At 44.2% G+C, this 104,163-nt stretch overlaps 12 protein-coding genes across 34 annotated transcripts; 7 read left to right on the forward strand and 5 right to left on the reverse strand.

The window, feature by feature from the left end:
* Window positions 1-423: 423 nt before the first annotated feature.
* On the forward strand, window positions 424-16,396 carry LOC6537388 (chloride channel protein 2). 12 transcript variants are annotated; one of them, XM_015192829.3, is made up of 17 exons: window positions 444-703; window positions 2,658-3,501; window positions 10,923-11,030; window positions 11,262-11,427; window positions 11,519-11,647; window positions 12,326-12,459; window positions 12,598-12,754; window positions 12,811-13,021; window positions 13,081-13,182; window positions 13,244-13,478; window positions 13,536-14,633; window positions 14,728-14,772; window positions 14,861-14,896; window positions 15,102-15,362; window positions 15,488-15,517; window positions 15,597-15,830; window positions 15,888-16,396. In XM_015192829.3, exons 2-17 carry the CDS (start codon window positions 3,325-3,327, stop codon window positions 16,191-16,193), a joined length of 3,429 nt encoding a protein of 1,142 aa, XP_015048315.1. In that variant the 5' UTR covers window positions 444-703; window positions 2,658-3,324; the 3' UTR covers window positions 16,194-16,396. The 12 variants fall into 12 exon arrangements, 11 of the variants coding, with proteins under 11 accessions (XP_015048315.1, XP_043063043.1, XP_015048317.1 ...); XM_015192831.2 differs by lacking the exon at window positions 444-703 and having other exon boundaries at window positions 3,363-3,501; window positions 11,243-11,427; XM_002097908.4 differs by lacking the exons at window positions 444-703; window positions 2,658-3,501 and adding an exon at window positions 7,157-7,707.
* Window positions 16,397-16,628: 232 nt separating this feature from the next.
* On the forward strand, window positions 16,629-24,344 carry LOC6537389 (myotubularin-related protein 13). The gene is made up of 11 exons (XM_002097909.4): window positions 16,629-16,780; window positions 17,135-17,248; window positions 17,309-17,412; window positions 17,478-17,798; window positions 17,859-18,824; window positions 18,890-19,899; window positions 19,967-21,537; window positions 21,601-23,194; window positions 23,279-23,403; window positions 23,465-23,547; window positions 23,606-24,344. Exons 2-11 carry the CDS (start codon window positions 17,194-17,196, stop codon window positions 23,696-23,698), a joined length of 5,922 nt encoding a protein of 1,973 aa, XP_002097945.1. The 5' UTR covers window positions 16,629-16,780; window positions 17,135-17,193; the 3' UTR covers window positions 23,699-24,344.
* LOC6537390 (glycine receptor subunit alpha-4) lies at window positions 24,236-26,594 on the reverse strand. Of its 4 annotated transcripts, none has more exons than XM_015192840.3 (7): window positions 26,440-26,594; window positions 25,982-26,262; window positions 25,728-25,911; window positions 25,340-25,649; window positions 25,060-25,194; window positions 24,610-24,989; window positions 24,236-24,560 (listed from the first exon to the last, which is right to left on the reverse strand). In XM_015192840.3, the coding sequence occupies exons 2-7, from the start codon at window positions 26,092-26,094 to the stop codon at window positions 24,402-24,404; spliced, it is 1,281 nt and encodes a 426-aa protein (XP_015048326.1). In that variant the 5' UTR covers window positions 26,095-26,262; window positions 26,440-26,594; the 3' UTR covers window positions 24,236-24,401. The 4 variants fall into 4 exon arrangements, with proteins under 4 accessions (XP_015048326.1, XP_039231426.1, XP_039231424.1 ...); XM_039375492.2 differs by having other exon boundaries at window positions 26,399-26,584; XM_039375490.2 differs by having other exon boundaries at window positions 25,982-26,313; window positions 26,374-26,584.
* A 346-nt stretch (window positions 26,595-26,940) lies between these two features.
* On the forward strand, window positions 26,941-32,637 carry LOC6537391. The gene is made up of 10 exons (XM_002097911.4): window positions 26,941-27,100; window positions 27,297-28,249; window positions 28,317-29,210; window positions 29,281-30,119; window positions 30,178-30,330; window positions 30,389-30,792; window positions 30,849-31,062; window positions 31,118-31,318; window positions 31,380-31,748; window positions 31,811-32,637. Exons 2-10 carry the CDS (start codon window positions 27,364-27,366, stop codon window positions 31,928-31,930), a joined length of 4,080 nt encoding a protein of 1,359 aa, XP_002097947.1. The 5' UTR covers window positions 26,941-27,100; window positions 27,297-27,363; the 3' UTR covers window positions 31,931-32,637.
* A 2,829-nt stretch (window positions 32,638-35,466) lies between these two features.
* Window positions 35,467-48,941, forward strand: LOC6537393 (zinc finger protein 92 homolog). 4 transcript variants are annotated; one of them, XM_039375487.1, is made up of 5 exons: window positions 35,467-36,424; window positions 42,936-43,043; window positions 44,198-44,931; window positions 45,040-45,136; window positions 45,196-48,941. In XM_039375487.1, the coding sequence occupies exons 1-5, from the start codon at window positions 36,220-36,222 to the stop codon at window positions 45,354-45,356; spliced, it is 1,305 nt and encodes a 434-aa protein (XP_039231421.1). In that variant the 5' UTR covers window positions 35,467-36,219; the 3' UTR covers window positions 45,357-48,941. The 4 variants fall into 4 exon arrangements, with proteins under 4 accessions (XP_039231421.1, XP_002097949.3, XP_039231423.1 ...); XM_002097913.3 differs by having other exon boundaries at window positions 35,471-36,424; window positions 42,936-43,082; XM_039375489.1 differs by lacking the exon at window positions 35,467-36,424 and adding an exon at window positions 42,687-42,839.
* An 805-nt stretch (window positions 48,942-49,746) lies between these two features.
* LOC6537394 (probable serine/threonine-protein kinase MARK-C) lies at window positions 49,747-62,215 on the forward strand. 2 transcript variants are annotated; one of them, XM_002097914.3, is made up of 6 exons: window positions 49,747-50,809; window positions 58,194-58,373; window positions 58,440-58,951; window positions 59,015-59,237; window positions 59,301-59,511; window positions 59,579-62,215. In XM_002097914.3, the coding sequence occupies exons 1-6, from the start codon at window positions 50,644-50,646 to the stop codon at window positions 61,743-61,745; spliced, it is 3,459 nt and encodes a 1,152-aa protein (XP_002097950.1). In that variant the 5' UTR covers window positions 49,747-50,643; the 3' UTR covers window positions 61,746-62,215. The 2 variants fall into 2 exon arrangements, with proteins under 2 accessions (XP_002097950.1, XP_015048327.1); XM_015192841.2 differs by lacking the exon at window positions 49,747-50,809 and adding an exon at window positions 54,580-55,106.
* Window positions 62,216-63,765: 1,550 nt separating this feature from the next.
* Window positions 63,766-64,351, reverse strand: LOC26535403. Its single transcript, XM_015192842.2, has one exon. It carries the CDS (start codon window positions 64,321-64,323, stop codon window positions 63,799-63,801), a length of 525 nt encoding a protein of 174 aa, XP_015048328.1. The 5' UTR covers window positions 64,324-64,351; the 3' UTR covers window positions 63,766-63,798.
* Window positions 64,352-64,602: 251 nt separating this feature from the next.
* On the forward strand, window positions 64,603-70,432 carry LOC6537395. 2 transcript variants are annotated; one of them, XM_039376101.1, is made up of 5 exons: window positions 64,603-64,993; window positions 65,731-65,900; window positions 65,958-69,343; window positions 69,405-69,529; window positions 69,590-70,432. In XM_039376101.1, the coding sequence occupies exons 2-5, from the start codon at window positions 65,801-65,803 to the stop codon at window positions 69,756-69,758; spliced, it is 3,780 nt and encodes a 1,259-aa protein (XP_039232035.1). In that variant the 5' UTR covers window positions 64,603-64,993; window positions 65,731-65,800; the 3' UTR covers window positions 69,759-70,432. The 2 variants fall into 2 exon arrangements, with proteins under 2 accessions (XP_039232035.1, XP_002097951.3); XM_002097915.3 differs by lacking the exon at window positions 64,603-64,993 and adding an exon at window positions 65,241-65,440.
* A 161-nt stretch (window positions 70,433-70,593) lies between these two features.
* Window positions 70,594-72,714, reverse strand: LOC6537396 (WD repeat-containing protein 55 homolog). The gene is made up of 2 exons (XM_002097916.3): window positions 72,572-72,714; window positions 70,594-72,496 (listed from the first exon to the last, which is right to left on the reverse strand). The coding sequence occupies exons 1-2, from the start codon at window positions 72,577-72,579 to the stop codon at window positions 71,005-71,007; spliced, it is 1,500 nt and encodes a 499-aa protein (XP_002097952.1). The 5' UTR covers window positions 72,580-72,714; the 3' UTR covers window positions 70,594-71,004.
* A 233-nt stretch (window positions 72,715-72,947) lies between these two features.
* On the forward strand, window positions 72,948-78,040 carry LOC6537397 (Bloom syndrome protein homolog). Its single transcript, XM_002097917.4, has 4 exons — window positions 72,948-73,182; window positions 73,233-75,550; window positions 75,607-76,429; window positions 76,488-78,040. Exons 1-4 carry the CDS (start codon window positions 73,089-73,091, stop codon window positions 77,723-77,725), a joined length of 4,473 nt encoding a protein of 1,490 aa, XP_002097953.1. The 5' UTR covers window positions 72,948-73,088; the 3' UTR covers window positions 77,726-78,040.
* On the reverse strand, window positions 77,846-79,279 carry LOC6537398 (thiamin pyrophosphokinase 1). The gene is made up of 3 exons (XM_002097918.4): window positions 78,897-79,279; window positions 78,307-78,831; window positions 77,846-78,242 (listed from the first exon to the last, which is right to left on the reverse strand). The coding sequence occupies exons 1-3, from the start codon at window positions 79,258-79,260 to the stop codon at window positions 78,094-78,096; spliced, it is 1,038 nt and encodes a 345-aa protein (XP_002097954.2). The 5' UTR covers window positions 79,261-79,279; the 3' UTR covers window positions 77,846-78,093.
* Window positions 79,280-82,382: 3,103 nt separating this feature from the next.
* On the reverse strand, window positions 82,383-93,159 carry LOC6537399. 4 transcript variants are annotated; one of them, XM_039375688.2, is made up of 8 exons: window positions 92,977-93,159; window positions 87,281-87,958; window positions 86,944-87,188; window positions 84,955-85,632; window positions 84,591-84,835; window positions 84,349-84,521; window positions 83,434-83,557; window positions 82,383-83,039 (listed from the first exon to the last, which is right to left on the reverse strand). In XM_039375688.2, exons 2-8 carry the CDS (start codon window positions 87,778-87,780, stop codon window positions 82,908-82,910), a joined length of 2,097 nt encoding a protein of 698 aa, XP_039231622.1. In that variant the 5' UTR covers window positions 87,781-87,958; window positions 92,977-93,159; the 3' UTR covers window positions 82,383-82,907. The 4 variants fall into 4 exon arrangements, with proteins under 4 accessions (XP_039231622.1, XP_015048330.1, XP_015048329.1 ...); XM_015192844.3 differs by having other exon boundaries at window positions 92,776-93,159; XM_015192843.3 differs by lacking the exon at window positions 92,977-93,159 and adding an exon at window positions 92,520-92,730.
* Window positions 93,160-104,163: the final 11,004 nt, after the last annotated feature.

Here is a 104,163-nt window from a genome sequence, read left to right on the forward strand (position 1 = left end):
ATAAACGCGAGCAAAGTCAAATCCGGAGACTCACGCGTTCAGATTTTTATTTCGGCCCATAAAGAGCTAGTTTAAGATAAGCGTTTCGAATCGCAATCGCAACTGGCTCCCGCATTTCCACTCTTCCAAATGTTTGGTGTTTCCAGCTAAAGTTAAGAAATCATAAGGGTTTGGATGAGCTATACTATATATGCTATGTCCAATCGAATCCTATGCAATCGTCGATGGACAGTCACTCAGTCAGCTGATCGACGCGCGCTGGCGAATGTGAATACGAATACTCTGTAACTATATGGACGTCATTAATCTTGGCCGAGACCGCGACCGCGACCGCAACCGCAACCGCGGTTGATAAGCAGTGGCTCCAATCCAACACCACCTATTCAGCGAGAATGAGCAGCTACGGCGGCTACGACGACGACTGCGTCGACGACGACGACGCCAGTCAATGCCAGAGCGCGAAGCGGTCGCGTTGACATCGGTAGCTGCTCTCCAATAATTCTCCAATACCATATATTATTCCGATCCGATTCGAATCGATTCGATTCGATCAGTTCCGACCGACGGACAGACGGACGGACGGACGACCAGCTAATATATCGAGCATGCTAATTGTCGCGCTGTGATACGCGATTCGGTTCCAAGTAGACGGTACACGGTATACGATAGGCGGTAGACGCCAGCGGGCAAACATCCATGCGAAGTGAGTGCAATCAATCGCAGGTCTTCCACTTGCTGTGTGAAACCTTCTCCACCTCAAAGCACTGCTAAGGTGGCCGAAACACGCGCCACAGGTGTGAGCAGGTGGAGCAAGTGGAGCGGGTGGAGCAGGTGGAGCGGGTGGAGTGTCTGCTGTGTTCTCATTATTCTCGTTCGCATTCGTGACGTTTGTGTTTTGCATCTTTGATTTTATAACTTGTACGTACATAAAGCCGTGTTACTACAGCCAAGATATACATACATATGTATGCAAATACTTACAACCGAAACAGACAGATACAGATACAGATACATTCGCTGGTAGTTCCCCCAAGCGCGGAATATTTCGCTGATATAAGGTGGACAAAAAATTATAATTATATGTGGTAAAAATGGTCTACAACAAATGCTTTGCTTGCCGGATTGCCTGGCCATTGTTGTTCTTTGCAAAAATAATATATTTTGTGTATTTTTGGCAAGCCTTGTGCTTGGAAAAACATTATGCCCTGGAGTATTTTTAGAGCACAGCAACAAGTGATCCCTGCATTTGTGCGTATCTCAAGTGTGTGCACTTCTGAATGGCCATTATTGTGCTGAGATTAATTATAAGGGTCTGGCTTAAAAGCCCATTAAACAGTATGCCAAAACTTGAGCGGCCAATCTGGGTCGCTGTCCTATACCGCTTTCAACAAGATTCGTCTTCCCCATCCAGAGTACAAGGCTTATTCTTATCTGTTAGAGCAAATATGTGCACTCATGTTTATACATTTTTCGAGTGCCTTTGCGAAGTCCGTGCCGTAATGGCCTGACTCAGATTTGCCATTACAAAGGTATCTCAGCTATGCGGGGCATTTTTGAAACTATTTACTACAAATTCAATACAAAAAAGTGTGCGCGCTTCACTTCCGCTTGAAAGTGTTCCACAGGAATTTCAGAATCGAATTAATTGCTCTAATTGGTTTACCAACGCATAAATCCATTCTAAACGTCACGAAGCTTTTGAATATTTTGGGAGCCATTTAAATTCGTCATGAATATCATCTGGTTTTTAGCAGACCAATAAAAACCAAATACTCGTACATATGTAAAGTTATTTGTATGTTTTTCGTTCAGTTTACTTACTGAATGCAAAATCCGTGCCGCAACCTGATAAATCCGCATCCCACTTGATTTGGAGGCTTTAGGGCGCAATTCAGATTGCATTAGGACTATCACTGAAGGCATTTCGAATTCGCAAGGCCATAAATTTGGCAAAACAGGCGCCATAATAGTGACAAAAGATTAAAATAATGTAATAAATCGTAGAATTTTAAAAGTTTGCTCACGGAAGCTTGGCATTTAAAGAAACTAATACCATCATAACACCATAAATTATTCCGCCATAATCCACTTTACGGTAGAATGGCTCCTGCCTGCTGCACACAGTTCCAGTATTTGATGTCAGGCTGCTCCGATGATAAGGCTATACTCATGTATAGTGGGGTCTATAGTACACTCGCCACTCACTAAGCGAATCAAAACATTCAAATTTTACCCACTAAATGGTAGCAGCCAATGGCATTGGTATACACTACATTCCTCCATCGCTGAGGTTAGATGTTTTCCTATCGATTGAGTGTTGTAAATAGCCCTGTTTAGCTTAAAACAATTGGGAATAGAAACTCCGTTCTTATTATCTATCCTAAGTATGTTCAATCAGTGCTGTGTCGTGCCGCTTTGAATTACCGCCGTTGCTGTTCACCTGCTCACTACCCTGATATACACCTGTTATTATTTTGCCCATCGCCCATTTCGCGCCACTTATCAGTTGAGATGCTTGTTTGGCTTGTCGGCAAACAAGCTTCCTCTCCAGCTAAATTCATTAGCCGATACAACTCGCGATTCATTAGCTGAGTTTGCTTGCTTGCGTTTTATATGTATATCTCTATATTATATATATATATTTATATGCGTTACAGATCGCCGTGCCGCCTTGCTGACACCCACTTTGATAAGCGGATAATTAAGGAGTAATACACCGTTCCTGATTTGACTTTCGTCTGGGGCGTTGCTTTTGCCGGTGTTAATTAAGCCTTCACACACTTAAGTGTGCCACTCGAAATGTACGCATGAGCACTGTCTTATCGCCAGCCGGATTCGGCCAACGGAGTAGACAAAAGTAAAAGGTGATCTCACAGATAACACCGATTCGTATTCGCATTCGGAATCGTATTCAGATTCAGATTCAGTATCAGCAGCAATAGCAGCAACAGCAGCATTTTCCCATCTGAAGTCACAGACGCAGTGCATCGGCAGCAGCTAAAAAAGCAGCAGCATATTCATAAGTAATCTTTGGCCGCAGCCACATCGGCGGATCAACTCCACGCCACTGGCCACTGGACACTGGTCACTGTCCACGCTCCACTGTCCATTGAAAGGAAGTCGGTCTTGTGACTTGGACGTGGTGCTGCAGATAATTGAATTTAATGCACAAATGAGCCCATGAGGAATGTGCTTTCATAAATCCGTCTTGCACAAGTGACGAATGCAATTCCTTCGCTGCGCGCCACTTGCATTGTCTGCCATCATCGGAGAACACTTCACTTCCGAGTCGCACACCACCACCACCACCGTCCTACTACCACGATGAAGGCGACCAGGAACGGAGGGCAGCTGCTCATCGCTCCTTCGCCGCAGAGCGCCGCCCGTCTGCTGCCCCTGCGCACGTACTCCAACGCCTCCTCGCTGGGCCACCACCACGACAGGAGCACTCTCTCCGACGGCGACGAGGAGGAGGGCGGCCTGGGCTACACCCACACACTGGTGAGTAACACTCACGAGCTATTCACATTCCACGAGTATAGAACCCATTATATTCATCAAACCCCTTCAATTATTCAAGTTTTTTTGATATTACTTATCTTATATTTTGAGGCTCGCCATATATTCTATTAACAAGTTTGTAAACCAAACCCCATGTACAGCAGAAAGTGTAGCCATCGTGGGGAGATTCAAATGTCATTACCTGAGATTTTATAACTCGCTAATTTTACCTGAGATGGATGTCACATTCACTTAATATCAGTATGGGCATGCGTCATTATATATGTAGTATAGTCATATATATAGTATCGCGGTTTTGAATTCACTTTTCTATTGAGATGTTGCTTGTGGTTGGATTCATAAGTTTTATATATGTACATATACATATGTAGGTTTATACTAGATGATAAAAGCACATAACATAACATAAGAAAGTCCAATTATTCAAATTGTAGGTGGGAAAATCTATATTTAAATTTCCATATTTGTTTTGGATTTTAAAAACTTGGCACATTGGAAAAAATCGTTGTGCTTGCAAATTTGCATTCTACATGATTACTCTAAATGTAACTATTTCCCATTCAAATTGACTGTGATTCATTCCTCTAGCCTCGGAAGCTATAAGTTGAGTCCATAAAGTTTATGGGGGTTGGCGTGAAAAATTTACCTGTTATCACAAGCATTTTATTGATCGAGAATTGATTGATTGTTTTACAATGTCAATCGGATTCAAGAGCATAAAGTTTATTATACACCCGCAGCAGTTTCCAAATGCTAATCTATTAAGTGGGTTAACACCCAAACAAATGTTGCACAAAAATTAAATGATTCGATTAATAAGAAAGCCGTAAATACCCGTGCTAATAGGAAAATACATTTATCTATTTAAGACCCACAATTGTGTTTGCATTGGAACGCCTACAATGCCCCAGCTTGTTTGTTATTAATTTTTTTTTTTTTTTATCGTAATTGGTTGGCTGGAAATCCCGAGTTGATAATAAATTGCCGTCTACTGTATTTTTATTTACATAAACACGTCGATATGGCGCTTAGATTTGGCAATTCCAGCCTTGTACAGAGGTGTTTTATTAATGGCGGAATGCATGTTTCCAATTAAAATAAGCCAATTAAAGTTTATAAATAGTAATAAATTCAAGCAAGCAATTTTGCTGTGTAGAATGTAGTAGTACTCAAACGCCAAGAGATTTTCGCGAGGGTATAATTAAGTTCGATACGCCTTTACACACATGTTTCTTGTTTTACTTTTTCCGCTCATGTGATTAACATGTGACTATTTGCTTGTTTTAGCTTTATTTGCTTTGCCTTTTCTTTTTTTTTATTAATCTTTGTCATGTGCGGTGACACATGTGGCTCAACATACAAATGAGATGATATTGAGCTTGAGGATAATTCGTAAGCATTTTGTTGGGAAGATCCAAAAACTCCCACGAGTCAAAACAAAAGCTATACCTTTACCTTTCAGATCTATTCCCAACCAGATTGTGTATTGATTTCGCTTTTCTATACTCCAGATAAATCCAACGCAAACCAAATTCATTAAAAATTTGTTCAGACACGGTAATTAACACCTTGTGCACAAATGGATGTAGAGAATGTACTCCATTCTATATTAAAAACGTGGAGAACGTTTAACTATGGGATCGTTTCCCTTGTCAGCGGTAATTTAAAAACACCGATTCAAACATGTAATTAGAGATCAGTGATTACTACACCTACTAGTTTAAGTGGTAACTTTTCATTTAATGGCAATGGACTGCCGAGCAATTAATTACACTATAGCCCGGAATGAGGTATTATCCACTTGGATTTGACGTACTCTTATCGGCGCTATATTAAACCATCCATCAAAATCGAATCGTTATCAATAATCACCTTATATTAGTTGACCGTTTAGGGATTTCCAATAAAAAGTGTCTACTTATTTGGCGCTGGCTTTGTAATAGATGATGTTTTAATAGGTCATAGAGATATAATTTCTTCCTATGCTCATAAAGCAATTTGCTTGTTTTAGCTAAATTTATATTTCTTTATGGCCTGGTATTTGCACTCTCGCGTTGGCTGTTTATCTTTTCCGCATGAATATAAGACAATTACCTTCATATGCCCCCCGAATGCTGAGCACGATATTTACTCAAAGATTTGGTTCAATTTTTAATTTGGTTCGGCTGCTTCTGTCCCCCATCCTGAATCATTTTTTGTTGTTGCTATTTGGACCCTTATCGCGGATTTTGCGGCTCGAAAGGTGTTGCTAGCACCATCTGAGATGCTGGCCATCCAGTCGCCACACGGTTTTAGCCAAGATCACTTTGTTTTATCGCAAGCCTGCTAATTTCTTTCATATGAGTTCGAAAATGGCGTTTCACAAAAAAGTACGTAGATTCTCGTTCATCGTTTCATCCAAACACATATCTCTCTGTAACTGTTTGTGCCACGAAACGCAAAAAAGGATTAATTATAATGGCAAAGTTAATTGTTTTACGTGTCACACATGGCTTGTGCCACGAAAGAATCTATGCTAAGGAATAATTATTATACCAAAGTTAATTTTTGAAATGTAATTTTCTTGATTTGGAATTCAATTCAATTCAAATGGTATAAGTAAAGGAATTTGAATAGCTCCACGTGATCTCTATATAATGGAAATATTGAGTTGAGTTATGTAAATCTAGGCACAATATAGATTCCAGATATAAGATACAATCGTAATTCAGGCATCTGAACTATTTTTAAATTAACAGACACTGCTTAATGGGTCAAGCAGTGCGCCGATATCTAACAGCTAGTGACAAGAAAAAAGCTTTCTTTCTCTTTTTTAATTGGACTCTCTTCAATATGTGCGGCTATATCAATTTCCCGAAAGCCATTAAATTTCAAGATTATGGGCTGAGTACGCGATTTACGCCCAGACCAACAATCTATACGCATTTAGGGTTGCCATTATCATTATCGCAATTTAGGGGTAGAAGTTGTAGATTGACTAAGACAATACGAAGAACCAAGCGGTACTCACATTTAATACTTAAATGTGATAAATCCAACGGATTCTTGAAGACATGTGACCCAATGCCTAGTCTACACATTGAGACTATTAAAGCAAGTAGTCGCAATTTATGCGGCTTAAGTGATCCGTCACAGTGGGGCGAGCCATGGAAATAACAAGCTGAAGTGACTAATGAGCTTATGACAGATGCTAATTTTCCAGAAAAGAAATAATGAGGAACACTACACCTTGCTGCATATTTAGTAATATTAATGAATATGAAAATAATCATTTTCAAGGATAATTCCGAATGGAATCGAGACATGACCTAGGATATGAGACCATGCCCACTGTGCAGCGCACTTCGTGTCATCCAAGCGCTTGGCATTTTCACTTTTTTGCCGTTGACCAGACCGCAGATTATTAAATTTATGAAATTCTATTGATGTTTACACGCAAACTTTGACCGCTCGAGAGTCACTGGATATACTATGTACATACAGATACAAATGTGGGAACTATACGTACATGTGTATCCGCAAACTTGAGACTGTTGAATGGGCAGACGACGAGTGCGTCGGTGTCTGTGTACTAAATTTAATGGAATCTTGAATTTAAGCGGGACCGGAGCGGTCTATCTTCATGACACTATTCAGTTGGACTTAAGACACTGCTCGACTCACATGCGGCCGCGAATCGAATTGGTATTCGCAAACTGATTTCAAACGGGAAAACGGGAAATGAGCGATATCTTAATGCCATGGATGTGACGAAACCGTATCGATCCCATCTTTGATAGTAGTGTAGTGTGCGCCATCGATTGCGTTGAACTGCTGCTATTGCTATAAACCCATTAAAAACCCATTCGAACTGACAACAGCAGTATGGTTTATTTTGGCGATCGGCAACGCGATCGCAATCGCGATCGGAGTAATCAGAAAGTCGAGCGTATCATTCACGATGAAGAGTTTGGCGAGGAGAACGTCGAGCTGGTGGACTCGGAGTGGGCGGACTTCGAGAAGTTCATTTGCCAGTTGCGCAAGCGGCGGAACAGTGCCATGTCCATGGAGGAGGAGCTGCGTCACGTCCAGCGGCATCCGAAGATCAAGTCGCACGCCTTCTATCCGTGCCCGCCGCCTGCCGAAAATGCAAGGGATTCGGACTCCTCCGACGAGGATGATCCCATTGGATACATCGATACTCTTGTAAGCACACCTGTCGATCTGCAATACAATTGCTACTGTTAGGGAAATCCATTTCTGTGTGTTTGATAACACACGACATAAAGTTCTTATCTGTATATCTGTCCCACTTGCATTCGCTTTTTGTGTTAGCCAATTTCATACACATGCGGTCAACATAATAGTAGTTTTGCTAAAATACACTACTCTACTTATATAAAAAAGTAGTAAATTTACTACTTAATTTGTAGTGTTTTTGTAAGCATCAAACTATTGATATATTTCTTGTCTTACTGCAAAGGAAACTCTTTAAAAATCACACTTTTTGTGGCATTTATTAGCCGCAGGTGCATGCATACAGATACACACATATGGTCGTGATTATACTGCCAATTGGTCTGATTATCCGACTTTCTTATTATTATTACCCCTTTCTGATGACGCAAAGGGCGTTCAAATTTTCCACTGCTCACGTAGAGGCAGTGGTAAAATAGTATTTGAATTACATCTGTGATATTAAACAAGCTGCTAAGATATTGTAAAACAATCACTAGATTAAAAAAGCAAAAATCACTGCCACCATATAAGATATCAATCATTGCTACGCATTCGCATTGTTTATTATTGCAAACTTAACAATGTTGAAAAGTGTGCTTTATTTATTTAAGCATTTTCGGTCACGCCCGCCGTTTGGTACATCTGCCGTGAAACCATCGATCAAAACAAAAACTTTCTTGTTTTCTGAATGGTTTTCCAAGCTTTTCGCTCGCCGCTTTTCCTGCCAGTTGCCAGTTGGCCGAGGGCGATTTTCCCACTGCTATTCGCATCTGGGCCTTTGTAAGAGCAATGCAAAAACAGTGTACGAATGACAAAACAGGCAACAACATTAGCTATTTTTAATCCGATTATAACGAAAAGTGTTTATTATATTTAAAAAGAAGGCAGCAAATATTCCATTGCTAAAGGCAGTAGGGTGGCGTAAAAGAGTGACCGTATCGGTAACTCGTAGGTGAGTTATGAATATTCCAAATATACATATGTATATTCAGTATACCCATTACCCATAACTCGAATTGAATACTCGCGAGCACTTAAATCACACATGTGCAGTTATTTCAAGAGCACATCCTAAATTGATAATCCCATATCTTGCAATTCAATTTATGAACCATTTCGAAATACAAAAGAATTTTGGCTTTGATTGCCAAACGAACGAGCGAATTTGGAAAACAATGCTGAGATTCATATTTTGTTTACACATCCAGTTTTCCTTGCCAGTTTTTCATTTTATTTCTGGCCATTTTTTAATATCGGCACAGCGTGCTACCCTGCCGCAGCGTCTAGCCAAAAGAAATTTCAATAATTTTCCACACACAAAGAGTGCCGAAAGCTCGACAAGTCAGTTTAGTTTCAAAAAAGTTTGGGCCAATACCAGAACGCTCGGTGGCAGTCGGTAAATCAAAAAAAAAAAAATTAAAAATCAATAGATAATGGAAATCATTAAAAAGTGCCAATAATTCGCCAAATATATGTGGGCAAATGCTGAGGTGATTTGTGTGCATTTTCCGTGTGCATCGCAGCGATAAATCAAAATTTATGTGAATGGCATAGCATAAACTAAACTACGACCACGACCACGACCCAGTGTAAAGATGTTAAAAATAAATGGCAATGCATTTTAGAATAGCCGTGTTTCCGAGACGGGAGCTCAAGGGCAGTGGCGTCCACCTCTAATTACGTCTGGCAGTGGGAACTCAATTCAATTCGATTTGAATCGAGTAGAGTCGAGTCGAAAACTAGCGCTGCATTGCATCCGCGAGATAACCCAAAAGCCTAAAAATAATTTCCGAACAAGATGCGACACAAATATTTGGCCAACAGCCGCGGGCATGTCAAAGGCCGCCACCCAGATCCGTGCAACAGCAGTGCTGACTGTAAATTCTGATTCTGATTGAAATTTGATTTGCGATTACGATACCGAGTACGAGTACGATTCCGATTCTTCTGATCGTGATTTTGAGTACGGGACGTCGTTCGTGTGCATCGCTTGCTTCATGTTTAACAACAGCCACTCGCACCAGGATGAGTACATTCGCGAATACGCCTTCGAGCCGGAGCTGCTGATCAATCGCGAGGACTACCAGCGCAAGGAGGAGCGCTCCCAGAAGTCCACATCCTCCGCATCCTCCGCCTCCACGCCCATCCGCCAGCGCTGGGATGAGGTCATTGCCAAGCAGAAGGAGCAGCAACGCCAGCAACAGAGCATCGAGATCGATCCGCCCGGCGATGATAAGAACCAGATTGAGATCGAGATCGAGGCGTTCTACTATGTGAGTGGCCCACGAGCCACCTGTCCATTTCATCCGTGAGACCAAGGGCCATCATCGATGCAGCCACAGACCCTATTAAGCACTGGAAAAAATTACCCTGAAGTAGTTCCTTCATATCGAAAATAACTCCTCACTCGATTCCCATTTCAACAGTGAAGTGCAAACTAACCAAGTGAACTTGATGATTGGCAGTGGAAAGCATGAATATCGAAATTAAAATAAATTAAGAATTTTTTAGGCCCTAGTTGTCTGCAAAAAGTGCCAAAAGAGCAACTCTAGATGGGGCATTAAATCTGCACATTATTACACAGTATTTATTTATTTATTTAGTTTGTTTTCAACGTCTGCAGCGACGAACCTCTTGCATTGACCCTCATGGCGTACACCCCAAGAAAATCACCCTGAGTTTTGCCCTTCAATTCGCAAATAAATCAGATTCTGCAGCGGAATTCATACCATTGCACCTATGCCGAAAATAATCTTGATTTTCACTTTCTCAAATATTTTCTCGAACCAAACAATGACGCATGTAAATGTATTACTTTTTTGCAGCTGTCAGACACCTCGAATTTTTTAGTCGAAAGCTACTTTAAAATAAAACTCCGTTTTGAAAAAATATATTTATTATTTTTTTGTATTTATCACAACTGTAAAGAATACTTCTTTTTTCTAAGTGCATTGTCTGTGCACTTCCTATTCTGTCATCAGTTCTTTTGCGCTAGCCATTTGTCTAGAATGCTCAAGGCGATTGTAATTGTTTGTTTTCAACACAGGTAGCACAAAAAGCTTCTTTGTTTGGTTTTCAGAATGTGCATACACGCAGGCTATAATTAGAAAAGCATATTATTATGACCTTTACAATATTTATAAAAGCTCAGGACGCGATTAATTTGCAATCTCTCTTCGCAGATGTATGGTCGCTATACCAAAGATCTAGGAGAATTTGCCAAGGATGAAGCCAGAAAGCTCAAAATACTCGAAAAGCGACGAAAGCAGGAAGATAAGCAAAGGAATAAGGTAAAATAAAATAGATACGTTCTGGTAATTTATAATCCCTTGGATTTTTTGTCTTGTGATTTACTATAATGCCAACTTAATGAGAAAACCAAATATTTAAGGTATGCACAGCCATTCGGCCAAGTAGATTTGATTTGAATGATTTGTAGAGTCGAGAGAACGTATCTTGCGTTGATTGCTGATATTCGTTGATATTATTTATAAAGCAGCAGTGCTGGGAAATATTTACAGGAACTGCTGGGCAAACACTCGACCCGGGCGAAGCGGGTGTCATCATGGATCTGGAGGCACACGGTGGCCCGGCTGGGCGAGGATTGGGTCTTCCTCGCGCTGCTGGGCATCATTATGGCCCTGCTCTCGTTCATCATGGACAAGGGCATATCCATATGTACAAACGGTAAGGCGTCTGTCTGTTCGATAATCGATTTTGCAGCTCGTCTCTAGTATCTATGGGTTTATTTTTTTCCCCATATATCTATTACCCACAGCGCGAATTTGGCTGTATCGCGACCTGACGTCACAGCCTTTTGTTCAGTACATCGCATGGGTCTCACTGCCGGTCTGTTTGATATTGTTCTCAGCCGGCTTTGTCCATCTCATCGCACCGCAAAGTATAGGTAAGCGTTCGCAATATCATACATCTTATATCTTCACATTTTCTCATCATAACAGTCGCCCCTAATCACCAATAACAGTCACTTCCTTAGTCTAACTTATGTACGTAGCTGGGTATTTAGTGAGTATGTTTTAGAAGTAGCCTGCTTGAGTAAATCATTTGATAATGGCCCTAAATTGTCGCACTCTTCCATATTAAAGCTGCCGTCGTCGGTTTTCCAAAATTGTAGAAATTGTATGAATTTTGTGCTTACTTACTTTACTTCTATGGTTGATGATTAGGGCCAGGAAACGAGGGAATCTTGATTCTTCTTTATAAAACATAATATGAACTCTACTTCTTCTTCCCAACGAATCTCTGAAAGAACTTTTAGTTGTTCTCAATCTTACCTTTTTATATATGTATATATCGAACCAATAAGTACTCATAGTACCACTGCACTCTGGCAGCTGCCCACTCCAAGCACTCTTGGCACCTCCAATCTGAGAATCCATTGTGTCTACATGTTATATACTCGAAACCAAAGCAAACACACCCAGCAATTCTGCTTCTAGCACACCTCAGACCTCAGAAACTAACCACTAACTATAGATTTAATTATTATAATCTAACAAACACTAACAATACCAACAACTGCGAGTATGATCAATGCAAATCTACATAACCAAACTGTGTCTAGGTTCTGGTATACCCGAAATGAAGACCATACTGCGCGGCGTTCAATTGAAAGAGTATCTCACATTTAAGACACTGGTGGCCAAGGTAATTGGTTTAACGGCAACTCTGGGCAGCGGTATGCCATTAGGAAAGGAAGTAAGTATAAGAATTGATCTCACACTGCATGCACAGCGCTGCTTCGAAGCAAGTGCAATTTGGAAAATCTATCTATGTATCCGTTTTCGTTTTCGTTTCCGTTTCCGCTTCTGTATCTGCGTATATCTACTTCCGTAGGGTCCTTTCGTACATATAGCAAGTATTGTAGCACAATTATTAAGTAAACTTGTCACATCATTCCAAGGCATATATGAGAATGAGTCGCGTAACTCTGAAATGTTGGCGGCCGCCTGTGCCGTCGGTGTGGGCGCCTGTTTTGCCGCTCCAGTCGGTGGTAAGTGCACATACTCCATATATTTTCCTTGACCTCTGACCCCGCTCCGCCCGCAGGTGTGCTCTTCAGCATAGAGGTCACCACCACGTACTTCGCTGTGCGCAACTACTGGCGCGGTTTCTTCGCCGCTGTGTGCGGCGCCACTGTCTTCCGGCTCCTGGCCGTTTGGTTCCAAAACGCGGACACTGTCCGTGCCCTGTTCCTCACGAACTTCACCACCGAGTTTCCCTTCGATCCTCAGGAGCTGTTCGTCTTCGCTTTGATTGGGTATGTGGCTGAACTTTATCTAGTTGCAATGGTTGCTATATCTTATGTTTCCTTTGCAGACTCGTCTGCGGTTTGGGTGGCGCTTCATACGTGTGGGTCCATCGGCGGTATGTGCTCTTTATGCGATCCAACAAGCGGATGAACAAGTTCCTGCAGAAGAAGTAAGATTCCAAAGGCATAACTCTCAAAGTGTATCAATAAATTAATATATCTATCCTTTAGTCGCTTTCTGTATCCGGGATTCCTGGCACTGCTGGTGTCCAGCATCTCGTTTCCCCTGGGAACCGGACAGTTCCTCGCCGGCGAACTGAGCACCCACGAGCAGGTGACACAGCTATTCAGCAATTTCACGTGGTCACGAGATGATCTTACTGTGGAGCAGGCGGCTGTGGTGACCCACTGGATGACCAGTTACACCAGCGTCTTTGGCAACCTTGTCATCTACACCCTCTTCACGGTAAGAGATTGATGATTGATCGCTTGCAGATACTGATACTCATCTGTCTGGTTGCAGTTCGTGTTCTCCATTATCGCTTCCACGATACCAGTTCCGTCGGGCATGTTCATACCGGTTTTCAAGATCGGTGCCGGCTTTGGTCGGCTGGTGGGCGAGTTCATGGCGGTGACATTTCCCCATGGCGTCCGGTATGGCGGACGACTGTCGCCCATCATGCCCGGAGGCTATGCCGTCGTCGGAGCGGCCGCCTTCTCTGGATCCGTGACGCACACGGTCTCTGTGGCCGTAATCATTTTCGAGATGACCGGTCAGATTACGCACGTGGTGCCCGTGATGATTGCCGTGCTGGTGGCCAATGCCGTGGCGGCACTGCTCCAACCGTCGATATACGACAGTATTATATTGATTAAGAAGCTGCCCTATCTGCCGGATCTGCTGCCCTCCAGTTCTGGCATGTACAGCATATTCGTGGAGGACTTTATGGTGCGGGATGTGAAGTACATATGGCACGGCATCTCCTATCAGAAGCTCAAAGAAGTCCTCAAGCTGAACAAGACGCTGAGATCCCTGCCACTGGTGGACAGTCCGGATAACATGATCCTGCTGGGATCCGTGCAGCGGTACGAGCTAATCAAAATGATCGAGAAGCACATCGGACGCGAGAAGCGCATGGAGGTGGCCCAGAAGTGGCAAAAGGAGGCTCAGGAGCGAGCCCTCGAGGAGGAGAAGAAGAAACAGGAGGTGGAGCTAAAGATGAGGCGTCCATCGCGTTTCGAGGTCCTGCCAGCTCCGGATATACTCAGTTTACGGCAGATTGCCAACGACGAAATGCTGCCGCCCAAGAAAAGGGCGGAGACCATGCACAGTTCGCTGGCGCCCAGGAAGTCCATTCTAAAGAAGACCAACTCCTTCAACCTGAAGACCTACGCCCAGCCCATGGGACACAGTCCCAGCATCACGCCCTACACCACGATCACCGGCAATTCCGAGTTCCGCATTCGCTCAGCCTTCGAGGCCATCTTCAAGAAGTCCACCACGCTTCAGGACGTGCAGCCGGATCCGGAAACGGGCTCCATCTCTCCGGCTGCCAGCCACCACGAGGTGGAGGTGCCTCGAACTCCTAGTACTCCCGGTGTTTCCAAAAAGGTTCAGCTGGTAGGTGCACACTTTCTATTTACCTCATACAGATTAAGTGTTGGGTGTGTCTAAGTTATTAAGTAAACCGGGAGATGGCATCTCTCTTTTCAAGCCTGCACAAAGTAATTGGGATTTTGTAACCGATCAAATTATGCTGGTAAGTTACTCACTAACAACATACATTTCATATCATTTCATTCATTTTCTTGGGAGATGTGTGTTTAACTTACTCTAATATCTGCAAGCAAGTAAACCCTATTTCAACGGAATTAACAAAAATGGTAAGCCTCAAAACTAAGTAAAAGAGTAAACTATAAAATAGAAGTAGCATCCAGTCATAGATAATACTTTTATATCGCTAATACAGTGGACTGCCTGAAAATAGAACAAGTACTTGTTAGTTGCAGTAGAAGATTGAACTAGAGTATGGCCAGCTTAAACTACCTATCTATACATATAGTAATCTGCAGATTAATGTTTAAAAAGCCTGCCGAGAAGGATATAGCATTATCGAATAGTGGAGATAGTTCGACGCAGTCACCGAGCATTAAATTCAAAGCAAATAAAGTTGCAGATGTAAATAGATCTCCTCAGGCGGGAAAAAGGTGCACGAAAATACGATTTGCCAATGAAGTTGGAGTAAATGGTTCGCCAACTCGAACGAAATGTAAAATAAAACCGGAAAATGAATTGGGTTACTCTATCGAAGATGTGGATGAAACAACAAATCCAGAATCACTGGCTGAGGTAGGTAAAACTGAATGAAACTCTTGATTATTGTCTATTGCCAACGAACTTAAAACGCATAATGTATCATTAACTCTCAAAGCTAACATACCCATTTTTCTCCTATCTTGTAAACCCAAAATAAGAGCATTCAAAAGACGAAGTCAGTGCGATTGGTATGTTTAGAATGTTATTCAGAATATATTACCCTTTCTTTCAACTTATACTATAACTAACGATATGGTTGATTTCCAGCCCAGGGAACGTGTTATTGACATGTCGCCGGAGGATCAGAAGCAATGGGAGCTGGAGGAGATGTTGAAGCCCATCGATCTGCAAAAGGCCAATGTGCACATAGATCCCTCGCCATTTCAGCTGGTGGAACGCACCTCCATACTCAAGGTTCACTCGCTGTTTTCTATGGTGGGCATTAACCACGCCTATGTCACCAAAATCGGAAGGCTCGTGGGCGTTGTGGGACTCAAAGAAGTAAGACTTGTTTCATATCCACCGATGATTCCACCTGTAACACATGTTATTCCACAGTTGCGAAAAGCCATCGAAGACATTAATAGCAATAGTTTCGTACCACCGACACGAGATGAGGATGCGGATGAGAAGCCGGCGGTGGAGAAACCCCTGCTGTCGACGAACTCTAGTGATAAGGCCGTGGACATGACCGTCACCTCGATGGACTCGGCACTATCCAATTCCGAGAACTGCTCGGACATTGAAATGGAGCACATAAAGCACACGGATAAGGGCACAGTCACGCTCACCATGCCGCCACAGGAATCCAAGCAAAGTCCATCGGCGGACACAAAGAACACAGAAAACGGCAATCATGCTTGAAACAATATGATCGGCTATCACAATAGTTACTACGATACGTATACGTAATATGTTTGTAAAGATCAGCTAAACACACCTATCATAAGTTACGTCTTACACGAGTTAGTCATCAATGTTATTATGTATTTATATCTCGTTAGTTCATAATGTCAAAGATATCGTGATTTACATTTAAGTTGAAAAGAAATCAAGTCACCAACGAAGACTGTGTTTGATTTTTATTGATATCTTTTGGGGAGTATTGATGAAGTGTAAAGTAAAATACTTTTTCCACTTATTAATTGTTTGCTAATTGACTCACAACTCTTTGATGTATATGTAACGCCAAGTTTACCATTTTTCAATTGATCTATTAAGCGCGCGCCGATTAATTTGTAGCACAGTCGAAAACTATCGATAGATTGAGAGCGCCAATAAGATATCGACACATTCCATCAGCTGATGCATCAAGTGTTGGCTAACTCGTGAAAATTATTGTGTATTGCATCTATCTTTTTCTATGCGAACTTAAAAATAATAATTATTGCCCCGAATTCCTTGAGATTTGCTGGCAGTTAGCGGGGATTTCGGCTGCAGCCGGCTGCGAGGTGTGTGCGCGGATATATATATATATAGATTGGCCCGTCCGATTCCCGGCGAACTATTCCACTTTGCGTGGCGGGGTGTGGTTAAAGAAAAAAAAAAGAGTGAAGACCAAGACTCGTAAAGCCTGAAAAACGCCTCCGGGCGCCATAGACAATACAATAACAATTCGGCCCCTCGATCGCCGTGGAGCTAATCATTTATGCCGAGCGCAGAGACGGAGTCTAATTAGCATATCAAATTGAATGACGGCATTGGCGAATAGTAGCCATCTGCCGCTGCCCCAGCCACAAGAACGAAACAAAAAGCAAAAAAAACTCAAAATCAAAATAAAACATCTTCAACTCTTTGTTCCACAGATTTGGCTAGTAAAGAGCCGTAGGATCCTAGACGACTGGCCGGCAATGTGGTGGGCAAGATGTCCCGACTCGCTGATTACTTCGTAATAGTCGGCTACGACAGCGATAAGGAAAGTGAGTAGTACATCCCATATGTCCATCAGCCTTAATTAGCAACCATTACCCTTTCCCCAGAAACTGCCAGCAATGTGGGCGGCCAGCCGACATGCGGCAAGATCGTTCAGCGCTTTCCCGAGAAAGATTGGCCGGACACTCCGTTTATCGACGGCATTGAATGGGTGCGTTTCCAACATTCCACACTTAATTCGTAGCATATCTGACTTTTACCTTATCATTCCGACAGTTCTGCCAGCCGCTCGGCTGGAGTTTATCGTACGAGAAACAGGAGCCCAAGTTCTTCGTCTCTGTGCTGACGGACATCGATGCCAACAAGCACTACTGCGCCTGCCTCAGCTTCCATGAGACGGTGGCCATTACGCAAACGCGCAGTGTCGACGACGAGGATGAGACCATCGGGAGCAGCAGGCTGCTGGGAGCCACACCCTCCTCGACGGACGGCATCACGTCGACATCCACGCCGGCTGCCATTACGCACCACAGCGTCATGTATGCACCAAAATGTCTGGTGCTCATATCGCGCTTGGACTGTGCCGAGACATTTAAAGTGAGTTCAGTACTCTGAGCTAAGAAACTAAGATTTACCCATATTTTTGCTTTTTTGCAGAATTGTCTCGGCACCATATACACGGTGTACATTGAGAATCTGGCGTATGGATTGGAGACACTCATAGGAAACATTCTGGGCTGCATACAAGTTCCTCCAGCGGGTGGACCACAGGTGCGCTTCTCCATTGGAGCAGGCGACAAGCAGTCGCTTCAGCCGCCACAGAGCTCATCCCTGCCCACAACCGGAAGTGGAGTCCACTTCCTTTTCAAGCAGCTGGGCATCAAGAATGTGTTGATACTGCTTTGCGCCGTGATGACAGAGAACAAGATACTGTTTCTTTCCAAGTGCTATTGGCACCTGACGGACAGCTGCAGAGCTCTGGTGGCATTGATGTATCCCTTTCGTTATACTCATGTTTATATACCAATTCTGCCGGCGCCACTCACTGAAGTGTTGTCCACACCCACACCATTCATTATGGGCATACATAGCTCACTGCAAACTGAGATTACGGATCTACTGGATGTTATTGTGGTGGATTTGGATGGAGGTCTCGTTACCATTCCCGAATCGCTTACTCCGCCTGTTCCTATTCTTCCCTCACCGCTGTGGGAACAGACGCAGGACATGCTCAGCATGATTTTGTTTCCAAACCTGGCGCAAGCTGATCTGGCGTTTCCTACATTAGAACGGCCTTCTGCTATGGCCAAGACTGACGCCCAGATTGATAAGGAACTTCGCGCCATATTCATGCGCCTTTTCGCCCAGTTGCTGCAGGGATATCGCTCTTGCCTGACAATCATTCGGATCCACCCAAAGCCAGTCATCACCTTTCACAAGGCAGGATTCCTCGGTGCCCGCGATCTGATCGAGAGCGAATTCCTGTTTAGGGTCCTGGACAGCATGTTTTTCACGACATTCGTCAACGAACGAGGACCTCCCTGGCGTTCTTCCGATGCCTGGGATGAGCTCTACAGCTCAATGAATGAACTGCTTAAATCGGAGTCGCAGAATCGGAATCTCGTAAGTAGATCCCAAGGATTCAAGGGATATTTATGTATGACCCTCTGTATTCGTCTACCTTTCAGATACTCACACATATCCAGGAATTGGGACGAGTATTATATGAAAATGAGGGCACTATCGCTCACATCAGCTATGCCCAAAAGGTACTGCGTCCGCCGGACGGCGCATTCCAGCGCATACATCAACCCGCCTTTCCGCGCATTAGCTCGGAAAAGGTCGAGCTTATCATACAGGAAGGAATACGCAAGAACGGAGTGCCACAACGCTTTCATGTAACACGTAATCAGCACCGGATTATTCCGATGGGACCCAGGTTACCCGAGGCTTTAGATGTGCGTCCCAATGTCCAAAACTCCGCTCGACGACTGGAGGTGCTGCGTATCTGTGTGTCATACATCTTTGAGAACCGGATCACAGATGCCAGAAAACTGCTGCCGGCTGTAATGCGCACCCTGATGCATCGGGACGCGCGCTTGATCTTGTGTCGCGAGTTCTTTGGATATGTGCACGGCAATAAGGCAGTGCTGGACCATCAACAGTTTGAGTTAGTTGTGCGATTCATGAACAAGGCACTGCAAAAATCATCGGGAATTGATGAGTACACAGTGGCTGCGGCTTTGCTGCCCATGTCTACAATCTTCTGCCGCAAGCTTTCTACTGGAGTAGTGCAATTCGCGTACACTGAGATACAGGATCACGCCATCTGGAAAAATCTGCAGTTTTGGGAGTCTACGTTCTTTCAGGATGTCCAGGGTCAGATAAAGGCGTTGTATCTGCTTCATCGCCGTCAGAACGAGCATCAAAAGGAGGCGAACTGTGTGCTGGACGAAGTTCCTCTTGAGGAGCCCACGGCTCTTGAAATTACAGCGGAGCAGCTGCGCAAAAGTCCCAGCATCGAGGAAGAGAAAAAAGCCGAGCTAGCCAAGTCAGAGGAGTCCACGTTGTACAGCCAGGCGATTCACTTTGCCAACCGTATGGTTTCCCTGCTGATTCCCCTGGATGTCAATGTGGATGCAGCCAGTAAGCCAAAACCGGCTTTTCGTCTGGAGGAAAATCAGAGTGTTTCAAATAGGTAGTACTTAATAAGTTTCTAGCATCGATTTTATATTTATATATGTATTTTAAATTGTAAATTACAGTATTATGGGCTCACACAGCCTAAGCGAACATTCCGACGAAGGATTCGAGGAGAACAATGCTTTGGAAATAGGTGTCACGGTTGGGAAAACCATTTCACGCTTCATTGACTGCGTTTGTACCGAAGGTGGAGTGACCTCCGAGCATATACGCAACTTGCATGACATGGTGCCGGGTGTTGTGCATATGCACATCGAGTCCCTGGAACCGGTTTATCTCGAGGCCAAGCGTCATCCGCACGTGCAGAAGCCCAAGATTCAAACGCCATGCCTGCTTCCTGGAGAGGACCTGGTAACCGACCACCTGCGTTGCTTCCTTATGCCGGATGGACGCGAAGATGAAACCCAGTGCCTGATACCCGCCGAGGGAGCCCTTTTCCTCACCAACTACCGTGTGATTTTCAAGGGTTCCCCTTGCGATCCCCTCTTCTGTGAGCAGGTGATTGTGCGCACTTTTCCGATTGCTTCCCTGCTGAAGGAGAAAAAGATATCGGTGCTGTACCTGGCTCATCTGGATCAAACGCTGACAGAAGGACTGCAGCTGCGTTCCAGCAGCTTTCAACTGATCAAGGTCGCTTTCGATCCGGAAGTAACTCCCGAGCAGATTGAGAGCTTTAGAAAGATATTGAGCAAAGCGCGCCATCCGTTTGATGAGTTTGAGTATTTTGCGTTTCAATCATACGGCACCATGCTCCAGGGAGTGGCTCCGTTGAAAACAAAAGAGAAGTATTCCACCTTAAAAGGATTCGCCAAAAAAACATTGCTCCGCGGGGCCAAAAAGGCTGGATTCAAGCAGAAGCAGCAGACCAAGCGCAAATTGGTTTCTGATTATGAGTACGGAAGTGCAGATGCGCAGGAAACGCAGTCCATCGACGATGAGCTGGAAGATGGAGATGAGTTCGAAACCCAAAACAATGCCATGCCCAGATTGCTAACCACAAAAGATGTCGAACGGATGCGGGAGAGGAGCTATGTGCAGGACTGGAAGCGACTCGGCTTCGATGCGGAGTCGCAGCGCGGTTTCCGTATAAGCAATGTTAATACCAGTTATGCCACCTGCCGCTCCTATCCGGCGATAATTGTGGCCCCTGTGCAGTGCAGTGACGCGGCAATAATGCATTTGGGTCGGTGCTTCAAGGGCCAGCGCATACCACTGCCCACATGGCGGCATGCGAATGGAGCGCTGCTCATACGAGGGGGTCAACCCAACAGCAAATCGGTCATTGGCATGCTGAAAAACACCACGGGGAGCACGACAAACGCTCATCACGATGTCACGCATTATCCCGAGCAGGATAAATACTTCCTAGCCCTCATAAACACAATGCCTAAGCTAACGCCCTTGGCTCTCAATCAGTATTCGGGCATGAATCTCTCGATGAGCTCTTTGATAGGCCACGGCTGCTCCGAGGATCGACATCCTCTTACTCCGGAACTGTCGCGCAAACATAAAAACAACCTGGACATTAGTGATGGCAACAAGTCCTGTCAAGGAGGTAAAACCGGAACTATGAAGGGAAATTCTAAAAACTCATCGGCACATCCTTTTCGCAAAATGCGGCTTTATGCATTGGGTAAGCATGAATATATTTCTCTTCTAAAGCTAACATTTTCTAATATTTATTTTACATTTAAAGGAGAGAAATCCCAAGCCAAGTCCAACATGAATGTAGACTTTTGCGCGGACTTCATTCCCGTGGACTATCCGGACATCAGGCAATCGAGACCGGCCTTCAAAAAGCTGATACGCGCCTGCATGCCATCACACAATACCAACGAGGCGGATGGACAAAGCTTTGCCAAGATGGTGGAGCAGTCAGACTGGCTGCAACAGATCTCCTCACTAATGCAATTGTCTGGCGCCGTGGTGGACCTGATCGATTTGCAGGAGAGCAGCGTGATGCTGTCTCTGGAAGATGGCTCCGATGTGACCGCCCAACTCAGTTCAATAGCCCAGCTGTGCTTGGATCCCTACTACCGAAGTCTGGACGGATTCCGTGTGTTGGTTGAGAAGGAGTGGTTGGCTTTTGGTCACCGCTTTGCGCATCGCAGTAACCTGAAGCCCTCGCATGCGAACACAAATATTGCGTTTGCACCCACTTTTCTGCAGTTCCTCGATGTGGTTCATCAACTGCAACGCCAGTTTCCCATGGCTTTCGAATTTAATGATTTCTATTTGAGATTCCTGGCATATCACTCAGTGTCGTGCCGGTTCCGCACCTTCCTCTTTGACTGTGAGCTTGAGCGATCGGATTCGGGGATTGCCGCAATGGAGGACAAACGAGGATCGCTTAATGCAAAGCATATGTTTGGAGTCGGTGGTATGGCGACCAATGGATCAGACGACGAGTGCAGCGTGTACCCCCTGGATATCAGAAGCCAAAGGGCACCCGCTCCCCTGAATCGCATTGGTCACTCAATCTTCGATTATATCGAACGGCAGCATAACAAGACGCCCATATTTTATAATTTCCTATATTCGGGTGATAAAAGCATGACGCTGCGACCGCAAAATAATGTGGCTGCTTTGGATCTATGGTGTTATTATACCAACGAAGAGCTGGCCCAGGGAGCGCCGTACGATTTAGAAGTGACCACTGTGGACGACGAAATCGATCTGTCTGAGACGAAGGGAAAACGCATGGTGATCACCGCCGGATACGACAACATGGAGAAGTGCAATCCCAACGCCTACGTTTGCCTGCTGAGCGAGGTCAAGCAAGCGGAGACGGAGCGAGGACACCTTCCCCAAAAGTGGCTGCAGGTGTGGAACAGCTTGGAAGTGCCCCAACTGGAGCCAGTTGCTCGCAATGCATCGCTGGGAAACATCTTCGTGCAGACGCATCAGCACAAACGCTCCACACTGGAGATCATCATGAAGGGTCGTCTGGCAGGTTACCAGGACAAGTACTTCCACCCACATCGTTTCGAAAAGCATCCATACACCACGCCCACCAACTGTAACCACTGCACCAAGCTGCTCTGGGGGCCGGTTGGCTACCGGTGCATGGACTGCGGCAACTCCTATCACGAGAAATGCACGGAACACTCCATGAAGAACTGCACAAAGTACAAGGCCATAGACGGAGCTGTTGGGCCGCCGAATGTGAACATGTCGCAGGGCGACACGGCAAGCATCGCTTCCAGCGCGGCCACAACGGCGCGCACCTCAAGCCATCACTTCTATAACCAGTTTAGCAGTAACGTGGCCGAAAATCGGACACATGAGGGGTGAGTTTTGTGTGGCTAATTAATGGGCAAATTATGAAATGGTTTCCTAAATATATTTCTTTGATATTTTGTAACTTCCTATAGACATTTGTACAAACGTGGCGCTTTGCTCAAGGGCTGGAAACAGCGATGGTTCGTGTTGGACTCTATCAAGCACCAGCTTCGGTACTATGACACTTCCGAAGATACCGCTCCCAAGGGCATCATTGGTAGATATATATATATTATGTTGATTAAGAACTTTTTAATAATAGCTCAATTTGCTTTTAGAACTGGCTGAAGTCCAATCTGTAACTGTTGCACAGCCTGCACAAATTGGCGCAAAGGGCGTAGATGAAAAGGGATTTTTTGATGTGAGTACAATAGACAATGCGAGCACAAGAACCTATTTATAATTACTTTTGTTTTTAGCTTAAAACATCAAAGCGCATCTATAATTTCTACGCAATCAATGCAAATCTGGCACAGGAATGGATCGAAAAGTTGCAGGCATGTTTGCAATAGGTAGATGATGCAAAATCATGCTTTTTTCACCACATGAATTTCGTTAAATTTCCTTTCTGTTTTGTTCGGCGATCTGAAGTTTTGTTATAGGATAAATCAGTATGTTTCCAGTTCTACGTATTAATATTTTGAATCTGTGGCTCTGCCATCATATCATAGCTAAACTTAAATAGCTCAGTTTAGAATTCCCTTAGTTGATTTGAGAAATCGCTCGCACCCATTAACATAAATGTTAGCAACAATTATGCCAAGCAACAAGCGAAACTTTAGTTAAAGAATGAAATCCATTTGTAAATGTGAATGTAAAGAAACTATAAAATTATGTGATTATATAAACAAACAAAAATCAGACTATGATAAAATAACGATAAAATGGAAAAGCCACGCCCGCAAGTTTTTGATATAATTTTTTTATATATATACATATATCCTTATGCCTAAACTATATAGGTTTATAGTGAATTTACCAAAGATTATTCCACCTTTGTTGCGCAATTGAAATGCATTTCTTGATTGCTTCCTTTAAACTAAACCCTATTATTAAACGCTTTCCTTTATTTATACACTACATGGTAATCAATATATAATACATACTTTAATGCAATTATTTGTGGCTTACAAACGATAATATACATTTTTAAACAAATGCGCTTGGTATTATCATTGTTTACGCTCTATTCCTTCGGAGAATCTTTTCCATCCATCATAGGAACGTTGTCCAGTAGACAATATTGAGTATAAAGAACGAAAACGGGAAGAAAAAGCGCGAGAATTTGTCTATATAAATGGCTGTGGCATGGCCATGGCAGAAAGTGTCGTACTGGGGCTCAATAATCGATTCGCGATGATGCTGTAGTGCAGACTAGGAGTTGTCAGCTTGAGAATACCTCAATACATTTCCTCCAACTCACCTTTAGATCGTCCAGGTCACTGATGTTCTCATCCGAATACCCCTTCATTGCCTTCGTGGCCACCGGCCCCATAAAGTTATTGACCACCGCAAACTCCATTAGAGAAAGGAATACAAACACCGAACAGGACGACATCCAGACGTCTATAGCCTTCACATACGATACCGGCGGCAGCGATTGCTGCGACTGTGTATTCTGGGTGGCCAGGGTCAGCAGTGAGGTCACTCCCAGAGTTACACGGGCCGGTATCGCCTCCGGTTTTATCCAAAACGATATCCACGACATAACCACGATCAGAGCCGAGGGAATGTAAGTGTGGAACAAATGGTAGCCCAGGCGTCGGCGCAAGTTGAACACAATGGCCAGGCAGGTGAAGTTACCTTAAAGTATTATTAAGTATAATTATTAAATAAATATAATATATTATATTTAAGATGTTGTGAGCCTTACCTGTTGAGTACTCTATGGTACAGTCGGTTGTGTAGTTATTTGATATGTCTAGCTGCGGCAACTCAATCTCCGTATTAACCACAAGTGGGTCGGTCATGTTCCAAATGAAAACCAAATCTTCCACCGTATGGGATACTGCCAATCAGAACTCGATTACTTACGGCATCAAACAGCACTCTTTCAACCACATTAATTGTGACTCAAGAAGCGGAATGGAATGTTCCAAGCGATACAGGACTTGCAGGGAGTGAATAGGGATAATCATTGCATTGCCACCTACAACTCTCGATCATCATGGAGCAGATCTGGGTGTCATGCGGATAGGACTCAAACTTCATGGCGCACGACAGGACCAACGTGAGTTTGGACATATAGAGCAGCGTTTTGTCGTGGTACAGCCAGAGATAGTGATTGGGAATGCTCATCTCATGGAAGGTGACCTTTTTGGCGTTCTTGAAGAAGCAATCAGGCCGCCAGATGCTGTGCAACCAGTCGACGTCCAGTATGCGATACTGCTCACTCATGTTCTCAGGCAACCGCAGGCGGGGATCACGCCAGCTTTGTGCTAGGAAGATGTCCGTCACATAGGTCTGCAGGAGCATGAAAGTGCAATTAATGTTTGGTGATGAGTATTGGACTATTAAGGGCCATGGAAATATGCGACTGACCATAGACTCCTCGTTGATGGAGTCCAGCGAGAGGACCGTGACATGGAAGTAGACTACTGTGGGCTGACCGAGCAGCTTAGGAGCCCGGTTCTTGTCGTACGTCTTGGAGGGAATGGGCAGAATGTCCGGGAGCGAAAGACTCGACTCGTAGTGGGAGACCAGCTCGGCGCTCTCCGTGTTATTTCTGCATATGTGGAACAGAACAGCCCTGTGGCGTAAATCTGATGAAACTGGGCAAACGCACTCGGACTCACCTGTAACCATGAACACAATGGCACTGCTGGATCGATTGCTCCAGCGCGTGCAAATATATTGCCAACGCAATCAGGCACCTGAATTCTACCAATTTGCTAGCTGGGCTTTGCATTATGAACACACTACCTTCGGCTCTGATAATGTTCCACTGGGACTCATTGCACCGCAGTCCATGTCAGTACCCAAAGTAGCTCATCTCTGGGTGCGCTTGGATGGAAGTGGAGGTGAACTTGCTTGCTTGGTGGATTAGTTGGCGAGGAATTATATTTTACTTGTCGCGCTGCAAAAACCAATAAACAAACGGCAGAGTTATCGCGACGATTGTGATGTGCTGCAAAGTGTGATAAATTAATTTCTAAGGTTTCATTCGCTTTCATTGGCATTCGCCTACACTACTTTTCAAATTGACAACTGACCCCGGGCCAGCGAAATGGCAAAGAGGAAATGATGTGCGTACCGACTGACAAGGGCATTAATTTAAATGTACACTCTGTATTTGCGAGAAATATATGCGAAATATGAAAAACCGTTTCACTGCGCGAATTAAGCGAACTGGGCGCCAACTGTCGATGTCAAAAATGATTTTATCGTGCAAGTTCCGGCATTTGCTTTCGAGAAACGTTTTCACAAACTGTTCTGGATTTGGTTTTAGCTTGGAATCACAAATATTTCCAAAATACAAATACGTTTTTTTCTACATTTTAAGTAAAAAGACGACTGAAAGTGGAATATTAATAGAATTTATGTTAAATTGGCATAATGAACTCTTCAAGAAATATTTTACTTTAAATGTTCAATAAACGTTGAAATTTTAAATAAAAGATAATAATTTAAAGAGAAACATTTGAAAACCGGAACTTCCCTTTGATGTAACGAGCCGCGTTGCCAGCCACTTCCCCCCGTCTGGCAGCTCTGGCGCGCAATCATCTGTTCGCGGAACTGGCAACTCTATGAGGTCAAAATATTGATTGTTTCACTTGCCAAGAGCCTTTTTTTTTTGCAATTCTAAAATGTACAAGTGGCGAAAAATCCGCACTTAAGGCCCTGAAAGCACGCGTAAAAGAAAACGAAAATCACCCAGATCGAAAGTAACATGGAATCCTGCGATACAATCGCAGGTGAGTGCCAAAATCGGCGGGTTGTAAATTTAATCCCGGTGCTATTTTACAAGGGGGTGGTGGGTCAGGGGTCATTTTCCTTTGTGCACTGGCGCGATTTCGCTGCGGCGCATTGTGCAACTTGTGGATATTGATTAATAGCAAGAACGCCGAGATACACAAATAATGGTTTGCCGACTTTTGAAATTTTCCATAGGTAAATAGACGAAAATCACTGCGTAGATAACTCTTGACAAGTGCGAAAATCACAAATCGAAACGACCATGGAATCCCCACTGTTGCCCAAGGCCAACAACAATCTGGGCATGGACAAGATGAGTTCCAGCTTGAACAGCAGCACCTTGGAGGACACCACGCCCAGCGATTCGGGTGTACAGCTCTTGGACTCGGAAAACAGCGATGTGATGGTAGAGTCCATTTGCTCCTATGAGGAGAACGTGAGACCTATGCCCCTCCCTTTGATGGATCCAAATTCCAATGTGACTGCAGCGCCGGATGAGTCTATGACCATCAGCGAGTGCTCTACGTTTGACACCACAGAGAAGATTGTATACCGTCGCAAAGTGCACAAAGCTGCGTCCGCTTCTAAAACTCCCAAAAAGCGAGTGTCCTTCCACGAGGACATTCTGAAGAACACTCGTACCGACAACATTCACATTGAGCATGGCTTCATTACCTACAAGAACGGACGGAAATTGGCCTTCGCTAACTCAGCGGGCGTGGCCGGTGCTCCAGGACGATATTCGTGGTGTCCGGATCGGGAGCGTCCGGAAGGACCAAATGAACTCAGCGCCGCCGGCAGGGAAGACGATGGCGAGGAGGCTACCGGCGGCGGAGGCGCCAGGCGAAAGAGACATCTGGTCTACCGAAATGCCTGCTCGGATGTGCTGGACTATGACAACATTTTTGACACGGACGAGGCGCCCGGTCTTCACTATGACACCTCAGGTGTCTTTGAGTACGGTCCAGCGACCCTAAAACAAGAGGAGCAACCCCAACTTTACAAATGCGTATGTAGCAGCTCCAACTCTAGTTTGGATTCGGACGAACAGGACAAAAACTCCAATGCGAATCGCAAGCAGTACGAGCAGGCTAAGAGCAGCTCCTGTGATTGCATTGGTATGAGCAATGCTAACAACAACCTAATCGGTAAGATATATAACATTTTATTACAATTCATGTGACAAGTATTGATTAATGTTTGTATCAAAAATAGGCGACAATTGCTACTATTCCGAGCCCAATATCGGAGATGCTGACAGTCCCAAAGTCAAGTCTGTATGGAATAAGGAGAAGAAGCCAAAGTCGAGCTGCTTGAAGAAAACTAGGCTACAAACAAATGTCATTCTTGAGCAGGATCTCAATGGGCGGGTGAAAAAGTTCAACGTGCACGACATTAAACACCAGCTGCTGGACAATAGTAGCAAGATGATATTTGGGTCGCTGAAGAGCATCTTTACCATGCCATTGCCGGAACGCGGAGTTCCAGAGGGCTCCGAGGATCTGCAGGCGGTGGTGGAGTGTGTCCCAGAGTTGGAGCAAACACCAGAGCACAAATCGCGGCCAGTGACCGAGTCACCACCTCTTAAAGCTAAGCCATTTCTCAGCAAGAGTCTCGACGGCAGCAAGCAGGCACAACCAGTTAAGAAATTTGTGCACAACGTTGATGAGCAATTGCGGCATAAGAACGAAGACGATGGTGCCAGCTCCACGGAAGCCTCGCCAATGGAGTCAAAACAGTCACTGATGTTGCACCGCCAAGAGGAATTCGATAAGGAAACAGTGCCAATTGGCAGCGCACAGGGCGAGTTCCGCAGCAAGTTTATAATTAATTGTGAGAGCACTGTCTTCGAGCACACCGGAGTATCCTACGAGACGGGGGATCTGCAATCCGAACTCTCATCCGGCATTCAGCACACCAGTGTAGCCAGTCTGCTTGAGCAAAACACTCCTATCGCAGAGCCGGCAGCTAGTCAAATTAAGAAATCATTTTTGGATGCTCCCATTGCCAAGACGTTTAGTAATTTCTTTAGAAGCTTCAAAGACAGCTCAAGTGCCGTGGCAACACCAGTTGTAAAGGACGAGCAGGCAGTCACAGATAACTATTTTGGTGAGCAAAGAGTATTTATTTAATTTAATATTTTCTGCGATAACTAACACATTTCATTACGCTTATATAGCTTCAAAAACCACTAAGCCGCAGCAACAAGCACCACCCGCAGGCAAACTTCAGCGGAATTTTTCCTCATCCACCATATCCGAACCTAGTTCCAACACCAACACCAGTTGCAACCATCAAATCGCAATGAATCCGCAGCTGGGCAACGCGGAGCGTCAGTCCCGACACCTTCCTTCGCCGCTCAAGAAGCGTGGACAACCCCTACAGCCGCCCCGTTACTACGACCAACAGCATTCACACCAAAGCCGGAGCCTCCATAGCCCCAGTACCTACCTGGCCGCTGGACGCGGAGGACCAGGAGGCAGTGGACGGGACTCGAAGAGCACTATTCTCAGCGAAGAATTCGACGATATCCTGACTATAACTACCACAGATACGACTAATGCGCGCTCAATGGACAGCGATTTGGTCATCGTAGACTACACAGACGTGGACTATGGTCATTTGCTGAAGCCGCCAGCTCCTGCGGCCAAAACTTCACTTATTAATCGGTTCCTTCGCAATGTCACGCAGAAGAAAATTATGGAAACCTCCATACGCAAGAATAATTTCTTCGCCGATAAATTGCGAACCGAACAGAGGCATGCAGGTTCTGATCTATATGTGAAGGGTGCGCGCCCAAAGAACTACGAGTTGATCGATGACTTAAATGCTGAGATTGCCATGGAGATTGAGATGTGTGGCACGAACTCGCCGCGCCGGGAACTAGCGATAAGTTTGGATAACGATTTCCAAGGCAACTTATCCAATTTCGAACTTGGTATCGGGGAGATCTCAATCGATATATTCAAAGGCAAATCCTTGCTCAATCTAAAACAATCAAATGAGCAGCTAATGAAGGTAGATCGTGATTTAAAAAAGTATAACAAACGACTATAAAAACTGCTAATCATTTCAGGCTTTCAAACTGTATACAGGATACAGTGTAGATGGCATCATGACACCTGTACTTGTCCTACTCACTGATAAAACTCTGTATGTGGTGAATATGGAACGCAATAGTCTGTGTGTCAAGTTCGTTTTGGCGTACAAGGACTTGGATGTCATACTGGTAAATGTTAATGGATGACTTCGTTTTGATATGCTAGCTTATACGACATATTTTTCAGATGGGACCTTTTGGCAACACAGTTTTGCTTAGCAACAGCAATCGGGATATGCAGCAGGTCCTTCTCGCAGGTGGACCCTATCCAGCCGGATCCCTGGTTGCCAACCTGGAGTTGTGTGCGCGACGCAGTGGATCCACCCTACCTGCAGTTGGTCAACTTACTCTAGAACATTTGGCTCCACTCCAGGCCTTTGTGCGTGCCAACAGCTGTGTTGGCGTAGCGGAACATTGGATGTTCTATGCAGTGGTTAATGTGCCAGCTGGAGGGTCTATGATAGTCGAATCGCCAAGCGAACTGCTGGGACCCTCAATGAAGGGATTCCTCATGCACCGACGACTTAGGCAGACCACCAGCACTTCATCTTCGAACAGAATATATTGGCAACCAGGATTCTTTTTACTAAAGTTCGTAACCCTTCTATATATAAAGAAATTCAATTTAATGTGTATTTATTGCTTAGAGCTGGCGTGTTGTATATGTTCAACGATTCCACCCAAAGGCTTCCCAGCTGGGCCATGGCCCTTGCCGAGTGCCAAGGCGCCCGGCGAACTGTGAAATCGGAGCGCCCCCACTGCTTCGAGATAACGCTAAAGGGCGAAATCCTGCAAATGGCAGCGCCCGACGAGTATGTAGCCTCCGAGTGGCTGCAAGCCCTTTTACAATCTGCCAGTAGCGTAAGTAGCTAATTAATAATTAAAGACCTTGTTTTCAATTTATTTTTGTGTTTAGGTTTTGGTTCAAGAAGAGAAGCACAAAACCCTTGGATGCACATTAATCGTCACGGAAAACCATTTAATAACCCTGCGTGAAGACTTTTCGGCTCCACTTCGAAAAATATGCCAACAGGCGGATAACAAAACAACCATTCAGGAAAATAAAGAAATCTTGCTTGAGGAGGATATGCTCAGTGTTTTTGAAACCAGCAGCTTGGTAAGTGTGCTTATCGTATCAGCAAATCGAACTTCGTAATAATATTGACTTGAACTTTTAGATGGGTTCCACCATCAGTACGCCAACGCGTGGCACTCAGCATTCATATTCATCGTTGAGCTCCACGCCCACAAAGCAAGGAAACGAGGCTGCAGCTCCAAAAGAAACTGTAGCATCGCCTGGAAAGTCGCAAAGAATGACCAGTGTTTACGGAAAGAACTCCGGCCTAGCCATACTCACTTGTGCGGACATCAAAGAGATGACTGGCATTAAGATAACCTCGCGGAGCGAGACTTGGTGGTGCATACTGGAGTTCTCCTGCCAGGAGGCACCCCTGGAAAATCAGGACGATTTGGTTATATTCTTTGCCAGCAGCATGGAAATGCAACGTTTCCTGCGGTTGCTAGAGCAACTTTGGCAGTCTAAGAATGTATGTTTCTCGTTGATTATTAAGCCTTAATTCCGAAATAACCAAATGTTACACTTTTACAGAACGATCTGTTTCCAATAACCATACTAGACGACGGTGACTCTCTGGCCGACCAGTATAATCAACTCTATATGGACACAAATAGGGCCTGGGAGCCATTGCTATCAGCTGCGCTGGGTTAACGTGGCTATAGCAATAAATACTCCATTTACAAATAGAAAATTATATTTCCATATACATAACTCAAGCGTTAAATATTCTATCCTGAATACTCAAATAGCTAATGAACAAAAAGTATTGATATTTATATAGTATGTATGTATTATGTGTTATGATTTTGTAATGCCTGCCTCCGCTTGACTCATTCATTCGTTTGCGCTTAGTGACATCTCATTTGAATAATTTTTGTGATATTAAACTTAAAGTCTCTGATCTTTGGTATTATCTTTTGTAGGATTTTTACTTTCTATTGATTTTCTACATTCGTTATTTTTTACCTTTTATAAATACATTGTGTACAAATATTGCACAGATAATAAGAAACAAAATATTATACATAAATATGTACGTAATCTAACTTATACTGAATATTGAACAAGTAATCGGTAATGTTATGTTTTGGGGGTGCTCTTTTGGTCCAAGGATCATATCCATATGATATACGACAAACAATATGTGGCTATTTATAAAATAAACAAAACAAAATCAACATTTATAAATGTGTATTAGGAGAAGTGTGTAAGGTGGAATTAATCTTATTTTGCAATGCTGTGCCTGTCCTTTTCAATTAACATAGATTAAATTCCCCTCCCAACGCCCGACTTTTCGCCGTAAGCCTTTCAGCCCACTAAAAGCTCATGATAATTAATAAAACCAATAAACGCCATTACAAAACGATTTTTTATTTCATCCTAAGCTCGCTTATGATGGTCCTTGACATTTTCAATAATTGCAAGTGGTGAAAGGGTTTACAGAGGAAAGGGTTTTCTCCGCTCTAAGTCGGGTATGCTGCATGGTAGGGTCCCATACGAATGGGTGTGAGGGAGATGGAAATGGGGGGTCTTGAGAGGATGCTGAATAAGGAAACAAGTTGCATACAAATATCCTAACATCAACATACATTGTGTACATGTACATACATATGTATGTACATTCATCCGTATATCGAATTATCTGCAGGTACATTCTGTACCCATGTGTGGAAGTGTATCTAAACATTTGATAGTGCCGGTGATCGAGTTTTTGGAACATTATCCGATACTCAGTAAATATCCATCTTCTAACGCTCGACAATAATTCATAATTGAGAAATGTGCATATAAATTCTAGATAAACACATGTAACAGTTGCAATTGCTCGAAAATCAAGCTAAACAAAGCATTGCATTCAAAGGTTCAAGCGCGGCAGAAAGAGAGAGAGAGGAGAGAACGAGCAAGTGAGTGAGAGACGAAGCACGGAGAATGTGAGAGAACGTAAAAAACTCCAACCCTCTGTATTAAACGAGTAGAAGACAAGACTGCAACAGGAAAAAACAAGAATGAGAAAAGACATACAGACATGCACACACAGGCGTTTATGCAAGTGCACGTGTATGTGTGAATTAACACATAAAAACTAAGGTGCAGTCGAATCGACTTGCCAGTCTCCTGCGCCTTTATTTTTGCTTCTTAAGATCTCAGTTTTCAAAACTAATTTAATATTATATTAGGTAACGCTTAAGTTTATCTACATTAAATTATATTTATAGCTAAAAAAAAACATTACAGACACATGTCATTATTTAATATCTACTCAAGACGTATAGAAAGACTTTTCATTAATTAAACTTTTGTAAATGCCTCTTTTCGGGTTATATACATATTTATGTATATACATATAATAAGTACTTATCTGTCATCAAAAATCATGATGAAGACGGATTACCAACTTGGAAATGGGTCGAAACTCTAAGGGGGAGTTATTTTACCGATCTCTAACCCCTAGCTGTGGGTCTGCAGAACATGACAGCACTTGGAATCCGAAGGCAGGAGAACAGAGGCAGAAGCAAAAACAGAATCAAAAACAGAACTTGTCTTAGTTCCACGGCCTGCTTTCTTTCGCCGCTGGACTCACTTTCATTAATACAACATACAGCCAGCAGAAGCAGAAGCAGAATCGAATGCAACGAGAGCAATGCGCTCGAGAACGCTGTGCTCTCTCGGTCTCTCCTCTCCCTCCGTCTACACATGTCCGTGGGCAAACAGATCCAGATACATGCACACAAGCATATAGCCAAACATAGATACTTGAAAACACAGCGCACATACGCCGCTACAAGCTGACATATTCACATGTAAGCGTATAAGTGCACAGCCATACCACACAACCCCAAAAAGTTGGAAAACCAAATAAAAATACAAGGCGCATTGTATGTGCGTTTTTCTTGTGGACACTCTGCGCCGATCTGTGAGTACCCTTCCTGCAAGTTAATAAGAAATTTCATTAAGATTGTCTCAAACAACATAGTTATTTTTGGCCCAAATTTTATGTAATATTTTTTAAGGGTTTTTGTTTAATTCGTCTACTTTTTTGGGTAAATTATTTACGTCGCAATCAAAAATGGGTTAATCCTTTTACCCTCCACCCACCTACAAATAGTTTAGGGCATCCAAAGTGATCAAGCACCTGAATATTGTAATGCAAATAAATTTATTTTCTACCATTAAAAAGCATAAATGTAATCCTAATGGCCTCTTCTGCGGTGCTTAAACCAAATCCAGATATTCAAAAAGTCATCCTGCTCGGCGTTGTCAATACATTTGTTGTTGCCTCGACGGCGGTCACAAAAAGTAGCTCATCTCTCGCTGGAAACCAGTTTTTATGCTTCGCTCCCAACCGGTTTTCATCCTGATAACTTACAGCGAATTTCGTGGCTCGTCTCGCTGCGTGTCTGGCTATGAGGCTCGGATCGGCTCGGTATCGGTATCGGCCTCAGTCCCAGCATAAATTGCACTTCGCCTGCACGGATCGCGCATGAATATTCTGCCCAGCAAACTGGCCAAGTGACCACAAAGCCACCATTTCGGGAGCAGGGGCCTGGGGCCAGTGTCATATGCCCGGCACTCGGTGCAGCGAAATGTAAGGAACGTACAAATAAACGCGCATTTTCCAGAGAAGTAGAAAAACTTCCACCCTCAAAGCGGCACACACACACAGCGCACAAACATACAGACAGTCAGTCGTACAAACACACAGCGAACTAATACAGACATGTAAGAATGCTGCAGTCGTGCAGTTGGTTGGTATGCGAATAGTTGCTACCCAGTAAATGCGGGGGATCGTTGCATGTGTATGCTCAACTTGATCTGCCAAATAATTGCGACAAACAAATTATGTTTTGAAAAATGAGCATTAGAATACATGGTAGATCAGTTATTTTGTTAATTTCAAAAGAATCCCTTTGTAGTATTAAATAATTTGTAAAACTATTTTAACTTAATAACTTATCTTATAGGTAAACTACCCATCTTGACTGCTAAACAGGAGAGGTTGGATGATCCAGCGGACGAACTATAAAACTATCAATCATCTAAAACAAAAGCGAGGAATAGGGGTGCGGCTACCACCCAACTGATATACCCTGCGTGCCCCTGGGCACTGTCACTGTCATTTGCGTCGCAGCGCTGCCGCCGTCCGCGTCCGCGTCGTTTTGCCTGGCCCAGTGTTTCCGCTTTCTTTCGCCTCGTTGTAATGTTACTTTTAGTTTGATGTCGGAGCCTCGACGAGCCGGTCGTAAGCGAAATCGTAAGCGAGACTTTAGTGCGATTCCGCTCCGTTCCGCCGGGTGTGTGTGCGTGTTTAGTTCGAGTTGACTCGAGCTGAGGCGAAGCAGAAGCAGAATCGGAATCAGAATCCAGCGGAATCGAGAATCAGAATCGAAACCGAAAGTGGTTCTCCGCGTGTGCGAGCTATAGTGTGTCTGTGTGAGTGTGTGTGTGTGCATGTGTACGTGTTGTGTTTGGGCCCGCTTTTCTGCTTTTCTACCCCCGAAAAAGCAAAGCACAGCATAAAACTGTGCGCTCGTAAGCGCGTCTATGTGCCGCCTTAGTGTGTGTGTGTGTGTGTGTGTGAGTGCTAGTGTATGAGTGTGGCCAGGGGAAAGGAGGCAAAGAAAAGAAAACCAACCCCCACCAGCGACGGCGGAGAACAGGAAAACAACAACAGAAGGCACACAACCAGCGCACCACCACCATCATTACCATTACCGCCACCACCCACTACAACACTTCGTCATCGTTTCGCGTTGTGCAGAAAATAATTACAAATAAAATATAAAGAAAAAAATATATAAAATATAAAGTAATACTAGCTCCCGATCGAGTTATAGTGCTAAAGCGATTTGAAAGATTGTCTTGCTTAAACCAAAAGGGCCCCTCGAGGCCCCGTAAACCGAACTAGTATCCAATACCCCGCCGATCATCCCGATCCTGACATGATGAACTTCTCCGCGTTCGGCGGCCCCTTCTCCGGCATCCACCAATTTGCCGCTAAATTCGACGCCCAGACGCCCGGCGCCTTTGGCACGCCCCCCGCGGCCGCCGCGAATGCAGCAGCCGCAGCGGCAGCGGCCGGCACCGATAACCATGTGCAGCGCTATCAGACCAATGGCAATCACTTTAATCAGAATGTGCCCAACGGTAAGTGCGTCTGCCACACCATTACACTATTATTACATTATACTATACACTAAACACTATACTACACTGTACGTCTGTCTACACTCGGCTACACATACGGACAGACAATCGCCTGCAATGCACATGCAGGCACATGTGTCTGTATAACATAATCACTAAAAATTTATTTTATTTTTATCGATTTATTTTCGCCCGCTGCGGGCAGCGACGCCGGCGTCATAGCGTCAGGGGGTATACACTCTCACTCGAGCGGGGTCGGCTACTGCCTCGCCTAATGCCCTACACACAGAGGTTCTTGTTTTGGGGCAAAGGGCGCCACTCCAGTTGGAACGACAACTTCTGGTTAGCCTTCTTGCAAAAAGGAAGTAGTGCTGATATAGAATAAATGGGCATACAACTATTGGTCAATAAAAATTGTAATTTATGGCCAATAATAATTGCAATTTTAAAGGTTAGTTCTTACAAAAAAAAGAAATGGTTTAAATCATAAATAAATAATATAAATAAGTTGTGAGACATTGTATCTCTAATATCGATGAATATCACTTCCTGACAGTCCAATTGGTTCGTAAAGTAAAAAAGAATATTTATTCATTTATGAACTTGTAAAGTAAGCAAAATTAATTAAATAAATTTAATACAAATTGCTTATGGCTGAATTTTTCTACAACAAATCAAGCCGTTCTTCAGCTTGAAAACAAAGAGGTTTATTGATCTTTGCATTAAGTCTATATGACCTTCTGTTTAGCAAGCTTTTTTGATCAAAAGAATTGTAGAACCTGCAGAGCCTGTGATGATCTGAATAATTCTCAATAGTTTGTTTTCTCTGAAGTTTAGTTAGAAATTCCCTTCCAATAATCAGCTAAAAAAAACGTCCCACTTGAAACTCGAACAATACTTTCCTTGAATTACCAGCGAAAGGTGGCTTCCATCTGGTTCTACTTACTGACATTCGCATAAAGGCATGTGTGAGTGTAAGCGGGTTTTCCACCCCCATCTACGAAATTCTCGCTTTCTGGCTAGCAAAGACATCTTCTTCGGGCAATTTGTAAACCGCACTACAATTTTTTGGGGGTTGGTTGGCGGGGTGGAGCGACTTAGTACGAGCACGAGTACGAGTATACCCTGTCATCAAAGCTGAATTTAACGATTTTTTCGTCGTTGTTTTTGTTTTGCGCTCTTTTTTTTACGAGTATTCCGCTCTATGTTTTGAGTCATTACCACCCACCCCCAAGTGGGTGTAAAAGCGTGTGTGTCTGTGTGAGTGTGAGTGTGTGTGCGAGTGTAAGCTATGGCTGTTGTTGTTTTGCGTGGCTTGAAAATGCAATGAACTCAAATAACTTTTGAATTTGCTGCATTTCACTTTGTTTTTTTGTAGGGGTGGGTTTCACCGCTCTCTTCAGCTACTTAAGCACATACATAGAAATACAATTAAATGCATATACGCGTATGTGTGCTGGGCGAGAGTAAGTGAGTGAGTGAGTGAGTGTGAGTGTGTGTGTGCGTTTGAGTGTGAGTTACAACCCCCAACCCACGAGAGCCAGCCTGCCTTTGCCTTTTTAATTGCACTGACTTCCTGCCAACTTGCAACTTTTTTTGTTTTAGTGGAAGGGTGTGACCGGTTGGTCGGTTCTACCCCCGATATATAGAATACATAACCCCTATACTACTATACTAGCCCCCAACCGCAGGGTCCTTCTTCTTATCAATTCTAATTAGATGCATTTGCTTGCATAATTAGATTCCCAGGCAACCCCCATCCCCCCAGATTGCGTTTCATAATTTATTTTTCCCCTGGCAACTGCACAGATATTTTCCACTTGCATTTATTGGAAAGTGGAGAACGAACCATGGCCCAAACCCAAACCCAAACCCGAACTCAAACTCCTCTGCATCGGCTAGGTTCATTGATCCCGGCTTTTGAGCTACGCATTATATTTCCAGTTTAGCGTTTTATATTTTTTACCTGCCATAACAGGAAAATGCGTTTGCAAGTGTGTGCACACACGGTGTGTGTGTGTGGGTAATGCTGCTCTTTTATCTCTTTCAATACATACGACTGGATGTAATCTACGGGTCTGGGTATTTGGTATTTGGTATCTGGCGTTCTGTGAGCTGCTGATCCCAAATCCAAGGCAGGTAAAATGTGTCCCACGTACTCGAGCCACTGCATTTTCATGCTGCTCCCGCTTATTAGCTGCATTATCGCTGCCCTGCGACTCTGTGACCTGCTCGAGGTTTATCTTTCGATACCTACCCGATAATTTGCCTGGTTTCCTTGTATGTATAAATCATTATTGGGTTACCAGGAAATGTGCAGTGGTAGATGTATGTAGATATGGCCGGACCCTTGAAGTTGCCCTCTGGGTATGGGTCTCAGAATGTAAACAGATAAATACCTGACCAAGATTGGGAGAGTTTGCTCCGAGTTCATATGTTGGAAATCCCAAAGCAGCTCATTATTAAGAAGAAGCAATGCAAATGAATTGAAAACATATCAACTCGAAGGCAGAATGAGCATTTATGAGCATAAAATTAATTATATTTATAAAGACACCCCCAACGTAAATAAATTTTAAGACTGCTATTCACATCCCGTTGAATATAGAATTTTAAAAATATAAAAACATTTATACTTTGCAGTATTGAGCACTTAAAAGATTTTACTTAAACCAAACATTAATAAATACATTTAGGAATAAAGTGGTTTTCTTATGCACACCAGTAATTTCTAGTTTTCCATCCAGTAGTGTCGAGTATTATATAAGGGACATTTAACTTATAATTGTATGCCTGGAACCCTTTATACCGAAGCATTATGGGTTTCAGTGGACACCGGGTATTTTGTTGTCGAGGACACAGTCATCTCCCCTTTATTAACGTCCCCCTAATGTTCATCAGACACCCCAGCCATAAACCATTTGCATTTTTTATATGCATACATATGTATATAGCTACGTACTTATGTACCTATGTGCAGAGTAAATAGATGTATGTATGTGCTCCGTGGGTGTGAATGACTGGTTACACCCCCAAATCGTTGCCTGGATGTATGCAACACTAAAAAAGTGAGCATGATAAAGCAATTACGATGGGCACATACACCCCAACCCCTAAAAAGCTCTTTCATTTGAATGGGTATAGATAAATAAATATTAGCACTCATTGATTATTTATTTCTTTGTTTTCCCCCTTTGACTTTAAGCCTTAAAGCGACCGTTGAGCTTTCATTTTTGTATTTTTTTATTTTTCATCCTGTTGACGCTGATGACTTAAACTCTGCCGATGGCGCCGTTTGTTTTTTACCCCTCTCGATTTCCTATGATTACTCTCCCCTAAAAATGCACTTGAAAAAATTGAGTTTACAATGTTGTTGGAAAAATGCATTTTAATTCTTTTCAAGTGGCAAAACTTTTATTTGATGAATGCAATATTTAATATATGTACATTTTTACATGTCTACTAAAGATTAATTTTTCCTCCTTCTGATTAATCAATTAAACTTAAATAGGCTACTCTATACATTCTCTCGTTCCGAGTGTAAGCCTCTCACACCCTTCTATTTTCCCACCCCCACTCTTTCTCTCACTCACTCTCTCTCTCAGCTTGGGGTCAAGTTTCGCCCAACTCCGTTAGGGGTTGCAGTTTTTCCCAACCACGCTATGCTCTCTCACTCTCCGGGCCAGGCATTCTCCTCTCACCCAAGCGCTCTCCCTCTCCCGCGCGGGCGCTCTCACCGCTTTCACTGCCTCCCGCACACACAAACACACACGCACACGCACATACAACAGGCCGTGCGACACACATAGACATGGACAGGAGCAGATAAACGCCATGTTTTTCAAATCGCTGCCAGGCGCATTCCTTTCCATTTTGTTCCACTTTGCTGGCCGATACAACGATACGATCCGCCCAGAACCCCACTTGGCTCGCTCTCCGTGTCCGCCACTCTCAGCCACTCTCTCCACTCTCACCGCTCTCTCACTCTCGCTTGGCCGTGTTTCCGACTTCACCGACTTTGACTCGCTACTCCGGCTCCGATTCCGATTCTGAATCCGGCGATATGTTCGTCTCCTCCATGCCGTGCGTTGTTTTCCCTGTTTTGCCTGTTTTCCCTGTCGTTGTCGTTGTCGTCATCCCGTTCATGGGAAAGTGAAGTGAAAAGTGAAATGCCACGAATGCCGGTTGCCATTTGCCATCCATGCACGCCTCCCGCTTTTGTTGTTGCCATGGCTCCGCATTTTCGGCCACTTCGGCCGATTTTTCCGGCTGTCTTTGAACCCTTTTAATGATTGCTCTTTAATTTCCATTTAGTCAATGCCATTCTGCAGACTATCACTTCTTAGCACACCCATTACAACTTAATCTTTAATCTTATACTAAATTTAATCGTTTGATGGCTATTCAGTTTGTTTTCTTTAAATTTACATAATGCATTTAGAGCGAATGCAATTCAAATGAATAAAGTGAATCTTTTTCTAATTTCGAAAAGTAGTTTCAATATTTTAAAGGGGAGCTATGGAGTTCATACGTTTTAGGCAATTTAATTGAAGAGTGGGTATATCTTCCACATTCTTCCTGGAATTATTGAAGAGTGTGTTTATCTTCCACATTCTTCCTAGAATTAAGAATATATTAAAAGAAAAAAGTACCCAGAAATAAACAATATATTATATTTGACTCTAATTCGATTAAACACTTGTGCCTAATCATTTGCATAGGAATATGTTTTCAATTTAAATTATTGCTGCTCCAACGATTTTATCAAAGACACACTTCGTGCATCCTTCCAAACCGCAAATCGGCTAAGGCCTATGCGGAAAAATTAAAGCATTCGAAAATATGTTAAGTTGCTGCCCAAGGTCGAATGGTAATTTATACAGCGACTAAGACTAACGCAGACCACACGCACGGAGACACATAAATTTCACCACGTCAGCCAGCAGGAAAAGCAGCCGTGGAGGTTTGTTTTTCGTTTCGTTTCTTGTGCTCGGAATAATGTAAATTGTATAGTACAGCTTCCTGGATGATTCCTTCCCAGAAATCGTCCCATGTATTTTCATAAGGAAGTAGGAGCAGTCTGAAAAAAAATACATGTAACAAAACCAGGCAATTGGCAACAGCCCGAAAATGTTATTTATAAAACCGAGCACCCGGCTAAGAAAACGCCAAGAAGCACGGAAACCCCTTGGGGGTAGGGGGATCGGGAAATCTGCGGGGGAGGAGCGGGTGAATGGCACACACCCACCGAAAAGCCACCGAAAATGTGGGGTACGCTTTTCCTATGGCATACATTCGGGCGTATGCGCGGCCGGCATTTTCAGTTTCAGTTTTAATTTCCTTTTTCCTATGTATGCGTTGTCGGGGCCCGAAAACACGTGTGTGCCTCTGTCTATGTATATGTGTGTGTGTGTGAAAATTTGGCCTTGGCAGACGCCCGAGTGTGCTGGTATTGGTGCTGCTAGGGGGCGGGGCTGGGCGGTTGTGGAGGCGACGACAGCCAGCCAGCAGACAACAACAGTTCGTAGGCACACGCACGTTCGGCAAGTAGGAACAACGTGGTTAACTACACTGTGCCGATACATATTTATGGGCTTTAGGGTGGAACTTGTATTAATACTAATTTTGAAGAAATTATATCAAGTTGCCTAAATATATGTTGACCATACTCCACTGGCATAGATATTTTTTATCCGTATTCAAATCGAATAATTAAATCGAGAGAGAAGGAATCTTGTTTATTAAATAGGAAATTATTGCCATAATAGGAAATGTATAAAGGAATCATATAATCATAAAAAGAATCATACATAGTTTTTGAGTTTCAACAAAGGCAACGCTGCGTATACTTAATAAACGCCAGTGCTAATCTTTAGCGGACATTAAATGCAATTTCTCTTAACTTACTCGCACACAACCCAAGTCCGGCCCAATAATTGTATATGCTGAAAATGTGGCTGCCTACACACAAGCACAGCGTTACTGGCCCCAGATACATGCGTAAATATACAAATCTATATCTATATAGACGTGTTGTATGTATGTATATGCAGTGGGTACATGTGTCGTGACAGAGCGTCGTTACTTTGTCGGCCGTATGTTGTTCTTGTGCCGGCACCCGATCCTTTATTCGGCTCGCCAGCTGAGCCATGGGACTCGACTCGGATTCGGATTCGAATTCGGAGCTGGAGCCGTAGCCGGCCGGAACCAGGAGCCGGAGCCGCCAAATCGGGAAACTCCGGACAGGCCCAGTCGCTTGTAGTTAGTCGGCCAGAGTGCGTTGTGCGAGAGCGGCGGCCGAATTGAAAGTTGAAAGTGGATTTGATTCGCTGTGAAAAACCTCTAATCCTAAGTCTAATAACTAATCAACGATATACAACTACATAACTCAACACAAAGGCTGTGCTCACGATGTGTAAATGTCTAAACTAGTGCCAGAGTGCCACATTCCATTTTGTGTCGCTGCCCCAATTGAAGTCCTTAATAATTTGTAACCATTTCTCTCTTTCAGTTTCGGCTGCCAACAACATGCAATATGGCCAGAATATCTCCATACCGTACTCACAGCCGCAGGGTGATCTAAACTTTCTCAATGCAGCCGCTGCGGCCGATCATAAGGGTAAAATCCATCCAAAAATCGAACGTGACCGGGAAGAAGGTGAGTCGCCGACCCGCAAGTAGTGGAATAGTGGGTGGCTCCCTGGTTCCGTCACTGGGCGGACAAAAAAAAAAAGTGGGCCTGGGCTCGGGGAAGCTGAGCTGTATGTAGTATAGTATGTACAGCGCTTTCGGGTTGGTATATGTGTATTTCAAGGACGCAGTCATCACTCCGTCGTCGTGCGTCTCCCTTCGGCTTCGTTATTTATAAATGTTTTTGGGCCTGTCTGCTGTCCCCCAAGCTGATGTGGATGGTAGGGGAGTTAGAGGGGTCAGAGACGTCAGTGGGGTGCTATAATGGCACCATAGCATACTTTTTCATCCAGTTTTTACGGCGAGCCACCTTAAACAAGTGGATGTTGCTTTCCTCATCCTGATGATTACGACCGCTGCAAAGGCGAAAAGTTTGCACCGCTCGAACGAAGAGCTGGGCAAAAGGGGGGTGTGGCCGATTTGTCCTTGGCAGTAAATGGTTACTATCCTGGGATTTTTGAGAATAGACAGCCCTTTCCGGTCACAAACGTTTGGACATATTTCGTACAAATTGTAGGATGGTTGCTACGGTAATTGGTAATTACATACACAAAATCTTGTTTCCTTACATTCCAAATACGTTTTCTTTCCCTTGGATCCAAGAAATGCAAAGAATGTTAATCATTTTTATTAAATTCTTAAGACTTTACAAACGTTTTTATTTAATTAAAATGAAACATTAAAATAGGAAATTAGAAGCATACTAGTATAAATTCTAACAACATCTGTGCTTGGCTCTCAAATTATATCACTCATACGCAGTGGTTGCCCATTACATTAACTTATTTTCGTATAGATGGCGTAGATTCCAGCCCACAAGCTGACACGCCCCCAAGTGTGGGAAATTTATCGCTGACTTCCTCTTTCCGAGCCGAAAAGGATTATGCAAATTGGGGATGGGCTTATAATAATATTGATGAAAGACATCAGATTAGGTACTGAAAAGTATGCAACTTTTATTTAGGGTGAGATAAATTAGTTTGCTGGTACGACTAGGAGACATATACATAAGGTGGAAATGGAAACTACAAGAAAATGTATATTTGTAACTATAATTTGTGCATCTTCTTTTCACTTCCGCAGTCCTCAACCAGCAGATCCTGCAGAATGTCAACCAATCCTGGCAGACATTGGCAAATACGGCCAACACGGTGGACTACTCGTCGCACCTGCTCTCCGCCACACTGCCCATCTCCATACAGCACTTCCTCAAGTACTCGGAGACGATCAAGAAGGAGTCCACCGGCGATGTCCTGAAGAACGGCACCAATTTGGCCAGCCTGGCGCTGGGGGGCGTGGCCCTAACGCCCAGCAACAACGGAGCGAATGGTGGCCACCACAACGGACTGGTGGGCATGGACCATGGCGGTCACATGGCCAACATGACGGACGCCAACGGAGCGGCGCTGACGAACGGTGCAAGCAACGGGGTGAACGGCAATGCCAACGGCACCGTGACCAATGGTGGCGCCGGCGCTGTCTCGAGCACAGGATCCGTGGGCACAACAAACGCCAGCGGCGGCACGGGCACGGCCAGCGGCAAGAAGACCAAAAAGAAGAAACCACCAAAGGAGAAGAAGCCGCGCCCCAAGCCGGGTGAAATCCGCGAGACAAAGGCGCTGGATGGCTCGACGCTCTACTGCTGCCCGGAGTGCCAAATGGCCTATCCGGACCGCAGCCTCATCGAGCAGCACGTCATCTCGCACGCCGTGGAGCGGCGCTTCGTCTGCGACATCTGCAATGCGGCGCTGAAGCGCAAGGACCACCTGACCAGGCACAAGCTCTCCCACATACCGGACAGGCCGCATGTGTGCAATGTGAGTGGCTCAGAGAGCCGACAAACTTGAATTATTATTTTGCCATTTGATATATATCATTTATGTCTATATATTGACTTTTTAAAAACTCTGCTTTTATCTCCACAGATCTGCATGAAGTCCTTCAAGCGCAAGGAGCAGCTCACTCTGCACATTGTCATCCATTCCGGCGAGAAGAAGCATGTTTGCATTGAGTGTGGAAAAGGTGAGTGAACTGAGAAGTAACTCCTGTTACCTCCGATTACTAATCGCTGCCACCTGCAGGTTTCTATCGCAAGGATCACTTGCGCAAGCACACGCGATCGCACATCGCCCGGCGCGTCAAGTCGGAGGTGTCGGCGCAGAATGTGAACGGATCCGCCGGCGGAGGTGGCGGCGGTGGAGGCGGCAACAGTGCGCAGAGCAATGCGCTGCACGGCTCCTGAGGATCGTACAAGGACTTCTGGTAAACTCCCAGCCGAATTTCAAGCCATAAGAGGCGGCCAGCCTGCTGGCGGCGGTGGACAGTAGGTATCCGTATACGGATTCGACTGACTGAGGCCGGGAGCAGGCGAGCTGCCTTTGAAATTCGCTGGGGGCTTACCGGGGGTCCTGCTGAGCGTCACCCAACTCCAATTACAATAACCCTCAATAAACACGAGTTATACTTACTGGATGCAAGTATTAGTTCACGATTTTGTTCACGACACTTTCAGTTCTTTAGCTTTAGTTCTTTCAGTTGAGATTTTCGCACAAACAGTCGAGCAAAGTATAGCAATCGAAATGTACAAATCAGCAGAATGACAGATTTAAATTCGAGTTTTGTATGCGCATATGTTAAGGGAAGATAACGCTGCTTAAACGTCGCTTTCGTTTCTTTTTGGGGATCTGTGATCTGTAGTCGCTGCATAAACTAAAAACAAACGAGACGATCGTAGGCGGTCGAAAGCTGTTCTAAGAATAAGTTAATACGAGTTACGAGTATGTCTGCAACCGATTTAATTATACATGTGCAATTTATAATCCTTTTGATTTGCCTTTTTGTTGCCCTCGCGGCGCTTTTGTTCACTACATTTAATGCTAAATGTGTTTTCCCCTCAGTTCAAGGGGGGAAAATTCTTATTGAATTATGCACACTTTTTAAGGAAGTAAGAAGCTCTACAAGCGAAATTTGTACTTCTAGTCTTGTATTTTATTTTACCGATAGGCATAGAGGGAAACCCGAAACGAGGTCATGTAATCTTAAGCTTTTAAACTTGAATGTTCAAAGGAAAACCTTCGACGCGAGTCACACCAAACACTAAACAGAGAGCCGCAATACGAACTTGCATCTTGGCATGCCCAACTTCCAGCCATCGTCATTGCTTGCAACTGCAATAACCAACAGTAAACCTATATTCCGCTTACCAATCAATACCAATAGCAATACCGATACAGCTACAGATACAGATACAGCTATATTTACAGCTACAGATACAGCTACAGATACAGATACAGCTACTGATACTGACACCGATAACTGATAACCACAAATAGAGTTAAGAGCCACATATACAGATACAGCAGCAATAGCCATAGCCATAGCGTTGCAGATAGCACGGGTCAACAATCCAACAGAATCGCTAAACTTAATCGAGCAATTGCATGAGAATGCAAGAGCAACAATAACCGGAAACACAACTGTATAAAAGGATATTTTTATATATATAAATACAAAAGAGAGAGCATATGAAAACCGAATAGGAATAAAGGCATAAAACAATAACCGAAATAAAGTGCAAACACTTCCAGCAAGTGACAACGTAATTTACTGTTCAAATACAAAGCATTTTGAGATTAACGATTAACGATTAAAGTAAACGATTTAACAGATCCAAACGCATACATAGCAATATAGCAATGCGACATATTGCAAGCCCTTGTATAGTTACATACGAAGCTTCAAACTAAATACGCTAACCTACAGATACACACATATACATAGATACGGATGCGGAATCAGATATTGTAAAGCGAACACTCAGCCACTTGTTTGTTTGTCTCTTTCCTTGTTTGTTTCGATCACCCAATTCAATTCGATCAAATGACCCACTGAGCTCAAACTTTAATCTCGATTTGATTTTGAATCTAAATGGAAATGGATATTGTTTCACATTCCAACTTAAATCACATTTTAAAGTCATAATCCGGTTATAACCAATGGATCTAGGGCTAAACACTTGCAAAACCAAAGTAAAAGTAAAGTTTGAGCCAGAGCGACATTTGCATGCATTTTTCACGTTCAAAACTATTTTTCCGGCACACTTCTTACGAAAAATGTACTTAATCAGAGAGGTAACCTTCTGGGTTGGTGCCAAAAACTTGTGTATTTATTCGATCCGGTGCCAGCCAGTTTGGATCTACAGTAGTGTACAGTGCGGAACGTAAATGAAACACTTGCAGTGAAGTACAAATATTTTAACTACACACCTAAATACACACAAGAGAAGAAGCACCCATGACACAGCAGCAAATTGCATATAGACAACCGAGTAAACCGAGTAAACCGAAGAGGTGTATTAGCCAAAAATTAATGGAAAAACAAACGAAACTAAGCAAATCTCAATACAGTTACTACGCTAGAGGGTAGCATATTATTAATGCGTTTTGTTGGCCCGAAAGACAGAGGCAATTTGTAAACAATAACGTGACAACATATAAATAATTAAGCAACCTTCACAGCAAACAAGGAGTTATTATTTTGCCATTGATTTTCTCGGTCTCACTCACTCTCTCTCTCTCTATCTTGACACACTAAATCGAATAAGAAAATATAAAACAATAAGTTTATAAAGAAAAAGTTGCAATAAATGACAAACAAATGAAATTAAATCACTCAGGGATAAAGCCTCCAAAAGAAAAACATAAAATAAAAATGCAATATTTTAAACGAAGTGAAAAAAGAAAAGAAAAATGAAACAAAACAAAACAAATGAAAAGAAAAGAAAAAGAAAAGAAAAATTTAATCTAATGAGGAAGTACATTTTAAAGTTAAAAATATTTTAGTATAATACGAGAAGGACAAACTTAAAAAAGTTTTAGAAATTTGCACAAATTTTGGCATTTTATAAACGCAAAACGAACCATCAACCAACTAAAATGCATAACGAACGAACAAACAAATGACGAAATAGATACATATTTTCACACACTTCATTGGCTTATCGAAGGTATAAAATCGACAATTACAGGATAGATCTAGATCGCAACAACCGACTTCATAGGCAAACGGTCCGTGCAACTTTTAGTGCATTTAAATACAATATAAACACAAAAACCAGAGCAAACACAAAAATTATCGAAAAGAAAAACCCAAGCAGTTCATATTTACAGGAGATAAATAAGTAAAAGTAATGCGGGGGTTTGCGGCCAAAGAGAAGTTTAAATTGTAGTTAGAGGTGGACGGATGAATACGTTAGGATGGCATTTGAGGCAAGAAGGAAGATCATTACACCTTTTACATTGAACGACGATACAATGCCGATGCGATTTAGAATGCCGCAACCAATTTGAAACTGTACGTATTGAATTTATGTTTAGTGTCTGCAGCATGCGGGGGATGTGAAGGAAAAATCTAAGAAGGGAAGGAAAAGGGATCGACGGGCGAAGAGCTAAATACATTTAAGGGTTAGATTTTCTGCGAAAGGACTGAAGTTAAGGCAACGTAGCGTTTAAATGCAAAATTGAATTGAAGATGAAACCGAGTGTTATGGATAATGGAGCGTGCGCGAATGCGATTGGTGACGAAAATTACTTGTTTTAAGGCTGGACTTATGTAATTTCGAGCAAAAACGATAGTAGCGAAACAAAAACATGTAAAATGCAGATACAATATTTTTATAATTAAAAAAAAGGTACCCCCACACCTTAATCCCCAACCCCCCCACCCTCCACCCCTGATCTTACTAAGTTTAATTAAAACTGCAATTATCGTTAAAGACGTATTTACTGTTTGTGATCCAAATTCATTGATTAAACGTAAACTACACAAAGATACAATTGTTGCATGGGCAAGGTTTGAAGTCCGGGTTCGCAAAGCACCCACAAGTACTCGATCCCCGGGTCTCAAAGACGAGGAAATCACGAGTCAATAAGCCAGGTTCAAAACTTGCAGGTGCGGCGTCAATGGCTCGCAAATACTTTCTGGTCGCAAAATATGTATGCACACCTTACAGGACCGAGTGTTAGGAGTACTTTTGGACACTCTGCGAACCCATAGAAATAGAGCAGGAACAGTAAATTGTACTTAATTGAAAAAATGATATAATAAAACACCGCCACTTTGAAATATATTTACTTGAATCAAATAATATTAATGAGTATATATAACTTTGTACTTGAATAATATTTTATTTATATTTACCTTAAGTCAATAAAAATTCTAATAAATTATAATCACCCAAAAATGCATTTTGTTAAAATGTGGGGGGCGTTTTTCTAATAGTTTTCAACTTGTTAACTTGAATCATTTTTAAGCACTGCTTGAATAATTAAAAACTTTATGAACATGGAGATAATTACTTCCATAGTCGACTAAAGGAATTTTAAAAGAACCGCCAAAAGCGTTTACACTTCGTCAAGTAAAATACATGTAGAAACCATGAGGGCGTTGCCACCCCACTGTAATTTAGCGAGTTCAGCCACCAAGCAAACAGCGAAGTTCATCACCATACCTTGGTAGAGTAGCCATACTGCATTGGAAGCGAAAAACCTTAGTATCGCCAGCGTAGTGTGGTATTTTCGTTGCCCCGAAAAACGGCCCCACCAAAATGGCAGCTCCGGCCACACCGAACAATTCGTCGTCATTCGTCGGAATCATTCGAACTTTGAAAATGGATCGGTAGCTGGGAAGGAAACTTAAAGCGAAATACGCAAAGAAAACGGCTTTTGTCCGCTATTCAGCGATTTTTTTTGTGTTGTAATCAGCAGAGGAAATTTTAACGACCAACTCCACCGCCACACCAGCCCCAGAAAATAAAATAGAACTACCTTTGCACCACCACCACCACTACTACAGCCATCTCAACTACAACTACAACAACAGCAGCAACACAGCAACAGCAATAGCACCACTGCACAGCCAAGCCCACAAAGAGAAGGTGAAACGCAAAACAACAAAAAACACACAAAATAGCGCAGAAAATAAAACCAAGTCAGATAACCGAAAAAAAGCGGTGCAAATAGATAAACCCCATTTTTTGCTTGAGCTTTTTCGCCTGTGTAATGAGAGAAATCAGCAGCAGCCATCGATTACAACAACAGCAGCAACACCAACGACGACGACGACGACTCAACCACCAAACTTGACCAACGAAGAATAAATAGAGAGAGATAGAGGGAGAGAGAGCGCGCGCGAGGAGAGAGAGGAGCATCTGCAGCAGAATTAAATCAGTTTTTTCATCAACCGCCGCAATTCTTGGCAATTGGATTAAAAACTAGAGGAGAAGAACAAAAACGGAAAACAAAAAACATCCCATAGGCGGCCACCATTTTGAATGAGCTGAACAAGAAGAGAGGGAGAGCGAGAGAGCGAGAAACTGCTGCTCATTTGTTGCACTACGCACTGCAGCTGGCCGCGGCGTAACCGTAAACCCTTTTCCAGCTTGGAAGCACTCTACCTGTCTCCCTCTAATCGCGTCCAGGAGCACCGTACAGTCCAACAACAACAACACCACTACCACCAACAGCAACAACATGGTGGAGCTGGAGGAGCACAAGTCCGGGACAGCTGCCTCTGCTGCCAATGCAAGCAACAACAACAACAACAATCACCCCCGTGGATCTGGGGACAGCGGCATCCGGAGTAGCAGCGGCATTTCCTGCAGCAACACGGACAACAGCTGCAGCCAGAGTCAGTCAGGTGAGCACTTTGAATGGTTCTGGGCAACATGTGGGTTTCCAGAACATGGGGCGGAACCTCCTAGGAACCTAATCTCTAAGAATCTTATCCCAATAGCACACGAAAAGACTTTATACTTCTAAAGCGCTTCGTGTGTCACCAGTTTAATTTTAAATAGGAAACTTGTTAACAGAATGATGAAATGATCGCAAATATTAGCTCTGACTGTGGATTTTGGCAGGAACCAATTGGAATTTTACCTATCTCAGTTGAAACTGCGTTGCAAAATGGTGTGTTGCCTAAATTTATAGTATATCTGATAGGCAAATGTTATTTGCATGCCAAAATAAAGCTTAGGGTGTAGCTTATAATTTACTGAATTAGTCATTATTATTTTGACAATATGACGAACGTTATCTGCTTTTTTAAAATGTATCTACAAAACGCAGTTCTCCATTAATAGTGGAATGTAAATTATAACTCCTAATTGTGGTAAAACAAAAGTTATAACGCGAGTTATAGGATAGTTCTACTGAAAAGCAATGGTTTATTGTAATATTTATGACTATTTGTTGATTTGTATCGCCTGCAGCAGTTTTAAGAAGTTCCGTTTCGGAAGTTCCGTAACATACTACTACTACTGGACTACCAACCGGGGGTACAGAACCGACCATTGTTGCTCCTCCACCATCATTCCCTCCATTCTAGTCTCAGTTATCGGCAGCACTTTCGATTCGTTTACCCTTGCTAATCAATCGAGCGAACTAGGGAGCATTGACTGGGCCACACTGCGCACCGGTTGTCAGTGTATTTCCTTGACGTCACACAATGTTCGAGAACATGCATGCTGTCTGCCTGCCGGCGCCCAACCCCAGCCCCACCACCCACTCCCCTTTCCTTCACTTCCCTTCCTCCCGCCAACAGTCCGTGGGGTGTTTACAGTTGTTCTGTTTCGCCAAGAGAACCACATTGCATCATGCGACTGGGGCCATTAAGCGAAATATACATATGTAGTGGGTGTGTGCCCTAATTTGAGGGGTATTCCAGCATCTGGATTTTATAACCATCACTGGATGTGTTATTATTGTATACAAGTTCTTAATTATATGTGGGATTTCATATATGCTTTTTAATAATATTGACAAAGATCAACTTAATCCACTATTTAAGCATATCCTAACTGAAGGTTAAGCTAGAAGTTTGTTTTCGTTTAGATAATGATTAAAGTCTACGTCTAGTCCATACTTTGTGTTTATTAAAGATAATCTTATGAAGCATGACAGATTATTGTGTAAATATACCAGGTAGACCACTGAAATCCACTTATGTATATCCCATATCCTATAAGACTGTGCATAAGTGAGCTGTTTCTGAGAATAATCAAATCCATATAGGTAAATGTTTGATGTAAAAATCTTTACCATTTCATACACTCTGCAATTAGGGATTATAAGTTCGTATAAAGCTGGTAGCTTGTACAAATATGGTTATGCATTTTGGGACATGTTCTAGTGGAACATTCCAAGCACAAGGGTATTCCAAACTTTTCTTCCTAGCTGTTCCTTTTCCCTGCTATTCCACCAACACCAACAAAGAGCAGCAGCTGCCGGCGATGAAGCGAAGAGAGGGAGATGGCACGAGTATCTGTGCCAGCTAGCTGAGACCGAGAAATTGAGCGTGTGCAGGCAGTTAATGGAAATGGAAAATGACTCATGATGGCTGATCGATTGAGCGTAATGCACTGGCACTCGTGTTCAAATGCGTATTCGTGCTCGAAATGCAGCGAGCGCGGTGAAATGTGAACAAACTTCCAAAGCTGCAGCCACATACGGTACGATTATAACCTTCATGACGTTTATTGCACTTGGTGACGTTCGTTGCAGCCCAAAATAGAACGTCGAAACAAAGCGGACGAACGAACTGTTTAAAGCAGAACCACCGATGAGAGCGTGGCCTCCCACACATATGTTTGTCTGCTCCCATTAGGAGTTTTGCTGGAGAGGATTTTGCAGCTGCAATCAACTGAGTGGAAAACGCTGTCAGGCGGGGCCCACCAGCTGAAAGCTTGTTTTCCCCCACCGAACCAAACCTATTATCAAGAAGTTTTCATTCTAACGAGGCTGTTTGGAGGACAGTCAGTGGTGCCTACGTGCAGCCTCCTCCGATTCATGAAATCAGCCCATCCATATCTTGGTCTCTGTCTCTCTCCCTTGCGCAAAAGCCCTGCGAGAGAAATTTATTTTTTAGCTTTGGCAATGCCGCAGCGGAAAAAACGTCAGCTGAATCCCCAGAGGCATATGTTGTTGTTTACTGTGCAAAAACGAAAACAAAGCATGTTAAATGTAGTTTTTGTTTTGCTGTTTGTCCTTTCCACTTGTTTGCTTTTAAACAGAACTCGCGCACATCACACCACCTTCCATACTGCTTTGGTGTTGGAGTATGTCTCTCTCCCTCGCTCCCGTCTTTCACGACATTTTCGGCCTACGTGCGATTCGGTATCGCAAAACGGACAAAAACAATGGAGCAGGGCTCTCTGCACTGAAAGAAAAATAACTGTTTTAGTTCAAAAGAACTACAAATCAAAGCATTAGGATGTTCGATAAAGTACTTTTAAATTGTGTACCTTTCTAAAACTAAGTTCTATCCGCTCAAATCCAAATACTACAACCATTTTTCTACCTGTGTACTCTCTTTTTACAAGAGCTTAATTGCATCATGTAACGCTCTTGCGCACCGGTCTTTTCCAGTGCCGCTCTCTTAATCCTCTACCACTGGCTCTTTTTCGGCCACCTTCTGCTTCTCGGTCTGTCGCTTTGTTATTGTTTTTCCTGTTGCTGTTTTTGTTTTGCTTGCGGCGTGTCGGCCACAACCACAAAGCTACTTCTTGTGAAAACTGGTTCTGTGTCCAATGAATGATGTGGCTTTATCGCCGCTCTCTTTCCGCCGCCGATGCGTTGGTGTGCGTGGGCTTATTGGCCAGGTTGTGTGATAACACAGGTATCGTTGGAGGTATTGGTATCGGTATCGGTTACCTCCATTCCATAATCTGGCCTAAACTAGTGTGTCAATATTTGCACCTCTCAAAGACCAAGATCTCCATCGGCAAACACAAAGCCAATGTTTTCTTTTTGCCATCGAGTTCTCAACAAATATGAATTTATATCGACTAACTCGATGAATAAACATGGCCGGTAATTGCTGTGCATTCGATTTGAAACCGGATTTTTGCAACCAAAGGCGTTTCTCTTCCGGGCTGTTTTTTTTTAAATTTGTTTGTAAGCAAGAGATCGGGGTTTTGTTTTCGCTGTCCTGTAACGAACAATATTTCTGGTCGTTCGACACTCGCAATTATTGAGCAGGTTATGCCCCATACCATCTAACTATGTATCTATGCTTGTACATACATATGAACATACAATGTATGTTTTTTGCTACCCTTGCAAACACGTATCAAAAAATATATAAATACAGCACAGGTCATAGTAATAAAAACGTTGTGTTGCAGATTTACAATGTATAAACTGGCTTCCCTGCTGTTTTGGTCCAACTTGATTTGTCATAAAGATGAATAGTTTGTTGATACCCTATGCGGGGCACTATCTTTCCAACCTCTACTGTTTGTAGATGTCTGTTTGTTACAACAACTCTCGCTCTCGTTTCGGCCGCTCTCTTCGTTCGTCACCCACCGCTCTTTGGAGCTTTTTTCGCTCTTCGCGCACTGCGGTAGTTTTCGGTTTTTGTCGCTCCCCCGAAAGCGGGCGCGTGTTTGAATTTGATTCTTTCCTCGTTGGCGCCGCGCGACGTAGGTCCGCAAAGATTTGTCCGTGTTTTTTCCATTTCTTTCAAATTCACTTTTTTGACCAATTGGTTTTCGCCGCACACCCAAAGTCGCCGGTACTAAACTTATACACACTCATTCACGCGAAACAAATCCAATACGAAATTCCCGGCCATTTGATCTGAACAATTTTCCGTGTGCTTCCCTATAATAACAATCATTCAGCGTGCAGATTGTTGTTTTCGTTTTCGTCGAACGAAAAGGGAAAAGTGTTGTACTTTAAATCAAAGATGATCCAACCTGAATAGGGTTAAAATTAGCCCGATATCGCAATAAAACAAACAACTAAACTGAAACTAAAGCAATACAATATCGACGGGGAGCAATATAATATCGAAAGCAGGCGGTTTTATCTACGCATTGCAAAAAACGTGCCGCCCAGAAGAAGAACAAGCAGCAGAACGGGCGTTGCTTAGACAAATTGCGTTGCGATTAAAAGGCGAACAGCAGCAGCAGCAACAACAGCAGCAAACATGTTGGGTAAATACAACAACAACAACAAAAACAAAATCTAGGACCGAAATGAGATGAGAGAACTTTAGCACACACACAGAGATTTGCTCACTCGCACCCACACAACATGACGGGCATGTGCATCTGTGTGTGAGGGGAAACGTTTCGAAATGCCGGTTTTTGCATTTTTGTTATTGTTTTTTGTTCGAACAAGTTTCCGCTACATTTTACAGGCTGTTAATAGCAATTACATTTTAGGCTTGTCTATTGTCTTTTAAAAACTGATTTTTAATTATTTCCAACCGTTAAGAAAACTAAAACGACCTTGATATACATTTTATGTATAATAACTATGTAATAAATCCCATTTGGTTATTCTCTAATTTAATTCCGCACATCATATTTTTTATTGTCATACGTTATGTTCTGGTTCTCTCGCCATTTTCATACATTTTTTCGCTTTTACAATTTCATTTGCTGCGCAATAATTTTCTGCTTCTTTACAGCACACAAACACATGCGTGCAGATAGCGTACGTGTGTGGTGTGTGCATGTGTGTGAGTGCCTATGCCCGTGAATTCATGCTGGCAAGAGAAGAAGGTGGCTTAAGAAGAGAGTGAGTTGATGGGGAAGCAACTCTTTAGCATTCTAGACCTTTCGCAAGGAAACTAATAAACCAATTGGTTAAATTTTCTTTTAGTAATATTTAGTTAATTGGCTATATTCCAAAAGAATACTTTTTCCTTATGTGTGTGTCTTTAAATGTAGGATGAATACAAATTTTAACAAAACAAAAATTTTTAAAATAACAATTAAAAGGCATTTCAGTTAAAAAATTAATATGTATTTATATAAAACTGTAACTTCTTTTTGCCTAGAATTAGATCTGACGTCACAGCTTGCAGATGTTAAGCGCTGCTAATTGGGAATTTATTCGAAGTGCCCTCTGTCGCACTTTCACCCTGCCATGAAGTAATACCACAAATGAGAGCGAGAAAGAAACGGACCCACCTTATCTTCCTCTTCCTCCCTACTCTCCACTGCTCTCTATTTACTAAAAGCTCCTCATGTGCGACCGCATGTTGTTTCTCCTCCCCCTTTTTTTTTCATTCCACTGGCATTATTTGAATTGAAATCGGCAAAGTTAAGTGCCAAAAGCAAACCTTTTGCTTTGCTCGCTTTTTGCGTAGTTCGCCCGTCTTATCAACCTTTTGTTTATTCACTAATCGAGTGGCCACCGTATTATTTTGCGTTTCCTACCTAGACATTTGATAACTTATTATGGCACTGGCTTCGATAATGTTTGCGCGAAGCCTTAAAATTGAAATTTCTCAAGGTTTTTCTCTAGACGCTTTCGATTCTTGTTTTGTTTTCAGCTTTGCATTATCTGCTAGCTTTTGTTTTTTCATAGCTTTGCACCTGTAGGCGAACTGTCCTTCATCTCGGTTAAACTTTTAAACTTTAAAGAACCCAAGTCTGATCTCGATTCCAATTGGAAGTTTTTTAAAGCAATGCATAACAAAATTGTATACATCGATATGTATGTATGTACATTGTTATAAACTTCTAAGGGCCATGTGCAATTGTTGTTTAAATAAATCAAGTTTACTTCATAATGAAATTTACTTTGTAACGAGTATAGAAGCTTTCCAAAATTAAATAAAACTTTACACAAGTACACACATAAAGAGGCATCTGAAAAGCCGGCCGGCAAACCATGAAAATATTTTCCTAGGTTTTCGTTCGTATCAGGTTCTTTTACATAAGTTGGTTTGGCTCGTTAACGCTTGTCTAGCCGCTGATGAAATGTTGTAAGGGCGTTTCATCAAATGCCTATTGTCGTCATCACCTTATCGACTTGCATCTGAAGGGATCGGATGATGTGTTTTGCCGACGTCAAGCACGGACATTTTGTGCCGGAACTGCGGAAATTGTTTATGCAATTTAAACAAAAATACACACGTCTTCAGCACACTCACATATCTCTTGATCATCAAAACCAAATGATTTGGCGAAAAATAACATACATACATACATACATTAATAATTAAATGCGCAGAATATTCGGCGGGCGTTTGTGAAAGAGTCCATTTCGATAAACAAGAGAAATGCAAAAGAGTTTGAACGCCGCGTTTGTTTCTGTTGTCTCGGCGTTTATATTTACGCAATTGATAACAATTAAAGCTGACCAACAAATAGGCCAAATTTTATATTTAGAATAGAACGGAAAGCGTGCGACGAATCACGAAACGTGTGGGTGGTTGAGATGGGAGGACCACACTGCATATAAATTGGACATTCATTTGAAAGATGACGGAACAAGAAGTTAATACATATACTATATTTGACAGTGAGACGGATATTTAAAACACCCTTACAAAAGAAGAGTAACTGTACCCTAAAGTCGTTGAATCCTCAGCGATTTCTGCTGTAGAGTACTCCACCCAATAACTGCAATGAAGCGATACTTATTTACAATGCGACGTGACTCCAGGCTTATGTATTAGTTCTTTAGTCGACCAGCTAGATCCACCAAAAGATATCGCCCTGGTGCAGCCGTCGTGGACTTTATAAATAGTGACCGGGCTATTGACAACAATTGAAGAACAGGCACACACTCAATCAAGCTGATCGCCGGTCCTCGGCCCCCTTGCTTATACTCCTCCGATCTTGGGATTAGCTCCAGGCACAGGCCTAGCTCTGAACGATTCCAACCAGAAGTTTTCTATATAGCGGCCTGTTTGCGGCTGTTTTCTCATTATTTATTTTACATATTTATGCACACTTGCGGCGACTTGTTTACGACACGCGATTTGCTTTCTACGCAGTTAGTGCAAAAGTACGAGTATTTCTTATTTTATTTATATTCCCTCATTATTATTTTTATACATTGATAAATGCAAAAAAAAAAATAGCCATGCAAATATGGTGAATGTTTTTGATAAAAAGCTCATACCATACCATATCATACAATGGTACTTGTAACGCCGATCGTATTTCGATATAGAGCTAGACTATCCGCTTATTACCAGCTAGAATGCAGAAGTCAAAGGGTCGGAGCGAATTTAATTCGAAACTTTATTTAATAAAATTGTCGCATTTTGTTTTTTACAGACGGACAGAATGAGCTGACGCGCTACAGCAGCGAGGACGTGTCGGGCAATGAGTCCAGCGAGGCGCCCAACATGACCGAGATGGAACGCCAGGCGGAGCTTAACAGGCACAAGGAGGAGATGCAGAAGAAGCGGCGCAAGAAACGCATCAGCTCCTCTCTACATTCGTCAACCTTTCAGGGTGAGTATGGGGGTCAGAGATTAGCTGACAGGGTGCATTATCTAAATTATTCTTTTCGCCCACTAGAGCTGTACAAGCTGACTGGCGAGATTCTTGGCGAGGGAGCCTACGCATCGGTGCAAACTTGCGTTAACATCTACACCGATCTGGAGTACGCCGTGAAGGTGATCGATAAGATACCGGGACATGCGCGTGCACGTGTATTTCGCGAAGTGGAGACATTCCATCACTGCCAGGGCCATTTGGGCATCTTGCAACTGATCGAATTCTTCGAGGATGACGAAAAGTTCTACCTGGTATTCGAGAAGATCAACGGTGGTCCATTGCTAACGCGCATTCAGGAGCACATTTGCTTTTCTGAGCACGAGGCTTCGCAGATAATCAAGGAGATCGCCTCCGGACTCGATTTTCTGCACAAGAAGGGCATTGCCCATCGTGATCTCAAGCCGGAGAATATTCTGTGTGTCAAGACGGATTCGCTGTGCCCAATCAAGATTTGCGACTTTGATTTGGGTTCGGGGATTAAGTTCACCACGGATATCTCGTCGCCAGCAGCCACTCCCCAGTTATTGACACCAGTAAGTCGGAAATTATTGATGACTTTTGATTATAAATACTAAATGCAATTACTTAATTTTTAGGTTGGCAGTGCCGAGTTTATGGCTCCGGAAGTGGTCGATTTGTTTGTGGGCGAGGCACACTATTACGATAAGAGGTGCGATTTGTGGTCCTTGGGAGTCATAGCTTACATCTTGCTCTGCGGCTATCCGCCATTTTCGGGCAACTGTGGTGAGGATTGCGGCTGGAATCGCGGTGAAAACTGTCGCACGTGCCAGGAGCTGCTTTTCGAGTCCATACAAGAAGGTTCGTGGATACTAGTGTTATTATCATTATTAGTATTAATATCATAATATTACTATTGTTTAGGACACTTTTCTTTCCCGGAGGCCGAGTGGCACGATGTCAGCGATGAGGCCAAGGATCTAATTTCTAACCTGCTCGTCAAGCAGGCTGCAAAACGCCTCAGCGCCGAGGCAGTGTTGAATCACCCTTGGATTCGTATGTGCGAGCACGAGCCACCGGCCAACAAGCATGCCAGGCGCCACAAGGCTCTGCAAACGCCCAGTAACATCCGACGGTAATTAGACAAATTATATTACCATTGATTCCCAGAAATAATTTGGGTTTTCGTATTTCATTTGCAGCAATCACCAGTCGGCAAGGGAAATCTCGCAGTTTGCCGAATCTGCCATGGCCGTCAAGCGCGTGGTCCTACAGCATTTCTCGATGCGCTACGATTATATGAAAGAGCGTCCTAATATCTACCAGCCATCGCAGGCCTACATGGACGCCTATAGCGATGAAAACTACAATCCCAAGCCGCCGGGCCATTACACTCGCAATCGCTCGCAGCGCAATCCCGCTGCCTCCTTGTGCAGCTACGGAGGGCGTATGTCCTCAATGCACGGTCAGCGGGCTAATAGCCGTCAGTCTTCCCGAAATGCTTCTCGCAATGCATCTGCAATTTATCCGAATAGCGGGGGCTTTAAGACTTTAAACGTTCATGAGGAAGATGACGACGATGAAGCTCTCGAGGCTTTTGGCCGCATCGACGATGATGATGACGATGAGTGGGCGAGGTCAACGAGGGAATATCAGCAGCGGCGTGAGATGCAACAGCGCCAGGAGGCGCTTAGTGAGGATCACTATAGGCGTCAGAGCGGAAGCGAGGGCGACGATGTGGAAGATGAGGATGGAGAGAATGAGGACTATCAGCACTATAAGCATTATTGGCGCGAATTGGACGAGGACGAAGGCGACGACTATTTGTATGAGCAGCAGCAGCGCGTCGATGATATAGTCGAGGAGGAGGAGTTCGAGGATGAACCAAAGGAGGAAACTCAAGCTGACAATCTAAAGCTAACGAAAGCTTACGTGGAGCAAGTTGGCGAGACCAATGTGGAGAAATCGAAGCCACAGGACGATAACGGTGGGTATATAAGGGAGGACCTTATTATGGATAATATGGATTTGGAGGAAAAAACTCAGCAAAGCGAATTTGCTAAGCTCACCATAATGCGCAAAGATGCGCAGAAGGAGGAGAATGAGATAATGCAGCAGCATGATGAGGAGAAGAAGGAGGAAATACAGCAGGATGATGTTGATGGGGCTAAGAAGCAAGGACCATCAAGTGATATTAGTGCTACTACCATCACCGATAATAACAAGCAGCAAACACCAGTTATGACTACTACACACATTAACAACTGGCAAACTGGCGATGCAATTGAAGATGATGATGTTAAACTATTGGATAGTATTAGTGATTTAAATGAAAAGCTACCTGAAATTTATGAGACTGCAAATATTGTTGTCAACTCAGCGGCAGTGCCAGCAGCATCGACACCAGCAGCATCAGCAACACGCCCACCAACCGATAACCCAGCGGAAGATGATTCGAACGTAATCAAACCGACAACTGCTGCTGAGGGGACAACAATGCGAACGACTTTTGGCCAGGCAGCTGAAGAGGAGAAGCCTGTAGCCCAATCCCACACCGCGGGTCACCACAGCAAGACCGGCCGCACTGTTAACTTTGCCCCCGATGCATATCAGAACGACGAGGATGCCGATATCGATGAGGACGACGACTACGATGAGGATGAGGAGGAGGATCTGCACGAGCACAGCAAGCAACAGCTGCCTTCCAATGCCTACACTCGGAAGCAGCGACAGCTGCACCAGCGGTACATTGTGCCACGCTACCAGCCTGCGGATCACGTTCCTCAGAGGCAGCACACCGAAAACTGGCGTTATCGCACCCATCATTCGCAGGAGCAGCAGCCGACAGCGGACTATCGCAAGTATCGCCCGCCGTTTAGCACCGGAGGCGGAGGTGGCCACCATGGCAACCAGCAGCGCAATTACTTGGGGAGCTTCTCGCACAGCGGCGGTGCCGCTGGTTACAAGATTGCTCCAATGGCGCCACCAATGCAGCCGCCTCCGCGGCACAACAGCGCCGGAAGCAGTGGCAGTGGCAGCGGCAGCGGCGGATCTCCGCCATCTGATGAGCAGTCGAACATTCGTAACTGGCGTCAGGATTGTGTTTACGCCCGCAGTTGCGGCATGAACCAGGGGCCGGAACAGCAGCGGCACAACCGTTCGTCGGGCCAGCGTGTCCCGCAGCAACCCAGGATTGGCAGTGGGCGCTTCGCCCACTTGCAGGCGACCCAATTGATGGATGAGTTGCCTGATATGAGGATTGGCCTTTCGCCGCCGAGCGAGAGTGTGCTGCTCCAACGGCGCCTACGCCAGCAACAGCGGGCCAACGATTTGTCCGAGTACTGCGAACCGGCCACCGCCAGTGGTTAGGCCAAGTCGGTCCATTTTGGACAGATAACTCTGTTTTTCACGCACATTCTCTAAAAACCAACTTTCCAGTTCTATGATTCTTTTTGGTGCAACTTTTCAACAACTAACGTTTCAAGCAAAAGTGTACGCAAACTATTTAAATTCAAATAATTCCGCCACTGCAAACAGAGTTAACAAAAAACCCAAAAAAAAAAAAAAAAACGAAATGATAATAATAAAGTGATGAATTCATGTGGTAGGAGAAAGGGACTGCAGAGTGGAAAAAACAGAAGCCGAGGGAAATTGAGAGTGGCAAATGTCTACGCTGTTTTGAAGCAAGCCAAACAGTCGTTCGAGATGAAAACAACAGAAAACAAATACCTTTTTTTATAAAAAAGATTCGAAAAATTGTAATTTATATTGCAGTATAATTTTTTATTATGAAAAATAAAAACGAATACGAAAAGTGTTTGGTCAAGAGATGCATAAAACCCTTACGACTTTTCTGTTTTGGTGAAATTGCTTAAATACTAAGTACTCTAAAAAAAAATTTGTCCATGCCTCTTGAGTCAAAATGATGATAATTTTTGAACGCCCGGTCCAAATACCAACATGTACAACAAATGAAAATTGTTAATATTTGTATAGTATGTTTTTATTTCTCATGACAAAAATTGTTATAGGAAAGGATAAACGGGCAGCAACAATAAGTTGAGTTTACAAAGTTAATTAAATTGTCAAAATTTCGAGTGGCTCGCCAATCCGTTGGAATCGAAATTTACACTTAAAAATCAAACACTGGTAATATTATTTCGAAGAAATTGACATGTACGCAGGATAAACTGAAATATAAATTAAATTTTGTTTACAGCTTACAGTTTTGTAAGCGTATATGCCAATTACTTGGAAATAGTTTACCTGTGTTCAGTTAATTATTTCAAAAACTATTGAAACATATATTAATTAAGCCCCAAACACTCCTCTACACTGACACCCACACACACACTAAGGCCAACTACACTGGGCCAAAATCTAACGAACTCTTGACATTGCAAGTTGCTCAACATTTTTTGATGGGCGTAAATGAAAGCATAGCATGCAAACCAATTTTGTTAAATACATACACCTATAATATTTAAAAAATTGTGATATAAAATGTAAATGTAAATGCACCTGAAGAAATCTATCTATCAAATGACGCTGTGCCATCAACAACCACTTCAATCTACTGATAAGGCCGCCAGAGAAGGAACCTTTTCCACAGTCCTTATTTGTTTACGTCCCACGAAATCAATGTCAAGTGCATATACACCGATACTTCTATTTTTCCAACCAACAGCAACTTATACGAAAAACTTCCAAAAAAAAAACACAAAAACAAAATAAAAAAAAATTCAAACTGACAACAAAACAATTCAATGCAGACATATATAAAATGATAAATGATTGTTCATAATTTTAGCTCAAAACGTAGCTGACAAAAAAAGTTGCCAATGGCTTCGTTTTGAGATTGGTTAAAGTTTTGAACATTTGCTAATAATAACGACAGCGTCCAATTAATTTAAACTATTCATGCAAAGGATTCCTACAGAAGCAATCAAACTTGCACTGAAACTGAAGTATTGAAGTGGAAACTATCGCTTTCGTTTTATTTGTAAAACTGTGAGGAATGTTTCGCAACGAAACAAAAAAATAATAATAACTATGAGTTAAATTTACAAGCAGCGCTGCTTAAAATCCGATAATACTACACTCAAACAAACAGCACCTTGGTTTAGAAAATGTCCGTTAAGCCAATGGTTAAACTTAAGTCGTTATACTGTCGTTACAGCGCTGTTTTCGAGAAGTGAAGAACACCAACGATAATGCGGAGGAAGTCCTGCAGATAATTGATTAGCTGACCGATTTAATCAAGGAACATTTGTATGAAGAGAATTGGTTTTAAACGAAAAGCGAAGAGAAAAGCATACAAAGCCAGCAATAAATGAAAGAGTAGATATTGTTTTATACATATAAAAACTCAATAAAAACGCAAAATACATCCAATGTTAAGGCTTGTGTTGTGCATGTGGGTTTATTTCAGGCAGCAGCAAATAAGTATAACCAATCCGAAAAGCCAGATAACCCAATTCAGGTGCAGGGTACTATCTCCCATGGACACCGCATGGTAGGTTGGAGCCTTCAGTTGGGGAAAGTGTAGAACCATCAAATCGGGATGCGAAATGTTCCTTTGCGTGGAATTTTCCTGAGTCAAGCATTCTTTGAGGAGCCTCTCTAAAAAATAAATCCTGTCGTAGACGCAGTCGAAATCCGTGTAGTATTCGTAGACTGATGTCCCATTTCGAACGAGTTCGCCTCTTTCGTCCACTAGAAATGAATCTAGATGGTGCAGCCGGCTTCTCCCGATCGTAATGAAGAAAGCTCGAGAATCGTTTTCCACGTGGAAAAAGGCGTACGAGTGGTATATGTAATTATTTTGGTAATTAAACTCGTGGTTCAATCGCAGTTTTGGTTTCTTCCGCTTTCTTTTGTATGTGCCTCGGCAAAAATAAACAAATATCTTATTTTTGATGGGCGAGCACTGTGGAGTTATTCCCATGCTAACTTGAAATGAAACTAAAGGAAACTAAGTTTGTGATAGTTTTGCTATATAATATATATAATCTATACAATATAATAAAATAAACTTTTAAAAACAATACATTTTGGGCTTAACTGCTTATTTATTTAGCTTTCTTAAAAAGTTGATGGATAATGATAATTAACGGTTTATTTGGTGACAAATATTTTCAATTACCAGTGTGGCCGTTCTGCAAAACTTTAGTCCACGAAAGAGCTAGCTAGCCTGCATGCGATAGTATCGCCATCACCTCCGACCTGCAAGTTTTTGCAACGTCGAGGAAAAAGTTGTCTGGATATTTAAGTTCGGTGTAGTTGCTGTTATAAAATCGGGTTACACAGACAAAATGATAAGCTCGTGAGAACATTTAAAACGCAAATTTGCATGTGCAGATTGTAAATTTGTTCAGGGCAGCAGCTGCTTATGAGAAGAGTACCCCGCCCTCTCAAAAAGAATTGCATTTGAGCTCCCTTTTGTTCCCCAATAGCAGCTGTTGGCCTGCCAACCCCCACCACCCACTCTTTTTTTTTTTTGGCCCAATCGGAAATCCGTACCCGGTTAATCGCGTAATTCTGGCTTCAAAAATAGAGAAAAGAACCCAAATCATATTTGAAACAAACGCATAATTCCTAATAAACATATAATAGCGGTAAGCATTATTTGTGGCCTTTTGTTATCATTGAACAGCTGTTCACAGTTTACCTCCAGCTGAACAGCTGATTTCGAGTTTTCCCTAAAAAGAGTAGTCAATAGTATTGAAACATGTAAGATACTTAAAACGCAAATACTATTCATAAACTTATTAAAAAATAAACGGCACAATTAAATAACAGCTTAGACATATCGATATGCTGTAATATCGATACTGCGCTCATCCCTATTGCGTTAACTAAAAAAAAAACTGATGAACTTAATTAATAATAAGTTGTAATAAGTTATTTAGAGCTTCCGTGGAAAACCCCAATATATCCGTGCATGGAATCCGATCCAAAAATTTCACTTTTCACGGCTGCGTTTGTGTTTTTTCAACGTAGCTTTGGAATTGTTTGCTAACGGCGATGAAAAACTTGACGGAAAAATTGGTGCTGACAAAAGAGTGTGTATTTGACAAGCAAAGAAAAAATTTCAGTTTTCAAACTTTATTTTGAGCTTCAAATCGTTTTTGGTGCTTATTGAAAAGCTACTCGCTCGAGAACTGTGCAACTCATAGCCCCGAATTTCCATTTGGAGCACAAGTACATAGCTGGCAACAGTTCTGGAACCCAAATACTTAACCCACTGCTGGTTTTTGGGTCTGTTTCCGGACAAAAAAAAAAGCAAACTTGTCTCTGTTAGACAGTTATACCCGTAAATTAATCATTTGTTCGTACATATACATATTTTTAGCGCATTTTGGCCTGTATGCGCTGCAACACACCTTTGCCGTTCGGTTAACGTTGCCCACTAGACAACTGCAATGGATAGCTTGGAGAACGACCAGGAGGAGCTCCGCCACCAGCCGAGGGTCACCTTGGCGTACGGCAGTGTGGCCACCAGTTCCGGCGCACAAGAGAACCGTAAGGTGGAACCATCATCCGGAACCAGATAGTGCTAATCCTCTTGACCTCTTGCAGATTCCCAGTATGCGATGTACTATAATCAGCAGAGGGACCCCCTTTCGGACAGCTACATGCTAATGACGCCGTTCCTCTCCAGTTCGCAGAGCCACAGTCACACTCATTCGCCGCCCACGTACACCGCCATGGTGCCGCCGCGTCGCGAAGAGAGCTCTGGATTTGAGGGCATGGCCGGGCGGTGTGACAAGTGCAGTTCGCTGGCCGGACTCTGCCGCTGCGAATCGGTGGTGGCCAGCAGCAGTCGCTATGCGGACTCCACACAAAACCAGTCGCAGTCGGAGGCTCAATTCTTGGAGCAGCCTTCCTCCTCCACAACGGCGGTCGCCAATCCGCCCGCTGTTCATGCCATTCCACGACCCAAGCGAAAGAAGACTGAACCTCTGACAATGGAGCCAGAGAGTGACAATGCCGGCGACGCGATGGTTGCGTCCGACAGCGGCACATGGCCAGCCGGTGCTATAGAGGAGCACGCCATGGACTCTGCGGCAGTCGTTTACGAGCTCCCCTCTAGTTCGCTGCAGCTGAGCAACAGCTCCTTCGAAACGGCTCCAAGTGCCGTAAATGCTTACGATGATGTGACATCTAGTGCCTCGGACACGGAGCACGGCCAGTTTGCTCATACGCGTACCACCAACACCACGACGACAACGTCGGCGGTGCAGGCTCACAAGAAGAAGGCTAGCCGCTCCAGTGATGCCTCCAACGCATCATCCAGCGCGGTAGATACGGATGCCACGCCGAGCACGAGTGCCCAATCGAGAAGGCGACAGGTTAATCACTTTTCTTATCGCAAAGCAAGGGTTTTGGAGCCGGAAAACGAGAGCAGCGATGACGGTTGGGATTTGCGCGTGCACAATCCCGCTCCACCAACTGAGCCCTCTGTGACGATTATCCGTGGTAGCAGGGGATCCGTTGAGCCGGAGCTAGGTCATACGGATCACAACTACTACAACAGTCGCCGCGCTGTGGCGGAAGCCCCGCCGGATAGTACCTACATGAGGGCAGCCTCCTGCTCCACGGCCACCCATACTACGCGTAGCGTGGATTACGGATCTCGCATTGGTCAAAGGCCTGCTGCAACGGGATCACCGTCCACAACCTCGGAGCAAGAACAGGAGCAGCACCAGCAGCTACAGCAGGTGGAGGACAGCATTAACGAAGAACTAGGCCTCCAGCAGTCACCTGGCCAAGCCATGCGCAGTATGTACAGTGTTCCCGTCGAGTCTAGAATGTCATGGAGTCGTGCGCGTCCCTCTGATGATGCAGTACCGCCTAGAAAGCATGCGCGCCTGGAACTGTCCGGAAGGTCGCGTTCCAAACTGTCCTCAACGAATTATAATTCGTTTCATCCTGGAAGGAGCAGACACCGCACCTATGCGGAGCAAGAGAGCACTTCTAGGCGACATCATATGCCGTTCCCACCATCCTCGACGCCAACTTCAAACGGGTCTTGTGTGATTACCTACGTCGGCCGGCCGAGAGAGAGTCAGCCCGCCGTGGATCTTAATCTTCCGTCCACATCCACAGGAAGGCGTGGCAGCCACGAGACCCGTGCCGATTCTGTAGTCTTGACTGCACCAGACTTGCAGCTGGATGATTGGTCATCGGACGACGATGATGATGACGTAGTATTTGTGCACTCCACTCGTGAGCCCATACTCTCGATCGATTTGACTTCAGATGACGATGGCTTAGCTACTGATATGCAACTGCAGAGGGATAGGGAGAGGGGCCGTGAAAGAGAGCGGGAGCGAGAAAGGGATCGGGAACCATATCGAAATGACACTCAACCCAACCCGGAGGAACCGAGTGATGAAAGGAGACCGATGTTTGACTGTGCTTACACATTCCCCTATGCCCGCAGGACAGATCGTCGCACCGAAGCGAATAATGATGGCACCTCGGCATTTGCATTTTATAGTGGCGCTCTGGCTGATCGGGCTGCCATTTCGGATCACAACTACAGCTACGAGCTAGACCAGCTGATGGATCCCGGCGCTGGTCATTTTTACCCGCCCCGCTGCTCCAGCATGGATCCCCAGCGCTACTTCCTTCCGATCAACGAATCCTCTATGTGGATGCCAGGCCATCCCTCGGCTCCACAGCCACCGCCGCCCCCGATGCCACCTATCCTGTTGCCTGACAACTCTTCCACTGAGGCATATTTACGTCATCAGCAAAGAAATCTTACCTCCACTCCAACCAGCTCCTCCAGCGAGCAGACACCAACGCAGCAATCCCGTCACAGGCGAAGTAGTCCGGCGAATGTGTATCACCGCTACCATCCGTACTATTATGCAATCACAACGCTGCCAACGGTGGTGGAGTCGGACTACCCACCCAGTCTTCAGCCTCACCCTCACCCTCATTTTCAGCCCACTCAAGGTGGGAGCAGTCGCAGTTCTTTAAGTGGAGCTTTGAATGCGGCTGCAGTGGCAGCCACAGCGGCGGCGGTACAGGCACAAACTTTCAGTGATTTGCTCTCGCAGGCTCATAATGAGGGACGCGCTGCTGCATTGGAAGGCAATCGGACACCTCCACATGCCATGGTGCACTCCCAACAGCAGCAGCAGCGGCAATCCATTAATCCACCCGCGCCAGCAGTAGTATCGAATGCAAACCTGGCGGCAGCTGTTTCTCCGCCACCTCCGCTTGAAATGTATTCCGGACGGAGCACCATACCGCATTGCGGATCTCCGCCTTTTAGTGTGCGACGCTCTGAGGCTGCATATAGCAATAGACAGCACTATCAGCCGCAGCCGCACCAAGGCCACCAGGCACCGCAAAACCAGATGCACGCCCACATTCATCCCCCTCACCGGGCTAGCGCTATTGTGGCCACCTCGCTGACGCCGGCTCCACCGTACCCGGTGCATCAAAATCTGTGGTACCGTCAGCAAAGCATGCAGGAGATGCACCGTCGCCACATGACGCCCACGCCCATCGATCTTTCATCGAATGCTCCGCTCTTGACGAGCACGCTGCGAAACGGGTACCTGCATAGCATCTGCAGTTGTGTTCATGCTCGAAACGGTCCCGTTTCAAGCCTGGATCCCGCCTACTATCCGCCGTACGACGCCGCAACTGCAGCGGCTGCTCCTCCACCATCTCCGCAACAACAGTCGCCTGCTACATCCGAGGGTGCTAGTGGTAGCGGGGCAGCACAAGCGAGAATGAGACACCTGCAGCTTCAGCCTCAACAGCAGCCGCAATCCCAGCAATCGCCACCGGTAATGCAGCATTTGCACCGACAGCGGGCGATTCACCACCACATGTTCCACCACCACTACTCGCCGCTACATCTGGAGATTGGGCTGGCCCCCCTCTCTCTGGGCTCCCGTATCCTAATCGGACCACCTCGTCCAAACCGGGGAGCTACTTTGGTAACACAACATACGGAAAACAATTACATAACGTGTTAATTACGTTTTACGTTTATTTCAGGAAACCATCGAGAGGAATACCTTGCCACACAAATATCGACGCGTACGGAGACCCAGCGAGTCGGATGAGGATGCCGAGAAGTGCGCCATTTGCTTAACCCTCTTTGAGATTGAGAACGAAGTTCGGTGAGTTAAATGTGGAAATTATTTATACCGAGCTCTAATTATATTGAATAACAATTGCAGCCGCCTGCCGTGCATGCATCTATTTCACACGGACTGCGTGGATCAGTGGCTGGTCACGAACAAGCACTGCCCCATTTGTCGCGTCGACATCGAAACCCACATGCCAAACGACGCCCTTGCCCCCAGCTCCAGTGGAGTCACAGATGCCGCCAATTCCGCTGCCTTATGACATTGTGTCCACGGCATCTTCATGTAAATCCCTCAGACTGAGTTGGTTTTCGGCATGCATCGATATAAAAACAAAGAATGAAATATTCGTAATAACCCCATATACAAACCTTAAAATGTTTAACCCACCGCAACGCATGTAAAAGGCAGTTGCCACCGTTTGCTGCCGTGTTGCGCTGAAAGATATCAAAAAGCTAAATTCGTTTTGGCTCAATTTCTACATCTAAGTATATTAAGTGATTCGGCAAATAATTTCCTACACATATGTACAAATTGTCTACGTTTTGTGAAACAAAATTCTTGTGATAAGAATTTCATAAATATGCGTATATTGTTATAGTATAGAGTTCCCACGACGGGCGTATATGATGACTTTGACCCCAGCTTGTTGTTATATTTTTAATGATCACACAAAATACCATATAACATCGGACCCAAAATTTAAGCGTTTAGAAATCGATTCGGCAATTTATTCTGATCCTTTTCTGATTATATATTTATCACCATGCGTAATTAATTTGAAGGATTTAAAATTTGTATGATTTCGCTTCATTATTTAACAAATTTTGTTATGTTTTGATTAGTCACAAAAATGTAAAGGAGAATAATATTTTATTATATATTATTATAATACACATATGTTAAATTTAATACATTACCGATTATTGCTCAATATCTCATAACGTGCCATATAAGTGAATTGATTCGATGCAATTTTTAAAGCTTGAGCTAAACATATTTTAAAATGGTTGGTTTTATATTAAAGAAAAAGTTTTCTAAAACTTTTAAAAATTTGTTGTCTAAGACGGCAGAAATCAATAAATAATCCAAACAAGTTTTCTGATGTTTTTTATTCCTCCGATAAAAATTCGGTACACTTTTATTTCTGTTTGGGATTTATTCTTAATCAGTTCTATTATCAATAACAGTTCAATGCGAAATTTAAATGTACTACTTTGTGTAAAATCGTCGTGCAACACTTTAGGGATTGGTAGCTACGTTTCGATGCTTTCAAATACGTTCTATAAGTTCAACACTTTACTTTTGATATCTGGATGGGTCAATTTCGTTGATATGACAGAAAACCTATACAAATGAAATGAATCTTTGAATACACACTACTGCATAAATTAGGAATTTTTGAAACATTAGATTAAGCGATTCTTTAGATTTGTAGACTCGCCTCCTTTCCAAATTGACCCACCGACAGAGTACGACTATAAATCATTGCTAGCAAACATTTCATTCTAGGCCATATTACTGGGTCCAGCGCTCGGATCATGATCATCATCATCCGCATCCTCTTTGGTCAGGTCGGCAAAAAAGTCAGATGCATTGCTGCATTTTGAGGAGGGAAGATTGTGACGCTGCTCCTTGTAGGCGTTGTGTTTCTCATTGTACTTAATGTCTCCAAAGTCCTCGAAATACTTAACATTCCAGAATCGCACGTCGTTGTTGTGCGAGGAGGATGCGATGAGCTCACCGCTGGAGTTGACGTCTAGCGACTCGATGGGCATATTATGCTGTCCCACCACGCCGAGATTACGATACGGAGCGATGTGACAAGCTCGAATGTTTCCATCCTCCCCGGCCAAGCAGGCAATCCGGTCTGTGATGGGTATCATTAAACTAATGGGGCTCTTGATGCCTGGATACATGTCGCAGTGGTACCCGAATTGTCCCCAGTTGTAGGTATACAGGCGACCCTTGGAGGTACCCACCACCAGCTTGGAGTCACCGCGATAGATGCCCATGCAGCTTAGCTCCTCCTCGTACGGCTCCGATTGCACGTACATCTTTCGCGCAGCTATATTGAATGTAGTCAGGTAGCCATCGGCACTGGTGGCCAGCAGCAGTTTGTTTTGATCGTTGGTCGTCAGCTGGGTGATCTGATCTTCCAGCTCTTTCAGCTCGAAGATGGCATTCTTGGTGCGCAGATCCCACAGCTTGACCGTGCCTGCATCATCCCCCGTGGCAAAGAGATTTTCATTTAGAACGTGCAGCGTGTTGATGGCATCATCGTGGGCCGTCTCGTATAGCTTTTTCAGCTTCTCCGTTTCCATATCGGTGACCATGACGCACTTGTCTTTGGAGCAGGTAAGCAGGAAGCGCCCATCCTCTGTGAACTCCACATCGCGGCATGCTTTGGAATGAACCTCAATAGTGCGCAGCAGCTTGTTCGCTTCGTTGTCATACTCGTACAGATGTACATCCCCGATGATTGTGGCTAGGGCGATGATATCACGGTCCGGATGGAAGCAGATATCTGTTATGAAGTCTTCAAGCTTAATCTCTGGAGGAGCACTGCGTGGCTTCTTTATAGCGGCTATCATGGCACGTACAGTCTCGTCTGTTTCGTCGTCCACGTCCAAGTCGAAGGTAGCTTCTGATTGCCTGTTGCTGCCCGATGGATTATCGTCATCCTTGCGTCTCTTTGCACTCGTTGCTCCTCCGGCGGATGCACCGCCCGCATCATCGAGCATCGAATCATCTGAGTCGGAGTCCGCTGCATTCGGATCGAAACTATCATCGCTGCTGATACTTTCGTTGCCATCGTAACTACTGTCGCCATCGTTTTCCGGCACTGGAGCACCCATGTCAACCAGGTCATATTCGTCGTTGTCGCTGTCCGACTCGTTCAGCACCTCCTGTTCGATTTCCGCTATGACACCGACCACCATGTCTTCGTCCAGATCATCCAGTTCGTCTTCGTCGGAGGGGGTTTTAAAGTTGTTATGCCTGCGAAACGCATGTTCGGAACAAGTTTAGGATTCCAATCCGTTGACCCAATGCGGTGCGTTTGAAAATACTCACGTGTGCATAATAGTATAAGTCCAAGTTGCGAAAAAATGCGCTTTTATTTACCACGTTCGGAAATTGTTTGGATACCACGAGAACAAGAGGAAGCAGAAAGCATGTCGCCACTCAGCTGTTCAAGATGGTTGGCCATTTGGCTAGTTCTTAGCTAATTTCGTTGGCAGCCATTTCTACTTGTATAGAGATATATTTTAATTTACGCTTTATATTTCCGATTAAAGTAGTTGAAAGTGATTTTAGCGTATTAAAATTTGCGTTCTTAATTAAATCTTATATACTTTTAGATTAAATATAGTTGAAAGAGCTATTGGTATATTTGGGTAAGCTACCTCGCCGTTTCTGTTATATTTGAAGGGTGGGGCGACGGTCACACTAATTCCTATTCGCATTGTTTCCATTGGCATTATTGCGCGGGTTTTTAGTCTGGAACTGAACACAATTGTTTTCTTTGCTTATTTGTAAACTAATTGTATGCAAAGTGAAGCGCTGGCAGCTCATTGAACCGCAGGTCGTGATGTCCAAGAAGCCTGTTGCTCAAAGAAAGCAGCTAACACTTAGCAGCTTTATTGGCCTGGATGGCAATTCCCAGAGTCAACCTAAGAGCAGAGGTATTTGGAGCTTATTGACCAGATTAAGGATGCTAATAGTTGCATTTCAGCCGCAAGTGTCAGAAGCAAGCCGTCCGCAGTCTACAATCCCATCTTCCTGGACGCGTCGTCATCCGATGATGAATCTACGGAGGCATCCAGTCAATCCAGCAAGGACACTATTGCTACAAAGAAGCCCAGCAGAGATCCTAGAACCGCAAGGCTTAAAAAGCACTCATACATTGATCTGTCGGAATCCCCACTAGCTGAACTTCCTGCCAAGAAATCTGACAGAGATTCGCCCATTAGACCAACACAGACTGAGAGTAGTTACGCGTATCGGGGATTGTCTGAATCTCCTCTTGAAAGTAAATCCCTTGGCCATTTACTAAGTAAACCGACTCAAAATGAAAGGAAAACATCAATTGCTTGGCTTTCGGATTCTCCGGAAGAGAAACTGCCGCAAAATGAGAGGAAGACCGCAGACTCTCCAGTCCGAAAGTACTCCTTTGAGGACTTTCCAAGCAAGCAGAATGGAGATAGACATCCTTTACTCACGCTGCCTGATTCGCCGCCCCCTCTGCAGCCTGACAAGAAACCGGAGAAGACCATGTTGCTAAATGAAACAAAAACGTTTCAGGATAAGGACTCTCCTATAAAGCCCCAAGTTACTAAAAATATGGACACTGTTCCGACGCTGCTTGACTCACCGCGAGCTCCAAATACATACAAAAAGACAGGCAGTACTCGTAATCTTTTCGAGGATTCTCCAGAGAAAAGGGGCAGCGGACAGCAGGGTTATATACTGGGTTCAGCTAAGGAAAATGCAGTTCCAACAAAGCCTGGGTCTGCTTCTCTGGAGACGAATAGCCTCACCTCCCCACCACCAGCGGCACCAGTGAAGCCCAGATATAGTGTGGCTTTTGATAATTCTCTGGCTGATTACTTGAAGGATTTGGCCCAAAGCGACAACTTTAGCATCGATCCCAATAATCAGAGCGCTGAGACACTGAAGAACACCCTGGGATTTTTTCGCAACACTTATGTGGAGCTCATGGAAAAGTATTGCTCTCTGATTGACCAGATTCCCGCCATGCACTTCAATGAAATAGCAGGCTTTCAGCCAAATACGTTTCTTAAGCTCAAGGTGATGCGACAAAAATTTAAGGCGCGGACACAGCTTGTCCAAAACACTTTAGATAAGAAAGAAAGCCAGCTAAAAGCGGAACAGGAAGCCCTTGAGAAGGAGGAAATGGAAATGCAGTTGGAGCAGGGCCGGCATTCATTATCAAAAATAAGTGTATCATCTTCACCAGGTAGAAGTAGCCCCATAAAGCCTCTACCCAAAGTCCAAGAAAAAAAGGAGGAAAAAATACCCAAGCGGGAACAGCTTCTCCATAACCTTTGCGGGGAGCCAGACAATTTCTCACCACCAAGCTCGCCACACAATATGCAACCTGTTCCAAAACGCCAGCAGCTCATCCACGACCTTTGCGGGGAGCCAGATGACCTCTCACCACCCAGCTCGCAACACAATATTCCGAAACGCCAGCAGCTCATCCACGACCTCTGCGGGGAGCCAGACGACTTCTCGCCACCCAGCAAGCAGAAAGATCCGCACCTGATGCGAAAGTGCGAGGAACTGGTTCATGACCTTTGCGAGGAGCCGGACGACTACTTAGCACAGAGCATGATGCTAGACGGCGACCTGCAGGACGAACAAATGAACGGACCCACGCAGGGAACCACAAGCAGCCGGATGGATGATGACGATGATGACTTGGAGGGATTGCTGGCGGAAATCGAGAACGAGCATCAGGAGATGCAGGGCCGCAGATCAGAGTTTAATGGATACAGCTATAAGGAGTTGGAGGCTGTTAAAGTCAAGGAGAAGCGTAAGGAGGCTCCCATAAATATTTCGTTGGATGATGATGGATTTCCCGAGTATGATGAGGCCATGTTTGAACAAATGCATTCGCAGGCTGCTGCCAATAAGAGCGCTGTAAGTGCCGTCCCAAGCACCAGTAAGAGCGTTGTGACCGCCAAGCTGAGCAGCGCTCCAGATTCGCAAAAGCTCTCAGGGAATTTCCATGCGAACGTGCATAATGACGGCATCACCGGGGAATTCGATGGCCAGAAGTTTGAGCACTCCACCCGGCTAATGCACGGCCTGAGCTACAGCTTTGGTTTGAAAAGTTTCCGTCCCAATCAGCTGCAGGTGATCAACGCCACTCTTCTGGGCAATGATTGCTTCGTCCTAATGCCAACTGGAGGAGGAAAGTCGTTGTGCTATCAGCTGCCAGCCATTCTGACCGAAGGTGTGACCATTGTTATCAGTCCGCTGAAGTCGTTGATCTTTGATCAAATCAATAAACTGGCTTCTTTAGATGTGAGTATGAGAACAATTCGTTAAGATATATATTTTGCTAAACTTATCTTTAACAGATCTGTGCAAAGAGTCTGAGCGGAGAACAAAAAATGGCCGATGTCATGGCCATCTACAGGGATTTGGAGTCTCAGCCACCTATGGTCAAATTGCTTTATGTGACGCCTGAGAAAATTAGCAGTTCGGCTCGCTTCCAGGACACTTTGGACACCCTTAACTCCAACAACTATATAAGTAGATTCGTTATAGACGAGGCGCATTGCGTTTCCCAGTGGGGTCATGACTTTAGACCGGATTACAAGAAACTTGGAGTACTTAAAAAGCGGTTTCCAAATGTTCCAACTATTGCGTTAACAGCCACTGCCACGCCCCGCGTCCGTTTGGATATTCTGGCCCAACTAAATCTGAAGAACTGCAAGTGGTTCCTCTCCAGTTTTAATCGTAGCAACCTGCGGTACATGGTACTGCCCAAAAAGGGCACCTCGACGCTGGACGACATTAGTAGGTACATCCGCAGCAAACCGGCACACTTCAGTGGCATAATCTACTGCCTGTCGCGTAAGGAGTGCGATGAGACGTCAAAGAAAATGTGTAAGGATGGCGTCCGCTCGGTTGCCTATCATGCTGGTCTCACGGACTCTGAGCGAGAGGGTCGGCAAAAGGACTGGCTGACCGGAAAGATCAGGGTGATCTGTGCCACCATTGCCTTTGGCATGGGCATCGACAAACCAGATGTCCGATTCGTATTGCACTACTCGCTGCCCAAGTCCATCGAGGGTTATTACCAGGAGGCAGGTCGTGCAGGCCGAGACGGGGATGTGGCGGAGTGCATCCTGTACTACAACTATGCGGACATGCTCAGGCTCAAGAAAATGATGGACTGTAAGTGGTCGAGATATTTATTAGGTTTGTGAATTGATCATTTGGATTCCCATTTTAGCCGACAAAGCTCTTCAGTACAATGTGAAGAAGATACATGTGGATAATTTATACCGCATAGTTGGATACTGCGAAAACCTCACAGATTGCCGACGTGCCCAGCAGTTGGACTATTTCGGGGAGCACTTCACCAGCGAACAGTGTCTGGAGAACAAAGGGACAGCTTGCGATAATTGCCTTAACAAACGAGCCTATAAGGCACTAGATGCATTGGAGCACGCTCGTAAGGCTGCGCGAGCCGTCAAGGATCTGTGCAGCGGTAGATCTCGTTTCACGCTATTGCATATTGCCGACGTTCTGAAAGGTTCGAAGATTAAGAAAATCATTGACTATAACCATCACAAAACGCCCCACCATGGCGCCCTGAAAGAATGGGACAAGAACGATGTACACAGGCTGCTGCGCAAAATGGTCATCGATGGCTTCCTTAGGGAGGACTTAATATTTACAAACGATTTCCCACAGGCCTATTTGTATCTGGGCAACAACATCAGTAAACTAATGGAGGGCACGCCTATCTTCGAATTTGCAGTCACTAAAAATGCCAAGGAAGCCAAGACGGCAGTCGGCAGTGTTTCGGATGGCGCAACGAGCAGTACGGCTGATGGACAGTCTGGAATGCGGGAGATTCACGAGCGCTGCTATACGGATCTATTGGATCTATGCCGAACCATTGCCAGCCAGCGAAACGTTACCATGGCTAGTATCATGAACATTCAGGCCCTGAAGAGCATGGCCGAAACCCTGCCGCTCTCCGAGAAGGACATGTGCAGTATTCCGCACGTGACCAAGGCGAACTTTGATAAGTACGGCGCAAAGCTGCTTGAAATTACCAGCAACTATGCCTCGGAGAAGCTTCTGATGCAAGCCGTCCTGGACGAAGAGGAGGAACAGGCGGCCGCCAAACAGAGGCCCAGCACCTCCGGATGGAACAACGAAAGCGTGGACTGGGACAGGGCGGTTGCCTCGCAGGGCAATGCAAACACGAGCGGTGCCAGCGGTTTCAACTCGTTCAGAGCGGGCAAGAGAAAAAAGGTATACAAGTCAGCAGCCAACAAGAGATACAAAACGAGTACTACATCGCCAGCGCCCAGAAAAACCACATCTGCCAGGGGTAGAGGTGGTAGGGCGGGCGCCAAACGGGCGGAGAGTTCAGCTTCCTCATCATCGGGCTGGAAATCCAAGAAAACAGGGAACAGCTTTGGCTTCGATTTGATGCCACTGCCAGGATCAAAATAATATGAAATCCTTAAACATTTTGCCTTAGAAACTACAGATTTTTATGTTATAGTGTTTATAAGCGTAGGAAAGTAGTATAAGCCTAACGATTTTGGAAGTAAGCTGTTAAAAAGTTACAAATTTCTGTATAAGCAATGTGTTCAGTTTATTGTTTGTCCGCTTTTGTTCCTTATTGTTATTTAACACCTTAAATTTCAGTTAAATAGAATTAAGAACTTATCACTAACAATTTTTACAATAACTTTCATTAGCACATTAGATGTAACCCCCGCAAGAAAACAAAAACAAAAGGATGCAGCTTTGGTCACAACACTATACACTGGTGTAATATAAACCTTTCTTAAGTACTTAGAACCATCCATTATCATCTATGTATTGGCGGCTTGTCGCACCTTATCCTCGAACTCGTAGGCGCCCATAGACCAAATCAGGTTGGCGTCCGTCTCCACCTGGACGAACTCGGTCGCATAGGTGTTTGAGGTGCTCACCATACCACCAAACTCCAGTTGTGCATGATCTGAAAATGATTGCAGTGGCATTACTAAGAGATTCTAGGGATCAGTTAAATTTGGTCTACGAACATAAGTTCCACTTAAGGCCCGTCGTTGTGACGTTGTGCGCGGACGATCCCACGGGCATCAGGGAGCACCATCGCTGGCTGGTAACTAGGTCAACGGGCACCTGTATCGTGTGCTTTCCCGGCCGGAGCAACCACGTCACTGAATCCCCGCTCAACAGGAAGACATTGCAGTTATCCTTTTGCGATTTGTACAGCGTGTTTAGGTTGGCCATGACCTGGTCCAAGCGACCGGAAGTGTCATGGAACACCACCACATCCCGGATTTTACGCTGCGCCATTACGGGCTGCAGCACGGCCATGGCCTTTGTGAAGTCAGTGGCATCCTGGTCGGGTGTGTGCACTTTCGGCGTGGTCTTGAAGAAATCCACCGTGTCCTCAGTGATCGAGTCAAAGTCACCCGTTATCACGTCGAGCGGTTCAAGTGGTGTGGTGGCCGCTGACCCATTGGACTTCTTTGCCATTGCTTGACCTACGACAAAGTCACGCCAGTGATTGGAGCCTCCATCGACAGCACATCGCACGGCGGCTAGAAGCGAACACGAAAGCTGTAAGCTGGCTGAGATTGGTTTTATAACAGCTCCCCAGACCTACCGTTCTTCCACAGCAGTTTCACCACGTGCGCCGGCACTTGGATCTGCCGGTTGAGCACCACGCAAACGTGTCCATGGTCGCCCAACTTGAAGTTCTCGTTGATCAGGTTGCCCGGCGTCCATTTGAACTCCTTGGGCGGTATTGTGTGGTCCATTTGCTGCCGGAATCCGATTGTTGTTTTCGTGCAAAGGAAGCGGTGGGTGGTGGGGTGGGTGGTGCGTTGGTGCGCCGGCCTGCCAACTCGCGTGACTCGGATCAAACCGAATCCGTGGCTAGAGCGGCGCATCCAATTCAAGGCGGACCCGGGACCCCATTGGGCCGTCATTGTGCAGCAGCCCGTGCCGTATAATTTAACCAAAAGCATATATTATTGAAATAATACGCCCGGACGATAAGTTGACCCTTTGAATAGTTTTAAATTTGTTCGTTACAACTGCGGCCTCTGGTCACACCGTTGGCAGTTGGCAGTCCGTTAGCGATGGACATGCGATGTGGCGCGAATTTTAAATAAGCCTTTTCTAATCCTTTAAGGGATGTAAGCTAAAACTTATTTTTTGGCTTAAGTCTGTTTCGTGTATAGCACACAGATTATAGTAGGCTAAATAAACCAGTTAATATACTTCCATTCTCGCTTGCAAATTGAAAAAATCCCGGTGATCCATTTGGCAACTATTTAAGTCAATTATTTTGACCGCAGCAAACATACATTTAAATGAAATGCCGACATTCTGGAGCATGCAGCCTCGACCAAATACTTATTTTTCATTCAATAGACAAGTTAATCCGTCGGTAAACTTCTGTGGCTTAGGTTAATGAAGCCGCTGGCCGGTTTGATGAATAGAGGAAACAAAAAGCTGGCTGATGGAATGGGATGAATGGGGTCAGCAGACTTATCAGGGGGCGGGATAGTCGCAGTCGCACCACAATACTTTTGTGCTCGAACCTCCGATGCCAGCTGTATCAATATTGTTACAGTTCATTTTGTTTGACCTACACAAATAAAGGCATTTATACGGATCCTGTGGCCAGACCATGAGCACATCCTCGGCTCAGCACCCCTGGCCATGGCCTTTGGTCTTCCTCTTTTCTGGATTCAGATTGACAGCGGGCGATGTTCCATGAACGCCCATTGTTGGCCATCCAGTTGCGAAGGGGTGAAGTTGAATGGCTTTACATGCCACGTCTGAAATGCATTGTCCAAGTCGCATTGTTGGGCCGAACCATTTTATTTCGGTTTCCGTTTTCCATTCTTAAAGCTACGCTGTATTAATAGAAAATATTCTGAAGTAGTACAAAATTAAATTTAACTTTAAAGAAAAGTAAAAAGCACTTAGCACATACTTAGTTTAAAAGATTTCTATGTAAAACCAATTAGTTTTAAAGTACAAAAGTACTTTCCTAACAATTAAATTTTCATAAATTTATTCTGAGTATCACCAACTTTAAAATTTTCATTTTTAACTGCGCACTTAGCTCCACTTATTTGGTGATTTTCGTTTTCGCTGAAAGTTCGCCTTAAGAAACCTCACAAGTAAAAGGAAATTTAACGTTTGTCGCGGAATCGTAGAAAAGTTGCTCCGCCCCAAAGCAGCCATAAATAAATAAAATTACACTTGTACACGCGTGCCTTTGGCGTATTCGTTCGCCTTTATACGACTTTGAAACGAATTACTTGCGTTTACCGCGTGACTTTCATACCCTATCCTAAGGTACCGCCAACTTTAACCTATTTGCAGTCTTAGTTTAGGTCCGAAGTATCAAAGATTCGGCTTAAACCGTTCTCATTGCGGGCAAAGAAATGGAAAGCAAAGGTCCTTGTCCAAAAGATTTACGTTTTCATTTTGTGGAACACTGCGTTGCACACATCGAGTGCAACATGTTGCACGAAAATGTTCCGAGTCAGAGATTTATGTGCGCGTGCATCAAGGTAAAAGTAAACGAATTTAAGACCTGCTTGGATTTAAAGATAACAACTATTAAATTCTTAATGACTGAGTTCGTGCTCTATTTACCTGGCCAGTTCGCATTCGCAGCCAACTGCAACTAATTGCATGCAGCTCGAATATGTGTCACATACTCGTATGTAAGTACTATATATGGTTCGGTTTTTATAGTTTGCAAAATTAAAAGCCAGATGCCAACGAGTGTGTGTGTCTTTGCGCAGTCAACTCAGATACCACTGCACTCGCATTCAACGCAGCTACCATCCATTTTTCGCAAGGGTTATCCTGTGGCCCATCCCCCCGTCCTCCCATCCTTTCCCGCTCCACAGTTCGCGGTTCAATGCACCTTGATGACGTGAGTAGAAGTTATTAAGTCACAATGGGCGACGGCTTGGCTTGGCATGGGCTGCTGTTCTGTTCTCTTCTGTTCTGTTCTGTTTGGCGGAGTCGGAGTCATAGTCGGTGGTTTATTTGACGTCGCCAGGCGGTGCCCGAGTCCTCGAGCGAAAGACCCACCTGCCAGACAGCGAGCGCCAAGGATGCGACAGGAAATTCATCAATGTCTCCGCCGGCTGTCGCCTGCATTCGACTTGCCAAGCGCGGCAACATTTTTACCCAATGCCTCAAATTGCCAATGACGTGGTGAAAAAGGAAGCAAATAGAAGAAAACACATGGACTAGTGTGCCGACTAAAGGATACCACTTAAATGGATGCCACTCATAAGTGTACTCAAAAGTATAGCATACTTATTTGGGCTTGTAAAAACCTTGAAGTTTTTTAAAATAAATAAAGATTGTGTTATGTGTTTAATACTACTTCTGATTATATTTTTAAGATGCAATATTATAAATATAAAGAAAAATAACAAAAATGATTAATATTATTATTTTGATATGATATTGCACAGATTAATCCTTTTCAAATATTTTACCAAATTATATTGTTCCTGCGAGTCCGTTGCAATTAAAAAACATCTAATTTCCTCAGCAATATACCCACAACTACCCTGCAAAAATGAGTAGACGATGGAGCTGTGAGTAAAGAGTAGGGCAGGTTATTTACGATCCAGAAACAGAAGCAAACCGCCTAAACGGATGCCAAACGTCGGAGCTTTTCCCGCCAAGAGGAAATTATGAATTTTGGAGCGGCTGCTGTTTTGCGTTTTGCCTTTGCCGTTGTGGTGAACTTTATTCAAGTGTCGCTGCAGTTGAAGCTGTCCATATGCGCAAGTCCTTGATTTACCCAGGGATCTGTTCAGGGCTTATCCAGTAGTTTGGCCAGGCACAGAGTTTGACGGGCACAGTGTAAAGTACAAGTTGATCCGCTGTCATATTAGTGGAGGGCACTCGAATGCACGAAAAACCACAATCTGACAGTGCGGACTGGCTGCTGGGTCAACTTGCCTGGACTCCGCTGACCACACAATATTCCAGCTCATTTGCATATTCAAATTTTGCTTACTCAAGCCCAAAAACCCGTGTGTGTGGGCAGTGAACAATTTTGGTGTTACTCTCATGTTTAACCAACCGCCACGAAAGAAAACACACTTTTTTTTTTACCATATACATAGTTGCGTTATATTTGATCTTAACTTTCGCCTTATCATTTTTGCATTTCACTTTCACTTTCGCTATGCAAATTGTTTTAATTTCTGCGTTTACAATTATTGTATTCCGTCAAACTAGCTTATTTATTACAAATACCGAGCACATTCCCTGGATTGGAATGCGAATGTTGACATTCATAATGGGTCCGTGAGCGCATTTTACTGACTGTTTATGGATTCCAGATTCTGTGGTGGAGTGCGCTATTTTGCTAGCGCATAAATCACATGGCGTATGCGTAATATTAGTATGTAAAGTTGCACATACATACATTCTTTGCCATTATACATATGTATGTAGATGTATGCAAATGAAATGAATAATCATAAATCTATGCAGTTTTGATTTGCCGAATTTGTAATCGGATTTTGTGTGTGCACTTGCTGCCACTTGCTGCCACATAATATATTCCTATTCAGTGGCACTCGGTCGATTTGCACTGCCGTTGGCTGCGGCTGCGGCCTCAGTTGCCATTGTAGTCCTCGATGAATGTGTCGATGATATAGCGCTTCACCTCGTTGATGGAGGTGCGCTTGTTGCTGCACTGCAGCCGCTCCTGGTTTTCCGGCAGCACCAGCAGTTGCTGCAGTTCGCCCTGCGACGATAAAAAAAAGAACATCGAACGTTAATGCACACAATGTATGTACATAATTATACGCCAATAATTGTTCAATTTGTGAACCGCCAACGGGGCGTATACGCTATCGGCGTCATGCAGGCCTCGCAATAAAAATGGCATGAATGTCGAATGGTTTGCGTTTATCGTTTACGTTTTATACCAACACCATATATTTAAGCCATCAATTTTCATAAAGTTTTGGTCGAAAAGAGCCATATTTATATACAGAGGCTTTGTCTTTGTTTTTTTTTCTAAAGTAATATAGATTAAAAATGTATATGCGTTATTGAAATAAAGAGGATGCCATGAGTAATGAAAATCGAGAAATACGACTCCCCCGGGAAATCTGGTGTATAGATTCTATACTCACATTAAAGCCGCGTCCGATTTCCACATCCGCGTCCACGGGCAACGTGAAAAGTCGCTTGGAGACAACGAAACTGTTTGTCCACGCGCAGTCGACGTAAATCGATATGAAATCGCCGTTCTGAATGCTGCACGGTGGATGAAAATAACAGCGAAACAATAATGGTAAAGTGAGCTATTCGCAAATAATTAAACTATATATGTATGTATTTATATATATGTAAGTGGATACATATTGGTGCATTGTTAGTACGTGAGTACGCATGTATGGGTGTATGGGTGGGCACCCATACAGTGACAGTGAGAAATGTGCCGACGGTCGATGACAAATGGTGCCCACTTGAACCGAGTGTCAATTTGGCTGTGTGTCGTTGTAGCCAGCAAAAAGCAAAAACCAAAAAAAAGGCCTTCGATATTCATGTGCAGTCTGTGTACAGTTGCGGTCAAGATAATAGCAATGCAGGTTTAATAGGCCACGTTTCAGCTTGAATCTCTTTAAAATCACTATTTAGGCTTATAAAAAAACTACACATTTGAGGTACAACTTGGTCGAATCAAAATACATAAATATTCACACAAAAACTAATTTTTTGTAAGTTTTTTTAGATATTTACATAGAGACCTGAACTTTTTTCCTTACCACAACTGTGTGCCTGCCTACTATTTGCATGTGTGTCAAGTGTTTGGCAGTGTGCGTTTCATGGCACAAACATTTATGCTAATAAATTGAAAATGCAAATAAACGAAAGTGTCAACGTCGATGGCCATCAGATCGAAGTGAGTGCCATTCGCCCACGCAGAGGCACACACAGAGCCCCAGTGATTGCCAATCACCACCATTGCCTGGAGTGGAGGCACCCACTAGTTAAATCCTCCATCCAGATTCTTTCGAGCACCCCACATGTGTGTACACCCTCACCTGATGGCCACTTGATGCCAGCGATAATCGTATAAATTGAATTTCACCGGCAACATTTCCGTCGTATTGTCCCGCTCCAGATACAAACGCAGTCCGTCCTTGCAGGCCTCCAGATAAAGATTGTGGGTGGCATTTCGTATGGAGAATATGGTCGCCGTGCTCTTGGTGTCGTTCTGAAATCGTCACGGAATCGCTCATTTCCATTCCATACAAATCCCCCTCCCCCCCAAAAGTGCACCCACCTTAGCCCTTAATGTGACCATCAGGGTGAAGTTGAGCACGTTCCTCCAGCTGCGCACGTAGCCCATGTTGTACGGCGTCGAGGGCGTTGCACTGAAGCCAGTGCCCATCAGTCCCGCCGTGGTGAGGTCCACATTTGAATATGCATCCGGGTAGGAGGAGGCAAGCGAAGCATCCGCGGCTTGGGTGGGCAGTTCCTCACCCATGGGCAGCTTCTTGTAGAACTTAAGCAGATCGCTTATGTCATCTGAAATGATAATTTATTCGAGTACTTTCAGTAAACTACTTTTTGCACTAGTATGTTTAAGCTGCATGATTTTAGTTTATGGTTCGACTTTGGGGCACTTAATTGAGTGGCAAACTCACCGCTGCACTCGAAACTGTTGCAGTTGCGCTGCTCGATGTTGTAGCCCTCGCAGAGGAGCGTCGACAGGGCCACGCTCTTGGCGGGCCTGCGTTTCTTGTGCTGATTGCTGGCACGTGGCTTCCTGGTCCCAGTGTCCGCTCCCACTCCCACTCCCACTTTGTTCCCACTCCGGTCATTGTGTGCACTCGGCACAAACCTGACACTTTCGCCGGCTCCTCCATCGACGCCTCCTCCATCATCTCTTGGTGGTTCATTACCGCCGCTTGTCTCTCCCAAGGGATCCGGTGCCGGGGGACTGGCATTTGGTTGGGAATGGGCAGGGTCTCTGGTCTGCGGCGTAATCGTCGTCGTGGCCTGGTCAAATTTATGCAATGACTCGTCGCCACTTGCCCGCATTATGAGCAGCTCGTTCTCATCCCCATCGTCGGCCAGCAGATCGTTGCTGCCAACGTCGAAAGCGTCCGTCTCCTTGGACACCGAAAGCCCAACTGCGTCCGCATCAACTGCAGCCACAGCCACATCATCCTCATCCTCGGCCTCGTCGTCCTCCTCCTCCAGATTGATGTTCATGTTCATGTCCACCAGCGGATTGTCGAGCAGACAGCGCCGGAAACGCTGCTGCACCCCCTGACCGCAGGTGACACTGCACAAGGTGAAGTCGCTCCAATCGTCCCAGCCTGCAATTGATTGCCGATTGTTTGCAGTGAGTTTCTGAGTTTCTGGGTTTCCGAAAATCAAATTAAATGCAACTTTGTCCCTTTCAATTTTACGCAATTTAAAATGGCAAAGAATATCTTTTGAGAACCAAAAATGGCAAAGAATATCTTTTGGGAACCAAAAATTCCTTTCAATAAAAAGGAGTTGAAACTATTTTCGCAAATATTGCTGAATTTTAAATAAGAATTCTATAAATGCTCTTTTTATTAGTACACTACCCGAAAATACTTTTCTTCGTGTGCATATATTTTTGGAATGCCTTTTCTTCCCGACTATGAGCCATAAAATTAAGACATCATCGTGCCAAATTTGAGTGCTGCTTGTTCTTGGCTCTAAAGTCCTTTCATTCAGTTGCCGCAATTCAAGGCAGATCCTTGCTGGGCGCCTGGCCGCTTGACACAAAAGTCAAGTGTTGCTTCCCTCGAGTGGCGCTGGTGCGGATTGCCGCCTTTGGAGGAGGCGATGGCCCACATCTGCTACATCTGCTGCCACATCTGCTGCGTCATCGAGAAGTTGGCCCCCTCGTATTATGTTTTTTATTTTATTTTATTTGCTCTATTTTATATTTTGCCCCTTCCATGCGGCGGCATCTCAACGATGGCTATCAATCTTCATCAAAGATTAATCCCCCCAGCTGGGCTCATGAAGTCACAATAGACCGACGAATAAGCCGAATGAGTGCAGGAATTTTAAGTGTTCGCCGCATTTCACTGTTGAATTACTCAAAGGATGTAAGCGGCTTTGAATAACACAGTCGCTTGCAATTATGTTGCGATATTCGAGCGGTTCGAGCGGAGATTTTGGCCCTCCAGTGCCAATTATCGCTGATTGCCACATCCGAGCCCGGGGCTGACCAGTGGCCTCTAGTTTGGAAACTCTATCCCGCCGGGTTCATCCGATGCTCGCCAAACATCCGACCGGAGCGATTTGCTCAACAATGCAACAACTAACAAGCGAAATGCGATTAACTAACGGAAGCAACGGAAGCCCCAGCCAGGACCTTCCTGGTTTCGGGTGGACGGAGGAGGCCATCGAGTGGCATCTGGGTGGATGCACTCGGAAAATATTGTACCTACTTTCGACCCTGCCTAAGTAGTCTTCAAATATATTACTTTAAGGTCCTTAAAAAGGTGATGATACCAATTGTGAAGTAGTAATTGTCTATCTTTATGTATGAAATATTTTTAAATTATAAATTGAACTAGAAAATGACAAATGCCACTTCAAACTGATAAGTGCAGGCACCCAGGAAAGCGGAAGTGAACGCTTACCCAAATGCTTCCAGATGTGATTCTCGAACTGCGGCGTCCAGCGATGCAGCCCGTTGACGCTGATTTGCAGCACATCAGTGGCGCCACCCACGGGCGGTCGCTGAAGCTGTCGTGCGGTAGGAGTGCCTCCGGTGGCTGCCGTCGCAGCGGGCAGCAGTTTGCCAAAGGCAATTAACTCCGCCGGCAGCATTTTCAGCATGTTATTATCGAAGCAACGCAGCGGCTGGAGGGTCGCATTCAACTGCCTGCAGTCAAGTGGATGGGTTAAGGGTACAAGTAATGGTGATGCTGATGTGGACAAAGAGCTGATGATGGTGGCGTTTACTCGATTACTTACCCCTCGTACTGAAAGGCTGACTCAGCGCCGCTCCAGGAGCCACCACCGCTGCCCGCGGATCCAGCGCTGCCGCCTCGACTGCGGTGTGCCGAGCTCCAGGACATGAGACCATCTCCCAACCTGGCATTCTCGGCATCGCCATTGCCGTTGGCCACTTTCAGCAGCGAGGCACCCTTGTATATCGTTTCCGGCGTTAATGTTATTAAAATCGTGTCCTGTGCGAGGGACTGCACCGTGCCCTCCGGCTCATCGGTGAAGATGCGCGCGACGAGGGCCTTGACAATCACCGGACTGTTGCGAATCAGCTCGGCCATGCCCTTGTGGGCACATGGATTCACGGGACTCGCTGCAGCCGGTGCCAGCAGCTGCAGCATGAGCAGGAGGAGCGGGAGGAGCAGGTGGACCAGGTGGAACTGGTGAAGACCGAGGGTGGCGGAGTGCACCCGCAAATAGATGTCATCGGCTCGCATCACGGGTGCACCTGGATTTGGCCGGGCCATGGATCCTTTATCTTTACGAGTGTCCTAGCGCCACTCGCCGGTTGGCATGGCAGCTTTTATCGCTGCGGTGGCTCAATTTACTTTTGGCAAAAGTCACGTTCCGGCTTTGATTCAACTTGGATCCGCCGCTCTCCAGGAACAGAGGCACTTTCACACAGCACCTGCACTCATCGTTGGCCTGCGGAAAGATGCGGAGAGATGGGAGAGCTTGATTGAGGTGGCACTGCCAAAGGACAAAAAGGACAAAAGGACCCCCGGCCCCACCAGCCAAATCTTCAATTCTATTCAAATAATGGAGCCGGGCTTTGCATGATAATAGCTGCAGGTTGCAGTGGCTACATCCTGGTATGATTTATATAAAATGTTTTATTGCTATCCGTAACTATGTAAGTCTATGTTGGTTTTCCCAAGGACGCTCAAGCAAAGGGTCGTATTTATATATGAACGATTTTCATTCAATGCCAAAGATTTGCATATATTTTGCAATTTTTATTCAGCAATTGTCAAAGAAAAAATACATGAATTTGTGTTGCTACTTTTCTCAAAGGGAATTTTTAAAATGCGCTTACACATTTGCTTTTGTAAAACTGAAGAAAATATTCAGTGAGTTTAGAGTTTGTAGTAACGTATTTGTTACTAAATTTTCAAATTCATTCTTCTATTCGAAAATTCAAAATGAAGTATTTCCTAATGGTATTTTGTAGTAAACTAATTCATTCTTTCAGATTTATTTAAGGCAAATAACACTCGCTGGCCACCTGTACTTCCTCTCAGGAGCACAAAATTTACGAGAATTTATAGCGGCCATAAAAGGTTCTCCTGGTAACAAGCAGCTTAAGGAGCAAGATTACTTCAGGCGCTGCAGGATCACAGGATGCTGGGGCTTGGGGCCATCAAAGTCGCTGCATTCGCTTTCATATCCTGTTGCAGGAAATAAATATCTGGATTAAGGACTTTTGCAGCGCACTGGCTGGGCGAACAATGGCCATTGGAGTAACCGTTGGAAGATGCAGTGCCCAGTGGAGTTGGGTAACAGGACCAAAAGTTAAATCCACAACATAAACGTGCAATCAAATAGAATTTTTACGCACATAAGCACTGCAAAAGCTGTTTGGTCGAAACAAAAGGGGCCAACGGCAAAACATTTTCGGTAGATAAATGTGCAATGTGCACTTCCAGTGGCTAACAAAAGCTGCGCTCCGATTTTTTGGTGCAACCGGGTCGCATCCTTGGTGTCCTGCGGTCCCAGTGCGAAATGGAAAATGTACAACACGCGCCAATTCGCAACCGAATGCAAATGTGCGACGGGCTGTGCAAAATTGAGCCCTCAATTGTTTTATGGCCATGGCATTTTCGTCTATCGGTTGGCCCAGAAAAATGTGGGCGAACGTACCGCTTGCACTCCCAATTCCACTGCCAATTCTACTCCCCATCCTACTGACCATTTCACTTCCATTTCCGTTTCCGTTCGACTGACCGGGCAGGTCGTCACTCAACATTCATCGTATTCTCCGGGGGCGGCAATCAGTGTAATTGTTATTGTTTTTACTCCGCCTTTATTGGCCTTAATCCATTTTGTTTTGCTCTCGTTGCTGCTCAGTTGAACTTTTGCAAATTGGCAAAGTTACTGCCAGCGACAATCTGTTAAAAGCTTTTGAATTCCAAATCGACTTGGCCAAGGTGAGCCTCAGCCAAGTGGCCAAGCACGTACATATACATAAATCAAGCGGAAAAGTCCACCGGCTAAGCCGAATGCATATTTAACGAACTTTGCCGCGATTCTGCGGCTGTCCGTTCATTGGGGAAATGGGAAATACTCGGACATCCCAGACCATCAACGAAAATTAGTATTGTTTTCCGTTTTTATGGTTCTTATCACTCGAATTGTGCCGAGCACTCCGCTTTTTGGCGGAGATTTCAAGGAACCGAATCCACACATCGATTTCAATTTCCGTTTGAAGGCAGCAAAAAGGAAACATCAAAACTCTTGTTTCCGCCCACGCTGTGACACTTCAAAAATAGGCGCCCATTATTATGAACAAATTGAAGGCCGGCTGAAAGTCAACCCAGCCATGTGGGCAAATATATACACTTCAAAAAAAAGTGCTACTTCTGAATCTTTAAAAGGAAATGATTTTTAAATGTATGCACTTTGATTAATGCTATAAATTGGAATATATAAATGTATCTACTTTTAACTCCACTATAATAGATATAGCAAGGATTTACTCAATTACTCAGTGGATACAATTTATAAACGTATTTTTGCTTATTTTGCGAGTGTGCATTTTGTTGCTATTATGGGCTGCCCGTCGCTCGAGATGATTGAATATCAAAAGGCAGTTGGCTCACGCAAATCTCCGACATGTTTCGAGTGCTCCCACCGGCTGACAACAATGTGAGCAGCGGGATGCGAGTTTAACAAGAGTGGATCCCCGAGGACTCGTATAACTGATAGCCTGATAGCCACCCACCCACCGCCTTTGGTCGACTGGGCAAGTTTAAAAGCCCAGCACGTTTGGCCAAACTTCCACAAGTGGCGGGCGACCCCTCGCTTGTGTGCTTTTTATTTTATTTTATTTTCTTTTTTTTGGGTCAGGGACGGGCGGAAATATTTTGTACCCAAATTATAGCATGAGTGCCAGGCATCGTACACAGAATGGAACCCATAGACCCATAGACCCTCGAAGGAATCAAACCCACTGTCTGAAGTCCCAGGCCGTTCCACACGCATACGCAATTATCCTCGGGGACAACTGTCGCCTTTTATCTGTGCGAATGATTAAGCTCCAAGTGTCTTAAAATTAATTTTATAGTGCTTTCAGCCCAGGGACGAATCCGCATCCGCATTCGCATACGCAACGTGGCGTATGCGTAATCTTCCCAGCCATTAGCTGAATTCGGCTCAAATTGTATGGGTGTAGGGCTAAAATAGTTTTATCTGCCACGCGCTATCTTCCAGATACTTAATTCCAGCAGGTCCTAATATGTAAATCACTTGCAGCCGGAGTTCGTGCTTCAGGATGGCTGAACTTTTATTCCCACGAACACGCCATTCCTGCCCAAGAATTTCACTTCGTCCTAAGCTTTTCCTCCTCCTCCGCGGTGGCTATATTAAATTCCGGGCTTATTGATTGCGTACGATTGCGATGCGGACAAAGTATTTGTATTCCAACGATTTTTCACGTTAATCCCGTCTCAATTAACTAACAGAATTAATCCCAACAACACACGCTTAAATCATAACAAATTGGGGTAGATCCACTTTATAACTAAACAAATATTTGCCGGGGATATATTTCAATTTTCGTTATTTGAATTATGCAAACTCATTTGAGACGAAAGTGAATTTATTGCCAGCACTGGCCCCCGAAAAACAAAGCCGAAAGGTTCCCGTCTCCGGATGCGGAAGGATATGGCCATGGAGCTCCGGCTTCCCGGCTCCCCGGCTCCCCGGTAAATTTATGCGCACAATTAATTTGAAAATCCGTATCCAAATCCGAATTTCAGACAGTGTGCTGTATATTACACGCTTTACGGGCTCTGTTTGTCGCACAAAGACGAGATAAAATATATACCTGCAGTGGGCTCGATCATCGACGTTGGTACGTTTCATCTGTCCAATTAATTAAAATCCTTGCGGATTATTTGCTAAGCGTATTTGCTAATTGGGCCGGCGCTGATTGGACTGCTCCACAAGTAGGAAGTACGAGCACTGGCGTCAGCAGTTAAACGTTAACCCGCCCGACTTAAGTGGCCCCCATCCCCCATTCCCCATTCCCCTCCAGCTTAATGAGCCCTTCGAAATGGGAACTTTATCGCCGGGTTCGGCACTCGTTTCCGCTGCCAGTTCAGCTGGCCATGTTGGTGCCCTTGGCTTCTGGCCCTCGCTGCAAATTGTAATTATAATGCCACTTAATGGCATAAGAGCGCCTCTGTTATTGTTATTGTTGCGGAAGTGGAAGTGGAAGTGGAAGCGGTTTGGAGGAGATAAAGGGTTATCAGACTCCGACTCCCAGAGGTCGTCGATGAGGATGTTAAATGGATTTAACAGGCCAAGTTAGGTGCACTCCACCACCATATTCCCTCATATTCGAGTATTGAGGTTCCTAATCAGAGGGCTCTAGCTCGCCCCATTGTCCATTATCTATGCTGGGATTATTTTTATTGCGAGTGCAAAAGAGATTCGCTGGTGCCGAGATAACCGCAGATATTTTGCGCTGAATGAGCAAAAAGTTGCCCCATTACAAAGGACTGCACATTAACCAATGGCGTGGCATGTAAATGGGGTAAGGCCCCTTAAATACATACGTAAATATTCATATATATGTATCTCCTACTTCCACGGATTTGTGTGGGGCCACTTTAACCCATTTGAAGCGGACAGAAGCGACTGTCAGTTGCCAGTTGCCAGTTAGCAGTTAGCAGTTGCCAGTCGAGCGTTGCCAACGGCCATTAACAATGCAATTTTGTAACAATATGAAGTTGTGGCTGTGGAATGGCTCAAAGCGATGGCTCAACCCAATGCGATGAGGTTGCTCTGCAATTAAGCAGCATGCCACACGATCTAGGTCTCGTATGCATGTGGCAGACCCACCGCAGAGAGACCTACACACATGCATCAATCTCCATTTCCACATCTCAACATCTCCACATCTCCAAAGGCGGCCACAAGTCAGTTGGAAATATTTGGCAGTGCGTGGAACACCGGGATACCTTTTGAAATGTAATACAATTACTTGTTGTGCTCCTTTGATATATGGCTATGCTAAAATCCTTTAAATTGCAACTAATTTTGGGGCCTTTGTTTAGTTCTTGGCAATATCGAAATCCAGTTCAACTAGATAATATACAATCACTTCTGCTGAAGCTTTAGTTACTCTTTTTTAGACAAACACCATGGATTATAATTCTTTATTTAAATGAATTATTTTTCACTTATTGCATAAACGTTAATTCGTTAAATGTAATTATTAGTTTTAGATTTAGACATACTTTGCATAATTTTCTCACTTCAAATAACTGAGACCATTGTTCGTCCGACAAAAGCCAAATCATTCAACTATTTAAGCTTGTAATCTGATTTCAACTAGATTACTTTGTGGTCACTTTGTTAGAAAAACTATTCGCAATCGGCATTTGGTTTATATTGTTTATTTTCTTTGTTAGCATAGTTTGTTTATTTTTTTTTCCCACTTTTCAGCACATTGCTTGCTAATTGCATTTTGCGAACCCACAAGCGCACACTAATTACACTTTTTATTGCCTTGCCGCTGCATCAAAAAGCGAGTTCGAGTTTAAAGTTAAGCCACTTGGTCTTCGAAGTATTTTCACTTTCTGGAGTTTTCCGGAGTTTCCCGGAGTAGCGCCACGAAGCAACTGCTTTGCTTTTGGCCAGAACAGCGGCTTTTATAGGTGGCAAAGGACACAGTGGGCACTGCGCCTGCGCGGATAATATCCTGAATGGACTTCCATCCATTTCCGTTTCCCTTTCGATTGCCAACACAAAGCCGGCTGTTTTGCTGGCCGTCCGTGGTTCACTGGGCCACTGCTCATTTACCGCCCGCTTCCATTTCCAGGGCGTTTGTTTACACCGGGACAGCTGAGGTCGGGACAACAAAGTTTGAAGCCATCCAAGGCACTTGCCACTTGCCACTTGGCACGCTGCTGTCATCCCAGCGTTAAGGAGCCGCTCTCTTGTACTTTACTATAGTATATGTATATGTATGTACGTTGACGGGGATGTGTACTTGCTGGTATTACATTGAAGTTTTAATTGAATTGCGGCTGCAAGTTTTAACTGCATTCTGTGGGTAGAATCTCCCCAGCGTTTCGACACGCAGAAAGGTGCGAGAAAAAACTTCGCCACAAACTTTTCAGCTCTCAAGTTTTTCACTTTTCATTCCTTGACAGCGTGTGCTTCTGTTTAGCCCTTTGAAATGCAGTTGGCAAATGCGGAACTTGGCTCAGCTAAGTCCGCATTCAAAATAGCTGCGCCTGCAAGTAGGCAACAATGTTTTCATTTCCGGTTACCGTGAGTGTGCACATACATATATGGTGGCATGTGTATGTGTGTGAGGGAGTGTGCGACTGTGTGAGCGTGGAAATCTGTGTCGAACACCTGTTGTTGCCATTGTTGTTGTGGCCTTATCGCCTTCTTGGCCATTTTGCTTATGTTGTGGGGCCATAAAAGTTTTAATCTTAAATGATTTTTCATAGCTTAGAATGTTTGAAATTTACAGGAAGCTTAATAGCTAAAAGAAACAATTGAAAATAGGTATTTAAGAAAATGAAAAATCTACAATAAGTCCGAGGTAAGCATTGAGGTGTTCATATCATATTTTAGTTTTAAGCAAGGGTATTTCAGCTGCGCTACCCTTTTCCAAGCATCCCTTTCTACTTTCTACTTTCTATTTTCTACTTTCTTCGCTGCTATCTGTTTTGTTGCTCATCTAGCACCATTGTTGGCCTGTCGTCCTGGGTGGCATGACTCTTAAGTACCACCGCCAGGTGTTTTGATTTATTGCGGTTTGGTTAAGTGCGGGCACAAACTTCATTTGGGTCCCCAGACCCTGGCAAAAGTTTTTGCCGAACGGACTGAGGACTATATGCAACGGCAGGCTGGAGGGCAGAAGTAAACAGGTTTAAGAGGAGCGAGGTGTGGCGAAGCTAGAAATGAGTGCTTAATATTTGTGGCAAGTTTGATGTTAATCTTTAGCCAATTAATCATATTTATCAGATGATTATTTCTGTGAGCGGGTGTTTTGCTTATTTTCTAGAATTAATATTAAAGTGGCTTTCATGTTTCTACACTTTTCAATTTAAATGGAATGCTGAACAAATGGTGCCTAATTTGTAACAAGGCGGCAAATCCGAAATGAAGCGAAATTAAAACCACACAAATGCAATTGCTATCCACACGTTTAACTATGTTTCAAATGCAATTTCGCAACATTCCATTCACAACTCAATTCGTTGGGGGAACTGCCGCCGCACTCTGTTTGAATCGCATTTACACCCAATATGTGCTGATTATTTATGCCTTTTATCTGGCAAACGACGCCAGTGCTAACCCATTTAGCCAATTTGGTTGATTTCGCACCCACTGGCCAAACACCCAAACATTCAAACATCCAAACGCACAAACATTCAAACGCCCAAAATCGCTAAATCTGCCACGCCCCACAGATCCTTTGTTCATCCAATTCGGTTTGGAGGCATCTCTCTATCTCTCCATCTGTCTCTCTGTGCAGAAGCTACGAGGGTCGTTTGATAAGTCCGTGACTTTTTGTATTTGCCGCGCACCTGCTCTAAATACAACACTGCTCCTGTCAGCAGTTATCGATTAACAGCTGACTGTAAAATTTTGAGAAAGCTGCGTTTTTTGGTTTGCGTTTTATAGGCATTGAAAGCAGACGATCTCGTGAATTTTAACGAAAATGGAAAAAAGTGAATTTCGTGTGCTAATTAAGCATTATTTTTTGCGTAAAAAATCCATCACCGAAACCAAGGAAAGACTTGATAAATGTTATGGGGACTCTGCACCATCAATTTCAATGGTTAAGAAATGGTTTACTGAGTTCCGTTGTGGTCGTACCAGTACAAGTGATGCCGAACGTTCAGGTCGCCCAAAAGAGGTCGTCATGCCAGAAATCGTCGACAAAATCCATGGAATGATATTGGATGATCGGAGAATGAAAGTGCGTGAGGTAGCTGAGGCTGTAGGCGGGTACATCACATTTTACATGAATATTTGGACATGAAAAAGCTTTCCGCGCGATGGGTGCCGCGATTGCTCACACACGACCATAAGCGCAACCGTGTGACCATTTCAAAGGAGTGTTTGGCGATGTTCAACCGCAATCCAAACGAATTTTTGCGCCGTTTCGTTACCGTAGACGAAACATGGATCCACCACACCACACCAGAGACCAAAGAACAATCAAGACAGTGGGTTTCTCCGGGTGAACGTGCACCAAAGAAGGCCAAGGTGGGTCTGTCGGCCAACAAGGTCATGGCCACAGTTTTTTGGGATGCACAAGGTATCATTCACATCGATTACCTTGAAAAGGGTAAAACGATCACCGGCGAATATTATTCAGAGCTTTTGGACAGATTCGATATTGATTTGAAGCAGAAACGACCGCATTTGGCGAAAAAAAAGTGCTGTTCCATCAGGACAATGCACGGGTGCACACGTGTGTAGTCAGCATGGCAAAATTTCATAAATTGGGCTACGAACTGCTACCCCATCCAGCATATTCTCCAGATTTAGCCCCCTGTGACTATTTTTTGTTTCCAAACATGAAGAAATGGCTCGGCGGTAAGAGATTCGGGTCAAATGAAGAGGTCATCACAGAAACAAACGACTATTTTGAGGGCCTTGAGAAAACCTATTATTTGGAAGGAATAAAAAAATTGGAAAAACGCTGGACTAAATGTATAGAGCTAAAAGGAGATTATGTTGAGAAATAAAACGCTTCTTTGACGAAAAAAATATATTTTATTCAAAAAGTCACGGACTTATCAAACGACCCTCGTAATTACAATTACGAGCCATGGAAAGCGGCTAACTCCCCCACTTGGCAGTCGAGACCCGAAACATAGCCATGCATATTTAATTCTTCTTGCCCGAAATCCCAACTCCCAACTCCCCCCAATTCCACGATTCTTTTGGCGCTTTGCAAGTGTAGCTTAATTTGACAAGAGGGGAGAGGGGAGAGAGGGAACTGGGCTGTTTGGACGGCCAAAAACCATTTGGAACATGCACAATTTTGACACCATCCCAATCGGCCCAGTAACAAGTGCCATTCACATGGACCGGGGCGATTTCATGGGAACTCAATTAATGGAGCATGATCTTAATGGCTTCCTAGTCCCACTGCCCATCACCCACCGCCCATCCCCACGGAGACGGGAACCAGGACGAGGATGAGGACATGACCGTTGGACGGCGGGCAGCGAGGCGTACAAACACATGCCGCTCGCTAAGTGCGCCAAATCAGCAGAACTCTAATTGGAGGCGGCTGCCGTTTCGTCCTTCAAAAAAAAAAAAGGGATGCTGTCGGCGCTAAAAAAAACTTATTTTTGGCGAGGGTAAAGCCAAAAGTCCTACTCCACTTTCCACTTCCCAATTTCCTGATCTGGTGTGCGATGAATTGGCGAGCGTTTGCCGAGCAATTAGGAGGCCAGGCGTCAATATATTTCGATGGCTGATGGGTGATGGGTATGGGTTAGTTGGTTCTTGCTTTATTGGCCCGCGTGCGGCTTTGAAGTTGGTTCAGTTGCGTGGGAGCCAGAGGAGAGCTTCCAAACACTTGACATTGAGTTTTGAACTTTAAGCTTAAAACAACTAGAATGTATGGGGTATGAATATATACTTTAGCTCCAAAGAAAGCAATATTAAGAATGGCTTACAAACTTTAGAATCATTTCAGGACATATGCCACTAATCGACGCAACAACAAGACTCTAATCCAGAGGCCCATATCATTTGCAGTTTAACAACGTAAAGTGAGTTTAGAATGGAGTGCAATCTTGGGAATACTTAAATATTTATGCAGACGATTCGGGGGCAGAATGCTCAATAGCCCACGTGATTTTTACCTTGGCACCCGAAATGCAATCAGAGGCCATAAAGATGGGCCCACCAGCCAGGAGCAGGGCATTCGACTCGACTCCGGGCAAACGAGGCTAATATTTCAGGGCGCGAAGCCATTGCTTTCCGGCTGCCAGGATTTCGCTTGACTGTGTGTTTACGCTTACTGGCAAATTTGTAGCTCGTGGCGTCAACGAGCAGATGGCAGTCGACAAAATACAATTTAAACGTGCAACCGGCGGCGGAACCCGTGGCATGTAATAGATTCCAACTGCGACTCCGATTCCGACTCCGATTCCAGCCAACTTTTTGCACCACGGCCCGCTCGTATGCAAATGTGTTGCGTTCTGCGGAATATCTTTATACAATAATCTTATCAACGCATCGGCTGGCATGTGGCATATAGCATATGGCATGTGGCGTGTGGCATGCGGCGTGTGTGATACGGCATATGGTGCAACAGGGTTATGTGGGAGTTGGCCGCAACCACTTGGCATATTGTGGCTGACAGGTTTATGATGGATTGCTCGCCACCTCGGATTTTTGCGATTGGATTTAAATACGCATTTGTGTTTATGCAAGGAATTGAGCCCTTTTTTATCGTCAGCTTATATGGGATTGCTGTGCTGTGTTGCTATTTGAGCTGAAAATATATTGATACTTTGGCTTGGTGTGGATGGGGCAGATAGCTTGGTATCCCAATTGAAATTCAAGTATAAGTGCCAAGTACTAACTAACTTATCTAATCAAATCGAGATGCTCACGTCCTTGTTGCTCGCATCTTTTGTTGCTAATCATTGAGTGCTTGGCAACAGTGGCTCAAAAATGTGGCACTGCTCCTGCTCCTTGAAGGACTGAAGGTCTGAAGGGCGAAAGGATCTCTCAACTTTTTTGTGCTGCCGCATGCTGTTTGTGTTTTGTGCTCGTTAATGAGATTTATTGCGGGCCACTGTTGCATTATATACATATATATATATATGGGAATATGGGCACATCAGGGCGAGAGCAGCGAGACAAGCAATTTAATTTTTAATTTTCCAAATGAATGCCTTCAAATTAGGCTCGTTGTTGGGGTGATTATCTGCACAATTCACGTGAGCGAGCTTTAAATCGGATGCCATCTATTAAAGTGTAATTTTTCCAGCAGGCCTTTAAGCCATTGTGAAATGTTAAAGCCGACTTAAAGGGACTTTGGCCGGCTTTTTATCGCTTTCCGAGTGGGTGAGCAGAAACTCACAGCCACCCCCCTCTTTCACACTTGACCGATATTCAATTACCCTGCACACTGGCCAGGGTATCGCATGTGTTTCGAGCTCATTCACTTGCCGGCCATTGGGCATTATTTGCCCGCCCGTTGGAGGCACTTGCTCCTGTGACTGATGAAGCTGAAAAGCCTACGGACCTGGATGAACGCCAAAAAAAAACGCGTGTGAAAATGGAATTTTCCCCCCTCCGTAACCCCGTAAACCCCTAACGCCGTAACCTTCGGCGGTTGCGGTAAACGCTGCTCATTTGGCCAGATAATTTATTTTCGCATATTAATTTTACCCGATTCGGACAAGTCGCTGGTAAATGGGAAATTTGTGATAAATGAGCGGCGCTTAAATGCCCGGGGATTCCCCTTCCCCCTCCCCCTCCCCCTCGGCTCAAGGAAATTATTATCCCGAAACGCCCATTAGAGTGTGTGCTCAAGGATATGGCACGTATGTACATACATATATGCATATGCGGCCACATACATGTTGGTGCACTTAAATACAAATTTGGCCAAAAGAGCTACAAATCACAATACCCGACATAACGGCTAGGAAACCAGAGTTTCGAGAAACGATATCCTGGAAATTTATCACTTTATCTTTTGCTTTAGCTTTGCTTAGATGTATATATCATTTTATCCATTCCTCGAAAGATGCATTATAATATCTTGTGTTATCAAACAAATCACTTATGAGCATGATTCTCATTCCTAAAATATGGAAAATGTTTGTATGCAGAGTTCTTGCCAATCTGTCCCACTTTTTTATGAGTGCAGATAGCTGCCTATTTAATTGCTTTCTGAGCCTTTTGGCGCGGATCTGTGTCGTTGGAAACAATGTGTCATATGCAACGCACAAACAAGCCGTTGACGGCTCACAAAATCGCTGAATTTATCAGGCTTACACGGCGGACGCAAAAAGACGCAAAAGTGATGGATGTTTGCTGGTTTGCTAATGGAGAAGGCAAAAATAAATTAGTTGTGGTTCATCTCGCGCCCCTTGAACTATACGCTGTCTCACTTATCTCATTAATGGTCGCCCTTTCGTTCGTTCGTTGGACTAAATTCTTGGCTGTGTCGCCGGAAGTATGCAACGCGCAAGATGCTTCGACATTTTCCAGCTTGATGGCGTTATTAATTTCCTCAATGGGCGGACAGCAGGAATGGCTCGATGCCTCGATGCCTCGATGGCTTCATACATTTTTGCGCATGGCTCGATTATTGAAAAATTCTTTAGTCATCGCTTCGAGAATGGCAAACTGACAACACGGCCGGAGAAAAACATCAGCACCAGAAGCGAGAACAACAGGATCTGGACCAGGTCTATATCCTCTCCTCCCCTCTGCTGTCCTCTACTGCCAACTCGAAGGTCCTGCAGGCTGCACTTGCTGTCGCCTCATGCCATTCAAGGCGAAGAGAACAGTTGGAAAAACATGAAAGCATGCCATCAAGGAGCGGCTGTTGTGGGTGGTGGAAAAGCGGTGGAAAAGCGGGGGAAATATGACAGAGGTAGAGCGATTAAAAAACAAGAGTTTCAGAACAGCTGCAAAAAAACTGGGAAAGCTTTCATCTATGATTTTTTAAAAGTCAATTTAATGGGATTTATTCATTACAAATTATTTTTATTAAATAATTATGTCGCTTTGTTTAATATTAATATGCTGCTCAAATAGCTTGCTAAAATGATTTATATTAAATAATTATGTCGTTTTGTATAATATTAATATGCTGCTTAAATAACATGTTAACACATTGCCATTGAATGATAATAAAACAAGTTTTGTATTACAAAGTTGAGGAAATGCCAAATAAATTGAGTTTTTATTATCCGCATAGTTGTACATGAAAAGTGCATTTGAAATCGCATTAGGCTACTTCCTTCCAATTTGCTAATCGAATCGGGGCAACTTTTTACACACACAAACTTTGTGTCCAAGTATGCACAACGAACTCGAGATTTCAATTAGAAAAGCTGCCGTCTGGTTATAAAATCACAAATAAAATATATAAACCAAGTGTGCCGCATTTAAGAGCGCAAACTTTCGCATGCATACCACATTTGTGATTTGTTTTATGGTGTGACACATTAGCGAAATTGCGCTAAATAATTCTCGGGCAATAAATTTAATGATGCATTAAGCGCGAACTTCTTAAGGCGTCGCATCCTGCAGCATCCTCGCATCCTCGCTGCCTCGTGGGTGTCGTTTCCCCTCTCGAACCTCTCACCCATTCATTTGCAATCATTTGGCGGGTCGTGACTCCAGTTTTTCGCCAAACCGGAAGCTCCCGGCCGCTTGCCAACTTCCGGCGAGGCTGCGACGCGTCGCTGGGAATTTTAACATTTCAACTTGGCACATTCGGCGAATTATTCAAATTCTTGTCATTGCAGCAAAAGAAAAAAAAGTGCCACAGAAGACAGCCCCCCTAGGAGCCCCAATGAGAATGAAATGAACGGCATAAACTAGAAGGCGAGGCAAATAAAAAATGGAAAGAGTCGCATTTCTGGCTGGAATTGGCAAGGATTTATTTGTCAGTCTGTGTGTGTGTGTGCAACGTACATATACTCACTATTAAATGTTACGTAAGGCGGCCTTTCGAGCGGCAAATAAAATGTGTGCTCACATTTTTGTAATTTTGGATAAATTGCTCGTTTATTGCCGGGGCATGTTGTTCCCAGGATTCCCCTATTTAAATACGCAGCTGAGAATTCAGAGAAATACAGAGAAATGCCAGGGGAGTAGGGGAGAGGGGTGGTTTAGGTAGGAAGGACTCCAAGTGTCGCATTGTTTTGTGCTCCTTTTATTCTAGGCGCCTTTGCCGGCGCTCTGAATAATTAATATTGCGCATACGACGTGTTGCTCCGTCTGCCAGTCTGCTAGTCTCCTAGTCAGCACATCCCTGGCCAACGGATGCCGTTTCACTTTATTATGCTAATCAGCGCTGACTCGGCTCTGTGCTGTGTGCTCTGTGCATATGCAAATTGCAATATCTGCCGACGGACTGCAAACTCGCAACTTGAAGTCATTAGCCTGCTTAGAAATACCGAAACGATGCTACGGCGATGGTTTACTTGTCTTGAGTGGGGCATAAATTATGATTACTTAGTGCCACATAAATCAAACTGATGTTGAGCATTACAACAACAACAACAACAATTACAACAGCAACTGCGACCAAGTCAGCTAATTTGTCAAATCATGAGCGCAGAGTTGTGGTATTTTGGCAGCAAATCGGTGGAACAACATTGCCATCCTGTGCATTACAAGTTACAAGTTATTTGTCAAACAGCCAAATTAGCGTGTGTTTTGCAAAATGTAACAGAAAATCTAATGCGCTGTTTGGTTTGCGTATTTTCCATTCGTGCGGCAAGCAAATATTTCGGGTTTATATTGGTTATTACATGCTTTACATATGCAAACGAGCTTACGCACTTACAAAGTATTTAATATACATTTTAAATTCATCGATCCTTTACGTTGCATTGAACTCTAATTAAATGAACTTGCCACAAGCCTAATCTAGTCCACACTGTGAGTCTGCGTTGTACTTAACCCTCCACAAAGGTCGATGTCCTTTTGTCCTTCTGCTTTCAAGCTAAGACTGTATTGTATAGCTGATGAGATTGTAGCAATTAAGCTGCTTATTGAACGCTGGGGAAAATGGGTTTAGTTGCCCTCAGCAGGAAGCGCCTTTAAAGCCGCAGCCACAGGACTCCTGTTGCTTTAGCAGGATGTTCGGAGTGGTCCGGACTCCGGACTCCGGATGCCTCTCCGGTTGGACAGCCATTCTCCGGTCTTGGCTGCGGTTCAAGAAACTCACAAGTGACACTTGCTCGAAAGATAAATGCGAACGTAACTTTTGCCATCAAATGTTGCCAATCTACGGCGATGCTCCGAACTCCGTTCGTTGTGCCACTGCAATTCGGTGGTGTTGCCTTCACCTTCGTCCATTCACCACTCCAGTGAACTGAGTGGACCGGGACCAGGACTCCTACCAAGCCACTCTCCGTCCGGATACCTCGACCCCGGCTCATCATGGGCATCGCATCCATCGTGTGCACGGTAGCGACCGTGTCCGAGTTTCACTTCCAAGTCCAACTCACAGGCCGTGGAAGTCACATTTACTTACTGATTTATGGGCGCTTCCGTGCTCCGGGTTTTATCTGTTGAGTTTTTGGCGTAATCATTTCAAGTCAAAATGTTTTCAAAAGGCGACGGCACCCGGCCTCACTCAGCAGGAGGAGGAGAGTGGAGTGGAGTGGAGCTCAGTGGAGTCCCGGCTGTGGAGAGTCCAATCCGGCAATGGGTCGTTGATAAATGACAGCAAGTTTATCTCCACATTTGCCCATAAATTGCGCACTACAAAACGGCAGTCCTCTTCGACAGGACAGGAGGTGGACCCTACTTTGCTTCCGGCCTTTAAATTATGTTTAGTGCAAAAGGCTTGCAGTTAGCATATTCAAGGCTTAAAGGAACAAGGAAAGAGGAGTGAGGAGCCAGGAGTGAGGAGTGCGGAGCTGAACCGGACAGGAAACGCCTCATATGTCAGCTTTGTCGGGAAATTGCTGCAGAATTAATGGACGATGGAATTTTCAAGTGAATACCCTACGATGTGTGAACTTTGCCTGGGGTAAAGTTAAAGAGAGGAAAATATTAATAAATAGCTGCAGCAAAATGGGTTATCCTTTTTTGCATAGATGCCCTTGAGTGGAACAAACATGTTTGCCTCTTCACTCAGTTATTATTTCGAGATATACGTTATTATTTCGAGATATAAGGAAAACATCCATTGATCGCTACGAATGGCAAAACCCCAGGCCTCGGGCTAAACACTGTCCGCACCCAGCTGAAAAATTGCATTTGCATTTGCTAAATAATTTACCACACATACTGGCCCCGGGGCAGTTGTAAATTGAAGACAAATGGACGCAACCCACCGAACAAAACTCCCAAACCCATTGGGTTTGCAAAGAATTATATTTCTATATTGTTGTTTTCATGGTTGGTGGGGGAAACTTTTAAAGTTCCAGCCTTGATAGAGGCCAGTGGGGCAAATGTTTTAAAACAAACACCAACGACCGCTCAGACTAATGACCCAAACTCCAGTGGCCAGTGGCCAGTGGCCAAGTGGGCTGTGTGTTTTCCGCCCGCTGGACGCGTTGACGTGCTGTTAATTAATATTAAACTCATTTCCACATTCTGGCATTGAAATGCCAGCAGCAATCGCCGGACAGGAGATTCCGCCTCCCCGATTCCGGTCGCGTTTCATTGAATGTTGTGTTCAGCTTGTGCGTGTGTGTATAATTATTTCACGGCTGTCCTGCTACATCCTCCCAATCTCCCATCCTCCATTCCGAACTGGCCAAAATTCACTAAGCCCATTAGTAGGTGTCCTACACATACGTGTGCAGGATTACTTAATGAGAAGGCCGTATATTTCGGGCATCACATAATTCTGGCAAACTGTGTGCTTGTCATTTAAATTTAAGCGACTTAAGTGCGCTAGTGAGCCCGTTTGCATGTTGATTTCC

Source organism: Drosophila yakuba, chromosome 3R (assembly GCF_016746365.2).
Source record: "Drosophila yakuba strain Tai18E2 chromosome 3R, Prin_Dyak_Tai18E2_2.1, whole genome shotgun sequence".
Lineage (NCBI taxonomy): Eukaryota > Metazoa > Arthropoda > Insecta > Diptera > Drosophilidae > Drosophila > Drosophila yakuba.

What these genes read in the sequence shown, in the direction of transcription:
- LOC6537388 (XM_002097908.4), top strand. Translation starts at nt 7,387, where the DNA reads ATGGTTTATTTTGGCGATCGGCAACGCGATCGCAATCGCGATCGGAGT. An exon ending in TTGGATACATCGATACTCTT is followed by an intron (nt 7,708 to 10,922) that starts GTAAGCACACCT and finishes CTCTCTTCGCAG; the next exon opens with ATGTATGGTCGCTATACCAA. An exon ending in AAGATAAGCAAAGGAATAAG is followed by an intron (nt 11,031 to 11,261) that starts GTAAAATAAAAT and finishes AAATATTTACAG; the next exon opens with GAACTGCTGGGCAAACACTC.
- LOC6537389 (XM_002097909.4), top strand. Translation starts at nt 17,194, where the DNA reads ATGTCCCGACTCGCTGATTACTTCGTAATAGTCGGCTACGACAGCGAT. An exon ending in AATCAGAGTGTTTCAAATAG is followed by an intron (nt 19,900 to 19,966) that starts GTAGTACTTAAT and finishes TGTAAATTACAG; the next exon opens with TATTATGGGCTCACACAGCC. An exon ending in AATGCGGCTTTATGCATTGG is followed by an intron (nt 21,538 to 21,600) that starts GTAAGCATGAAT and finishes TTACATTTAAAG; the next exon opens with GAGAGAAATCCCAAGCCAAG.
- LOC6537390 (XM_015192840.3), bottom strand. Translation starts at nt 26,094, where the DNA reads ATGCAAAGCCCAGCTAGCAAATTGGTAGAATTCAGGTGCCTGATTGCG. An exon ending in CATTGTGTTCATGGTTACAG is followed by an intron (nt 25,912 to 25,981) that starts GTGAGTCCGAGT and finishes CCACATATGCAG; the next exon opens with AAATAACACGGAGAGCGCCG. An exon ending in GTGACCTGGACGATCTAAAG is followed by an intron (nt 24,561 to 24,609) that starts GTGAGTTGGAGG and finishes GACAACTCCTAG; the next exon opens with TCTGCACTACAGCATCATCG.
- LOC6537391 (XM_002097911.4), top strand. Translation starts at nt 27,364, where the DNA reads ATGGAATCCCCACTGTTGCCCAAGGCCAACAACAATCTGGGCATGGAC. An exon ending in AGTCACAGATAACTATTTTG is followed by an intron (nt 29,211 to 29,280) that starts GTGAGCAAAGAG and finishes ACGCTTATATAG; the next exon opens with CTTCAAAAACCACTAAGCCG. An exon ending in TTTTTGAAACCAGCAGCTTG is followed by an intron (nt 31,319 to 31,379) that starts GTAAGTGTGCTT and finishes TTGAACTTTTAG; the next exon opens with ATGGGTTCCACCATCAGTAC.
- LOC6537393 (XM_002097913.3), top strand. Translation starts at nt 36,220, where the DNA reads ATGATGAACTTCTCCGCGTTCGGCGGCCCCTTCTCCGGCATCCACCAA. An exon ending in TAATCAGAATGTGCCCAACG is followed by an intron (nt 36,425 to 42,935) that starts GTAAGTGCGTCT and finishes TCTCTCTTTCAG; the next exon opens with TTTCGGCTGCCAACAACATG. An exon ending in TTGCATTGAGTGTGGAAAAG is followed by an intron (nt 45,137 to 45,195) that starts GTGAGTGAACTG and finishes TGCCACCTGCAG; the next exon opens with GTTTCTATCGCAAGGATCAC.
- LOC6537394 (XM_002097914.3), top strand. Translation starts at nt 50,644, where the DNA reads ATGGTGGAGCTGGAGGAGCACAAGTCCGGGACAGCTGCCTCTGCTGCC. An exon ending in CTGCAGCCAGAGTCAGTCAG is followed by an intron (nt 50,810 to 58,193) that starts GTGAGCACTTTG and finishes TGTTTTTTACAG; the next exon opens with ACGGACAGAATGAGCTGACG. An exon ending in ACGCCCAGTAACATCCGACG is followed by an intron (nt 59,512 to 59,578) that starts GTAATTAGACAA and finishes TTTCATTTGCAG; the next exon opens with CAATCACCAGTCGGCAAGGG.
- LOC26535403 (XM_015192842.2), bottom strand. Translation starts at nt 64,323, where the DNA reads ATGGGAATAACTCCACAGTGCTCGCCCATCAAAAATAAGATATTTGTT.
- LOC6537395 (XM_039376101.1), top strand. Translation starts at nt 65,801, where the DNA reads ATGGATAGCTTGGAGAACGACCAGGAGGAGCTCCGCCACCAGCCGAGG. An exon ending in TTCCGGCGCACAAGAGAACC is followed by an intron (nt 65,901 to 65,957) that starts GTAAGGTGGAAC and finishes GACCTCTTGCAG; the next exon opens with ATTCCCAGTATGCGATGTAC. An exon ending in GAGATTGAGAACGAAGTTCG is followed by an intron (nt 69,530 to 69,589) that starts GTGAGTTAAATG and finishes TAACAATTGCAG; the next exon opens with CCGCCTGCCGTGCATGCATC.
- LOC6537397 (XM_002097917.4), top strand. Translation starts at nt 73,089, where the DNA reads ATGTCCAAGAAGCCTGTTGCTCAAAGAAAGCAGCTAACACTTAGCAGC. An exon ending in GAGTCAACCTAAGAGCAGAG is followed by an intron (nt 73,183 to 73,232) that starts GTATTTGGAGCT and finishes GTTGCATTTCAG; the next exon opens with CCGCAAGTGTCAGAAGCAAG. An exon ending in ATAAACTGGCTTCTTTAGAT is followed by an intron (nt 75,551 to 75,606) that starts GTGAGTATGAGA and finishes TATCTTTAACAG; the next exon opens with ATCTGTGCAAAGAGTCTGAG.
- LOC6537398 (XM_002097918.4), bottom strand. Translation starts at nt 79,260, where the DNA reads ATGCTTTTGGTTAAATTATACGGCACGGGCTGCTGCACAATGACGGCC. An exon ending in GAAACTGCTGTGGAAGAACG is followed by an intron (nt 78,832 to 78,896) that starts GTAGGTCTGGGG and finishes GTTCGCTTCTAG; the next exon opens with CCGCCGTGCGATGTGCTGTC. An exon ending in GGGCCTTAAGTGGAACTTAT is followed by an intron (nt 78,243 to 78,306) that starts GTTCGTAGACCA and finishes AATCATTTTCAG; the next exon opens with ATCATGCACAACTGGAGTTT.
- LOC6537399 (XM_039375688.2), bottom strand. Translation starts at nt 87,780, where the DNA reads ATGGCCCGGCCAAATCCAGGTGCACCCGTGATGCGAGCCGATGACATC. An exon ending in TCACATCTGGAAGCATTTGG is followed by an intron (nt 85,633 to 86,943) that starts GTAAGCGTTCAC and finishes AATCAATTGCAG; the next exon opens with GCTGGGACGATTGGAGCGAC. An exon ending in TGGTCACATTAAGGGCTAAG is followed by an intron (nt 84,522 to 84,590) that starts GTGGGTGCACTT and finishes TGACGATTTCAG; the next exon opens with AACGACACCAAGAGCACGGC.